This window comes from Peromyscus eremicus, chromosome 2 (assembly GCF_949786415.1).
Source record: "Peromyscus eremicus chromosome 2, PerEre_H2_v1, whole genome shotgun sequence".
In the NCBI taxonomy this organism is placed as follows: Eukaryota; Metazoa; Chordata; class Mammalia; order Rodentia; family Cricetidae; genus Peromyscus; species Peromyscus eremicus.
The window spans coordinates 47,891,565-48,035,743 of NC_081417.1; positions in this window are offsets into that span (position 1 = coordinate 47,891,565).

Here is a 144,179-nt window from a genome sequence, read left to right on the forward strand (position 1 = left end):
CCTGAAAGAAAGACCGATTCTGGAAAAACAGGTAAAATAAGGTGCCTTTCCTGTACCCAGCCAACAAGCCCGCAGACAAGAAGGAATCTAAACAAGGTAAATAAATAGTTATGCACTTTGAAACAGTGACAAAAGTTTAGTCCGACAAGGTTTGCTGGTTTTGTCCTTCCCTTTTCATGCTTGATCATCCCCTGAACAGTCCAGGTGCAGAGACACAAACACACAGAAGGGAGGATCACCCCGTGTCAGTGTCAGTCTTGAGGTGAGTGTCAGAAAAGCTGGGAGGCAGCATCATATGGAGAGAATGAGGTCAGAATTCACTAAGACTACCCACTCTGAGAAGGAACGGGATGGCAGGACCGGTAGCTCTGTGGTCAGGCTTTGAGGGGAGGCGGGTCAGGGGAGGACTTCTTGGAGAAAGCTGGGTCCGCGCGACAGCGCGCGGCAGAAGAGGGAATTCAGAAAGACATGGGGACGATGAGGGCAGCAAGGACCTTGTTTGAAGTGAGGCCAGGCAGGGGCTGTCTGCAGCGAGAGTGAGGGTAGCAGACAATCAGCTATCTCTGGAAGAGAAAGGGTTCAGGTTCCCGGCTGATGGAGTTGAAACCAAACGTCCCCGGAGACCTGCTGGAGATCCTGTGCCAAGAGGACTCCCAGCAGGTGGTTGGGGTGCCTCTCGAGTCTAAGGATGTTCTGTGGGAGCTCAGCCCTGTGCCTGACACCCTGGACTCGCTGGTACTCACCAGTTCCATCCCAACGAGGGAAAGCGCCATCCAGGGCGCGTGAGGGTAGCGCAGCGCCGGCGGGACGAGGGCTTGCGGCGGCGGTGGCGGCGCTGTCCTAGAAGCAGAGCTGGAGTCGGGGGACAGCCAGGCGGTGAGAGCGGCAGCAGGGGCACAGGGCACCGGAGGCGGGGAGAGCTGCTGCTCCCGAGCTGCAGCGCCCCGCGTGCTCTCTGCCCATCTCCGGGGCTGCTGAGGCTGCTGCTGCCCAGAGCAGCCAGGCGAGGGGGAGGGGAGCAGGCACGAGGCGAGGAGGGAGAGCAAAGAAAGCCAGGAGCGGGGGAAGGGATGCGCGAGGGGAGATGGAGATGATCACTGAGAGTTGGGAAGAGAAGGGAGGAGCACAGATGCCGAGCACAGGTTCTCACCAGAGGAGCTCCGAGAGGAGGCTGTGGGTCTTGCCCCAAACCCCTGCCACGCCATGCTTCCCCCTTCGCGCCCTTTCCGTTGGCTCTTCCTCGGGTGGAGGTGGCTGGGAATACCCACGCTCTGCCGCCGCTGCAGTTTCAGCAAGCTGCCGCTTGTGCTGAGCTGGGAGGCTGCAAAGACAGAGCTCCGGGCGCCAGGCCTGTGGCACCTGTGCGTGCACACATAGCCTCTGGTTCCACTGCTGAGGCTCCCAGATGCCCACTCTCAGCCTGTCACCTTCCTCCACTCTCCTTTTCGGTCAAACTGTGGTTCTGTACGTGCATCAACCGCATCTATCGAGTTCTCTATTGCTGTTTGTTTCCCTGGGCGCTATTTGGCACCGATTGTCCAGCCAGAAGGCAACAACAGGGAGCTCAGGACCGGCAACCTTCTCCTGTCCCTTGAATCTGCTGCCTGGATTGAGGTGTTTGTTCTCCCCTGGGGTTGACCAGCTAAAGAAGGATGATAAAAACAACAATATTTGTACCAGATTATCTTAGTGATTTGAGAAGGTTGTAAATGTGAAGGGCAGGGCTGCAGTTAGTACAGGTTTTCCTCTTTAGCCAATATTAAAAAATGAATAGGTAGGTAAGTGGGTAGGTAGACAAATGATAGATAGATAGATAGATAGATAGATGGATGGATAGATAGATGGATAAATATATAGATAGCAAAAAAGGGCTCAGCCTTCATTACCCCTTCTCCCATTTTACTAGGATATTTTTGTTTACTGTATCAGGCTGGAAATCAATCCTGGCTATTTATTCTTAAACTGCAATGATTCAAATACATATAGAAACTATCTTTAGTGCCTCCTCCTACACTCCAAGAACTAGGAAATGAAGTCACACATGTAGTAAATACAAAGAGAACCAGAGTATTATTGACTGATTCCTGTGAACCTTGATTTTCATAATCTTCACTAAATGGGGATAGGCAGCAGGCAGGGAGCAAGTGGATGATGTGTGTAAAGATACAGGTGGAAAGAGGAGTCTAGTAAAGCTCTCCTCAAATAATAGAGGAAGTGCCTCTGTACCCCTTGACAGAGAAGTGGAAGGAAGGAGGTTATGGTATGTGTGTGCTCCTGTGTGTGTGTGTGTGTGTGTGTGTGTGTGTGTGTGTATACCCACTCATGTGCATACATGCTGCTTTTTTAAATGTAGTAATCTTTCATCTGCTAAAGGAATTTAGTCTCTAGAATAATTTAGACATTTTAATTTACATAATTATGTCTTATATAACAAATGTACTCATATTAAAATAAATGCGCTCTCAGATGTAAATGCAGTGTGAAAACATTTTTAATACAACAAGCCAGGCCTAAATATTAATGAAAACCTTCTATCTCTTCCTGTATCTTTTTACATGAACAAAAGTAAAAGTAAAATTTTAGTGAAAATTAATATTTGATAGTGTCCCTGACGTGTTAGACTCTTTCCTGTCGAGCATGCATGCTAATGAAAATATTTGATTTCACATCTACCTAATGATAAGAGTAAGAGAAGGACCTGTTCAATAAGGGCCAAGAGACCATACACCCTGGCTCCAAAAGGCATATGCAGCAGTGCACCAGACGAATCTGCCTACTGTTAATCGCTTAAAGAACATGGAAAGAAAAAGACGCATGAAGACTAATACCCCACTCAGCACTCTTGTCTTTATTACAAGTAAATGGTAAAAGTTTGCAAATGGTTATTGAGAATTAGTTAAGATACAGATTCCCTCATATATGGTTAGGATACACCCCATGTTTTCATATTTAATATTTTTTGTTTGTTTTTCGAGACAGAGTTTCTCTGTGTAGCTTCGCACCTTTCCTGGATCTTGCTCTGTAGCCCAGGCTGGCCTCAAACTCAGAGATCCACCTGCCTCTGCCTCCCGAGTGCTGGGATTAATATAATGTTTTTATGTAACATTTTTATTATAACTGAGGATTTCACACACACACACACACACACACACACACACACACACACACACACTCATTGTATTTTGATATTAACCACTGCCCATACCCTTCTCTCCTTTTGTGATCCATCCCTACCCCCACCTCAATTTCATATGCTCTGACTTTGTTTTTCATAGCTGTAGTAGTTTGAACAATTGTGGCCTCTATAGGCTGATACATTTGAATAATTGGTTCACAGTTCTTAGAACTGCTAAGACAAGATTAGGGATAGTTAAGGATTAACACACCTTGTGAGATGAGGCATGCCACTGGGGGTAAGCTTGAGGTTTCAAAAACCTCCTGTCATCCCTAGGGTGCTCTCTGCTTCTTGCTTGTAGTTTGAGATGTGAGTTCTCAGATGTTCCTACCATCAAGATTCGGCTTCACCATCACGGACTTTTATCCTCTGGAGCCACTATCCCAATTAAATACTTCCTTTATAAGTTGCCTGGGTTGTGGTGTTTTATCACAGCAATAGAAAAGTAACTAATATAATAACCCACCAAGACAGATTTGGCACTCGTGGGTTTGAGGCCATTCACTAGAGTACAGTTGACCTCCAAGGGAACACCCCACTAAAGGAAACAGACTGTCTCGCCCTCAGCAGCCACTAACTGTCAGCTGCTCAGTAGGTGGTATTGGAAGCTCCTGCCTGGCTTTACTGGGAACTCTACAGTACTAAGAGGTCTTCTGTAAGCAGCCTCAGCTACTATGAAGTCCTGAGTGTAGTAATCCTGTCATGTCCTAAAGCTGTTGTTTCTCCCAGGTCTTTTCAAACCCTAGATCAGTCATAATGGGACATCTTTATCACACCTCAATTTGCCTTTGAGAAGTCTTAGTGTCATCTCCTCATATTTGGTTCATCACTTGGCAGTAACAATACTTCTGTAGGCTGATTTTACAGTTGTGAAATGGAAAAGAATAAAAGCTAAATTTCCTTAAATCCAAGCAAAGAGAATACAGCAAAACACATTTACAATTTCACCTCAGCTTTCTTCCATAGCCATGTGACCCACTAGAGACAAGAAGAAGAGAAAGATTAAAAAAATATGAAAGGGCATTCTGATTTTCCTGCCTGTGGACTTTGATTTTGATTTCAATTTTGGATGAGTGAAAACATTCAGCTCTACCAGAGCATTCTCTCTTTCTCCTTTCTCCTTTGCATCTCCATTACTGTATAACTATTGTTGGGGTCCACAGAAGTTTTCTAGTGAGATTTGAGCTTGCCTTAGACAGCAGGGCTGCATAAGGGGATGGGTTGTTCATGTGCATGGTTACCAGATGTTTGGAAAGGGATGCAGTTGGCTGTGCAGCGGGGAGGTTTTTTATTCCAACCCTTGGCATTTCTACAAATAGCCCTTTGGAAGAGACAGAAGGGGATGATTGGGGCCCTCCTGAGGCTATCCTATGTTTCTATCTGTCTTTCTCCTCTATATTTCTATCTAAATATTTCTCACTTCTCCCTGCTCAAGAGTACTCTGGGGGGAAAAGTGGGAGTAGGTCTCCCACAGATGGCTCCAGAAACAGGGACCCAGGGACTTGACAAAATCTTGGGGAGTTGATCCTGTGAGAAGCAGTTGGACATGTCCAGTTTTGTAGTGAAAAATAAGGCAGGGGTTTTTATTCTCAGGAGTGAAGGTTAGGCAGCAAAGTGCCAAAATTGGAACATGAGGCTGCAGTATAGATATATGTCCCTATCAAGGAGTCTTTTTTATTTTATCTATAAAAATTAAGGACAAAATGTAAGATAGGGTAGGAATATTCTGTAAAGAAAACAGGATAAAAAGAAAAAAATATAAAGTAAAATGCAGGAACGTAGCATAAGAAAAAAAAAGTAGGATAAGATAAGCAACAAAACAGAGGGACTATGTCCTTGACTTCCAACTACGGGATTGTGAGCACAAAATCCTGGGGAAAAACCAGAGGGAAAAAAATCTATCAAAGAGGAGAAAAAAATGGGAGAAAAAGATTCCTATGTAAGCTTTTGGCCTGTGAACAGTCCCAAGCCACAGAGGAAAGAATTTTCCCTGAGGTGGACATGGGAGAGGCAACACCCTCTACTCTGCCAGCAGTGCCTGAGAAAACTTGTACAACACCATTCCAACAGGGTCTGTTACCTTTTGACTGTGAAGTTAGAAGTTTAGAGAAGGGAAGTCTTGGGGGAAACTTGGTAGTCTCTCTCAAAACCTGAAAGCTTTCTTGGAAAACCTTAGCAATTTCTCTCTCTAAAAAACTAAAAAGCTTTTCAGGTCTTTGCTTCTCAGATTTTTTATAAGAGCAAAATTTATTTCACTTGGAAATAACATCTATGGGAAAATCACCTGTGGTTCGCTCTAAGAAAAAACAAACCCACACCTCTTGGAACAGGGCAAAACCTCTCTCCTAGTCTTTCCTTCAAGCCAGTAAAAATAGCAGTCAGAAACTCCTCTGCAGCTAGAACCTAGCCATTGACGCTGAGGCAAGTAAGTGTAGGTGGAGAGCTGCAGAGAGCTTTGCTGTCTGGCTAGGCAGATTTGTCCCTGACATGGAGGAGCTGCTGGTGTGGAGGAAGCAATAAAACTGAGCCTTGGCTGTGGCTGCTGCTACCGCTGCGCTGCGTCAGGGGCTGTGTCTGAGGGAGGAGATAAGCCATGGCAAAACTAAGAACTATCTGGGAGAAAATATCTCTGAAAAACCTCTAGTTTCATTTTCCTTCACTGAGTGGATAAGGTGGAGGAGCAAGCAAGCCCTGAAGGGTTTTTGCATCTGGTCCTAAAGCACCAGTCTGAGTGCACACAGACAGGATTGACTCGCTATGGGGACAATATCAGGAAAAAAAAGAAAGAAACAAAAAACAAAACAAAACAAAACAAACAAACAAACAAAACCCTATCAATGCCAGCTCAGGGAGAACAGAAATCTCCCGATGTCCCATGGTAAAAGAGCAAAAGCTTGACTCAGAAACCCCTTGAGCTTAAAGCAGAAACTTGACTATAGCAGTGCTAAGGGTAACAGAAGTGGTGTACTCAAAAGGCAGCATGGGAAACATAGTCCGTAAGGTCATTCATAACAGAGACAAGATAGAGAAAGGCACTACGAGAAACATAGTTTTTCAGATCAAAATGGCAGTACTGCCCGACAAAACTGCTTTTTAAGCTCAAAGTGAAGTTTCTTTTCTAAGCAGTGCTAGAAAGCTTATCTTCACTTCCCAAAGACAAAGAACAGACAAACAGCTTGCCTCTCAGGAGATAGTTAAAACACTAATACTGTTTATCAACAAATTACTCTAAAAACCTTTAGAAAACAAGGGAAAATGGACCTTATACTGGGAGATGGCTTCAGGTGTGAAAAAAAGCTTGTAAGATTGAGTTGGGCTTAAGATTCAAGAGAGAAACATTGATGTCATTAAAAATGCTCATGGTAAACTTTAAAAAAGCAGCTTTAAAAACCTAAGAAGGGGGAAAATTGTGTGAGAGTTTGGTGATGAGTGTAAAACAGAGGAATATCAGCTGCAATGAAAAGCTGAAAACAAATGGAGCTCAGGCCACACCGCTTTTGACTCCTGGCAAGTCAATGCAGACTCCTTTGAGACAGTGCCTAATAGCTGCACAAGGAGTTTTTTCTAAGAGCTTTATGGCAGCTCCATATGGTAATTTTGCCCTCATTCTGAAGCGAGGCTTTTTGGTAGCGCAAACCAAAAGTTCTGCTGTAACAGAAACGTTTGTCTGAATTGTTGCACTCAGGAGAGGTGCAATGAGTTTGGTGAAGGACAGCTGCCTACTGGCAACCATTCATGCTGTGCACACTTCTGCTGGAAGGGCCAACAGAAAAGGGTACTTCGGGAGAGCGGCATTGTTCTGAGTGTTACAACCCCCTATGTGGCAAGTGTTACAACTCCATGGCAATAGGACTCACTAAATTCCAGAGTTGAGAGAACCATTGCCAAATTAGACTCTTGTCTCAAACTCTCAAGAACTTTAAGAATGATATCAAAGCTGACTGTAAACTCTGAACTTTAGAAATAATTTGCATACTTCCTGTCTTGTTAATAGTTTAGTTAAGAAATCTCTTCTAAATGTTAGTTAAGAAATCTTTTCTAGATGTAAGCTAAGTGATCTCCTCTAAGTATTAAGAAATCTCTTCTAGATATTTGCTAAGTTATCCTAAGAGATTTTTTTCCTAGTGTAAGTTAGTTCTGTTAAGAGAGTTTCCTTATGAATATAAGTTTATAAAATAGTTATATAGTTTGCTTTTCAATATAAGTTTGTAAGAAGTATGAATAAGTATATGTTTTATGTGAGTTTGTGAAAACTGTAAATGTTGAATGTAAGTCTAAATGTTTAATGTAAACTTGAAAAAAGTGTAAATATGATAATAGTTCAGTTAAAAGCATTGTAAATATGTATAGTAATGTTTATACTAGAATTATATTGACGTTAATGAACCAGGGAGTCTTTAAGTTTGATGTAGTTTTTTGATACAGTTTGCATCAAGAGTTTATTGAGTTAAAAAAGGATTTGGCACAGCTAAGGCTGTTACAGACATCTTAAGACCCATTCCAAAAATGATTCCATCTTTATCATCCTCTGCTCCTGTACTGGGAGGTGTGACAGCTATGAAGATCAGTAGGAACCTGGGCCAAAGCTAAGCTCAGTACCTCCTCCTGCCAGAGGCTGATTGTCAAAGATAGGCAACTTTCTTCTTCATAGCTTCCAACCTAAGACTGAGTATGCTTGATCAAAAGCATATCTCCATGATGGGTAATGGAATAAATAATCAGGGAGAATGACTTAAGACAGACCTCATACTATCTGAGGGCCCTGAGGAGCTCTTTAAAAAAAATTAAGATTATTGGGGTCCACAGGAGTTTCCTAGTGAGATCTGAGCTTGCCTTATGCAGCAGGATTGCATATGGGGATGGATTGACCACATACATGATTACCAGGTGTTTGGAAAGGGCTGCACTTGGTTGTGCAAGAGGGAAGTCTTTTGTTCTACCCCTTGGCATTTCTATAAATAGCCATTTAGAAGAGATAGAAGGGGATGGTGGGTTTTAACCCAGGCCCTCCCGAGGCTATCCCATGTTTCTATCTGTCTCTCTCCTCTGTATTTCTATCTAAATATTTCTTACTTCTCCCTGCTCAAGAGTACTCTGGGGGATAAAGTTGGGGTAGGTCTTGCACAAACTATATCATGAATTACAATAACAAAAACAAAAACAAATTGATTAATAAAGTAAAAACCCCTATGAATAGCTTACTACTTTGAATTTATTTAGTTGAAAACAAACACATTTGAATATTTTTGAAACTGGAGATCTCAAGGGCCTGATCTATGAACTATTAATGTACATGTGGTAGGAAATATTTAGTGCAGTTAAATCAATGCTGTATTAATAGAACAGATACTGGATGGACACTCCTTGGACAAGTACTAGGTTAAAGGGTACTACAATGAAGGAAAGTGCTAACTTTGCCCTTATAAAGGTTGTTGTTCAATGATTCAATAAAATAATTTATCAGTAAAAAATATATGATAATGGCAATAATGATATGTTTTACACCTAAAGAATAGATACTTAATAATTTTATTTTTTCTTTAATTTTATTTTTTTATTAAAAACATTTCTATTCATTTATATACCAACCACAAATTCCTCTATCCTCTCTCCTCATAACCCCCAGCCTTACCCCCTAACCTACCCCCATTCCCACCTCCTCAAAGGCAAGGTCTCACCTGGGGAGTCAGCAGAGCCTGGTACATTCATTTGAAGCCCCTCCCCCCTGCACCAAGGCTATACCAAGTGTCTCACCATAGGCACTAGGCTCCAAAATGTTGGTTCATGCACTAGGGACAAGTCCCAATCTGACTTCCTGGGGACCCCTAAACAGTTCAAGCTAAGCAACTGTCTTGATTATCCAGAGGGCCTAGACCATGGGGGCTCCGTAGCTATTGGTCCACAGTTCATGTGTTTCCACTAGTTTGGCTAGTTGTCTCTGTACTTTTTCCAATCATGGACTCATTATCTCTTGCTCATAGAATCCCTCCTCTCACTGATTGAACTCCTGGAGCTCTGCCTGGGGCCCAGCTGTGGATCTCTGTATCTGCTTCCATCAGTCACTGGATAAGGGTTCTATGATAATAGTTAAGGTATTTAGCCATCTGATCACCAGAGTAGGTCAGCTCAGGCACCCTCTTGAGTATTGCCAGTAGTCTAGGGTAGAATATAATTTTATTATAGTCATTAAGATGCATAGGAGGTAAATGAAGAAAGATTATGAGGCTCTGCTACAGTGAATTTAGATATGAGATGTAGATCAGTTTTTGTTTGGGCTGCCAGCTCACAAATAACAACATGGAGATTTATTACTAATTATAAAAGATGGGCTGATAGCTTAGGCTTGTTTCTAACTAGCTCTTATAACTTAAATGAACCTATTTCTATCAATTTACTTTTGTCTTCTGGATGTATTATCTTTATTCTGTACTTCCCATGCTGCTTCCTCTGAGTCCTGGTGTCTCCTAGAAACTCCTCTCTTCTTCTCAGCAGTCTTGTAGATTAATTTCTAAACAGTCTTATTAAATAAGAAACACAGAGCCAAATACAGAGATAATAGCCAAAGAGATAAGAGAAATAGCGAATAGTCACTGACTAACCTTAGCTTACTACCTCTCTGTAGCTTCCCCAGAGAGAGCTTCTTCCTGTCTAACCTGTGCTTTTATTGCCTTTCTGTTCTGCCTTCTCATTGGCTCTAAGCCCAGCCACATCACTTCCTCATTACTGCCTGTCTATACAGACCTCCAGGTCTCTATGGTTGGTACTGGGATTAAAGGTGTGTGTCATCATGCCTGGCTGTGTCCTTGACCACACAGAGACTCTGCCTGCCATGTGATTGGATTAAGGGCATGTGCTACCACCACCTGACTTCTGTTTATGGCTCGCTATAACTTCTGATCTCCAGGCAAACTTTATTTATTAACATACAAATAAAATGTCACATTTCAGCACAAATAAAATATTACCACACATTCTATCTGCCCTGAAAATCCTGCGTAGCTATTGGCTATCTAGCTTTTTATTAAACCATTCACAGTGAAATATCTTTAAACACTGTAAAGAAATATTCTACAATGAGCTATGAAGAGAAAAGAGGAAAGAGGGCTTACAAACAAAGAAAAAATCAAATTCATACAGTATGAGAAAATCATAGTTTGTAGGGTAAGTGAAAATTTTGTCAGCTTTAGCTTTTTAAAATGGGTATCTGTTCTCACTTGTGGTAATTAATAGAATAGTGTCTCTAAGCTTATAGAGCATTCTAAAAACTACAAATGAATTACACTGTACATTTGGTACCATTGGCTACATGAACTAAAGCTGATGTGAAGAGAAGATGATGCTGAAAGCTTCATCTTTCCCTCTGTCCCACTGAAGAATATTCCAAAGCCACAGTGAGAAGGCAAAAGAAAAAGCTCTGCCATTTCTATTGTCAACAAATCAGAAGACAGACAGCTTGCCATTTCCAAAATGCATAGATGAGTTGTCAAAACTGCCAAGATTTTTTTTTTTTTTTTTTTTTTTTGGTTTTTCAAGACAGGGTTTCTCTGTGTAGCTTTGCGCCTTTCCTGGAACTCACTTGGTAGCCCAGGCTGGCCTCGAACTCACAGAGATCTGCCTGGCTCTGCCTCCCGAGTGCTGGGATTAAAGGCGTGCGCCACCACCCGCCCGGCTTAAAACTGCCAAGATTTAATGTAGATGTTATTAGAGAGTGAAAAAAAGAAAGAGCTGGGAGTGGTCCCGATGACACCTTCTGTAAGAATGAACCGACAAATCTGTGCTTCCGAAAAGTGGAAACTTCATTTGGAAATGGGAAATTTATTTTCCTTGGCACAATGCATTCAGGAACAAGAACTGACCTATGGATACAAAAGACACAGGAACGGAAAAAACATAGGCCTCCCAGGAGTCAACTAAGACTAGCCATTGACACTGGCTTGAGAAGCCGGCATTCCTTCCTCCCCAGGATCTCTGAGGGATGCAACACCTCTTGTAAATCCCTGGAGGAGGTCAGGATATGGAATGATCAGACAGGAGCACTGAGGGCAATTAGCTGTTCGTTTTTTTTTAGTAGCAACAAAGAAAAGCCATTGGAAATCCTGGGATACTCGTTCTGTCTCTCACTTTTATGAAAAATATGTTGACTTCATTCATTCTGAGTAGCTAAAAATGGACACGGAATCCATATAAAAACAAGAAAATCCCTGAGAGGAGATGAAATGAGCCAGTGGTTGAAAATTTTAAGCCATAAAAAATGTTGCTATGGAGAAGTTGAAAAATTGTTTTAATATTCTGACATGAATTTCTATAAAGACACAGCAAAGTAATTGCCTCTAAAAGTGAAAACCACAGGCATAAATGCAAGATTTTTGAGAGAGAAGATGAGAAAATAGTGAATAGTGACACATGGCTGGCAGAGATCAGAAGACAAGTGAGAAAAGGAGCAGTTACAAATTAGGACAGAAAAATGGAAGAAGTACAACATAAAGTAGACATTGAGGCAAAGAGTAAATGTGAGGACAGAAATGTAAATCAGGAAAAGGATGAGATGACATTATCAAGCCAATAGACATAACAAGTCCCTGAAAATAAAAGTCACATTAAGTCCCTGAAGAATAAGAACTGGTAATGAAAAGAAGAAATATTTTAAAATATATTCAGAATACTTTCTGTAAATTGAAAGATTTCAATTTTCATTGGACAGAAACAATGATTGCCAGAGAAATTTCTCTAGAAAGATAAACTCCAACTTCTAAGAAAAACTGTTTTTTTTTATGAATTTCATTGTCTATTTTGTTTGTGTTTTTTTTTAATCCATCCCAACCACAGTTCCTATCTCCACTCCTCCCAGTCCCCATTCCCCTCACCTCTGCTCTCTCCCAGATCCACTCCTCCTCCTTTTACCTTCAGAAAAGGGCAGGCCTTTCAGAGATAACAACTGCATAACAAGATACAATAAAACTAGGCACACATCCTTATATCAAGACTGGCAAGGCAACCCAGTAGGCGGGAAAGGGTCCCAAGAGTAGGCGAAAGAGTCAGAGACACTCCCACTCCTACTGTTGAGAGTCCCACAAAAACACCAAGGTGCATAACCACAACATATATGCAGAGGAGCCAATACAGGCCCATGCAGCTCTGTGTTTGCCACTTCAGTCTCTGTGAAACCCTATGAGCCCTGCTTAGTTGATGTCTGCGAGCCTTATTCTCTTTGCTTCCTCAACCCCTCTGTCAATTCTTCCTCCCCTGTTTCTGCGGGGTGTTCCTTGAGCTCCAAGGGAGGAGAAAATGAGATCTCCAAACTGGGCTTCTTTCTGCCTAACGTTTGGCTGTGGGTCTCTGCATCTGTTCGTTTCAGCGGCCAGCACACACCTCTCTGATGACAACTGGGCTAGATCATGTTTATCTTTCTGGGTCTGGGTTACTTCACTCAGGATGATTTTTTTTCTAGTTTCATCCATTTGCTTGTAAATTTCATCATGTCATTTTTTTTTCTAACAGCTAAGTAAGTTGTGTAAATATACCACATTTTCTGTATCTATTCCTTGCTTGAGGGACATCTAGATTGTTTCCAGTTTCTGACTATTACGAGTAAATCCACAATGAACATAGTTGAGCAAGTGTCCTTGTGGTAAGATGGAACATCCTTGGTGTATATGCCCAATAGTGGGATAGCAGCTGTGTCCTGAGGTAGATAAATTCCTAGGTTTTTGAGGAATCAAATTAGTTTCCATAGTGGTTGTGCATGTTCGCATTCCCACCAGCAATATAGGAGTGTTCCTTTTGCTCCACTTCCTAGCCAGTCACTGAGCTGTCACTTGTGTTATTGATTTTAGCCATTATGACAGGTGTAAGACAGAATCTAAAAATAGTTTTGATTTGCATTAAGGAGAATTATTGATATTCTTCTTAAAATTCTGTTAATTCCAGTAGTGAAGTGTAGTCATTTTTTTTTATTTGTTTAATTCTGGTTGGCTAATGCCCTTCTAATATAATGACTACAAACTAGTTTGAATTTGTGAGAATTCCAGAAATACTATTTTCAGGAACACATCTTCAGAAAAATCACTAAACTAGAAAACAAAGTGCAGCTTTCTAAGACAAATGAAAGAAATATGCTGGACCAGAAACTGATTGTTCAAGTTAATAAATTGGAAGCATTTATCTATTGATCTAACTTTGTAAAAATATGAGAAATAAAGCAATAGGCTAGAATGTAAGCTTCATTGATCCACAGATTATAAAGTGATACTTCTGAGCAAACTTTGAAGAAAAAGATGAAAGAAGATAGGCTATAAAGGCGATGATCATTTGATGGTTAGAAATCAAAGAAGATCACTTAAAGCAACAAAAAAGCAATCAAAATAAATAGCTGGTTCATATTAAAGGAGGAAGACAGGGAAGAGTAGAAAAATTCATACATATATATGTTCCTTGTTATTAGTGTGTGTGTGTATGTGTGTGTGCATTTGTACATACAAGTATGTATGTGTGTGTGTGCATGCACACATGCAGGCGTGTGTGTGTGTGTGTGTGTGTGTGTGTGTGTGTGTATGTGTGTGTGAATGCATGTGTAGGCCATAGGTCAGTGTCAGATTCTTCCTCAATCTCTTTCCACCTTATTTTTAGAGACAGGGTCACATGCTCAGCTAGAATGGCTATCCATCATGTCCCTGGGATCCTCAGAGCTCTTCCTGAGGGTGCTGCAATCACAAGTATGTGCTGCACAGGTATTTTATGTGGATGCTTTGGATCTGACCTGTGGTTCTCACACTGGTGGCAAGTCGTTTAGTGACCTAGCTATCTCCCCAGGTCAAAACACGTTAACTTTATCATTGATATTTCAGTAAACTAAGCTATGGAGTCTGTAAAAATAGAGAATTTTTATTCTCAATTTTCTCAGTGTATATTTAATCTATACATTTTAAAGTCACAAAATACAAATAAAAACTTTCACAAATATAAAAATATGTATGTAAAGAAATAATAATATAAAATAAACTATACTGTAAGGAAAATTCATAGCTGTAAGGAATAAAAGCAGCATAAAAGAATATAACATAATCAGGACTGATTATATCATAATATATGATATATGCAATAGGAAAAATTATTGCATAATTATATGCAATAGGAAAAATATATTTCTATATTTGACTACAAAAGGAGGTCTGTTTATTTTTCCAGGAAGTGAGTTCAAAGAGATTGATAAAGAGAAGAATGGGCGTGCACACAAGAGGTGAGCAAGAATTGCAAACAACCAGGGAAACAGCTTTACCAAGACCAAACTATGCTCAGCAAGAAGAAAGAGGTTTCAAGATAATAAAACAGGCTCTTTTCTATTATAGACAAAACTAATAAATTATGAACTTTTATGTATGTCCCAGATAATAATAACATTACTACATGAGAAATTATAGCATTCAGAGCTACAATGAAGCTATTATTAATAGGAATTTTAAAGCTTCAATCTGTGTCTATATTAACAGAAAATTAGAATGTATATATAAAATATTATATATATATTTTTAAGGCCAATATTGAAATCATCAGTACAAAAATTCTAGATAAAACATAATAGGTAAATCACAGCAGTATTTGAATATGTCATTATTATATATCTGCTATATTATCAAGAATGTAAGAATGTGTATATAGAAAATATATATTAACATGCTTCATCATTTATCTAATCTATAAAACAGAAATAAAATATCTGTGCTCAACTTACATGATTTTTAAAGTACTGTTGGTGTAGCCATCACATGCCAAATCTTTAGCAAGAAGGCTGGCATGGAGTAAGTCTCTGCTAGATGTCACTTGTATTTATTAGCATTCATATGATATTAAGCAGTTGTGCTATGATAGCAGAATCAATCTTTTCTTCTTTTTCTTGAATAATGAACTCTTTGTGATGCTTTATTAATGTGCTGTCCTCATGTTTTGTCCTGTCTTGGGTTTTCATTACTGAGATTTCAGTTCTAGTCTTTCTGTATTATTATCAATGTCCTGCTAAGAATAAAAACAAATTTGAACATCCAGACTTCTTAAGACTACTTATCTTAAAATGATTTTAAGCCATAATAGTAATACATGAGTGTATTAAGCATTCTCTTTTTCTGGTGAGACTTTCTTTTTTAGAGTGGCTATTGGATTGTAGCAAAACTGACGTAGAGTTCACTCACTACCTGCTCAATCTTCTTCATGTGTTCTCAACATCTTCCATATTTGTTGTCTACAGTGACCCTACAATGACACATATTGTCACTTCGCACAGTCGGCTTTAGGATTGACTGTTGAAATCATACATTCTATGCATTTTGCAATTTTATAACAATATGTGTCCATAACTGTAGTATCATGTGGAATGGCTTCACTGCTCTAAAATATCTGGTCATCACCCTTCCTTCCCAAATCTCAACAGCCTACTATATATTTACTGATTTTTCCAAGATGCCTTGCTTTCTTCAAGCTGCTTTATATTTGAAATTGCACAGTATGTGGCTGTTTCAGACTGGCTTCTTTCTTTACTCACACAGATTCAATTTTTTCCATGTCTTTTAGTGGCTTGAATCTCATCTACCTTCCATTTTATTTTCTGTATACACCACAGTTTGTTTAAACTATTAATAGAAATTATGATTACTTTCAAATTTTAGATCTATGAACATGAACAATCATATATAATTGCTGTATGGGCATTGTTCACACATGCCCCCGCCCTTTGTTACTATTGACTGTGATCGGTGATCATATGTTAAGAATATGTTTAGTGTTATAAGAAACTAAAATGTTTTCTGAAACTGCTGGGCCATGGTAGCAGAAGGAGAATTGTTGAACTGAGATCAGGCCAAGACAGTGCACTTGCCAGACGTTCCTTGAAAACAAGAGGATGTTTGCAGAGTTTTGGCGGAATATTGTCTTCACATTCCAACAAGTATTTCCTTGGCCAGATGTCATGCTCTTCTCATTTATCTTCTGGGGAAAGGTTCAATTAGTAACATATAAAAGGCTACTCTTTGTCCAGTAAGAAAAAAGGGAAACATTAGTAGATTACTCTCTTATACACCACGATATTTTATAATCAGAGCTTCAATCATATCATAGGGCTAAGAATAAAGACTCTGCACTCTGCTACCCAAATAAGCCATGTCCTTTGCTGTTCTTCCTCTCAGTGTCCATGGTTGCATCTACCCTGAGCTTTCTCAGACAGCAGTGAATGAAACTTCCACATCCAGTCTTGTTCTATGTCCATTCTAACATTTACTGTTGCCACTATTGAATTTGAGGATTAACAACAATCAGGTAGCATCATCCCTGCTTTAATTTTTACTTCCTGATGATTTACAATATTTTGGATCTTTTCATATGCTTACATTTTGTTTGTATATCTTCTTTGTTGAACTGTTTGTTTTTGTCTTTTATCCCATTTTTGAACATCAGATTATTCATTTTTATTCTGCACTTTGATTTCTCATTGTATATCTTAGAAAACAGTCCTTATCATTCAATATTTTTAAAATATTTTCTCCCAATCTGTGGTTTAGCCAGCCATTGTCTCAACATTGTCTTTAACAGAATAGAAGTTTTAAATTTTGACTAAACAAGTTTTATCAATTATTTCTTTCAAGGATCATATCATTGTTGTGATACAAATTATGATAGTCAATGTCATCTATACTATTTCCTTATGTTCTCTTCTAGAAAAATTAGACTACCCATTTAACATTTATGTTCATGATTCATTTTGAATTGCTTTTGGTAAGATTTTCACCTAATCTCTGTTATGATTTTACAGCCTATGTCTAGATTCATTTTTCCTCACACATGAATGTGAAGGTCCAGCAATGTCTATTGAAAAGCTCTGAACTCCTGTGTTCTGTAGCTGAAGTTTTCTCAGATCCTGCCCAGCTCCACAGACCCTGCAGCAGCTGCTTATAAAATAATCACTCAGAAACTTTTATTAATTAAAACTGTTTGGCCATCAGCTCAGGTCTACCACTGACTAGCTGTTTTATTAAACTCAGCCCATTTCTGTTAATCTATACGTTGCCACATGTTCTGTGGCTTTATCTGTGTGCCATTATATGCTGTTCTCTGGATGGCCAGATGGCTTCTACTGACTCAGCCTTCCTCTTCCCAGAATTCTTCTTGTCTGTTTATCCCTCCTATACTTCCTACCTGACTACTGGCCAATCAGCATTTTATTTATCAGCCAATCAGAGCAATACATTCACAACATGTAGTACGACATTCCCATCAGTGTTCCATTTCACTAGCTGTTCCCCTGGTCAAAGGTCAATTTATTAGGTGGTTATATTTCTACATTATTTGTTGTGTTTTTTACTATGTAAATTGACCTGTCTGCTCTCCAACCTAAATGATATTATCTTGATTATTATAGCTTCATAAATGTTGGGTAGTGTTTATCTTCTAATTTTGTTATTGTTAAATTATATGAATTTTATAATTTGTATCATTTGCTAAATGCACATTCATCTCCTCATGTTTTCTGTTAATTATGTTCAAATTCTCAGCATCAACAGCATAAAGAAGGGTTAAATGGTATTGAGGATGGGAGTGCAGGGTAAAGGAAGGAATACAGGGAGAGATGACTAACTCTAAAGACCTTTGAAATAGCTACTGGGAAAAAGCTACAACCATCACTGTACATGTTTCCAAAATTTATACATATACATCTATAAACAGAGTTGCAATGGAATTGCCCTATAATTTGGGTAACAGTGCCTGTACCAGACACTATAGTCTATCAAATCAAAGCCTAAAGACAGTAATTGGTTACCTCTTTTGGCAATGTGGACCAATGGGTTCCATAGATCTCCCTGGACCTTACCAGCTACAGTTGTGGCTTTTGGTTAACTTGAGGTAAGATCTGATTGTTGACAATGATAGATACTTGAGTCATAAAATATATTAAAATCACAAAGCTGAGAGAAGAGATTCAACTTGGCAAAATGTAAAATGCTACAAAATTCAGTCTTCTTATCAGGTTCTTCTGTTTCTTAGGCTGGCCTTGAACTTTCTGTGTGGAGAGACTTGATTTTCTGATATTTTTCTCTCTAGACAGCAAGTGCTGAGATTACAGGTATGATCCACATGCCCAGCTATTCAATTACTCTACCAACTGAGCTAAATTCCTGACCTCCCAAATTAGTTCCTTGAATAAATGATCTTTGGGTTGATAAAGCATTTGGTTTATTTATAAGGCTATAAAAAGTTATTTTTTTCTAATTTTGTTCTCCTTTTGCTTTTAAAAATTACATTTTATTTTAAATTATATATATATATATATATATATATATATATATATATATATATATATATATATGGGATTTGGGGCATGTGAATACAGAGGGCAGGAAAATGTGTCAGATTCCTTAGATCTGAACTTACAAACAGTTTGTAAGGTGTTCAATGTGTGTTCTGAGAACAAAACTTGGATCTTCTGAATGAGCAGTGCATGCTCCTAAATGGTGAACAATCTCTCCCAGCCTGCTTTTGATTTTTTGAGATGTTTCCACTGATTTTTACTCTGTCATGTCTTAAGACTTCTTCCTTTTTCCTCTCCACCTAAAGTGCTTCCTTACATTGCAAAGCTCAAGGATATATCTGATGCGAAGGATACAAAAAGTTCTGTCCTAAAATTCTCTAAAATTATACAAAAATTTAGCTACTGACTGGCTTTAATAAACATCACCTACTAAATAATACTAAGTATCAGACATTAATTAAATTAAAGGATAATAGTATTCTGCAAGGTGCTCTACAATGCTTTAGTTATCTCTTGACATAAAATTTGTTTCAAATTGTTCCTAATCAAAAAAAAAAATTCCTAGTTAGTAACAAAAAGTCAAACAGAGAGACAAATAGATCTCATTACAAAAGGAAAACAGAATGAATAGCTATAGATGGAATGGAGGGACTGGAACATGAGGATCAAGTGGCAGGGAAAGAAGGGTATGAGGGAGGAAATAAGAGAAGAAAAAGCTAAAATTAAGGGACATTTGAGGAATAATACAGAAATTTAACATAGTAGAATCTTCCTAAAATATATACATATATGAAAAATGAAATTGCCAAATAATGGAAGAGACAGAATCTCAAATGGCCAGCTCTTGTCCCTAAATGAAACTTCTAATACTGGGATTGGGTTATGCATAATTGAGTTGTTGACCAAAGAGGTGCTCTAAGAATCCTGAAACAACCCATGCTGTTGCCAAGACTATAGACTTTTCTCTACAAACAGACAGCAAGGCTCCATTGTTGAAGACAACACCTATACAACTCATTTAACATGAAGAACCTGAGCTGGTGGCTACATAGAGCATTCAACTCTTACATTCTAGTGTCTTCAGTATGGGAGATAACTCTGTACACTACCAAAAGACAAATGTAAACACCAAGCCATCCACAAAGCTTTTTGATCTATAATGGTGTCCTACCTGGAAGATATGCTAGGGCAATGGTGGCACAAAGCTTGTGGGAGTAACTAATCAATATCTGATTTGACTTAAGGCCCACTCCATGAGATGTAGCCTATACTTGTCACTGTTTGGGTGACAAAGAATAGCCCAGGGACCTAGGCTAAAACCAAGTAATACTGTTCTAAAACAGAACAACAAGCAAACATTACCCGCCCCCCCTCTGCTGTGGGATGTTCTGTATGGCAAATGTGTTGCTGATTGGTCAATAAATAAAACACTGCATATTGGCCATTGGCTAGGCAGGAAGTGTAGGCAGAACAATGAGGAGAATAAAGCTGGGAAGTGGAAGGCTGAGTCAGAGAGACACTGCCAGCCGCCATGATGAGAAACAGCATGTGAAGATGCCGGTAAGCCATGAGCCAAGTGGCAAGGTATAGATTTATAGAAATGGATTAATTTAAGCTGTAAGAACAGTTAGCAAGAAGCCTGGTACGGCCATACAGTTTGTAAGCAATGTAAGTCTCTGTGTTTACTTGGTCAGGTCTGAGTGGCTGTGGGACTGGCGGGTGACAGAGATTTGCCCTGACCATGGGCCAGGAAGGAAATCTTTAGCTACACCCCTCCCACCCCAAACCAACAAAACAATAAAATGACTTCCCATGACATTCTCTTATAATCATAGAGCAGTACCTTGGTCAACCATCATCACAGAAGCTTCCTTCTACAGCAGATGGTAACAAATACAGATACCCATCACAAGACAGTATGTAGAGGGTGAGAGACTTTGTAACATTCAGTCATAAATGGGATGTCTTCAACAAATCCCTCCCCTCAGGGCAAAGGGAACCCTGTAGAAAAGTTGCAGAAAGAATATAAAAGTGAGAGAGAATGATGAATGAAGGAAGAAAACAAGGCTCTCTAGATCAACGCGAGCAAAGCTCAAATGAACTCAAAGAGATGGAGGCAAGTGTGTATAGATCCTTCATGAATCTGCACCAAGTCTGCTATGCATATATTATAGCTTCCACTTTAGCATTTTTATGGATGTATGCACAAGTGGGTATCGGATTCTTGTACTTCTCTTGGGCTCTTATCCTTCTGTTTGTTTGTTTTATCCAATTCCAATGTGTTAGCTTTTGTTTTGTCTTGTTATATTTTATCATTAAAAATAATAGAAATTGCTTATAATCAGAAAAATAATTTCTAGTTTTTAATTAGAAGTAATGTATATTTATATAAAAATTTTAAAATCAGACCATAAAAATTATAATAATGTTATACCATATTTTTAGAATTTGACTTATTTGCTCTTTTTTTATTAATCAAATTCATTCATTTAGTTTAGATCCTGACCACAGATTGCCCTCTCTCCTTCCCTCCCATTCCACTCCCCCTGTCCCCCCAATCAACTTCTCCTCTGTTTCTGTTCAGGAAGGGGCAGGCCTCCCATGAATTTGTACTATTTAAAGTTCATTTTAAACTAATATCATCATCTAAACATGTTCAAATTTACTCTCACAGACAAAGTGAAGCCATAGCAATTGAGATGCCCAAGCAAAAGGCTATCTGTAAATCTTGGCTTCTGAAGAGCTTTGCTCACTGCTCCCCATTTCTGCCAATCAGTACCTGTCTTGTACTATAAATAAACAACTTCTCTTCCTAGATTGGACAAACTCCATGAGAAACAGCAATTGTCTGGCATATTTTAATGTCTTCATCACCAATATCAGCAGAAAAAATATTCTTGAAATACTTCTAGAATAAAACAGTGAATGGATGTGTCCTTGATAAAGTTAACCCAATGATTCTTTCCAAACTCTGTAACCATGTATAAGCTAAAGGTTAAAGTGTTCAAAGTGGTGTCTGAATTCTTTTTCTCATCATCAATATATGTGTTTTTGTAAATCAATAAAAGTATTGGCTGCAAAAATAAGTTTTCCTTTGAATGATGGTTCTTGTGGATGTGCAGACTAAGGACTAATATGGTTGAAGATAATGATGACACTCTAACAATGATTTCTCTCATAACCAACAGCTGTCTGTGTTTCTAACAAGGTAAGTTACAAATTCCCAATCAATGAAGTTTCAGTAAATATTTTTTCCTCTCTAAATCAAGGAAATACTATCGACACCAGATGAATGCCTGTAAAATTTGTTGTATGTAAGAGAATTAAAATAAATGTCCCCCAATGGCCCTTTCCAATTATAAATTCTGTTTTGGTTCCTATTTTAAGTGATTAAATTTAAATCATTATTGCACATGGAATTTTTGAGAAGGTAAAAGTCATAGAATATAGTGAATCAGGACACAGGAAGAATACATTTTGTTGCTCTCCAGAAGACCAGAAACAAGAATTTCACAATGATCTTGCTTTTGGGAAGGGGGGTAGTTTAAAAAGATGGACTGTAGTCCTTCCCAAATGTGGCTTGAAGTTCTGGGCAGGTCCTTGTCTCATTCCATGGGAATCACCTGTATGTTTCCCTGCTGAGTAGACCCCAGAAGCAGAACAGGAGACATCTTAGCAAAGTTCAAGCTGCCAGACTTCAGCCAGTTGTTTGAAAAAACAAACAAACAAACAAACAAAAAACAAAAAACACTGGGCCTCTGCCACCCCTGAGGAGGGATAAGAGCTGGTCAGACTTGAGTTAGGGAACAGACACCTTGAAGGATCAGGACAAAGTTGATAGTGGAGTCAGAAAACAGTATTGAAATAAAAGAAGAGGGTGCATGCCAAAACGTCACTTGCTAGTAGATAAAAGTAGCTCGTACTTACAAGCCTAATAATGGTTGTTCTCTCTATCAATAATATTTCTTTTACTTTCTGCCCTTCCACTTAATCAGAATCAATCAAGTTCTTTAACCCAGGTAGCAGAGGACATGACTCAGAGTGGCAGTTTCTTGTCCTGTGTTTCAGAAGCACATTGAATATAAAATTAAAAAGAAAATAATAATTTATGAAATGCTTACACCCTGTAGATTGTTAGTAAGATATTAAACAGTTTATTCTATTTGACATGATCTTCATAAAGAGATAAGTTGTTTTATAATGTCCACATAATTAATGCCAAAATTAAGGCAAAGAAAATTAAACTTACTTGGTTAAGATCACGTAACAAGTAACTTGTACCTTCTCAAGATTCAAACTCTGGAATGATGGTTTCTAAACTCTATACTCTTAACCATTTGTACTGTTTCTCAATAAAAAAATAAATTATTGGGAGAAAACATGGTTTGTTTTTTATTTAAATTGTTGATCACATATTTCAATTTTGTGAAGAAATTTCTGAAGTGGAATTCCACAAATTCTTTCAAAGACTGAATTGAATGAATCTTTCTTACCACCAAAAATTGAGAGCAATTTTTTTTTCACTTTTTCAATGATCTTCCTTGCCTGAAATAAATCTCAAGAGGTTGAGGAATAAAGTGAACTCTGAACTATTACTGATATGGAATTTTAAAAGTAAATCTCCGAGTGTGTAACACAGAATGGATTCTTTTAAGTCAAAAATAATTAAGCAATATGAAATACATGCAGTACCAATTATGATGGAACAATTCATGTGTTATGTCATTAGTAAAAAGATTGATAGAATGGAATGGCCTCTACTTTTGTCCAAGTAGTTTACTGTGCTCCTTGACACAAGATAAAGAGTCCATTATAAGCCAGGGTGCCATTTTCTATTCTTACCTTCTTTACCACACTTGTATATGAATTTGACTCCTTCCTATAAAAATTTAAAAGAAGATATATGGGTTTGTGAAAATACGGTCACCACAATTTCTGGATAAGAGCCCATGATCTCAGTTACATGTTCAATCTAACAAGCAGATCCCATGGAAAAAGAGAAAAAGAACATTCACCTTATCAATTTTATTCTCATTTTAGTAACTTATAAAAATTATCTGAGATACTCAGCACTTTTATACAGGTTTGTTTTAGATGATTTTGCCCAAGTGTATGTGATCAGAGCTTACTTAGTGGTATTAAATGTGTTTGTGAAGTTTGGAAGTTATTTACACTGAATCCATTTGTATGTATCATTAATAAATATTTCAAATGAAAAGTAAACCTCATCATCTGTTATTGTTAATCATTTGCATTGGCTTAACAGGGCAACAGGGTATCCAGACATTCACCTAAACATTATTTTGAACGTGTCTTTGAGGAGCCCTAGGTGAGACTCCTATTTGCTCGTTAGGTACCAAGTGCTAACCAATTACACCACTGGAGCTCTGAGATTCCAATCTGAACTGGGGGATGGTAGAAAACAGCTCTTAGTGCAAATAGGTCTCATTTAATCAACTGAAGGCCTTTCTGAGAAGAAGGAAGGACTTTTCATCTGGCTGATTGACCAAGGCTGAACTGCTTAAATATTTTCCCCTCATGACTCATTTTCACTCAAGAAATTTTTACAAAACACCACACACACACACACACACACACACACACGCCACATCTATCTATCTATCTATCTATCTATCTATCTATCTATCTATCTATCTGATATATATATATATATATATATATATATATATATATATGATTATCAAGCATTTACTGACAATAAATCATAAGTTTATATTAAAACAGTCTATTGAAAAACTTATGTATTTATCATTTAATAAAAAAGGAATACAAAATTGTATATTAATTACATGAGTGTACTAACTTATTTTTGTAGAATAATTAAATCTTAGTTGAATGTTTGCTATTACAGGACAGTCCATTTTCAATGCTTTGCAGGGTTAATATTTTTATTTTATTTTATCATGTCAATGCTGAGAGTGCCACTTTGCATAAGTACAGTATAAAATAACAAAAATATGATTAGAAATATTTTAGTGATTGTTGATAACTTTCACTTAATTCCAAGTCAAGTTCATTTTAATGATTTATTTAAGAAACCTAGGTAACCAACTCAAACAGTAATTCTAAATCCAATCATTTTAACAGTACAATCTAAAGGTATTCTAGTTTGATACGTACTGTGAAGTACATAAGAATATATTGTCTTCATTTTCCATGATTAAATCCTTATATTTCAATGAAACAGGAAACTCTGAATACGTAGTAAAACATGACAGTTCTTATCACATAATCATCCTGAATGTGAGCAAGTGTATCTCAGGCAGTGTTCATCGATAATACATTGTGGGATGCAATGCACAGGGCAGAGTACACATGTGGTGTATTCAGAATCAAGGCTCAAGTGAAGTCACATGATTCTAGAAACTCCATTGACTCATTAAACATTTGATTTTGAATTAATCTTGAGTGATTGCATGTTCAAAAACCTGTACTATTGAAAAAATTCTGAGACCATCACATTCAGTTGTATTATACTATTTTGGGTCACATCCCACAGTTTAAAAAGCTTGGCTCCAACACATCAATTTTATTTCTCCAGAGAAATCAAGACTTACTATGAATATGACATTTAGATGATACAGGTATCCAAACTTAGAGGAGCAACTATGGACCTGGGGAATAGTAGAGGTTAATAGATGATGAAGTTCATGCTAGAAATGTGGACCTTAATGATTATCCTGGTCACAACACAGATAGAAATAAAGGATAACACATTGGGAACTGAAGTGAAGAGTGTCATAAAATGATAAAGAACATGACTGAGCTGTGTTCTAGTGGTTTGTAGAAAATATAACTAGTCAGCTTTGAAAATAAATGTGTAGCTGAGCAGATATTTAGAAAAAAAACTGTTGGCAGCATGGTTTGATTTCATTGACTTCTTATAGTAAATTTTAAGAGTAGAGATAAAGGAAGACTTATGGAGTTAAAAGAAACTACAACATAAATACTTGAAAAATTCTCAATTATTTTATATTGCAAAAAATTAGGCAATCTGTTCATCACATCAAACATGTGGCTGGACAACAGATTAATAAAGAACACATGGAACATATGTTCAGAAAGCTGTGGTAGCCCACAAAGATTCCAACTTGTGGTTTGACTCAAGGTCAGAGAGTCAGAGTTTATGTTGCTCTCCAAGGCTGCATAATAGGGTGCAAAGGTATTGTCACCAGGAGTCTCATACTTCAAGGTTTAATCACATGATGCTTTCCTGGGGAGTATGGTTACCAGGTGATTTGAAGGGTCTATACTTGGTTGTTTGTACAATGTGCTTTGATCTTGAAGGGGGGGTCTTTTGCCTTGCTAGTATATAAAAAGCTCATTAGAAATAAACTCAAGGCTGCTGGGTATTGACCCAGTGCCCTCCTGAAGCTATCCTATGTCTCTATCTTTCTCTCTGTCTACTTCTATATTTCCTATCTAGAATTTCTCAATTCCTCACTCCTGCCTTCAAGGTACCCCTTTATAGATCAGGGCTGAACTCCAACATTGGGCCCAAACAGGAAGCTTACCAGTGTCATTTAATGGGGTAGATAGGTCTAAAATGATTGGAAGAATAGGAAACATTAAAGAACCTAAAAATGGGATCATGACAATTAAGCTTTGAAACCTGCCCATCCTTCAAGATAAAGAAGGACCCCAAGACAATTGTAATCATCACTACATTGTCAATAGATCAAAGTTCTCTTGTGTGTTAAGACTAGATTTCTCTGTAAAATAATTGGGACTGTCCTTTGGAGTATTGTCTAGGTTTCCCAGAATCTTGAGGATCTTGAGTACACCAAGAAGAACTATGGAGACAAAACAACAGTCTCTGGGCTCCAAGGAAAGACTATGGAGATGAGTCTAGAAGGCAGAAGAGGAAACCAGAGAGGCTTACTCTCAAAGCTTAAGACCTCCTGGTATTTTCAGTGCTAGGTTTTGAATTTAAGACTCCCTGACTTTATCCTTTGTGCTACTTCTCCAGTTTCTAATATGAATGTCTGTTCTATATTTTCCTATCATTCTATCTGAGAATCACATAGCTCATCTCAGTCACAGGTAAAGGAGAATTTTGTCTTGTTTTTAATCATACCTTGAATCTCACACACATTTCATTTAGATTTTGGGCCTTAGAACTTGAAGATGAGTTAAGACTAGAGACTAAAGGACAAACAAGGAATGCAAATTTAAACTACTTTGAAGTTCTATCTTACTTTAGTCAAAATGGCCATCATCAAGAGATAAAATGGCAGCAAACGCTGATGTAGACATAAGAAAGAGGAGCCCTTATTCACTGTGGGTAGGAGCACAAACTTGTGTGCACAGTATCTAAATCAGTGTAGAGATTCTTCAAAATGTCATAAATAGTACGATTCTGATAGCAGTTCAAGCATATAGAGCTCTTTTAGAGGACTGGAGTTCAATTATATGCACATACATCAAATGGCTCACAGTTACCTCCACCTCCATCTCAGGATATCCAATACTGTCTTCTGGTCTTCAAGCACACTGTACACACACACACACACACACACACACACACACACACACACTCCTCTGCAAATAATTAAAATAGTAATAATAATAACACTTATTTAAAAGCTAAAAAAAAGAAAACTTCCATAACTAAGCTATTTCCATTTTGACCATTACTGATCATATGCCCTGCAAAACTATATTCTAATACAGAGATACTTGATCATCCATGTTCATCACAGCTATATTCCCAATAGCTAGGAAATGGAATCAATCCAATAATCATACAGATAGTCCAGAATAAACTAAGTGCGACCCATAAAACACCCCCAAAGCAATAATTTTATAAAAGGAAGAGTAGGAATACAGGATTGATAAGATGGGAGAAAGAAAGACTAATAAGTATACATTGTATACATGGATAAAATTGCCAAACTATAACATTAATCAATGAAAATATAAAAATTAAAGAAACTAAATCATATCCTGACCCAACCTCTGGCAGAAGCCTCTTACTGTACCAAAGGTCAGGCCAGCATCCTGAACCCCAGAGACTAAGGTAGCTTCCTGACACCAGGCAGAAGCCTCCTACTCCACCTACTCAACCAGAAGCCACATCCACCTTCATACATTGATAGTGGAAGACGTCAAAATCCCACTCTCAACAACAGACAGATCATCTAGACAAAAACTAATCATAGAAATACGGGAGCTAACAGACATTATGAACCAAATAGATCTAACACATATCTATAGAACATTTCATCCCAACACAAAAGAATATATGTTTTTCTCAGCACCTCACTAAATGTTTGCCAAAATTGACCACATATTCAGTCTCAACAGATACAAGAAAATTGAAATAACTGCCTTCATCCTATCAGACCATCATGGACTAAAGCTGGATTTCAACAACAGAAACAACAGAAAGCCTACAAACTCATGGAAACTGAATAACTCTCCATGGAATGACTACTGGGTTGAGAAAGACAAAAAAGAAATGAAAAACTTGCTAGAATTCAATGAAAATGAATACACAACATACCCAAACTTTTGGGACACAATGAAAGCAGTGGTAAGAAGAAAGTTCATAGGACTACGGGTCTTCATAAAGAAATTGGAGAGATCTCATACTAACAATTTAACAGCAGCATATTTGAAAGCAAATATACCCAAAAAGAGTGGCTAACAAGAAATAAATACACTGAGGGCTGAAATCAACAAAATAGAAACAAAGAAAATAATACAAAGAATCAATGAAATAAAGAGTTGGTTCTTTGAGAAAACTAACAAGGTAGACAAACCATTATCCAAACTAACTAGAAGGCAGAGAGAGAATATTCAAATTAACAAAATCAGAAATCAAAAGGTGTACATAAAAACAGAATCACTAGGTCATATTTAAAAAACTTGTTCTCCACAAAATTGGAAAACATAAAATAAGTGGACAAATTTATTGAGAGAAACCACTTACCAAAGTTGAATCAAGATCAGATAAATGAATTCAATAGATCTATAATTCCTAAGGAAATAGAAGCAGTAATTAAAAGTCTCCCAACCCAAAAAGGGGGGTTAGAGTGGAATGGTTTTGTTGCAGAATTCTACAAGAGTTTCAAAGAAGATCTAATACAAATACCTCTCAAATTTTTCACAAAAATAGAAATACATGGGACATTGCCAAATTCATTTTATGAGGTCACAGTCACCTTGATACCCAAACCACACTCAACAAAGAAAGAGAATTACAGACTAATGTCCCTCATGAACACTGATGCAAAAACACTCAATAAAATGTTTGCAAAGCAAATCAAAGAACATCCAAGAACACATCAAAGAGATCATCCGTCATAGTTAAGTAGGACTCATTCCAGAGATGCAGGGATGTTTCAATGTATGAAAATCTGTCAATGTAATAAACTCCATAAAGAAATTGAAAGAAAAAATACATGATCATCACATTAGGTGCTGAAGAGGGCTTTTACAAAATTCAATACTCCTTCAGGATAAGTCTTAGAGAGATTAGGAATACAATTGGTATACCTAAGCATAATAAAGGCAATTTACAAAAGTCTATAGCCAACTTCAAATTAAATGAAGAAAAAGTCAAAGCAATTCTACTAAAATCAGTAACAAGATAAGGCTGCCCATTCTCTCCAAATCTATTCAATATAGTACTTGAAGTTCTAGCTAAAGCAATAAGACATCTAAAGGAGATCAAGGGTATACACATTGAAAAGGATGATGTCAAAGTATTGCTATTTGCAAGTGATATTATAGTATACAGAAGACACCTGAAAAATTCTACCATGGAACTCTTACAGCTGATAAATACATTCAGCAAAGTTTCTGGATTCAAGATTAATGAAAAAAAATTACTAGCCTTTCTATATACAAACAATAAATGGACTGATAAAAAAGGCAAGGAAACAACAGTTGTGTTTTAAAAATGGTGGGTAGGAGTCACACCATACAACAGGGCACATGTAGGAGGTTTATTGAGGGGAAGGGGAGAGAGAAGGGGCAGAGAAGGAGGCAGTGACCAGTCCCTGGGGATAAGGGTGGGAAAGAGAAAGGAGACAGGAGGTGGGCAAAGCCTGTCTTTTTTTTTTTTTTTTTTTGTTCATTGTCAGTTTTTTTTTTAATTTTATAATTAATTTAACTGTACATATCAGCCACGGATTCCCCTGTCCTCCCTCCTCCCGTCCCAACCCCCTATCCTCCCTCCAATCCACCCCCCATTCCCATCTCCTCCAGGACAAGGACTCCCCTGGGGATTCAGCTCAGCCTGGTAGATTCAGTCCAGGCAGGTCCAATTCCCTCCTCCCTTCACCCAGGCTGAGAAAAGTGTCCCAGCATAGGCCCCAGGCTCCAAAAAGTTAGCTCATGCACTAAGGACAGGTCCTGGAGGCCTCCCAAACAGTTCACGCTAATCGACTGTCTCACTTATCCAGAGGGCCTGATCCAGTTCCATGAGGGCTCCTCAGCTATTGGTTCATAGTTCATGTGTTTCCATTAGTTTGACTATTTGTCCCTGTGCTTTTTCCAATTATGGTCTCAACATCTCTCGCTAAACAATGACATCATGAAGTTTGCAGGCAAATGGATGGATCTAGAAAAAAATCATCCTGAGTGAGGTAACCCAGACTCAGACAAACATGGTATGTACTCACTCATAGGTGGATACTAGATGTAAAACAAAGGATGACTAGACTGCTACTCACAACTCCGGGGAGGCTACCTAGTAAAGAGGACCCTAAGAAAGACACAGGGATCACCCAACTACAGAAAAATGGATGACATCTACATGAGCAAACTGGACATGGGGGGGTAATGAAGGGCAAGCGTCGGGGGAAAGAGAGCTTAGGGGAGTGGGAGATCCCAGATGGATCCAGAACAGAGAAGGAGAACAAGGAAAGAGAGACCATGATAAATGAAGACCCTATGGGAATAGGAAGAAGGAAAGTGTTAGAGAGGTCCCAAGATATCCACAAAGATACCTCCACAATAGTCTACTGGCAATGGTCGAGAGACAGCCTGAACTGACCTACTCTGGTGATCGGATTGCTGAACACCCTAACTGTCATGATAGAACTCTCATCCAATGACTGATGGAAGCAGATGCAGAGATCCATGGCCAGGCCCCAGTTGGAGCTCTGGGAGTCCAGTTGGAGAAAGGCTTGCCTTTTATAAGGAAACAGTGAATGTGCACAGGAGCTGCTCTTAGTGGCTGCAGCTGAGGTATATCCTGTCAGGATTCTAAGGTCAAGCCAGTACAGAGGCCTAAACACTAACAACAACACCATCACAATAGCCATAAATGATATAAAATATTCATTGTAACTCTAACCAAGCAAGTGAAATACTTGTATGACAAGAAATTCAATTCTTTGAAAAAAGAAATTGGAGAAGAGATCAGAAAATGAAATGATCCCCCATGCTCTTAAATTGGTAGGACTAGCATAGTAAAATTAGCATTCTTATCAAAAGCAATCTATAGATTTAATGCAATTCCCATTAAAATCCCAACACAAATCTTTACAGACCTTGAAAGAACAGTCTTTTTTAATAAAAGAACTCCAGGAGGTACTAGCCCTTCTGATTTCAAGGTCTACTACAGAGAACTAATATTAATAAAACTGCATGGTATTGGCATAAAAAAAGACAAGTAGACCAATGGAATCAAATTGAAGACCCAGATGTAAATCTGCACACCTATAGACAACTGATTTTTGACAAAAAATCCAAACTTACCTAATGGGGAAAAAAAAGCATCTTCAACAAATAGTGCTGATCTAACTAGATCTAGGCTTATCGATGAATACAAACAGATCCATATCTATCACCCTGCACAATACTCAAGTCCAAGTGGATCAAAGACCTTAACATAAAGCCAGTTATACTGAACCTTATAGAAAAGAAAGTGGGAAATAATATTGAATGCCTTGACACCGGAGACAACTTCCTGAACAATAGTACAGACACTAAGACTGACAATTAATAAATAGGACTTCATGAAACTGAAAATGTTCTGTAAGGCAAAGAACACAATCAACAGGACAAAGCTGCAGCCTACATAATGGGAAAAGATCTTTGCCAACCCCACATCTAACAAAGGACTAATTTCCAAAATATATTAAGAAATCAAGAAACTAGAAATAAAAAACCAAAATAATCCAATTAAAAAATGGGGCACAGACTAAACAGAGATTCTAAATATAAGAAACTCAAATGGCTGAGAAACAGTTAACTAAATGTTCAACATCTTTAGTCATCAAAGAAATGCAAATTGAAACTAATCTGAGATTTCATCTTACACCTGTCAGAATGGCTAAGATCAAAAATACAAGTGATAGCGCATGCTGGAGAGGATGTGGAGAAAGGGTAACATTTCTCCATTGGTGGTGGAAGTGAAAACTAGAACAGCCAGTTTGGAAATCAGTATGGCAGTTTCTCAGAAAACTGGGAATTGATCTACCTCAATTCCAAGATATATCATTCATGAGCTTATACCTAAGAAATGCTTAATTATACCACAAGAACACTTGTTCATCTATGTTCATAGCAGCTTTATTCATAATATCCAGAACCTAGAAACACCTAGATGTCCTTCAACAGAAGAACGGATAAAGAAAATGTGGTAATTTACACAATGGAGTATTACTCACCTGTTAAAAACAGTGACATAATGAAACTTGCAGGCAATTGGATGGAACAAGAAATTGGATGGTCTGGGTGAGGTAAGCCAGACCCAAAAAGACAAGCATGGTATGTACTCACTTATTAGTGGAAATTAGCTATAAAGTGAAGGGTAACTATGCTATGATCCACAGATCCAGAGAGCCTAAGTAACAAGGAGGGTTCAAGTAGGGAAGCATGGGTCTTCCTGGGAAGGGGAAATGAAATAGATTTTGTGAGTTGACAGTGTTTGGGTACTGATGGGAACATGAGGGATCATGTGGTGACGGGGTATGGAGGGAGGGAGTATTGTAAAGACAACTGGAAAAGGGGTCCAAACTGACCAGTTTGGCTACCATCCAGGCCCATATCTGGGCCTTGGGCTGACCCACCCTAGCATCTACCCTACCTAGGACCTGTAGGAGTTAGTGAAGGAGCTGGTCCTTTGGAATGATATCCACAAGATCTCCAAGACTCTTGGCAGTCACAGGAAATCCCAGAGGAGTTCTGGTGAGGATCTAGTGATAATGGTGTGCCAAAAAACCAGAGGCCTTGAACCAGAACAGTGACTCACTGCAATAAACATTTGAAAGTAAAACTGATGGGACAAAGATGTATACTGTATGGCACACTGAAGTCTCCATTGGTACCAGGATGTGAGGTGTCAGAAAAGCAGGAAAGAAAGAGAAGAAAAGAGAATTTTCTGTTGTGATATTTGTTTTGTCCTGCTTTGTTTTTGTTTTTGTTTTGTTTTGCTTTGCTTTTGCTTTTGTTTGCTTGCTTGCTTACTTTGTTTTGTTTCCTTATGTGGGGGGGCATGGCAGGGATGAGGGGAGGATATGGGGGGACCACAAGGTAAACAGAATTGGAAACTGAAACTTGAAAAGAGTCAATAAAGAAGTTTCTTTTTTTTTTTTTTTTTTTTTTTTTTTAGAATAAGGCCATTGCTGATATGAAAGTTTCAAGTTCTACAGCATTTTACATTTAAAAAATTCATTTTTTGCTGTGGGATAATGTTTTTGTGTAGATGTAACCAACTGTCTTATTAAATAAGAAACATAGAACCAATGCAAAGAAGAAAGCCAAGAGGTCAGAGCTAAGAGCTAAAACCTTACCCTTCCTCCTGTGGTGGTTCCACCTCTCTGAAAGAGAGCTACTTCCTGTGTTAAAGTCTTTATATAGACTTTTTGTTCTGCCTTCTCATTGGTTGTAAACCCAACCACATGAGCACCTCGTCACTGCCTGTCTGTATAGACCTCCAGGTCTTCTATGGTTGGTATTGAGATTAAAGGCATGTGTATCCAATACTGGCTGTATGGCTGAACACACAGAGACTTACCTAGCTCTGCCTACCAAGTGCTGGGATTACAAGCATACGCCACCACCGCACGGCTTTCCTATGGCTTGCTAATAGCTCTCTGACCCCCAGGCCACTTTATTTATTAACATACAAATAACATTTTAGTACAAAATAAAATATCACCATACTTTTGTATACTGGTTTAATAAAACACTGATTGGCCAGTAGCCAGGCAGGATAAGCAGACAAGGAGAATTCTGGGAAGAGGAAGGCTGAGTCAGGAGATGTCAGCCTGTCATCCAGGGAGCAGCAAGTAATGGCACACAGGTAAAGCCATGGAAAATGTGGTGACATATAGATTAACAGAAATAGTCTGAGTTTAATTGTAAGAGCTAGTCAGTAGTAAGCCTGAGCTAATGGCCAAGCAGTTTTAATTAATATTAGCCTGTGTGTGTTTATTTGGGTCTGAGCGGCTGCAGGACTGATGGGTGAGAGAGATTTGTCCTGATTGCGAGCCAAGCAGGACCAAGAAAACTTTCAGCTACATTTTTTTTTTTAGTATTTTATTGTTTTATGTGCATGAAAGTTTTGCCTACATGTATGGTCTATTTGCCAGTTACATACAGCACCATGGAAAACAGGATTGGATGACAAATAATAGAGAACTGAAATTACAGATGGTTATGAGACATCATGTAGATGCTGGGAATTGAAACTGTCCTCTGTAAGAACAGCCAGTGTTTTTAAACTCTAATCAGTCTTTCCAGCCCCCACATGTTCTACATATGGATTAAATTATTATAGAAATTCAATTGCAATTTCTGACATCTGCTTTGGGATGTCTTTCTGTACGCTGTGAATATGTGTTGCTCTGATTGGTTGATAAATAAAGCTGCATTGGCCTATGGCAGTGCAGGATAAGGTTAAGTAGTACATTCAAACAAAAGATGAGAAGAAGGGTGGACTCCAGGAGACACCAACACACTACTGAAGGAGCAACAAGATGCCAGCAGACCTGTAATGCCACGGCTACATGGAAACCTATAGATTAATAGAAATGGGTTGAGTTAAGTTATAAGAGCTAGCTAGCAAGATGCCTGACCCATAGACCATATAATTTGTAATTAACATTAAGCCTCTGAATGATTATTTTATAAGTGGCTGTGAGATTGCAGGGCTGGGTAGGACTGGAGAAACTTATGGTTACATTTTAGTGCCTAATGTGGGGCAAGAATTTCCACCCAAAACCTGAAAATGCTTTAAAAATGGTTTCTAATATGGAGATAAGAGCAGCTTCCTAGTTCATGTTGCTTATGGCAGGCTGCGATGCAGAGATGCTAGCCCTGGCTAGAGCAAGCTTCATCAGCAACATGGTGTACTCCTGTGGTCTCTGACAAGCTGGGCCACAATACAAAGAGCCTCCTCACAGCCGCTTCCTGAGGGCATGGGAACACAGCCACGGGCTTAAAAACACAGGCATACTACTTAATACTGCTTCACAGAATTGGAGAGGTAAGCAAGACTCATTGGTACATGCACCAAATGGGGTGGGGCCAGCAGCCAGGGCTGCTGCTGCTTCAGTCCTAGCCACACTGTAATTGAATGCAATGATCAAAAAAGGATTACAAGCACATAATAAGACAGATTTAGTTGGAATAAACCTCTAAATGGTTTACAATGTATATAAAAACATACATAGGTTTGGAAGAGAGAGGAAAAGAAATATAGACAATTATATAAAGAAATGGATAGTTTAAAAAAATAAAGTCTTTAAAGAGACAATGAAAAAAATATAAAAATTAAGTAACATAAAGATAAGAAAACACACAAAGAATCTACATACTGCATATTATTATATTGTCTTTGGGATTTTTAACTACAGAGAGACATTTGATTATAAAGGCTGCTGAGTTAAACCAATATGTATATAAATTTTCAAGATAGCTTGACTTCAAAATTTATGTCTAAGGATACATTGCTTTGGAAAAGAGGTTCTGCTTTTGTTTCCATAGAAGATGACAACTTGTAGATTGCTTCTAGGCTAATATGGTTTGATCAACCAAGACCCCCTGAAAGGTGGATACAGCCTCACAGACTACTACAGCCAAGATTTAACTATAATTCTTAATTTTCTCAGGACCCACATAAGATTGCCAGTGCCCCCAATCAGCAATAGGTAATATGAGAATCTATGCCCAAATTCCCAAAATATTATTTATAAATGTTTATTTTTATTTGAAAGTGGTTGATTATAAATTCAATCTCTTCCTAAAGAAAGAAAGGATATTAGAGATATTATAGAATAAAAGGATAGATTATTGAAACTACATTAAAGAGCAATAACTTGTTTAAAATGTTTTACATTGATGTGGATTTTGGTTTATTGATACAAATTTAAAGTTAATTTTATTATACTATATGCATAAATATATTTCTATTCTTGTTTAAGATATTGTGTTTATACAATTTATTTAAAAGTATAATATATAATTAAAAATACAAAATAATTATTCCTTTATGATAATTGAACTTATAATTGCTATAGATTTTGTTTTTTTGATACAAATTTAAAGTTAGTTTTGTTACACTATATAAATATTTCTATTTTTCTTTAAGATATGTCTATGCAGCTAATTTAAAATTGTAATATATAATTATAAAATGCAAAATAGTTATTTATGATAATGAAACTTTTAGTCATATTAATTAAGTTTTCTAGATAAACATAAACATATTTCAATTAGATATATAATCTTCAAACACTTCAAAGACCTACAAAATATGGCATTTAAAATGTTTTAAAAACTTAGACTTTTATGGACAATTAGACATACCTGCTCCTGGCAGCACCAATTATTTCAAAGAGGATGATGGGTATTGAAGAAACTCCATACGGAGTTTGCTTTCTTTATGGCAAAATTAGCCATTTGGGCAAGTAACTGCTCTTGCCTGGACTGCTTGATAATATATTGTATAAACTGGCCATTCAGAACACATAGGAAAATGACCACTAAATTTTGCCCAAACAAGGCAAAACAGTCCTTCAGGTTCATGCTGGCAGAGGAGACTGCCAAACATTCTGCAGGACACAGGGAAAAGCAACTGAGAGACTCTAGACCTATAGGCTGAAGATGGATGCCCCAACATTACAGAGGAACTTTGGGTGACTGTCCAGGCAGCCAGATGTCTCTGTCATTTCTAGAATTATGGAAGTTGCTTGCAATGCACTTCTTGTTTACTCAGGTAATATTACATCCTTCTGGGGTCTTTGATGTAATTGAAGACTAGATAGTTATAATTTCCATTAGTTATGATAAAAGATAAATTAGATATAAAACTTTAGAGTCACAAATATAGGATAGATGATAGAATATTTTCTTTAAATTTGCCAAATACAAATAGACTAGATATTGTAACTGTAATTCGTGCAACAAGGAGCAACAAGATGCCAGCAGACTGGCAATGCCATGGCCATGTGGCAACCTATAGATTAATAAGAATGGGTTAAGTTAAGTTATAAGAGCAAGCTATCAAGAAGCCTGAGGCATAGGTTATATAATTTGCAATTAATATTAAGCTTCTTAATGATTATTTTATAAGCAGCTGTGGGACTGCAGGGCTGGGCGGAACCAAAGAAACATGGGACCATGTGGGACCAGAGAAACTTACAGCTACAGATACCAGAATGTGCAGTTAGACATTGCACTTCAAGATAAAGAAATTACAAAAATATAATTTTAATAGAAACATGTTTTCTTCCAATATTCTGTTTCTTTTTTTCTTAAGAAACTTTTTCATTCATTTTATACACCAATCAAAGATCCCCCTCTTCCCTCTTCCCGCCCCCCAGCCTCCCCTTCCCAACCCACCGTCCCACAAGAAGGTAAGGCCTCCCATGGAGAGTCACATCCAGTAGAAGCTCTTCCCCCTTCCTCAAGGCTGCATGAGGTATCCCATCATAGGTAGTGGACTCCAAAAAGCCCACTCATGCTCCAAGGATGGATTCTGATCCTACTGTCAGGGGCCTACCAAGGCAAATCAAGCTACACAACTATCTCACCATGCAGAGGCCTAGTCCAGTCCCATGCAGGCTCCACAGCCATTAATCCAACTTTCGTAAGTTTCTACTAGTTTGGTTTGGGCATCTCTGCAGGTTTCCCCATCATGATCTTGATGCCTTTGCTCATAGAATCCCTCTTCTCTCTGACTGGACTCCAGGAGCTCTGCCTGGTATCTGGCTGTGGATCTCTGCATCTGCTTCCATCAGTCACTGGAGCAGACCTCTGTGATGACAGTTAGGATATTCACTGACCTGATCACTGGGGTAAGTCCGTTAAGTTCAGGCACCCTCTCCACTATTTCTAGCAATCCAAGCTGGGGATTTCTGGTAGTCCAATCCTTGGGGATTTCTGGCAACTTCCCTAGCACCGGGCTTCTCTCTATCCCCATGATCTCTTCCTCTATCATGGTATCTCTTTCATTGCTTTCCCATTTCATCCCTGTTCCAGCTCAACCATTCCATTCCCTTTTGTTGTTATTCCCTATCCCCTACCCTCCATTGCCCACCCCTCATCCTCAGTTTACTCATGGAGATCTCATGTACTTCCCCTTCCCAGGGCAATCCATGTGTCCCTCTTTGGGTCTTGTCTGGTTATTCTTTGCTTTAAATCTGTTTCTTAATATCTCAAATTATTCCCCTTTAATAATTACTGTGAAATAGAGCAAAATATATCAGAATGAAAGAAAGGATTACACTCTGTTACAAAAAGTAGGGAAAATAAACAATTGTAGTATAAAATAAAACACTTAGAAGGTAAAGAGATATCTAGTGTTTCTGACTGTTATAGCTAAGGATACTGTTGGTTTTGTCCACTAATCTTACCTCAGCTTGAATACAAGCACAGAAACTGCTCTGATGTCTCCACAGATCCTGTGTCCCTATAAACTCCTGCAATTATTTTTAATTCTGTGTTTTGGGTATAGAACAAACAAGTGGAATTTAGGCATCACAGTCTTTTACAATTTGGAAAGCATAGTGCTTATTTTATCCATGCATCGATTCTGGTTCCATGCAGATTAATGAATACACATCCAAATTATTCATTAAATGGACGTGCAAATTGAATTTTCAAATATCATCAAACTTATTCATCAAATCTAAATGGGCATTTAGATTAAATCTTTTGTTCAAAAAATTACTATCTTTGCTACTGGTGTTATATTTAGGAAGTGATCTCCTATGCCAATGCGTTCAAGACTACTTCCTACTTTCTCTTCTAGTAGGTTCAGAGTAGCTGGATTTATGTTGCGGTCCTTGATCCACTTGGACTTAAGTTTTGTGCACGGTGATAGATATGGATCTATTTGCAGCCTTCTACATGTTGATATCCAGTTATGCCAGCACCATTTGTTGAAGATGCTTTCTTTTTTTCATTGTGCACTTTTGGCTTCTTTGTCAAAAATTATATGTTCATAGGTGTGCAGATTAATGTCAGGGTCTTCAATTCAATTCCATTGGTCCACACGTCGGTTTTTATGCCAGTACTATCCATGGCTAGGCCCCGGGTGGAGCTCTGGGAGTCCAATTAGTGAGAAAGAGGAGGGTTTATAGGAGTGAAAACTGTTGAGACCAAGGTTGGATAAAGCACAGGGACAAATAGCCAAACGAATGGAAACACATGAACTATGAACCAATGGCTGAGGGGTCCCCAACTGGATTAGGCCCTCTGAATGGGTGAGACAGTTGATTGGCTTGATCTGTTTGGGAGGCATCCAGGCGGTGGGAACGGGCCCTGTGCTCATTGCATGAGTTGGCTGTTTGAAACCTGGGGCCTATGCAGGGTTGCTTGACTCGGCCTGGGAGGAGGGGACTGGACCTGCCTGGACTGAGTCTACCAGGTTGATCTCAGTCCTCAGGGAAGGATTTACACTAGAGGAGGTGGGAAGGAGGGGTGGGTTGGGGGGAAGGTGAGGGGGGCGGGAGGGGGGAGAACAAGGGAATCCGTGGCTGATATGTAGAACTGAATTGTATTGCAAAATTATATATACATATATATATATTTAAAATTACTATCACTGGAATTGCTATTAAATGCATGGAATTACAAACTCTTCTTTTTTTCTGAGAATATTTACAGCATACATTTTAAAGCAATGATTTTATTTGTTCTTTGAGAATTTTATACAATGCATTTTATCATATTCATTCCACTTTCCCTACTCCTCCAAAGTGCTCCCACACTTCTCAACTCACCCACTCAACTTCATACTCTCTTTTTAAAAAAATAAACAAGCAAAACAAAAAACAACAACAAATAAAACATGTAATATTATTTGTTGTTGGTGGTGTTCTATTACTAGATTTGGGCCCTGCCAAGGAGTGTTACTCATATTCCACAAGCCACCTCATGGAAGGAAACTTGCTGTGGGATGTTCTGTATGGCAAATGTGTTGCTGATTAGTCAATAAATAAAATACTGATTGGCCATTGGCTAGGCAGGAAGTATAGGCGGGACAAGGAGGAGAATAAAGCTGGGAAGTAGAAGGCTGAGTCAGAGAGACACTGCCAGCCGCCATGATGACAAACAGCATGTGAAGATGCCAGTAAGCCACGAGCCACGTGGCAAGGTATAGATTAATGGAAATGGATTAATTTAAGCTGTAAGAACAGTTAGCAAGAAGCCTGCCATGACCATATAGTTTGTAACCAATATAAGTCTCTGTGTTTACTTGGTTGGGTCTGAGCGGCTGTGGGACTGGCAGGTGATAGAGATTTGTCCTGACTGTGGGCCAGGCAGGAAAACTCAAGCTACAGAAACTGACTTCTCCTCACCTATCAGCAATCAACTGCCAAGAGTTCCTTGGATAGAAGTGAGACTGTGCACACCTGGGATTTTGTCTGACTTGTGATTCTGCAGGTTGTGTGCTTGCTGTCACAATCACTGTGAGTTCATATGTGCATCTGCCCTTTTATGTCTGTGAAACAACATTTACAATAATTCATTCACCACCTTTAGCCCTTATAGTCATTTCACCCTCTTGTACACACCTGAGTGTTGAGGAAAAGGGCATGATACACGCATCTCATAAGTCTAAGCAATTCAAAGTCTCTTATCCTCTGAATGCTGATCAATTATGGATTTCTGTGTTGTCATCTATTGCAAGAAAAAGCTTCCTTAATGAGGACTGAGTGAGGCAAAGATCTACCAGTACTGTGCCACCAGGAGTCATTTTACTACTTTATTCTCTTAGTGAAATAATTCTAAGTTTTACCTCAGGGTGGCCCACATCATATTCAGCTTCAGGTAGTTGACTTTATTGACATTATCAGGTGTGCATTCTGTCTCGTAGAATGGGCCTTAAATTCTATAAAAAAGTCATTGGTTGCTCCCATAACATTTGTGCCACCATTGCATCAGTGGGCATATCTTGCCAGGCAGTTAATTATTGAAGCTCTCAGCAATAATAAATGAATGGTTTTCATTATTATTTTTCTCTTTCAGTAGCTAGACAGTTGGTTTGTAGCTTTTAGTTGTATACCAATTGTGTGCCAGATAGATGTCTCCATGTTCTATAACATAAGTATTTCATGTTTTTAGTAATTGAGTTTTGCTGTCTAGTTAGAGGAAGAGGATAATCTACAGCATTAGAGAGTAACCAATAGCATTAACAATAGACTCTCATATTTGGGTAGTCTATAGGACTCCACTGAACAATAAAAGACAGAACCCATTTCTACTATGGGGTATTTATTTGTTGCCATGTAATGTCCAGTTGGGGTATTGCTCTTCCCCATTATAGGGTAGCTCTATTTAAACTCCTTTAAATATATATATATATATATATATATATATATATATATATATATATTAGAAATATTCTGTAGTAGTAAGTTTCCATATTGCTTTTTCAAAAAGACTTTTAGTGTTAGTTATCTCTATCTATATTTCTTCATCTAACTAGCCCTCCTATTATCCACCAAATTTATTCTTTACTGTTTCAATTTCCTCTTTATATCTATAAAAAATTGTTGTAATTTCCCCTCCTTCAAAGATCCCCTTCCTCCCAAATGGCCCTTTACTAGCTATCTATGTGTTCTAGTAACCTCTGTTGAAATTCTAAACAAACACCTGAATGCAAATTACAAAAGCTAAGAGCCACATATGAGAGAAAATGAAGTGTTTGTCTATCTGGGTCTAGGTAACCTCATTCAAGATGATTGTTTTCAATACTTTCCATTTACCTGAAAATTTCATAATTTTATGAACAAATGAATAATATCCACTCTGTAACTATGAAAAATTTATTTTTCATTCATCAGTTGGTTATCTAGGGTGTTCCTATTTCTTAGGTATTGTGAATAGAGCAGCAATGGCTATGAATGAGCAAATATTTCCTTAGTATGATATAGAGTCCTTTGGGTACATACCCAAGAATTTTGTGGCCTGATCTTGTGGTAAATCTATTTTCAGCTTTTTGAGGAATCTTCATGTAGCACGAATCTTAAAGGGTCATATTAATAAAAACAAACCTGGAGCCAGGTATTGGGGTGAACGCTGGAAGATCAGAGAAGCAGAACAAGCCACAGCTTCCTCTAGTCGCCAGTTCCAGCGCTGATCCTGCTTCCTTGGACTGGAAGCCTCTGAGTTCTCATCCAAATGGATCTCAGCTGAACTGCTGCTAAAAGCTTAAAAGCTTAACCAGCGCTAGTTCCTGGTTTTCACACCATATGTACCTTCCTGCTTTCTGCCATCACTTCCTGGGATTAAAGACTCTTGTTACCAGGCCTAGCTGTTTCCGGTGTGGCTTTGAACTCACAGAGATCCACGTGGATCTCTTTCTCTGGAATGCTAGGATTAAAGGCATGTGCTACCACTGCCTAACCTCTATGTTTAATATTATGGCTGTTCTGTTCTCTGACCCCAGATAAGTTTATTAGGGTGCACAATATTTTGGGGAACACAGCATCACCACATCTTCACACTGATTTTTTATTGGCTGTATTGATATAGACTCCCACCAGCACTGAATGAGTATTTTCCTTTCCCCATATCCTCACCAGTATCTGTTGTCATTTGATCATTAATCTTGTCCTTTCTGACTGGGGTAAGCTGAAATCTCAATGTAGTTTTAACTAGAAATTTCCTGATGGCTAGATTTTAGGTTTTTTTCCTCAGACATTTATGTTTCCTTTTTTTTTTTTTTTGAGAATTCTGTTTAGTTTCATGCCCCATTTTTAACTGAATGATTTGTTTCTTGGTGTTCTTTAAAAATTTTTTTCAAAAGTTTTTTTTTTATTTTCTAAATACTAATTTTCTATCAGATGTATAATTAGCAATATCTTTTCCATTTACATAGGCTAACTCTTCACTGGAATGATGATGTGTTTTCTGTAGTTTATTAATTTCACTAGGTCCCACTTATTAATTCTTAATTTTGATGCCTGCATTATTATTCAGAAAGTGTGTGTGTGTGTGTGTGTGTGTGTGTGTGCGCGTGTGTGTGTTTATGAATTTAAGTATATTCTTTACTTTATTTTCTAGCAGATTCAGGGAATCTGTCTTGTTTTGAAGTCTGTTATTGATTTGAAGTTGAATTTTGTGCAGAATTAAAGCTAAAGAGCTAGTGTCACTGTTCCAAACACTGCTATGCTATTTTGTCCCCTGCCATTTGTTGCCAATGTTCTCTTTCCCCCAGTGGATATTGTTGATTTCATTGCCAAAACCTGGTGATAGCCTAAAAGGTTTTTTTTTTTTTTAATATTCAGGATCGTTTTAGACATTCTAGATTTTTTTAATATTTCCATATGAAGTTTAAGGTTGTTTTTTTTTTCTTTTCAATTTATGTAAAGAATCGTTTTGAATTTTGATGGGCACTACCTTGAATCTGTAGATCGTGTTGGTAGAATGACTGTTTTCCCAAATTAATCCCATTGATCCATGAGCATGATTGTATTTGCATCTTCAGACATCTTCGAATTCTTTCTTTGGTACCTCAAAGTATTTATTATACAACTCTTTTATTTCTACAGAGTTATTCTAGGAGGTTTCTTGGCCTTTGAAGATGGCATTGTTTCCTTGATTTCTTTCTGACTGTTTATTATTAGTATGTATGTAGGGTACAGGTTTGTGGTACTTATTTTGTATCTTGCCACTTTAATGGACTTATTTCTCAGCTTTAGAAATTTCATGGTGGAGTCTTTAAAATCTTCTATGTGCAAAACCATATCATCTGCAAATAAAATACTTTGAATTCTTTATTTCTTATTTGTGTGCCCTTGATCTTCTGCATGTGTGATGCTCCTCTAGCTGAGACTTTGCACTGTATTGAGCAAGTGTGGAGACACTGAATGTTCTTGTCTTGTTCCTCTGGACATGCTTTGAGTTTCTATTCATATTGTACATGGTCTTATTACAAATTGCCTTTATTATGTTGTGATATGCCCTCCCTTCTCTAGTCTCGAGTGCTTGTAACATGAAAAAATGTTGAATTTTGTCAAGATCTTTTATTTGTCTAATGATATTATGGTGAAATTTTTGTCCATTACTTTATTTGTATGGCTGATTATGTTTATTGATTTATGTATTTTGAAGTTTTCCTTCATCTATAGGATAAAGCCTATTTGATCTTTGTGGATAACCTTTGTGATTTTTTTAACTTCATTTCCAGCATCTTTTTGGAAGTTTTTGGATTTATGTTAATAAATGTTATTAGTGTATACATTTCTTGTGAAGTCTTTGCTATGTTTTCATATCAGGATAATACTGGCTTCACAAAAATAATTTTAAAATTATCCTTAAGAATCTACTTTCTGGATATTTTCAAGGATGATTGGTATTCATTCCTCTGGAAGATTTGTTAGGTTTATGTGCTATACTCATTTGGCACTGGACTTTCTTTTATGATAGGTTGTTTGTTGTTATTGGTTGAGGATTTTTGTTTCTTTGTTTTTTGTTTGTTTGTTTGGTTGGTTGGTTTTTTGAAACAGGGTCTCATTCTATGGCTCTGGCTGTCCTGAAACTGATTTTGTAGACCAGGCTTGCCCTCAACACACAGAGATTAGCTTGCCTCTGCCTCTTTAATCTGGCTGAGATTAAAGGCTTGTGCTACCACTCCTTATTAAGGTGACAGATTTTTCATCTGGTTATATCTCACTAGATGTTATTCTTCTGTTTGAATTATTTAATTCATATCAGTTTAATGTTGGTAGAATATGTGTACAAAGAAATTTACCTATTTTTTTCAGGTGTTCTAATTTGGCGAAATTCAGATTTTTAAAGTATATCCTGTGATTTTCTGAATTTTGTCAATATGACATAATTTGTCACTTCTCATCTCTAATTTTATTAATTTGGGTTTTCTCTTTCTTTTATCTAATTTGGTTAAAGTTTTATCAACCTTGTTAATGTTTTCAAATAACTAACTCTTTGTTTCATTGATTCTTTGCATTTATTTTCATTTTATCTTATTAATTTTAGTACCGAATTATTTTTATTTCCTTCCTATATGCTCTTTTTAGGTATGATTGTTTGTTTTTCTAAAGCTTTCATGTACATCATTAAGTTATTAACATGAGATAGCTCTAGTTTTTTTCTTTATGTTAGTGTTTAATGATCTGAACTTTCAGTGTATCCCATAAATTCTCTTATGTTGTGTTGTCATTTTCACTCAATCCTATAAAATACTTAGTTTCTTCATGATTTTTCTCTTGACCAAATTTTTATTCAGGGGTTTCAGGAGTGTGTTGTTTAGGTTCTATATATTTGTTTACTTTTTACCCTCTTATTGTTACTGGCATTCACTTTCTTTCTTTGTGATAAAGTAGGATACAGTATTCTTTATCAGTTTTTCTATATTTGTTGAGACATGCTTTGTATCCTTATTTATTGTCAATTTTGGAGAAAGTTTTCTGAGTTGCTGAGAACAAAGTGTATTCTTTAGTCTTTGGATGGAATGTTCTATAGATGTCCATTAAATTTATTTTATTATTTAACCATAAATGCTTAAATTTGAAATACCCTCTTGCTAAAAATTCCTTTTAATGAGTATGTGATATCATTGTCTATTGCTTCTGACTAGTTCTCATTTAAAGTCTTTTTTGTCAAACATTATAATAGCTAGGCAGGCTGAGCATGCTGGGCCATTCCTCTAATCCCAGCACTCAGGAGGCAAAAACAGACAGATCTCTGTGAGTTCCACTTTAGCCTGGTCTACATAGTTAGTTGCAGGACAGCCAGAACCACATAGAGAGGTCCTGTCTTAAAAAATGAGGGAATCAAAATATAATAGCTAGCAGACTAATTTTTAAGATCCATCTACTTGAAAAACCCTTTTTCATCCCATTATCCTAAAATGCTATCTATCTTTGATGGTGAGGTATGTGATGTTTCTTAGAGGCAGCAAAAAGTTGAACGAATGAATTCTGTTTTCTAATCCAGTCTGTTCATCTGAGATTGTTATTAGGGTAAATTGAGACCATTGAGTTATTATTAAACATTGGTTATTAATTCCTATTATTTTGTTGTGATGTTGCTGTTTTCTTAGATGTGTTTTGGTTGTTTGGGAATTGTTTATTCCACCTGACCTCTTGGGTATAATTAACTTACTCTTTAGACTGAAATTTTCCTTTTATTGTCATTTGTAGAGCTGTCCTGGTGAATATAAATTTTTTTTATCTGTTTTATCATGAAATATTTTTCCTTTCTCTTTTTATTATGACATACTATTGCAGTATTTAGAAGTCTGGGATGCCTGTGGTATTTCAGAGCTTCTAGAACAACAGCCCAGGCCTGTCTGGATTTCAAAGACTCCATTGAAAAGACAGGTGTTAATCTAATGGGCCTTCATTTATATGTGATTTTTTTTTGCAGTTTTAAAATTTTTTTTTCAGTACATTTCATGATTTGATTATTATGTGTCTCAGGAAGTCTCTTTGGTGGTCTTGTTTTTTTGGTGTTCTGGATGCCTCATGCACCTTGATAGGCATCTCTTAATGTAGATTTGGGAAAATCTGTGATTTTTTAAAAATAAATTCTCTTCCTCTTGTATACTTGATATTTGTAAATTTGGCCTTTACAAATTGTTCCAGGAGGTTTCCTGGATATTTTCAGCTTCACCTTCCTGCCAGCTAGCTCTTTCATCTTAAATCAACCCATTCCTATTAATCTATATGTTGCCATGTAGCCATGGCATTACTGGGCTGTTGGCATCTTGTTCCTCCTTCTGCAGCGGACTGGACTCTCTCAACTCTGCCCTTCTTCTCTCTGTGTCTCTGCTTGGATTTTCCCACCTAGCTGTAAACTTTCTTGCCTTAGGCCAAAACAGCTTTATTTATTATACAATGGGAGTCACACATATTCACAGTATACAGAAAGACATCTCACAGCACTCCCCAGGCATATAAATTTGACTAAGGTAGAATCTATTGAATATAATTTCTGAAATTTACTTACAGTAGAACATATACATATGTACCTTTTAATGTCTGCACACCTGATGTCAGAATTTTATCAGTTTTGATCTTTATTTCTTCATATTTATTAATACATTTCTTTTAGAACTACTATAAAGTTAATTCTGCATTCCAAATTCTTTATTTAGATTAATTAATTTAGACTTAGTTTTGGCTTAACTTTCAATGTAAAACATCTTTGTTTATCCAATGAGTTCTCATCAATGCAACAATTGAGACCTAACTTTCTAAAAATGTATTTTTTGTTATACAAATTGAATCACTACTTTTGTTGTAGGTGAATTTATTAGTTTCTTCGCATTTAGTTGCCAACATTTGATTTCAGCAATTTCGCCTTGACTGATTGCTTTGTGACTTTTGTATACTTCATTTACCTCTTTAAAGAATTTTTCTGCTACATTTACTCTATTTTCTTCTCTGCTACTTGAGATCTGCTTTTACATTTTTCCTTCCTGTCATTGTCTGTCTCCTTGTCTTAACATCTTTGCTTCTTTCCAGACATATTCATTTAAATATATTTTTCTCTGTAAAGTTTGAATGACACACTAATGCATTTCTATTGCTGGCTGTACTTTCTCTTGCTATTCTTCTCTCTTCCAAAGAAGAATCTTTATTTGTGAATCTTAGTTCTCTGGCATTTGAATTGAAGAAAATCTGTAATTATCAATAGGCTAGAGGTGTATATTTTGTCTCTTGCTATATTTTATTAATTTGATCTATATTTTAGTGTAATTGGCAAATAATTTTCATAGGATTGTTTGTTAAATATTTTGAATAAAACTTAGTACTCTTCTACTGAGTTATACCCTCTGCCTCAAAGTTTCATTTCTAAATGTATCAATTCCATACATGTTTCTCTACATGCACTTTGTGTTCAAAGTTTCTTTGATGGAAAAGATTCAATCAGTATCAGCAATTTTCCCCAAGCTATTGATCTGCAATAAGAGTTATTGTTAAAATTCCTTAATTTTGAACCGAGTAACAAATCTAATGAAGCTCTAATTCCCATTAAGGAGAATTTATCTAATATAGATGTTCACAATGTCCTATTTGTTTACTAAGGAAAAAGAATTTTTTTCTTGTTTTATTTAAAATAGATTCTTTTCATACAATTTATCCTATTTATTGTTTCTCTTTCTCTTCTCAGGTCCTTCTTACCTCCCCACTCATCCAAATCCATACGCATTCTCTCTCTGATTAGAAACCAAACAGACATCTAAACGTAATAATAAAATAAAATATGACAAAACAAAAGCAAACAAACCAGAATAAGAGAAAACAAACAAATGTAAGGGAAAAAAAGCCAAAGAAAAGGCACAAGAAACACACATAAAGGCAAAAATAAAAAGGGAAGAATAGTATATAGTCCAGAAATTATGTTCTTCATTATTCACTCAATTTGTTTAGCGGTAGCACACACCTTTAATCCCAGCACTCAGAAGGCAAAGCCAGGTGGATCTCTGTGAGTTCGAGGCCAGCCTGGTCTACAGAGCAAGATCCAGGACAGGCACCAAAACTACACAGAGAAACCCTGTTTCAAAAAACAAAAACAAACAAAGTTTCCATATACATAAAACCTCATTTATATTATAAATATTTATAGAAACTTTATTTATAAATTCTAAATACTAGAGGCTATCAAGATATCACCTAATTAACAAAAACTGGTATACACTATTGTCCTCATAGGAAAATTATCATTCAATGACATGCCAATGCAGATAATCAAGTTATCAAAACACTTAGAGCAACTAGCATATTTTTAATGTTAAAAAGGATAGTTTTGGGGTGTAATTCTAATTATATAATAAGCTTCAAAAGAAAAAAGTTTGAAGAGTGAAAAGATGCATGGTTGCTTTTGGTTTGGTGCTGAATAATTCAAGCATGGATTTTTTTTAAGGATATGAAATTATGCTGTTTGATATTGCATGCATTGTATATTTGGAAGAACATGCAGAATTTTATTGCAAAAGTAGAAACTTTGATATACGAAAACTAAAAGATCTTTGGGAGCAGACATCATGGCTTAGCTGATAATCAAAATGATGGTCTGAATAGAACCCACATGGTGGGAGGAGAGAACCGGCCTCCCCAAGTGTCTCTCTGTGTCTTTCTCTATCTCTCTGTCTTTCTACCTCAAATAAACACGGGTAAAACCAAAGTGCAGAGATTGAGATGAATCACTGCTGACCTTTATAACTATGGAAGTGAGAGGAGTCTGAGTTTAGGAAAAGGTAATGTATGTGACCACTGGACTCAACTTGTCAAGGGTTTTCAATATGAAAGGACATTGTCTTTCATACATTGTTTTTCATGAATTTGATCCCTCCTGATGGACAGAGGTTCCATATTTAATCTTCTAAAACTATTTTTCAACAACTTTTGTGCTGTTTTGCCCTCAACCCTCCTTTATCTGAACTGTTCAAAGGAATTCTTGTGGCTCAGGTGTAAGGAATTCTCACACAGATGAAGAACATATAAACGAAGAAATGAAGGACTAAAGGGTATGTAAGTGAGCCGGATCAAGTTGTTTCTGCTCAAAAGATGTGGACAAAGGTAATTTTCCTATGAAAAAGTCATACTAAGCACTTGTTTAGTTATATCACTTTCTATTTGAAATCAACAGATTGTACAACAAAAGTAAAAATTTTATTCCATTTATTAATCAATGGCCTAATGGGGTGAATATTTGAAATAAAATAGTCTTTCTTTCCTGCCTAACTGCAGAACTGTTCAAAGAAATTTGAAGATTTCTTCTGAAAAAAAAAATGAAACGTTGGTGCAGTGAGAAGAGTAAAGTGGAAGAAGGAAGGAGGAAGAAGGTTTGGGAAGGAGAGAGAAGGAAAAGGAAGGAAGAGGAGATAGGTGGATTCAGTGGCATCTAACCTAACGGCATTGCAGTTTTATTGTTAGAACCAATTGCAAAAACAAATTGAAAATGTGACTTTATTAAGTGATAAGAAGGGAATCTGTATTTTATTTAAAAAAATCACAAAAATGATACAGGCACGGAGGTACATGCCTTTAGTCCCAGCAAGTGGGAGGTAGAGGTAGAAAGACCATTGTAAGTTCAAGCCTACTTTGGTCTAGGTAACTAGTTCCAAGCCATGCAGGGATATATAGTGAGGCTCTGTCTCAAAAAAAAAATCACAAAAATGAATCACATGATGGTTTAAACCCTTCTAAAAGGTAATGCGATTAAAAAAAATGACCTATAGATGATACTTGAAAGATTTTTCTTCTAACTCATTGGAGATATATATAGCCAATCTCCAAAATTCCTGCAAAAGCCTGAAATTTTGATCTTTCTCTAAATGTATGATAATTTCTTGAAAAATGTGTTTTAAAAAAAGTATCAGAGCTGGAAAGACCCTTTAGAAATTGCTGGCACTAAAGTTGCAGAAGAATATGAATTGAGATCTAAGACCAGGAGAAAAACAAAATGAAAAAACTAATTGATATGTGTGGAACACAATTGTGTTGATAGGTTTTCAAAAGTTAAAGGATAAAAAGTAGCCCGTGAAAGATGTTGGTATGTTTTGCAGAATGTTTTGAATATAAGAGGAACAACTGACTTTTTATAGTTGCAGAAAATACACAGATTTTTTCATGTAAATTTATGAGTTGTATATATAAACACTGATTCTGTTGCTTTGAAAAAAGTCATGTTTTCACTATATATCCTGTAGTCTAGTTTTATTCTCCACCCACTTTACTAATTTAAACTAAGTTTGTATTTAACTTCAACAAGAAAAAATCTTTAACATCAATCATTTTGCTGTGAATTTTCTCCAATTTATATGTTTTAAAATCTTATTATATCTATTAAAGGATCTTAGTCTTAGTAAATAATCAAGTTTATTGATTAATTCAACTTCATTACACAAGAATAAGAATGCAAGTCCAATGAGTTACTAGCATAATAAACTTTTCTGCCAAGTTTTGTCATAAAATTAAATAATTTTTAAAAATAAATGTAATAGCTCATAAAATTTATTTTTTCCTTTTCTTATCTATGCTATTACATTCTTTTTAAGTTTGTTTTTACATCCTGATCACAGTTTTCCCTTCCTTCTGCATTCCCACCCCCTCCCCACTACCTCCTGTCTGCACCTCCCTATCTACTCCTCCTCTGTTTCTATTCAAAAAAGGGAAGGCCTCCCATGGATATCAACAAAACATGACATATCAGTTGTAGTAAGACTAAGCACCTCGCTTTGTATTAATCTGGGCAAGGCAGCACAGTATGAGGAGTAGGGAAAGAGCCAAGTTTGATTTCAAGTACCTAGACAGTAGCTTACAACTATCTGTATCTCTAGTTCTGGGGGATTCAGTTCCTTCTTCCACCTTCCACAAGCACCAGACATGCATGTAGACATACATCTAGATAAAACTCATACTCATAAAACATAAAAATTAAAAATAAAATGAAGAAGACCTCAGTTTATACTGCATTAAAAATATTGCTTGACCTAAGGCTATAGACCTACTGAAGCCTCAGACAGACAAAGGAACAATTAAACTCTCATTCTATTTTAGCAGCTTTTGCTATTCTAGAAGATGAGGTACCAGAGAATGACATTTGATCCACTCTCTTTTCTTCTTTGCTAACTGGCTTTAATAATTTTTTGAATTGAAAAATATATCACATTATTTAAATAATTCTCTTTGGGTCAAATATAAACACACAGTTATTGAACATTGATTATTAAAATAAATTTAAGAAAAATTATTAGTTTTTTCTTAATTATATCTATTATTATCAGAAATTATGACATGACATCACTCCTTGGCTGGGCAGTGGTGGCACATACCTTTAATCCCAGCACTCAGAAGGCAGAGCCAAGTGGATCTCTGTGAGTTTGAGGCCAGCTTGGTCTACAGAGCAAGATCCAGGACAGGTACCAAAACTATACAGAGAAACTCTGTCTAGAAAAACAAACAAACAAACAAAACCATTCCTCCATTCTCTTTTCTACCTCCAAATCTTCCTTGCTCTATTTCAAATTAATGGCCTCTTTTTTCATTAATTGTTGTTAGATACATTTATATGTTTATACTTATATATCCATTTAATTTTAGAAAATACAATATTTTTAATTGAAAATTTCAAACATGCATAGAATGTATTTTGATCATATTCAGCCTCTTCCCCTCCTAACTCTTACCAGTCTCCCTACCTCCCACCAAATCTTATCCCACACCCCCTTTTTATAAATAACTCACTACATATGATTTTTTTGCTAATGTGCTCAAGAGTATGGGGTCATTCACCAGACCATAGTTGATCTACCAGAGCCCACACCCTTCAGGGAAATAAATTTTCTCTCCCCCAGAAGTAATCCACTATCATAGCTACTTAGCTGGCTATGCTGACTCAGGAGTCTCATCTCTTCATGCTGGAATGTTGACTGGCTTGATCTTGTGCAAGTCTTGGGTAGGTAACAGTAGCTACTCTGAGTTCATGAGTGTAGAAGTCCAGTTATGACAAAAAGACATTTTCAATCTTGTCCCTCCTAATATCTGAGCCTTAGCCATCTTTCAGTCTACTCTTCTATAATAGTTCCTGAAACTTGGGAAAGAATTTTGATATAGATGTTCCATTTGTAACTTAGCATTCCACAGTTACTCTCTGTGCATTTACTAGTTGTGATTTTCTGTGTTAATTGCTGCTCCTTAAACAAAAAAATAATCTTAATAAAACCTGAGATCTGTACTAGTCTGTAGGTATAAAGATATGAAATTATAGGGCAATTTGATCTATATGATACTCACCTGTAAACTCTGTGAGATACAATAATGATCAGCACAGAAAAATATGTTCACAGATGCAATAGGGGAACAAATGTTATAGAGGTAAACTGTCTTAGTCATTATTTCATTGCTATGAAGAGACACCATGCCTGAGGCAGCTTTTATAAAAGAAAGTATTTAATTGGGGGTTTGATTACAGTTACAGAGGTTTAGACCATTATCATCAAGGTGAGAAGCATGGTGTTGTACAGGTAGGTACTGCAACTGTGCCTGAGAACAATATTGTGGTCAGTGGAAGGCAGAGAAAGAAAGAAAGGAGAGAGAGATTTGTAAACTTCCTGTGGGCAGCATTTCACAGAACTCATTTTTCATCTAAATCACAGGTAGGTTATTGCTTATCAAAATGAGTAAAATAATTTCTATCAGGTAATAGAAAACTTAAAACCTTGCAATTGTATGGTAAACTAGTCTTATTGAAATAAAAACTGAATGAGCTTATTTAAAATATTTTCTTATAATGTTGGCTTGATCATGTCTTTTTTAGTAGTTACACAAAATGCTACTGTTATTGTAATGTAATCTAGTCCTATACTAAAAAAATCTATATGGTTTCAATAATTTTTCAATTCATTTCATATGCTTTCAAATATACGATTTTATTTCTTTCTTTCTATTATTTATAATTTTTATATTTTTGTGTTTATGTCAGTGACTATATTAAAATAACATTAAATAATATATGCTTTCTTCAGTGCATCTCTAAATAAAGCATAACTATGCCATACCCTTGCAAGCATAAAGCTGATTTTGAGCAGTTATCTGATGATAGAGAAGTATTGTTGGTTCTTAACACTCAGATGACATTGTGGCTTAAGCAGTTATCTTCACAGTGCACACAATCAGTGACCAGAACTCAGTATCCCATAGAAACTGTCATATGATGAAATCAACTCATGACAAACCTGCTATCATAATAGAATTAATTCAAAAGTAAATTAACGAAAAGACAAAACAAAACATCACTCTGGATAAACTGGCAACTGTGTATCTTTGTTCTTTCCCCACATGCATATTTTAAAATTAAAAATACATCAAAGATATATTCTTGTGTAAGTAATTGTCATTTTTGTTATGAAATGATGCACTTATTTACTGAAGAAATCTGTAGCTCCAAACATGATTACATGGGAATATTCAAGTTCCCCACTTTTTTGGCTGTGTTCCCACTCGGTATTTTAAGAAAGTTAATTGAGATTTTAAAATTTAATATCTTTCTGACTTGATGCTTATCAGAATGCTGAAGTTCTGTTTTATTTGGAAAAGTACCCACCACAAATATATAATACCTTAAATCAGCACATACCTATGTTTTGTCATAAAAAGTATGTAGCATGTAAATACAATATCTATTTTAAAAATTATGTTCATGAATACAATTTCTTATTTATAATTCCATTGACTTATATTGAAGGTGGGTAGACTAATTAATAGATTAATTATGTAGAAATTCACGAAGGTTCTAAGAAAGATTAATCAGAGTAAGTACAAATGACCAAATTGGTGTGTTTGACTTTCATAGCATGTAATTTTAAAACCTTGTGAAAATTTTCCACTATTACATTCAGTTTTGTCATATAACACCAATTAAATTTCATTAGAAATGATAAACTAATAATACAGGGCTTCATTTGTTTTAAATGTTTTCAGTAATGTTTAAGCAATTCTAGTTGTAACAGCTACAGATTAACCTGAGTGATATGTGGCAGGTACATATGACTGATCAACAGAATGCTCTAGAAAACTTCTGTGGGTGTGCATGTGCGTGTCTATATCAGTTACTGTGGTTTAGTTTCAACCAAAGTTTCAACTGTCTTTCTTCAAGGCTAAAATAGTTCCTAACTGCATTGTTTGTACTGAACAGAGTAAACCAAATGAAACATAGTTTAAAAACCTTAGTCCAATGTAGAGTTTGGAACGATGTAATGTTCTTAAAAGCTAAAACTATAGCAGTAAGTGAAACAAGTCAGGTAAATATTTTATGTTCTCTCAATTGAATGTAAAAGTCAATGTGAACATACACTTCTTATTACTGGTTGTTCATGGTGTAGACAAGTAGTGTCAGAGAAAAGATGAATAACAAGGACTAAGGAAAATAAAATAAGTTATAACGTTCTATAGCATAGTGGAATAACTGTACTTCACTATTTCTTATTCTACATTTTAGGGCAAAACAACCAGGGAGGCACTAGAAGGCTTAGAGCCAAAATTATGATAGGTGAGGGGAACATTGATTACTCTGACTTGTCCAGTGCACAATATGTGCATGCATAAATATTACACCCTACCTTATAGCTTACAGGCAAATATTGCGTGCAACATTTGCAGAGACAGGACTAGTTTGATTTGATAATTTCATACTTTACATATACATCAGATTATCACACTTTATCCAAAAACATGTAAAGTAAGTTGAGCTACATAAAATTTTGTAGACAGAGGTTAGACACTTTAGAAATGTAAACAGTAAAACATAAAAACCTTCTTTCTTAACACGTTAAAATGTCAGTATTGCTTGAGTTTTCAGTACAAATTCAGAGACACAATCAGAACACGCCTGTCATGGTAAGTTTCAGTTGTCACCTTGTTTTGGTCCAGGGACATCTCTGACATCATTGAGATACGTCTTTGGACATATTTGTAATGGCTTGTTCAGAAAGAATTAACTGAAAGAGTAAGAGACACCTTGAATGTGTGATGCCTGAGCTAGGCCCTGAGGGTGAATGGAGAGTGAACAGCTGGAAACTATACCAAATGCCAGTGTACATCTCGTTCTGTTTCTCAACTACTGACCAGAAATAACCAGTCACTTGATCATCATGCTGCTGCTAGGATGGAGTGTATTTCCTTAAATCTTGAATCAAAATAAAACTCTCCTTCCTTAAATTTCTGGTCATAACAATGAGAAAAGTGACCAGTACATCTTTATGTACTGTAGATGTAATTCTGAATGGTTTTATTAAATAAGAAACAAACCTGGAGCCAGGTATTGGGGTCAACACTGGAAGATGAGAGAAGCAGAACAAGCCAAAGCTTCCTCACCTCACCAATTCCTCAACTGATTCTGTTTCCTCAGACTTGAAGCTTCTGAATCCTCATCCAAATGAATCTCAGTTGAACTGCTGATAAAAACCTAAAAGCTTAACCAGACTCTAGTTCCTGGTTTTCATGCCTTATATACCTTTCTGCTTTCTGCCATCACTTCCTGGGATTAAAGGCATGAGTCACTATGCCTGGCTGTTTTCAGTGTGGCTTTGAACTCACAGAGATCCAGATGGATCTCTGCCTCTGGAATGCTAGGATTAAAGGTGTGTGCTACCACTGCCTAACCTCTATGTTTAATATTGTGGCTGTTCTGTTCTCTGACCCCCAGATAAGTTTATTAGGGTGCACAATATTTTGGGGAATGCAATATCACCACAATGTACCTTCTGTTTCATTCCCTTTATGTATGTCATTTAACTTTAAAATATATTTACATTTCATTAAAATTCCTTGAATGATGATTTGTCACAATTATAGTGGTGTGATATACTTTGTGTTTTTATGTACATAACAATTTTTCTCAAAATTTATTGTGTAATTAAAAAACAATTTGCAATAAATCCATGTACCCAAATATTTATATTTGTGTTCTGCCGATGTATTCTTAAATTTTATTTATATAAGAAATTACTTAATTCAGTTTATTTTAGCATTTTATTTAAAGGCAGCTGACTGGGACCATTCTTTGCTATATGACTCGGTAGATTTGCAAGGTCGATTTTAACTCTGTTTTCTTAGTTGAAGTAAATATATTTCTCTGAGTGTTGACATTGAAATGCTGAAATATTTTCAGTAACACATTTTTTTTTTTTTGCACAGTGGGTAGATCTTATAATCTTGGAAAAAATGCTCAGACAATTAGGACTGAAGTGACCCATTTAAAAGAGATATTGTTCAAAAATGACACAAACTCTAATGCTGTGGCTTCTAGGATTTAAAAAAAACTCTACAAAATAAAAGCTAACAATTTTTGATGTCTAAATTTAATTTAATTTTAATTGGCAAATAGTAATTGTATAATTGCACTTCTGAATGTGTGTCCAAAGAAAATGAAATGTTTGTTTAAAGTGATCTGCCCTCTTATATTCATTACATGATTTTTCATACCTCTAAGCTAATGTAGGTGTGGCAGTGAGGTTTGATCTTTTATTTTCTCTGAGTTTGCAACAAAACCATGAAAGAATATTATGTGTTCCTAAATGAATAAATGTGAATTCTGTAACTGAGTAAAGGTAATTGATGGAGAACTAGGTATGAGTTTTATTATTTACCCATCTTGAATGGCTATTCTTGGTTGTCAACTACATCTGGAATTAACTAAAACCCAGAAATGGAGGGCATACCTGTTGCACAAATCCTAATTTGTTTTACAATAAAAACCCAGAGCCAGATAGTGGGGTAAATGCTGAAAGATCAGAGGAAACAAGCCACAACCATTTCTCACCTTGCCAACTCCAGCTGAAAGGGGAAGATCCTGTCTCCACGAATCCTCAGTCTGAATGCCCCTGAGTCCTCAGACAAAAGGACTGATTTTCTGTCTACTTTGGCTTATATGCCTTTCTCTGCCCAGACATATCCTGTCTCAACCTTCCTAATGCTGAGATTAATGGTGTGTGTATGCTTCTCAAATACTGATAGCAAAGGCATGAGATCCCAAGTGCTGAGATTAAAGATGTGTGCCACCATTGCCTGGCTTCTATGTTTAATCTAGTGGCTGGCTCTGTCCTTTGACATTCAGGCAAATTTTATTTGTTAAAATACAAATAAATTATCACCACACACACCTGTGAGGGACTTTTGCTTAATTTGAAGTAGGAAGATCCATTTCTTTTTGTTTGTTTGTCTTTGTTTTTGTTTTTTGAGACAGGGTTTCTCTGTGTAGCTTTGGAGCCTGTCCTGGAACTCACTCTGCGGCCCAGGCTGGCTTCAAACTCACAGAAATCTGCCTGGCTCTGCTTCCCGAGTGTTGGGATTAAAGGCACCCGGTGGAAGATCCATTTCTAATCTGGATCGTTGACATAGGAAAATCCTTTAATCCAGATCATTTGAGCTAGGGAAATCCACCTCTAATTTGGGGCACATCTTCTATTGAAAGCCTATATAATTGTGGTTCTCAACCTGTGGGTTGACATTCCTAGGGTAGGGTCAAATGAAGACCATCTGGACTATAAGATATAATGATTCATAACAGTAGCAAACTTACAGTTATGAAGTAGCAATGGAAATAATTTTATGGCTGGAATAACCATGACATAAGAACTATATTAAAGGGTTGCAGCATTGGAAGGTTGAGAATCAATGTTATATAGGGACATGGAAGAAGGAAGCTTTTGCTCTTACCTTCCTGCTTTCACCTTGCTAGCAAGTCTATTCCTTCACTGGCATTAGGGATTCCAGCAATCCCAGCAGATACCAATAACCAGCTGAGACATCCAGCCTTACGGACTGAGCAACTACTGTGTTCTTAGACTTTCCATTCATAGCCAGTCATTGTTGGGTTAACTGGACCAAAGATTGCAAGCCATTCTAATAAATCCCCCTTTCTATATACATATGGAGAGATTCATTCTGTAAGTTCTGTTACTCTAGAGAACCATGACTGATACAGATTTTCATGCCAGAAGTGGCTCTACAGAAACAGTATTAAGGTGAACTTTTAATTACCTGGAATAGGCTTTCCAATTTGTCAACACCTACAGTTACTGAAACCTCTCCCATTACTGAAGTCTCACATGGGACCTCAGAGAATATTGAAAGCCCATCATGTGAACTATTACCTCCTTAACAAACTTAAGAAGACAAATGCATTTGATTGTCATAACTCACCAACTGTGAGAGGCAATGGATTTGTTGATTCTGTGTATGAAACTTTTGACAATTTTGAGGAAAATGATGATTCTGGTCCATTGCTCTTAGCATTTCTGGATAAACTGACAAAGGTTAGTGATGAGCTCTGTAACAAAATTTACCAATGTCCAGCATCTCAGAATATGAAGAAAAACAATGAACTCGGTGATAAAATTAACTGTCTCTAGATGTCCATAAACAGTCTAAAGGATTCAAAGCATGTTCTGGAAGAGAATCTTCTCTTTAGTAGCCACAGAGCTCTAGATGCAGAAAATAAAGCCAAAGCTGTATAAGTTTGACTGAGTTACAGCAAAAGTTCAAGTACCAGCCTCTGAGGGTGTTGATGGTTAATGTAAGGGTATTAATTGGTGAAGAAGAGGATCCTGTAACTTGTGATGGAGTTGTGTGGGAGGATCCTATTGAAGCTGAGAACTTTGAACTCTCAGATTCTCAAGGGTTTATCTCACCTGAGAAAGTAATCTTGAAGTATTACCTTTCCCCACTTTGACTAAAGAAATTAATACTTCATTGTCTGCTAAACTAGCAGTAACTTTCTCTGAAGAAAATGTCAGCCAAGACAATACTGATATCCATCAGGACCTACCAATAGTTGCCTCTAGACCTATAACCAGACCTAAGGCAAAGCAGGCCCCAGAAGGGGAGAGAGAAAGTGTAGCCCATTAGGAGGTGCATTACATTACTAGTTAGCTTAATGAGCTTGCTAATTCATTCAAGCAGAAGTCTGGAAAATATGTGTGGGATGGATATTAAGAGTGTGGGATAATTTTGGAAGTAACATAAATGGGATCAGGCTGAATTTATTGATATGGACCCTCTGAGTGGATATTCTAGGTTTAATTTGGAAGCTAACACAATTAAAAATGTGTTAAAAGTTTATTTGAAAGGTTGATTGAAGTTTTTGTCAAAAGATGTCCTAGTGAAAAGGAGTTGGAGATGCCTAATATTCCTTGACTTAATGTTGATGAAGGGGTCTTAAGGATCAGGGGAAAATGGAATGCTGGAGTGGGTATGCTGTGTAAAATCTAATCATCCACAATGGGAAAGCTCAGAAGACATGCTCTTCACTAATCTTATAAGATGCAAAATGGTGAGATAGGCACCAGCACATTTGAAAAGTTGTATTGTTGCCCCTTTTCTTTTACCAGACCTAAAGATTGGAGACACTGCTGCTTAATTGGATGAATTAAATGCAATGGGGTTAATTACAACCCAAGGTGTCCGGGGCCAGGGGGAAAAACTGAATCACCAATAGTAAGATGATCACAGTTAACCTAGTGGGCAACACAGAAAAAATCATGTCCATAATGGCCTGACCCATAATGGGCAACACAGGCAAAGTGATGTTATGGCGGCATGACTTGTATGGACCTTTGGTGCTTGCTAATCCATCATGGTGTTTCAAGGCATAAAAAAGATTCAAAGCCTAGTGACTTTTTGTTTGGTCTGTATAAGTGAAAAAAAATCTCAAACAAGTGAGAGAATGGTTACATTGGATCTTGTCAAAAGAGAATCTTGGCTCATGAATCAATTTCCAGACTTGAGCCAGTATTCAGACCCAGAACCCACTGAATGAAGAAATGGCAAGGTTTCCCTGTGGAAGGCCCTTGATAAAATACCTAAATGTTTTACTGTTATCCTTTCTCCAGTCCTTCCTCAGCAGGAAGATTATGTGTATCCAATGCATGCATTCACACACATATATTACCATCAAGCAAAGGATTAATAACCCCATCAAAAATTATGCTGTCTTTGCATGAAATGACTTATTGATAATGTTTGTTCCCAGTGATTAGCAATTTTATTAATTTTAAATAAATATGTAAAATGATGAACTTTGTTTTATTACTTTACAAATAGAGATGCTTAAAAAAGATCTATTTTTATTTCTTGTGTTTTGCTTGCATGAATTTGTTAAGGAGTATTAAGTTTATCTCACTGACTACTATTTCATATGGTCCATACTCATTCATGTAAACAAAAAACGATAAACCAATTTCCCTATTGAACACAGATTTAGAAATTTTCTTTACATTCTTTGCAAGCCAAATTTAGCAATATATATAAAGGATTATGTCTCTATGGCTGAGCTGACTTCATTCCAATCAACATATGGAAAACAATAACATATGTAAAACTTGGCTCATAAATACTTCCAGAGGTATAAATAAGATGATCATCTCACTAGATGCATAGAACAGCTCATGATAAAAGCGTAACATCCCTTCATGATAAAATCCCTGAAGAACCAAGGAATTGGAGGAACATATGTAAGCACCATCACAAGTTTATATGACTATCCAATGGATAATGCTAAATGAAGCAATACTGAAAGAATTTAATTTTAAACTAGAAATTAGACATGTATGCTCATTTCTTTTCAATATAGTGCTTGGAGTCTTAATGAGAGTGGTAAGACAAGAGAAAGAAACAAGGTGTTCACTTTGGGAAATCAAATTATTTCTACTCACAGATGCTAAGGTCATATATTTAAGAGATCCTAAAGACTCCACTAGAAAAATTTTAAAATGGATTAACCCTTTTTAGCAAAGTAATAACAGACAAAACTGAACACACGAAAATCAAACCTTTCCATATAATAATAGTAAAGCTGCAAGAAAGAAATTAGAAAAAATACTCACACAATAGTCCCCCCAAATACATAAACAAGGAAAGCAATCTCTAAGATTTTTTTTAACAGAAGAAATTAAAGACAGTACCTATGAAAAGATCTCCCAGGCTCTGGATTGTTCAAATAAAAACTGCCAAAATCGCAATAATATTGACAGGTTTTTTTTTTTAGATTTGGTTTAATCTCCATTAAAATTCCAATGAATTTTTTACATGAAATAAAAAAAAGCATGTCTAAAATTTATATGGAAATATAAAGGGCCAAAATAGACAAAGCAATCTTGAGTTCAGAAAGATCAGTGCTGGGGGATGCTCCATCTAAGATATCAAAGGCCCTGCAGAGCCACAGCATCACAAATAACATGACATTGGCACAGGGTACTGAAACAGTGACAGAGGTTGGAACACCCAGGGATAAAGTCACACTGCTATAACCACCTGATTTTTGACAAAGACCTGAAAAGCAAGCTCTTAAAAAGCTGCTTCTGGAAGACTATATAGTCCCATAAAAGAATGAAAGTGGATCCCTATTTTTCAACCTGAACAAGCATATTAACTGGATCAAAGACTCAAATGCAGGACTTGAAACATGCGAAGTGTTAGAGGAAAACTTAAGGCAATGCTTCAAGAAGTAGGCATAGATGAGTGTTTTCTGAAGAGGACTCTTAGAGCCTAAGAAGTAAAGCACAAACATATAAAGAGAATCAAATTGAGTTAAAATGCTTCTCTACAGCAAAAGAACCAAATATTTAAATTCAGTAAGAGCTTACAAAATGGAATAGAAAGTATTTGCCAGATATTCATTTGACAAGAGAATCTGTAGGCAACTTTAAAAAAAATGCAGAACTACAGCGAAAAAATTAAAAAAAAGTGAATATAGTTCTCAAAAGATGAAGTGCAAATAGCCAGTAAGTATATAAAAAGTGTTCAACATATTTAGTCACCTCTGGAATTCAAATCAAAACTAGATTCAAATGCTATCATACCTCTGTCATTTTGGCTGTCATTAAGAGTGAAAAATATAGCTACTCTTAAGGGTAGATGGAGAAAAGAAGTTTCCTATACTGCTGGTCGGTAGACCAGTTAGTCCAGTCAGGACAGAATCCAGCGTGGAAGAGTTTCCTTAGAAAACTAAAAATGAACTACCATTTGAACTAGTGAATTGTATTAAAAGGCTGCAATATTAGAAAGGTTGAGAACCACTGTCCTAAGACCTTTCTCTAGGTCAGTATTTCCTACTATTGTCAAGAACACATTTAGGAATACCAAAGGTTCCTTTGGATCCTGTCTTAATTTTCTGTCCCTTTCTGGTCAACCATTCCCAACAAGCTTTACTTATCTTCATCCTCTCTTGTAGTTTCCCAGGAGTATAGTGACAATGAGTCATTTAAACAACAATTTACTCCCTTGCAATTCAAACTGCTTCTTGGTCTTCTGGTAGGTGGTTGGCCACGCTTTGTTTCTTGACATGAAGATGCATAATTAATAACTATCTTCCAAAGTCATATGTTTCTGTGTCTCTGTTTTTATATTGCAATCTTTTAATAAGGACATTAATAGTGTTAGATTATAAACCCATCTTATTTTAACACATGTTTTCTTACACGGGAGAGTATAGTGTAATTTAAATTATAACACCACTGCAATAAAAATCAAACACCGACACTCACCGTAACCTCTCAATTTAGCTACGATTTTCATCTTTACATTATTTTCTACTCAGAGCTTTAAAGAGTTTGCCAAATATTCATATACTCAAAAATAAATTTGGCTTGCTGTGTATTTGTCTGGAATGTATTTAATTTGCCCCAAGTATGCCAAATTTAGTACTCTTTCAATTTTATAATTCTATTTTAGTAACAAATGAATAAGTTAATACTTTGATTTTATACATGAGATGACTTTCTACTTTCTCAGATATGCTCATAAACATGAAATCTAGTTTTATTTTCATTATACAAAACACAAAGCACATAAATTTTCTAAGTTTTTGGCTCTGTTCCAATGAGGCTCTCCTCTGGGATGTGTTTCCCTTAGTTTCCTGATAAAAATTTTATTGCCTGTTCTTGAGACTCTTTTTCTCCTGTTGGGTCACTGTGTCCAACTTCGACATGACACTTTTTGCTTCATCTTAATGTATGTTATTTTCTCATGTTTGGTTGTTAACCTTTTAGAAGCCTGTTCTTTTCTAGTGAGAGACAGAAGGGCGTGGATCCAGAGGTGAGCTGAGGAGGGGAGGAGTTGGGAGGAGTAGAGGGAGAGGAAATTATAATCAGGATATTTGTACAAGAGAACTATCTATTTTCAATAAAAAAATCCAATAACTAGGGCTGGTGATAGAGCTTTGTAGTAGAGCACTTGCTTACCATGTTCAAAGCACAAGGTGTGATTCTCAGTACTAGAAACAAAACAACGACCACCACAATAAACAGTTTAAGATCCAGGTTGAAAAATGTGGTAATTTCACCAAAATGCCACCTCACAGATGTAGCATGAATCTTAAATGTTCTTATTAATAAAATCAAACCCGAGGCCAGTTATTGGGGTCAATGCTGGTAGATCAGAGAGACAGAACAAGCCACAGCTATCTCACCTCGCCGGATCCTCAGCTGGTCTCTTCTCCTCAGACTGGAGGCCTCTGTGTCCTCATCCCAATGGCTCTCAGCTGAACTGCTGCTAGAAGCCTGAATGCTTAACCAGCCAAATGCTTAACTAGGGAAATGCTTCTAGTTTCTGGTCCTCACGCCTTATAAACCTTTCTGCTTTCTACCACCACTCCCTGGGATTAAAGGCTGCTTTCTGGGATTAAAGGAGTGAGTCACCATGCCTGGCTGTTTCCAATGCGGCCTTGAACTCACAGAGATCCAGAGGGATTTCTGTCTCTGGAATGCTAGGATTAAAAGTGTGAGTGCCACCATTTTCTAGCCTCTGTATTTAGTGGCTATCTGTTCTCTGACCCCAGATAAGTTTATTAAGGTACACAATATTTTGGGGAACACAATACCACCACACACAAATATTCATGGAAGATGCCCAACTGACCTTTCCTTAGACTCAGTATTCATTATATTGAATATAATACAGCATCCACATATGCACCCTCTCAAATGTTTAATCTATTGAGGTCATTATATTTATTTTTACTGCAGCAAATTTCTACATCCTTTGTTTTTAGATTCAAAGTGTTCTAATCTGTATAACACAATAGCCATGCTAATTCTGCTTAATTGTAAGATAAAGAATAAAAAAAAGTTTATAAAAAGAAATCACATATTAAATTGGCACAAAAAGCACTGATAACATTTGGACTTGGGAGATTGTCTATCCTGATATTTTACTTTTGATAACTTGGAGGATAATGTAACAAATTACAAAACCAGAGTTGCTGATTTTCTCTTTGGGGATACATATTGTCTCATAAGGCTGTCAATGAATGCTTTCTGGTCTGTGACTTTCCTAGTTTCTTATCATTGATGAAAGTCTCATATTAATCCTTTCTCAGTTCTCAGGAAACCATCTGTGAGTCCAGGAGGCAAGCAAATAGTGAGCTCTTGTATCCTCCCCTGAAGACCTTACTTCCGACACTATCACCTACAGCTTTGCCTCCTTTCCTCTGGCGGTGAAAATTCAGCAACAAGAGATCAGTTTTTAGGTCTACTAAAAAGAAAACCTTGGGCTTTTTTTTAATTTTTTATCTTTTGAGACAGGTCTTCTCTGTGTAGTTTTGATGCCTGTCCTGGATCTCGCTCTGTAGACCAGGCTGGCCTGGAACTCTGCCTGGCTCTGCCCCTGCTGCTGGGATTGAAGGCGTGCACCACCACCTCCCAGCGAAAACCTTGCTTGTATTCTCTGACTTCATTCCTTTCAGCTTGATAGCTTCTTTGGCAAATTCTGCTCATTTCCCTAAATCTTCATGTCCCTCCCTAGAAGACTTTTCTCACAGGTCCATGATGACCTGTCTGTCTCTTCTAATTTTTTTTCTGACATTTTGAGGTATATTAGACAATTTAAAATAGTGCATATTTACGTTTTGTAATATTATTTTGCTATATTTATGCATTGTGTGATTACTTCGATCAAACTTACTAACTCATCTATTACATAGGATGTGTGTGTGTGTGTGTGTGTGTGTGTGTGTGTGTGTGTGCATGATAAGGACACTGGTGATTTACTCTCTCAGCAAATTCTGTGTTTGGTTAACTATAGTCACTGGATAAAACATTAGCTCTTCACAATATTAACACCATATAAATAAAAGTTTGTATCATTTAATCAACATCCATATCCATTCCTTCTGTCCTCCAGCTCTTGTTAAGCCTCATTTCCAATCTTTATTTCAATTACAGAATATTTTTCATGTGTAAATGAGCTCATTCAATATTTGGCTTTCTACACGATTTATTTCATTCAGTGTGTTACTCTTTCAGGCTCATCCATGTTACACAAACCTCTCTTTTTTTTGAAAGAATGAATAATATTCCACATTCCGCATGTGATGGAGATCATCTTTCTAGTTTGCTTTGAGTGTTTGAAAACTATTTTATTATAGATGATAGGTGAAAGATAGATGACAGTTATATAGATGATAGATTGATAGATAGATAGATAGATAGATAGATAGATAGATAGATAGATAGACAGATGTTAAGGATGATAGATGCTAGGAAACATTTTATCCATTCATCTTTCATGAATAGTGAGGTCAGTTCTACACCTTAGGTATTCAGGGTAGTGTAGCAATGAATGTAGACATACAGGTATCTTATGCCAGGCTTTGTTGACCATGGGAGGCCTTACCCTCTCTGAGGAGTGGATGAGGGGTGGGGGAACTGGCAGGAGGGGAGGAAGGTTGGTATTTAAAAATGAAAAACATTTAAAATAAAAAAGAAATACAGGTGCCTCATTTAGTGACTGTTTTTCTTAGATGTGTAGACAGCTGTGAGATTGCTAGATAATATATAGTTGTTCCTTTAATATCAGAGGAATTTCCATGTTGTTTCCCAGAATGGATGCACTAACTTACAGTCTGATCAACATTCTAGAATGACGACCTTCTCAACTTAAAACATACCACCCACCCACCCACCCACCCACACACACACACACACACACACGCGCGCACACACACACACACACACACACACACACACACACACACGCACACACACAAACACACAATATTTGTTTGTTTGTTTTAACCAAGTCTTATCTTTTATCTTTGTGTGAAAAGTAATTCTAACAGGTATGACTGGATATCCCACGGTGATTTTGAATTGAATTTCTGTAATAAGTAGGGGTATTCATCATTTTTTCAATTCTTGTTTGTCATCTGATTATCTTCTTTGGAAACTATCTACTCATGGCTATTTATCATATGTAATGAGCATTCAGTTTCTGTGTTCTACTTAGGTTCTATTCTATCCTTCTCTCATGAATTTTTCTCTTGGGAATCTACTTTTTGTGTTTAGACAGTTTTATGCAAAACCATCAATTTAAACAAGTATTTAACACGACAGCAAGAAAATGGAAACAAGCTAGATGCCTATAAACAGACGAATGGATAATAAAAATGGGGCACAGATATTAAGTAGAGTATTATTTATTTGAAAATAAAAATTAAAACATGAAATTTTCATGGAAATGAATGGATTTGAAAAGTATAATATTTAGCCATGTATCCCCCACTGAGAAAGAAAAAATGTTCTCCCTCATATGTATATTCTAGTCTGTACTGTACACATACACATAGGTAAACAGGTGAGTACAACACAGCTTCAGAAAGAAAGCCAGAAGAGGGTAGTATTAGAGGAAAGGAGGGAAAAATGAAGGCAAAATGACACCTGGGTCATGGAAGAGGCTATAAAACTATGTCTTGTTTCAAGTTTCAACTCAGTCATCCCCCCACACCTTTTTGTGACTGATAAGTTTATAACAATGCAACCGATATTGAAAGTGTAAAATCTGAAGTGTTATTAGAATGTTCATTCTAACTGTATAGAGTTTACTGAAAAGTATAGAGTTTGAGATTGGGAAGTATCTGAGTGGCTTTCTTACACAGACTGTGTAATGTTTTTACTAGCAAGTTAGTCAGAATAAAGTGACTTCATAAAAATAAAAGTAAAGAGATACATTCTTTAGTTATATAGGTTGATGAATAACTCAGTTCTAATATCTATGAATCATCACCCCCATTTATAATAGAACATTTTAAGTTTAGGAGTCCATGAAAATTTTATGAACATGTTTCAGAAACACTTAATAAACTATTTTATTGTTCAATTTATTTGTTATTCAGGAAGACACTTAATTTTTTTTTAAATTTTAGATTTAGATTAAATTCGTTGTAGCTCCTTATATTTTCCTTACATATTTTAAGGCTATGATACTTGGCAAACACCCATTTTAAAACATTTTATGAATTTAGCTAGCTTTCCATAATACAGAATTTATTTTTTATACCTAAAATTTATTTCCATACTTGAAAACAGAGTTCCTAATTGAAGAGATATAAATCTTTGTACATTTTACCTCATCACATTGAGGATATGCTGCATCAAACAATTGATGGCAGGTGCCCAAACTGTAGCACAGTTTCTGAACTAAAGCTCAAGGAACATCATGGAAAGTGGGGTGGTAGGGTAGGGTAGGGGAGTCGAAAGATTTGAAGAGCCAGAGGACCAGGAAATGACCTGGAAGCATCACAAATGAAACCTGAATAGTATGACTACCTAATTAAGACCTGAACAATAATAATACTAATAGTCATGTTAACACTGAAGAGGTGACATCTCATATGTCTGGTCCCTAAACAAAGAGCTAGAGTGAACTAATAATTAAGAGAGGGAGAATTTGTCTTCCCTAGGCATGAGACCTTTAATTGGTTACCCAATACAAAATGATCAGCCCTGAAATTATATACACACAAGCAACACTAACCAAACTCAACAAATTGTATTTATATATTTATGTTTATATATTTAAAATAAGTAATTTTTAAAAGGCCATGAATTTTTGGATTTGGGAGAGTAGAAACATGAGAGGTTGGAGAGAGTAGAAGGTTAAATGATGTAATTATATTTTTGTTGAAATAAAAAAAATTAAATAAAGAATTGCCAAACATGAAGTTTAAAGTGAATAAATAAACTGTGGTGGTGGTGGCCCGTGCCTTTAATCCCAGAACTTGAGAGGCAGAGGCAGATGGATCTCTAAGTTTGAGGCCAGCCTGGTTTACAGAAGAGTTCTGGGACAGTCAAGAATACACAGAGATGCCCTGTTTCAAAAAAAAAAATCAATAAACAAAGAAACAAATAAAATCAGGCAATTTAATCAATGTCAATTTGTTTTTGTTTTCTGACTTCACAGATTTGAACACTTATTCTTGAATTAAAAAGCCTTTTATTATGGCACAATTTTTACTCTTTCAATACTTAGCTTACCACAATTGGAGTCTAAGGGTTTCTCATGCCAGTAGGCTTTTGTGTTTATATATATTTATATTTATTTTTATTTAATTGGAGAATAGTTACATCCTTCTCTGCTTCTTGTCCTTCCTAGAGCCCCTCCCACACTCTATTCTCTTTCAAATTCATAGCTTTTTAATCTTTAGTTATTATTGTTAAATACGTATGGAAATACACATATCAATGAAGCCTACTGAGTATACACACACACACACACACACACAAATTAGGGCTGCCTGGTTGCGACTGGATAACCATTTAGGGAAAATTCACCTCTTCCCTACAATTCTCCCTCTTTAAGCAGTTGTGAATTGTCTGTAGCTCTTCATCTAGGTGTGGGGATACTTGCAATATTTCCCATCCATTTTATCATGTCAACTGTTGGTATTATTCTTCACATCTTCTTTAATCAGCTGTATTGTTTTGAGATTTCATGCTTATAGCTTCCATGCCATATTTAGAAGGCACAATCTTGCTGCATCATACTTTGTGATTCTATGGTTGTTACAATCTTTCTGGCCCCTCTTCCCAGATGCTCTTGGAGACTTAGATGTAGGGATTATACTGTAAATGTATTAATTGGAGCTGGGAATTACATGTTTAGTTAATCTCTGCATTTTGACCAGTGTGGCCTTTTGTTATTTTCCCCATCAATTTGAAAAAGAGGTTCTTGGATGAGGGCCGAGAGCTACACTTACCTTGGGCCTAAGGATAAGCATTCAGAGCATTGTTAACAATCATACTAGAGGAGGAAAGTGACAGTAGTAGGTCTTCCTTTACGATCTATGACGTTGCTAGCTCTAGAAGTCTGTGTAGGTTTACAGTACCAGGCAGTTTTCCTCCTGTTGAGTAGGCCTTTAGTCCAATTAGACATCTGACCGTTATTGCTAAGATATAAGCTCTGTGGTTGCACTTTTAGGACTATCTTGCCATGCTGTGTTTCATAGGCATCATAGCTGGGTAGGATTATTAAATACTTTTTTAATTGGCAGCTTGCAAGCACCTTCCAGTACTATGAAAGCTAGTACGCAGGGAGGGAGGAGGCCTTGGGAACTCCAGCTTGAGTTGTCCAAGTTCTGTCCAAAATTTTCAGTGTATTCAACAGTAGGGGTTTATCTTCGGTTTTGGGGAGACAACCAAGGACAATAGTATAACCTAAATTATTTTGGGATTCTCTTGGACTCCCCAGACCAAAAACTAGAAAGGATACCTTTCATGCCTGGTACTGGGATATTTGTTAGTCTATTGATCTTGGGGGAAGTGTTGTTACTATAAGTGTCATAAGTTCATTTAAAACAAATATATGTATACACATACATTTATATGCATTATATGTAATTTTAGGTAAATATAAAGCAATATGATTGCTTATGGCTTTTTCAAATATCCTTAGTGTTAGTATCCCACCATGTTCCTTCTTCTGATAGCTGACCTCTCTGCCACCTCCCCAATAAAGCCCCTTCCCCTCATGTAGTCTCTGGTTCATGGTCATTCAAACAGTGTTGTGTATGGGTTCCTTCTCATGGAGTGAATCTTAGTTCAAATCAGACATTAGTTGGTTACTCCCACAAGATCTACACCACCATTGCTCTCCTGTGTTTTGCAGGCAGGATATATTGTAGGTCAAAGGTTTTGTGTCTGAGTTGGAGTCTAAGTTCCTCCTTTGGTAGCCTCCAGTATAACTTCCTACACCAGTAGCCTAGAATGTAGGGTTAAGTGGTCCAGGTAGGCATCAGCTTGACTTCTCCATGTTCAAAGACTGGGTTCTCCTGAACAATGAGATCTTGCTGTCACATTGCAATCTTTTGTCTTAGTAACAGACTGGGTTGTTTGTGGGTTTTCATGGAATCCTTTTGGCCAAAATTTCAGCTGATTGCAACATAGTCTGGCCACTAAAAGCCTCTCCTGGATATAAGAGATTTGTAGCCCATTTATTATTGGGTTGATTGATTTCTTTATTTTTGAGTTATTTATATATACTGGATATTATTCTTTTGTCAGACGTTTAGCTGGAAAAGATTCTATCCCACTTTGTGGGTTTCCTCTTGTTTCTTTTGCTGTACAGAAGCTTTCTGGTTTAATGAGGTCTTACTTGCCAGTTTTTGGCCTCAATTCCTGGGGAAATTCAGAAAGTTCTTTCCAAACCTGTGTCTTGTAGGGTACTGTATATGTTTTCTTCTAGCAGTTTCAACACTTCAGGTTTTACATTGAGATAGTCTAGGAATTGTGGGGGGTGAAGGTAGGTATACTCACCAGGAAATGGCAGAGTACAGGATGCATGAAACTAGCTGTTCCTGGAGGATAAATTTGACACCAAGAGTAAGGAGTGTCTTTATAAAGCTTAGAAGGGCTGTGCTATCCAATGCAGGTGGAGTTCCTGTGTCTGCTCCAGGCTGGCTCAAAGGCTCCTAGGAGTCCTGCAGTCTTGTTTCGGTGTCATTTTATTAATTTATTTCTAGTAGAATATGTTCTATCACTGACCATTTTCCTGCCCTTTGGTCTAGACCTGGACTATCAATTGCTTTAGTACAGTCTTGTAACTTTCATTATTTAAAAAAAAATCTGCACGTTTAATTATCATGTGTTGTCATAGTATTTATTTGCAAGATACATATTAGTTTTAAGTATAACTAGATTATTTACAAATAGATTTGGATAGAGAATACTGGTATCCTTGACAATATGAAACAATCATAAGTGAAAGAATTTAACTGAAGTTTTAATTCTTGAAATGGTGTCTACCCCTTAACTAAAATGTAATTTTTATGTTAATGAATTTACAGAAACTAAAGATGATAAGTCAAAGACTAGACAGTGAATGGATCTGGTGATGTTTTGAATAGTTAGGCACCATGGCAGGAAAAGGATCATTTGAATAGGTTGATTTCTAGCTGCATGTTTTTGTCTGACTGCCCATCTTATAGATCATGTTATGTATTTTAAAACTGAAAAGAACAAAAACTTGTTTAAAATTTCATAGCCTCTACTTTTATAATATAGTAACAAAGCTATTCAAACTTTAACCAGAATACCATTGTTTTCAGTTAACAGTTAGCTTCAAATTTTAAAATTGTTCATAATTTTTAAGTTAAGGAAAATAATATTCATCTGATTTGCATTGTTGGTTTAAAGTTTTTGAAACAGAATATGTTTAAGGACCATATTTAAATTATGTGTGAATTTAAGAAATGACTCCGTTTGAAAATATGAAAACTCTTCCACAGTCTTATTCTATGATATAGAAGTAAACTTAAATCAAATAATTTAAAACATTTTGGTGCTACCTACATTGTCTCTTAGGCATCTGATAATGAACTTGGGTTTTGAACTTGAGTAAGATTAAATATAAAAATTTTTGGTATTTGGTTTTTCGTAAAGGTAATGCATGTGTTAGTCATTTTGGATTCAACTAATGTGAAATAATTGGATTATTATGAGTCATTATTATTTTTGGCAATAACAAAGAGGTGTTATTTTAAAAAAATACTTATTTAGTGAAGAGGAGTCTTTCTTTTCTGGTCCTATCTGTTTTGTAATCTTCTATCTTTATAGGCATGTCATTCTTTAGGTTAGGAAAGTTTTCTTCTATGATTTTGCTAAAAATATTTTCTGGGTCTTTGAGCTGGGATTCTTCTTCTTCTTCTATTCCTATTATTCTTAGGTTTGGTCTTCTCATAGTGTTTCTCTCTTCCATTTCTTGTATTCTATTGGTGATGCTTGCATCTGTAGTTCTTGTTTGCTTATCTAGGTTTTCCATTTCTAGAATTTTCTCAGTTTGTGTTTTCTTTATTGCTTCTATTTCCATTTTTAGGTCTTGAACAGTTTTATTTGATTGCTTCAACTGTTTTTTGTTTCTTGGTTTTCTTGACATTTTAAAAGAGATTTACTGATTTCCTCCATTTTTTTATTGTCTTCTCCTCGACTTCATTAAGGGATTTATTTATTTATTTTCTCTTTAAGGACCTCTTTCATCATCATAAAGTTGGTTTTAAGGTCATTTTCTTGTGCTTCAGCTGTGTTGGAATATTCAGAGGTTGTTACAGTGGAATGGCTGGGCTATGGTGGTGACATATTACCCTGGCTGCTGTGGTTTGTGTTCTTATACTTATGTTTAGGTACGAATTTGGACTGATTATAGGTCTAGGAGATAATTTCTGGAGTTCTCCTTGTTGGATGGGTGTTTTCTTCCTTAGTTTCTGTTTTCTATCTGGTTTTATGGCTGCCATGGTCTGAGGTTGAGTACAGGAATCTGAGATGACCAAGATGACCTCAGCTAAGACTCCTAGTAATAGGGGATACATAGTCTGAACTGGCCATCTCCTGTGACCAAGGAAGACTTCCAGTGGAAAGACTGGGGAATTAACCCAGCCCACAGTAACTAACTGCTACCTACAGTCTGTTCTGCATAGGGAATATGCTGGGCTATGGATGGTGCAGAGATTGTGAGAGTGGCCAACCAATGACTAGTCCAGCCAGAAACCCATGCCAGAGAGTAAGACTACCCTGACACTGCCTAGAACACCAGGACCCACAGGTTGGATGGCCCAGAGACCTAGGATAGAACCCAACGTGACTAGAGGAAAAAAATTCAATTTAATGATGCCTAATGATACTCTGCTATACACATAGATTGGTGTCTAGCCAAATTGTCATCAGAAAGTCTTCATCCAGCAACTGAAGGAAACTGATGCACAGACCAACAACCAAACAAACATTAGGCTGAGCTTGAGGAATCCTGCTGAAGAGAGGGGAGAAGAATTGTAGGAGCCAGCAACGTCAAGTATGTCACAAGAAACCCACAGAATCAATTAACCTAACCTCATGGGAGCTCATGAAGCCTGAACCAACAACCATGGAGTCTACATGGGACTGATCTAGGCCCTCTACATATATGGGACAATTATGTAGCTTAGCCTACTTGTAGAACTTTTAAAAGTAGGAGAAGGAACTATCTCTGATTCCTGTGCTGCCTTTGGGACCCTGTTCTTCATACTAGGTTGCCTTGCCCAACCTTAATATAAGGGGAGGGGTTTAATTTTACTGTATCTTGATATTCCATGGTTTGTTGGAAGATATGCCCTTTACTGAATTGAAATGGAGGAGGAGTGGATTGGGAGGAGGCACAGAGGGACTAGGAGGAGAGGAAGGAGGAGAAACTGCAGTTGGGATGCAAAACACAAAAGGCAAAGTATTTATTTAAATGATATTCCTTGTATCCACAGTTAGTAAACTCATATTTAAACAAAAGAGTTATAATTAACATAGCCTTAAGCCCAAGTTATTGTCTTCTTAAAGAAATCTATTTTAGTCTCTATTTGACAATAGGCATTGGAAATTTCCAACAGAAATCATAAAGAGAAGTATGCATCTGCCAAACACTTCAAAGATGTCACCTAACCCACATAGGTAATACAGAGGATCCCATAGACACATTGTCTTACTTATTTATTTATTTTTTTTGAAGCACAACAGAACTAAAGGCTTCTTAAATTAAAATCCATCTTGTTTACTTTTGTCTGTTTTATGTTTCTAAAATAAAAAATGTAGGTTGGGGATGTAAGTCAATGGTACAATGTTTTCTTAGCATGTGTGAGGCCCTGGGTTTGACCTCAAGCACCGTGACAAACAGTGACCAAATAAGTAACAGAATGGAAAAAACAAATTCTGGTATTTTCCTTGCTTAATATATGACAAAGGAGTTTTACATCGTGTAACAAAATCTTAATTCATGATTTTCTCTAGGATTTCTCTCAATTGTGACTCTCTCAAGCTTCTTAATCCTTATTAACAAATTCTTCACTCCAGCTATATCAATAAATTTGTGATTTCTCACATACCACTCTGCTTTTCAGATATGGCTTCTTTTAAGTCCCCCAAAACACTGAATCACTTTTCAAAACTCAGCTCATTGTATTAAGAAATTTGAACAAGTAAACTTGTTAATGTTGTCAGTGTGTTACATATCAAAACCCATGTTATTTATTGTAGATAAAGAAAAGAAACAAAATGATTATTTTAACTTTATTTTAAACCACAAGGTAGGGTGATAGACAAGTAAACTAAAATAAAATAATCATACATTTTAGTTAATATGTTAAACTATTAATAGTTGCATGTTAAAAATAATGATATTTATATAAGGAGTTTTGCATTTTTTGAGATTATGATATAATGGCATCATTTCTCTCTTCCCTTTCCTTCCTTCAAACTCTTCCATATCCTTCTCCTTGCTCTTGTGTTCAACTTCATGGCTTCTTTTTTCATTAATTGTTATTATATACATATATGTATATATCCCTGAATTCAGCCTGTTCAGTGTATATAATGTTACTTTTATATATGTTTTCAGAGTTGATCATTTTGTATGGGAAACGTAATTTGCTCTTCCTTTCAGAAGAGCATCTCTCCTGCTCTGGATTTTCCTTGTTTGCCTGCAGTTCTTTGTGTAAGGTTGGGATCTCGTGGGATTCTCTTTGCCCACTTTAGCTGTCTTTTGTTGCTCTCTCTGTTCAACTCATATTTAGGCAGTCTTTTTTTTTTTCGAGACTTATTGGTGAGATTTTTTGGGTGTACCTTCTGCTATCCCTAGGAGATACATCCTCACAGCAAAATCCCTGATCACTGGGCTCATATAATTGTCTCACGCCCTCTCTTTTGTATTGTTTTTTGAGCCTTTGCTATGGGAGGGTTTTGTAGAAGTGTCCTTTGCCACTGGGATCCACAACTCTGCATTTTGATTATTTATAGTTTTCTGTAGTGATCTGCTACTCTTTCAAAGAAGTGTCCTTGATGAGGGGAGAGGGCTACACTCTTATGTGGTATAAGGACAAATATTGAGAATATAGCTAGAGACTATGCTGGTTTCATAAAGTGGTGATATAAGGTTCTCTGCAGTTGGAAAGTTTTCCTGTGTCCTGCCTGGTCCTGCAGCCACTCAGACCCAAGTAAACACACAGAGGCTTATATTATTTACAAACTGTATGGTCTATGACAGGCCTCTTACTAGCTAGCTCTTAAATATTAAATTAACCCGTAACTATTAATCTATGTATCACCACATGTTCCATGGCTTTACCTGTGTGCCATTACATGCTGCTCTCTGGACAGCAGGATGGTGTCTCTCTCCCAACCCCACCTTTCTCTTTCCTGCCTCTCCTTTCCTACCTGCCTCTAAGCTGCCTTGGCATAGGCCAAAGCAGTTTATTTATTAACCAATGGGAACAATATATATTCACAGCACATAGAAAGACATCACCCAGCAGTTCACCAACATCTGTGGATTCACTGGACCTGCATAATTGGTTACAAATACCAGACATATTTTCATTCTTATTGCATGGTATTTAGTCCAATTAGCTAGTTTTAGGTTACTGCCAGGGTAAGGGTGCCACTACTGCACCCTTAGTGCTATGCTGTCATGCTGCTCACTGCTGTTGTGGTTCACAGGTATCATAAATGGGTAGGACTGTTGGTTGTTTTCCTCCTTTGAAAGCTTTTATGCAGCTTTGTTGTATCATGGTTGGCAATCCCTAGGAAGGATAATTCAGGTCAATTTTAGCTCAGTGTCTTCTAGGCCCTGTGTCTGAAGCACATAGTATCTCTAGTAATAAGCATTTCCCTTCCTTCTTTAGCTTGCAACCAAAGGTAATATTAATAGCCTGTGTGTTTTAGGAATCTCCTGGGCAATAGTGACCCATAAAGGGCTTATAATATCTGGTATTATAAGCTTAGTTAGGTGGGTTTTGGCTCTTGGAGGAAGCATTGTCAGCACAAAGGAGAAATTTTCATTTAAATTATATATGTATAGTTATACACAGACTTACATGTATTATACTGTTTTTAGGTAAAGAGTTAATAGTGATACTCTTTATGATTTGGGGGACAAGTTTGTTGTTATTTTCCCTCCTTATCCTTTATTTTGTATTTGTTTTCCATGTGTGTTTTCTAAATTTACTTTCACGAATTTTTTTAAACCAATTAAGCAAGGAAGAAACTTTGGATTGTAGAGAAAAACTTATACTTAACAATGATATGTAGAGTTCTTAGTTTGGCTACACTATTTAAAATTAGCCTAAATGATTTTGAATCTGATTCAAAATTAAAAAGCTTGCTTGTAATATTAGACAGCTTTCTTCACTTCTACAGTTATACTGAAAGTGATGTTACATAAAGACAGAAGCAAGCTGTAGTTATTAATTTTAGGTTAGAGTAGATTGACTGAATATTTTGGGAAATTATAAGGACTCTTCATGTCAAGTTTTATTATTATTTACTAAACTAAGGAGTACTGAATATAATCTCTACATAATAAAAGAGGTGTTGTGCCAGTCACAGACGGAATGATCAGTCTAGTAATGACAATATATATTGGAGACTAACAATAATGAACAATGCAGATTCATTATTTTCTTTTCAAATGTCTTGAAGTACTTCAACACAATAGCTTTTTATTGAAAGCCAACATTTTTTTTTTTCTTGTAACACTGGCCTCTTTAAGACATGATGCATTAAAATAACCACCATTGGTATTCTTTCTAAAAAAGCAGTTCCTTCTGTTGTGTTTCATTATCATATAGTGCAGAACACAAAGCCAATATTGTGAAAACACACTTCCCAACGCCTCAGTCTCTGAAATGTGTTCATTCATAATAACTAAAAGCCACACATGGATGGAAACATTGCCATTATAACACTGGGGTGTAGTGGGTAGCCATTCCAGCTTTGATCTGGAAGTTTCAAACCCCATTGAGACTTGGGCAACTGTCACGCATACAAGGCGGGGCCAAGGGAGGTGCCTGAGGACCCGAGATCTGGATCAGCGGACACACTCTCGGTTCTGGGACGTTGGACGGTGAAGGTGGGCCAAGCAGAGCTTCAGAGAACACCGCTGGACTGCGATAGACCTTCCCCAGACCCCGCGACCTACCTATCCCTTAACTTGTAAGTTACGCCATTAAATAAATCTCCTTTTAACTACATGGAGTGGCCTTAATAATTTCACCAATATCTGGCGCCCAATGTGGGGCGCCATTTGTAGCTTAAGTTTTCCTGCCTGGCCCACAGTCAGGACAAATCTCTCTCACCTGCCAGTCCCACAGCTGTTTAGACCCGACCAAGTAAACACAGAGACTTATATTGGTTACAAACTGTATGGCCATGGCAGGCTTCTTGCTAACTGTTCTTACAGCTTAAATTAATCCATTTCCATTAATCTATACCTTGCCACATTGTAGCTAGAGTTTTCCTGCCTGGCCCACGGTCAGGGCAAATCTCTCTCACCCGCCAGTCCCACAGCCACTCAGACCCGATCAAGTAAACACAGAGACTTATATTAGTTACAAACTGTATGGCCGTGGCAGGCTTCTTGCTAACTGTTCTTATATCTTAAATTATTCCATTTCCATTAATCTATACCTTGCCACATGGCTCGTGGCTTACCGGGATCTTCCCATGTGGCTTGTCATGGTGGCGGCTGGCAGTGTCTCTCCCTCAGCCTTCCACTTCCCAGAATTCTTTTCCTTGTCCCGCCTATACTTCCTGCTTAGCCAATGGCCAATCCGTGATTTATTTACTGACCAATCAGCAACACATTTGACATACAGACCATCCCACAGCACTTCCCCTTTTCTTTTCTTAAAAAGGAAGGTTTTAACCTTTACATATCTCCAAAGTCAGTTTGGTATATTTGGGAATTTGGGCGTAGTTTCTCTTACTACTTCCTGCTGGAGGGGGGTGCTGTATCTTATGGGGATACAAAGAAAATTTTAGAATTATGGAATAGTCCATGAGGATATGTCATCTGAGCCAGTTGCCTTGAAACCATTCTGGATGTTGGATCATCAGGGCCATGGTGTCATCGGAGACCTTTCAGGGGGTCTTGGCTGGTCAAACCTGATGTATCTTAATCTTGAACAAATCTATAGCCTCTGGCTTTCTGTGGAAACAAAATCAGAGGCTCCTTTCCAAAGCAACATATCCTTACATCCAAATTTTGAAGTCAAGGTACCTTTAAAATATACATTTTGGCATAACTCAACAGCTTTTGTAATCAAATGTTTTTCTTCAGTTACGAATATCAAAGAGAACATAATCCAGATTCTCTGTGTGGTAGCCATCTTTACGTGGCTTATTTTTTTATATTACCTTGAGCCTATTGTTTTAAACTGCAGCTTTTTAAGCCTGAAATGGCTCTGGCGCTATGGCTGCTGGCTCCGCCCACTTCAGCTTCCCAACATGGCGGCGGTAGTTTTCCGCCAGTTCTGGGAGCCATCAACTCTCAGAAATAATGGGTCTATGCTTCTATCAAAGTAGCGTGTAGCCCAGAAACCTCTTTTTTTTTTTTTTTTTTTGTACTAGCAAAGGCTAAATCCACCACATAGTTTAATGTGCCACTTGCAGAGGCCTCATTCCCGCCATACTGCAGGTCGAGCATGCACGCCAGGAACCCGCCATAGTAGCTCAAACATGCAGGCTGCCGCTAGCTTGAAAGAGACAACTAGGAGCTGTTTTTAGCTCCGTTTTAGAATCTTTTTACTCAGGTTTTAGGTGGAAACTCTTGCCAACATGTTGGACGCCATTTGTAGCTAGAGTTTTCCTGCCTGGCCCACGGTCAGGGCAAATCTCTCTCACCCGCCAGTCCCACAGCCACTCAGACCCGATCAAGTAAACACAGAGACTTATATTAGTTACAAACTGTATGGCTGTGGCAGGCTTCTTGCTAACTGTTCTTATATCTTAAATTAATCCATTTCCATTAATCTATACCTTGCCACGTGGCTCATGGCTTACCGGGATCTTCCCATGCGGCTTGTCATGGTGGCAGCTGGCAGTGTCTCTCCCTCAGCCTTCCACTTCCCAGAATTCTTTTCCTTGTCCTGCCTATACTTCCTGCCTAGCCAATGGCCAATCAGTGATTTATTTACTGACCAATCAGCAACACATTTGACATACAGACCATCCCACAGCACCACATGGCTCGTGGCTTACCGGTATCTTCCCATGCTGTTTGTCATCGTGGCGGCTGGCAGTGTCTCTCTGACTCAGCCTTCCACTTCCCAGCTTTATTCTCCTCCTTGTCCCGCCTACACTTCCTGCCTAGCCAATGGCCAATCAGTGTTTTATTTATTGACTAATTAGCAACACATTTGCCATACAGAACATTCCACAGCACTGGGGTCTGCTTCTGTAGATATCCTAGAGAACAGCGACTCTTGTTGGAATACAGAGCGCCATTCAGTAGTATGCTTTGTCTGCACCCATTGTTTGAAACCCAAAACCAGCCTGTGTTTTGGTCTGCAGTGTACATTAACTTACATTTTAGATGTAAGTTCATGTTGTCATTAGTTGAGTAAAGTGTAACAATAGAACAAACTTAGCCTATTACTTTATTGCAGTGTACTTGGCTAATTGTGTTTATGATAGTAACTAGTGAACTGTGTATTTAGCTAATGAAAAATGATGACAAATGTAAAAGTATAAAAGGATGACTGAATTACTTATACTTTTCAGAGCTGTTTGCATTAAATCAAGAAGACAAACAATAATAGAATTACTGGACCATGAAAGACAGTAGTCTATTTTTTATAAACAGATGAAATGGCTACTACTTCCACAATTGTGATGTGGATAAGACTATGATAGTATGACATCCTATTATATGTTACAATATGTATTATCATGTGTTACAATCTGTATTTATATGAATAGACTTTGTTGAATTTTGAAACATAACAAAAACGTAAACAAAACATCTTTCATAAGGTATGCGTTAATTGGTCATGCCTCTTTAGCAAAATGAAGCTAGGAACAGATGGAAACAGTGGTCATTATTGCACAATTTCACAAAATTACAAATTCTAAAATATTTTTAGTGATAATTTTTTATAATGTTTACCAAGTGACAATTTGTTCTCAGAAAGTAACATCCACTCACTCAGTGATTGCTCATTTAATCAAACATACATATAATGAGAAGGATGTAACAGATTAAAACAGATTTTCTAGCAGTTCTCAAAGAACTGGGAGCTATTTTTGTTGGTTAAGATAAATGGCTTTGATCATGGTCGATTCATCTTGGAATAACTGATATATTGAGATGAGTGTAGTGGTTCATGCTACAACATACCCTACTAGAAATGATTAAGCAGAAAGCAGGAGAATCATAAAGACCAGTTAAAGTTATATATGCATATTGTGTTCCAGGTAGTCTTGACTAGACTATAAGATTCTGTTTCAACAAAAAGTGGATGGAAAGCAATGGGAGAGAAAAGTATGCATTAAAATTTACTTTAACTTTCATGAAAAGATTGGGTTCTAAGTAGGTCAGTGGCAGAGAAAATATATAAATGGTCTTATCCAATAGTGGACCCTGAATACTAAAACAATTACCTAACTGGGTTTGAGGCCCACTCCACAGGGTGTGATTCATTCCTGATGTTATAAGTGTTTGGGATCTCGGCCAGGTATTTCCAGGTTCTTGGCCTTGTATTTAAGAATGAAATGAAAGCCCAAAAGTGCAAAGTAGCAAGGAAAGTATATTTAAAACAAGGATATAGAACAGTTTAGAATACACTGAAAAGGGGCAGTGAGCTGCATACATGAAGATACTCAAGGGCCTGATTAGAGTTTAAGGTCTCTTTTTATGAAGGTTATGAAGAAAAGTAATTTGATTACTGAGGCATAGTTTGGGTAGTTCTCTATTTTGATTGATAGGCTTAGATCTTGTAGATTTTTGCTTATGTCCCTCCTCAAATGCATCTGCTTTTGATAATATGCATTTCCTATCCTCTTCTGATCTCCATGGACATCAGGCACACAAGTAGTTGATAGGTATACGTATTGGCAAACACCCATACACAGAATATGATAAATAAATAAATAAATAAATAAATAAATAAATAAATAAATAAACAAACAAATAATTAAATAAAATGGTTACAGAAATCTTAGGCCTTGAGGAGGAACATATTACAGTTGTTTTGCTAAACATGGACTTATCAAACTGCCTTCTAATTATTTATGTTTATATCCACGGATTAGTCTTGCTCTCAGTTTTGGTCAGAGAAGCTCATTTTTACAGTGTACATCAGTTAAGAGACACATAATTGGTCAAATTGCTGAGAATAAGTTATTGTTAACTGCACAGTTATAAATAGACCATTTGTATCATCAACTCAGGGACTATTAGCAAAGAGGGAGTAGAAAACTATAGGATCCAGAGCATGGGAGGAGTAGTGTAGATGCTTCATTATGGACATTATGTGAACGTTATATTCATGAAATAACAGCAGATGTGGATGTTTGCACAAAATGAAGCCCACTTATATTTCAGCATGAATAGTAGAGGGGCATGTCTAAGCTAATGTGATATTGGGAGCTAATTGCGATCTAATCTCAAAACTTTTAAACAAACCGAGAAATTTTTTTTCATTTTCTTTCTTTTTTTTACATTAATTTTTTTGAGAATTTCATATATGAATACTATACTTACATTATTTCCATTCTGCCATTTCCCTCTTCAAGTCCCATGTCCTTACAACTTCCTTTCAAATTCATGATCTATTCATCAATTACTATTGTTGTTTGTCCACATGTACACAGCCTTCTGAGTCTATTTAATGTTGCCCCTATATAAATGTGTTTAAGGTTGGCTACTTGGTGCTTAGGCCTTGAGAGGACTCATTCTCCCTCTCTTAGCAACAATTTATTGCATATAGCTCTTTATCTCAGAATGGGGACTCATAAGAATATTCTCAATCTGGTTTTGCGTGTCAACTGGTGTTCTCATTATATAGATCTTGTTAATGTAGCCATATTTAAAATTTAATGGACACAGCTCTCTCTCTCTCTCTCTCTCTCTCTCTCTCTCTCTCTCTCTCTCACTCATATATAGAAGACATGATCTTGTAGAAGATATTCTGGTCCTCTGGCAGTGAAAATTGTTCAAACCCTTTTCCTTGATGCTTTCTTGGATGTAGAGGTTGTATAGTATATGGAGCAACTGTAAATGAATGTCCTATAGTCAGTTGATATCTGAACTTTAACCAGTTGTGGATTCCTGTGATGTTCTCCATTTTCTACTAACAGAAGTTTCTTGATGAGGGTTAAGAGCTACACATATTTGTGGCTATAGAAATGAAGTTGAGAATTAAACTGCTTTGGGAAAATGGCAGTAATGGGTGTTCCTCTCAGTTCTGTGGCCTCACCAGCCATAGGCAATTGGGTAGGATCATAGTACCAGGGAGAAGTTTCCTCTTAATGAGTGGGCCATAAGTCTAATTGCATGCCTGCTGGTTAGTCCAAGGATATAAGTGCCATTATTCTATCCTTGGGTATATTTTGTGCTGTTCATCATTGTGGTTTATAAGCTTACAGGTGAGTGAGACAATTAATTACTTTTCTCTCTTGGAAACTTGTACATCACAACCAAACTCTATGAAGACCTTAAATCTCTAAAGATATTGATGAAGACACTAGAAGATGGAAAAACCATCCATGATGATAGATTGATAAAATTAATACTGCGAAAATGATTACCCTACCAAAATCAATTTTCATATTCACTATAATCAAAATCAAAATCCTCATGACACCCTTTATATGAATAAAGAAGTCACAAAATGCATAAATGCATAAGGAATCACAAAAAATCCTAGATAGCCAAAGTAATCCTGAGCAAAAATAACAATATAGGAGGGATTACTGCACCAGATTTTAGGCTTTGTTACAGAGCCATAGTAATAAAACTATCATGGTTCCAGCACAAAATCAGATACGTATAACAGTTCAACAAAATAGAAAACCAAAACATGACTACATATAATTGGAGCCATTTCATATTTTCCAAAGATGTCAAAAATATCCATAAGACTAGAGAAAAGATAGCATCTTCAATAAATGATTATGTGAAAACTGGATGTCCACATGTAGAAGAATGGAATTAGGCTCAGATATATCACCCTGCCCAAAATTCAACTATAAATGGATCAAAAACCTGAACGTGAATTCTCAAATATTAAAACTGCTAGAACAAACAAAGGCAGTAGCCTACAAACTACAGGTGCAGGAAAGGGCTTTCTGAATAGGACTCCATTTACTCAGGAATTAAGGCCAACAATTAATAAATGGTACCTCTTAAAATTGAAAGCCTCTGAACAGCAAAAGCAACAACCAATCAAATGAAGATGAACCACATAGAGTGGGAGAAAGTCTTTGTCAGCCTCACATCCTGTGGTAGTTTGAATAGGTATGGCCTCCATAGACTCATGTGTTTGAATATTTGGTCCATAGGGACTGGCACTATTAGGAGATGTGGTCTTTTTGGGGTAGGTGTGGCCTTTATGGAGAAAGTGTGTCACTGTGCGGGTATGCTTTGAAATCTCATATATGCACAAGCCATGCCTAGTGTGACAGTCTTCACTTCTGCTGCCTGTGGATCAAGATGTAGGACTCTCAGATCCTCCAGCACCATATCTGTCTGCATGTTGCCATGTCCCTCCATGATGACAATGGACTAAACCTCTGAAACTATAAGCCAGCCCCAGTTAAATGTCTTCCATTATGAGTTGCCATGATCATGGTGTCCTTTCACAGCAATTGAAACACTAACTAAAACACATCCAATTGAGACTTACTCATAATTCACAAAGAATTCAAAATACAAAGACACAAAAACAAAACAACAATAACAAAAACACCTGGTTTTGATTATCTTTAGGTCTGTAGCCACTGGTAATTTGCTCTTGACGCAGAACATAACCCCACTCCCATTCTTATGTAAGTAACTTTAATTCAATTAAGTGCATATATATATATATACACATATATAATATAAGTGTATATATAATATAATTATATATATAATATATATAATATATAATATATATTATATATATATGATTGGGTTCCATTATTCTATTGCTAAATATTATTCATACACACAAAATCAAATGGACACAATTAACTTAGTATCAGTGTTCAAACTGAGATTAAAGACTATATACAAAAACTGGCAAATAATAATAAATATTTAGATGTAGTAAATACTGAAAAATGTCATTAAATAAAAGAACAGGAATAATGAATCCCACCATTCAATGGCAGAGCCATGGACTTGCCTGGTCCTTAGCCAGGGTAGGGCACAGAGCACTAAGAAGTCCCACTACATTGGAAGCGAAATGGGATGCGTCCAGCCATGAACCTATGGAATATCCCAAGCTGGGAAGATAAAAGTACAAACCAAAGGCAGTTTATGTAAAAAGGGGAAGAGCACAGATCCACGGAACTCAATGTTCTGTCCAGAGACAAAGAGTATACAGGTTTAATGTGATAGAACCACTTACCAAGCTGCCATTTTTCTCCCCTGTTTGAACAAACTGCCGTGGAGGACATTCCTGGGAACAAAAAGAGTCACAGAACCATACTGAGGAAAATTTTACACCACTTTCTTCTGTCCCATGTTACTGATTGTGTGCGTGTGCATATGTGTGGGGGGTAGTATAAATTTGAGTGTGGTTGTCTGCATTTTATGTTTGTATGTACAATTAGGTTACAAGGGGAATTTTTCTTCATTTCTTTGATGTGTTTTCTTCTCCAATGTTTTAGTGTATTAGTTTTTATTAATTCAAATTTTTCCACACGAATACTTGGAATTTTATATATTCATTTTTGAGTCACTGTGTTTTACATTCTACATCACTAACATAGATCTTCCTGGCTGTTCATTGCTGTTTCACACCTACAAATCTCTTTCTTTCTTCACTATCCCTATTAATTGAATATTAAGCACTGGTTCCACTGCATCTTTTTTTCTCTTGTTTTGGCTTCTTTTCGTTCCCTTCATACTCAAACTACCAATATATTAGTACATAAAGTATTGTCAATACCCCTGAACTCCCCCAAACAGTTAGTAATGAAGGAATAATTATTGTGGAGACAACTGTTACTCTATCTCCACAGTAGGCTTTCCCATGGATAGTGACTGTCTTGGAGGCTGTAGCTAACTCTTGGAGAACTGGTGACACACTGGAACACTGAACACTAGGCCAACAAAAGAAAATGACATTTCAACCGTATTGCCATTTTGTCCACTTGAATTCCATACTGAAAGAAGAAATGTGGCTTGAATAAATGAATAAATAAATAAATATGAACCAACTAACTCCAGATGTAGAAGTCCCAGAGCAGAAAAAAAATTACCACATATAAAAATGACAAGTTTCCTCCCCAGATTATCAGCCCTATAGTAGTTGGCCTCAGGGAGAGGATCTACCTGAAATTCCAGATAAATACCTCAAAAGAACAATTATAAATATGTTTAAAGAACTCAAAGAGAAAATTCATATGTCACAAGAGAGTAGGAATAGTCAGATGAGTGAAGTAGGAAGACTTTTAAGTATTTGCAAATAGAACTCAATAAAGAGAAATACTGAAAGAAATACTTAAATGAAGACATAAGTGAGTATTTCAGTGTGTCATATAGAGAGGTAATTTGAAAGCCTCACAAATAGAATGGGTTATGTGGACGACAGAATATCAGGTCTAGAAAAAAAGAGAAAGGAACTCAGGATCATTCAATCAAGATCAACAGAAATTTAAAAACAAATTAGGAGAACCTGGGAGAGCTTTGGGACAGCATGGAAAATCATACTTATAAATTATGGTCATGAAAAGAAAAATAAGAATTTCACGCTAAAATCATAAGAAATATTTTTATAAGATTGTAGGAAAAAACCTACATGAGAGATGCCTATCCAGGTAAAAGCATTCTATAGAACACCAAGTAAACAGGATCCGCAAAGAAACTCCTCATGTCGTATTATAGCGAAGAGCGAAAGTACAAATAAAAGAAAGAGTGTAGAAAGCCTCAAATGAGAAAAATCAAATCTTATATAATGGCCGTCAATCAAAATAACAACTGAAAAGATATATTTCAAGACCTGGGAGGCCAGAACTGCCAACTTAGAGTATTGTGCTCAGTCATGCTATCTGCCATAAATGAAGGAGAAACAAAACTTTCTTCCATTAAATAAGGCTAAAAGAATTGCTCACTTCCCATACAGCTCTACAGTGGACACTGGAGAGAATATTTGTTAATGAAAAGAAGTATATCCAAGAAGCCTTGGAGAGAATCCATAACAATAGTCAATAACAATACTTTGGGCAGTTAAGCAAACTAAGGACTAAGAAAGCACAAAAAATCAATAAAATGACAGTAATAAATAAATACCTTTCAATAATAACTGAGAACATCAATGATCTCACCCCCTTCCCACAAAAAGCACAGAACAGCAAGTTGGATTAGAAGACAGCACCTGTAGTTCTGCTATTCCAAGACATATATTTGATCATCAAAACCAGACATCACCTTAAGGTAAAGGGATGGAAAAGGGTATTCCAAGCAAATAGAACCAGGATACAAGTAGGTATTGCTGTCCTAGTATTTTAAAGCAAAATTAATCAGAAGAGATAGAGAAATCCACTCTGTACTGTTTGAGGGAACAAGCCCATCAAAATGACATTACCATTCTAAACATACCAAGCATAGGTAAACTGAATTTTGTAAAACAAACACTAATAGATATAAATTCACAGATTACCTCCAACACAATAATAGTTGGATGACTTCAGTACTTTACTTTCACTCATAGACATGTCACCTGAATGAAAAAGTAAAAAGAGAAACTTTGGAGTTAAATGCCATCGTCGATGAAATGGACCTAATAGACATCGAAGAAAACATTCTATCCAACACTACTGAGTACACATTCTTCTCAAAATCCCATGGAACTTTCTCTAAAATACCACATATTAGAATACAAAACATATTTTATCATATATAGAAAAACTGAAGTAACTTCCTGCATTCTATTTTGCCACAGTAGAATGAAGCTAAAAATGATAATGTAAAAAAAATGTTAAAATTGTGGAGAAGATTAATAGTATATTTAAGATGAGGTGACTATGAAAGAATTTTACATGTGCTAATCATTTACTGTAATATATAGAATACCTTTATATTTCATATAAATGTTATCAACATCAGGATTCTTTTTTCTCAGGATCCTCACCAGCACATTTTGTATTTGCTATATGATAATAGCCATTCTTAACAAGGTGAGGTGACGTTTTACTGTGGATTTCCTTGTACCTTCTGATCATTGATGACATTAATCAGAGTTCTTACATATGTTGTCCATTTATCTTATTTAAAGCAATATCTATTTTCTGTTTGTCCATTTGTAAATAAGTTTTATTTTTGTTGTTAAATGTTTGGAGCAATATCTTGTGGATATAAACTTCTCAGATATATAATTCATAAATATTTCTCCTTTTCTGTAGGCTGTCTTTTGACCATGCAAACTGTTTCCATTACTATGTAAAATTTAATTTGATTTAATTCCATTTACCTCTTTTTGTTATCAGGGTTTTGAGTTCTTTAACAGGGATAGAAAAGAAACCTTGGTTATTTCAATATGGGTATATTCAAAAGTGTCTTCTAGAACTTTTAGAGTTTCTAAGACTTTAGCCCCTTTTAACAATTTCTATAACTGGTAATAAATAAGCATTTCGTTTCTATTTCTCCATAAGTATATCCAATTCTGCCAGTAACTTTATAATGGAGTCTATCTTTTCTTATTTTTTATTCTTCTTTTTATTTTTTAATTAATCAATTTTTTTTCATATATTACATCTTGACCACAGTTTCCCCTCCCTCCTCTCCTCCTAGTCCTTCTTCCCACCTCCCCTCTGCCCCAGATCTACTCATCTTCCATTTCCTTTCAGAAAAGAGCAGGCCTCCCAGGGATATCAACCAAACATGGCATAGCAAGTAATAAGACTAGGCAAATATTCTTATATCAAGGCTGGATAAGGCAACTCAGTAGGAGGAAAAGAGTCCCAAAGGCAGCAAAAGTGTCAGGGGCAACTCTTGCTCCCACTGGTAGGAGTTCCACAAGAACACCAAGCTACAGAACCATAACATATATGTAGTGGACCTAGATCAGACCCATACAGGCTCCCTCCCACTGGTAGGAGTTCCACAAGAACACCAAGCTACAGAACCATAACATATATGTAGTGGACCTAGATCAGACCCATACAGGCTCCCTGATTGTCAGCTAAGTCTCCATGAGTCCCTATGAACTCTGGCTACTTGATTCTGTGGGCCATTTTCTTGGGGTCCTTGAGCCCTCCACTTCCTACACTCCTTTCTTCCCCCCTTTTGAAGGACTCCATGAGCTACACCTAATGTTTGACTGGGGGGTCTCTGTATTCGTTCTTATCATTTGATGGACAAAGCCTCTGATGATGACTATGCTAGACTCCACTCTACCAGTGTACTAGAGTGTCATTAGGTATCATTCCACTAACTGTTTTTTTTTTTCTCTCTCTCTCTTTTTCAGTTGTGTTTGGTTCTATCCTAGATCTCTGGGCTATCAAGCCACTGGTTTTTGTCTCTCTAGGCAGTTTCAGGCATGAGTTCTCTCAAGTGGTGTAAGTCTCAAGTTGGACCAATCATTGGTTGGCCACTCTCACAAATTCTGCACCACCTTTACCCCCAACACATCCTGCAGGTAGCATAAACTATAGGTTGACGGTTTTGTGACTGGTTTGATGTTCCAGTACCTCCACTGGAGGACTCACCTGGTTACCAAAGACGACCAGTTCAGGCTCTGTATTCCCTATTACTAGGAATCTTCCCTAGGGTCACCCTCTTGGATTCTAGGAAATTTCCATCTACCTCACCCTCCAAATGCCCCCCATTTCCATTCATCTCTCCCCAGTACTCTCTCCCTCCATCCATGCCCCACAACCTGATCCTTTCTGTTCCCATGCCCAACCACTTCTACTCCATCTGAGAAATCTATTCTCATTCCCATTCTCAGGGAAATCCATTCATCCTCAATTGACCATTAACCTGTCTGAGTCTGTGGATTGTAACGTGATTATCCTTTACAACTAATATCCACTCATAAGTGAGTACATACCATGTTTGTCTGGGTCTTGGTTACCCCACTAAAGATTTTTTTTTCTGGTTCTAACCATTTGCCTGCAAATTTCATGATGTTATTGTTTTTAATAGCTGAGTAATACTACATTGTGTAAATGTACCACATTTTCTTTTTTTTTAATTGCTAAACTTTTTATTCCCCAAAAGAAGCAGTTCTTTTCAGAATTAGTGCTAATCCTTTTTAAAAAAAATTTATAATTAATTTAATTTTACATATCAGCCACGGATTCCCCTGCCCTAACTCCTCCTGTGCCCTCCCCTCCCCCCAATCCACCACTCATTCCCATCTCCTCCAGGGCAAGAACTCCCCTGGGGATTCAGCTCAGCCTGGATGATTCAGTGGAGGCAGGTCCAGTTCCTTCCTCCCTTCACCCAAGCTGAGCAAAGTGTCCCAGCATAGGCGCCAGGCTCCAAAAAGCCAGCTCATGCACTAAGGACAGATCCTGGTCCCACTGCCTGGGAACCTCCCAAACAGTTCAAGCTAATCGACTGTCTCACTTATCCAGAGTTTGGTTGCGGGATATCTTGGCTGTTTCCAGTTTCTGGATGTTATGAATAAAGCTGCTATGTGGAGCAAGTGTCCTTGTGGTAGGATAGAGCACCCTTTGGGTATATGCCCAGGATTGTTATAGCTGAGCATTAATAAGGTAGATCAATTATCAATTTTTGGAGAAATTATCACATTGATTTCCAAAGTGGCTATACAAGTTGAACTCCTATAAGCAATGGAGGAGTGTTTTCATTGCTTCACATCTTCTCCAGCATGAGCTGTCATTTGAAATTTTGATTTTAGCCATTCTAACATGTATAAGATGCAATCCACAGTGGTTTTGATTTGTATTTCCCTGATAGCTAAGGATGTTGAACATTTCTTTAAGTGTTTCCTGGCCATTTGAAATTCTTCTGTTGAAAATTCTGTTTAGATCTGTATCCCATTTTTTTTTACTTAAAATTTTTAAAATTTATTTTACATACCAACTGCATATTCCCCTCTCATTCCTCTTCCTACTCCCCCCACCTCTCCCTCCCAATCCACCCCTATCCCCTCCTCCAAAAGTGTAAGGCCTCCCATAGGGAGTCAGTAAAGCCTGGAACATTCAGTTGAGGCAGGATCAAGCCCCTCTGCCCCAGCATCAAGGGTGAACAAGGCAATCACAGGGATTGGGCTCCAGAAAGCCAGTTCATTCACCAAGGATAGATCCTGATCCAACTCACAGACTTCGTACCCCATTTTTTAACTTGGATTATTTGGGTTTTCGATGTCTAGTTTCTTGAGTTCTTTATATATTTTGGATGTTAGCCTTTTGTCAGATGTAGTTGGAACAGGCTGCCTTTTTGTCCTATTGATCATGTCCTTTGCCTTACGGAAGCTTTTCAGTTTCACGAGGTCTCATTTTTTAATTATGTCTTAGTGCCTGTGCTATTGGCATTCTGTTCATTATCTCCCGTGCCAATGTTTTTAAGGCTAATCTTTATTTTCTATCAGGTTCACTGTATTTGATTTTATGTTGAGGTCTTTGATCTACTTGGACTTTAATTTTGTGCTGAGTGATAAATACATATCTATTTGCATTCTTCTACATGCAGACATCCAGTTAGACCAGCAACATTTTTTGAAGATATTTTCTTTTGTCTATTGTATATTTCTGTCTTCTTAATAAAAAATCAAGTGTCTATAGGTGTGTGAATTTACTTCTGGGTCTTTGATTCGATTCCAAGGATCAACATGATATTTTTTTATGCCAATACCATGCAGGTTTTTTTTTTTAATTTTTTTAACTATAGTACAACTTGAAATCAGTGGGGTAGATACTTCCTGGAGTTCTTTCATTGTACAGGATTGTTTTAGATATCTTTTTGTTGTTGTTTTTCCATATGAAGATGAGTATTGTTCTTTCAAGATCTGTAAGATTTGTGTTGGGATTTTAATAGGGATTGTGTTGAATCTGAAGATTGTTTTTGGTAAGATGGACATTTGTACTACGTTAATTCTACCAATCCATGAATATGGATCTTTCCCTTTTCTGATATATTCTTCAATTTCTTTCTTCAAAGACTTGAAGTTATTGTCATGCAAGTCTTTCACTTGCTTGATTAGAGTTTCCTCAAGATACTTTATATTATCTGTAACTGTGTGGAAGATGTTCTTTCCTTGATTTCTTTCTCAGCACATTTGCCATTTGTATATTGGAGGGCTACTGATTTTTTTTTTTTTTTGCATTTAACTTGTATCCAGCTACTTTTATGAAAGTGTGTATCAGCTGTAGGAGTTCTGCTTTAGAACTTTTGGGATCACTTAGGTATACTAGCATGCCACCTCCAAATCATAATACTTTGACTTCTTCCTTTCCAATTTCTATCCTCTTGATCTCCTTTAGTTGTCTTATTGCTCTAACTAAAACTTTAAGTACTCTATTAAGTAGATATGGAGAGAGTGGACAACTTTGTCTTGTTCCTGATTTTAATGGAATTGCTTTGAGTTTCTATCCATTTAATTTGATGTTCACTATAGGCTTGCTGTAATTGGTTTTATTGTGTTTAGGTATATTGCTTGTATTCCTAATCTCTCCTGAACTTTCGTAATGATGGGATATTGGATTTTGTCAAAGGCTTTTTCAGCCTCTCAATAAGATGATCATGTGTTTTTTTTTTTTTTTTCAGTTTCTTTCTCTGGTGGGTTACATTGACAGATTTTTTTTGTATATTGAACCATCCCTGCATCTCTGGGAAGAAGCTTACTTAGTCATGGCACTTGATCTCTTTGATGTGTTCTTGGATTCAGTTTGTGAGTTTTTCATTGAGTATTTTTGCACCAATGTTCATGAGAGAAATTGGTCTGTAATTCTCTTTCTTTGTTGAATCTTTGTGTGGTTTGAGTATCAGGGTGACTATGGCCTCATAAAATAAGTTTGTCAACGTGCTTTCTGATTATATTATGTGAAATAATTTGAGAAGTATTGGTGTTAGGCCTTCTTTGAAAGTCTTGTAGGATTCTGATTTAAAAACATCTGACCCTTAACTTATGGTTGGGAGATTTTATTGACTGCTTCTATTTCCTGAGGGACAATAGGTCTGTTTTAAATTCTTTATCTGATCTCAATTTAACTTGGGAAAATGGCATCTATCTTTTAGATTTTCCAATTTTGTGGAGTATGGTTTTTTTTTTTTTTTTTTAAGTATGACCTAATGATTCCTTGGATTTTCTCAGTGTCTGTTGTTATGATTCCCTTTTTGCTTCTAATTTTGTTAATTTTGGTATTCTCTCTGCCTTTTAGCTTTAGGATAATCTATCTTTATCTATCTTGTTGATTTTCTCAAAGAACCAACTATTTTATTGATTTTTTTTGTATTGATCTTTTTGTTCCTATTTTATTGATTTTTGCCCTGAGTTTGATTACTCCCTGCCATCTACTCCTCTTGTGTTAGCGTTCCTCTTTTTGTTCTAGAGCTTTCAGGTGTGCTGTTGAATTGCTAGTGTGATGTCTCTGCAATTTCTTTATATAGGAACTTAATTTTCCCCTTAGCATAGCTTTAATTGTGTACCATAAGTTTGGGTATACTGTGCATTCATTTTCATTGAATTTTAGAAAGTCTTTTAATTTTTTATTTCTTGTTTGACACAGAAGTCATTCAGTAAAGAGTTGCTCAACTTCCATGAGTTTGTAGGCTTTCTGTTATTGTTGATATCCAGCTTTAATCTGTGGTTGTCTGATAGGATGCAGAGTTCATTTAACTTTCCTTGTATCTATTGAGTCTTGATTTATGTCCAGGTATGTGGTCAATTTCAGAAACTCTTCCATGAGGTACTAAGGAGAAGATGAATATTTTTGTGTTTGGGTGAAATATTCTGTGAATGTTTGCTAGCACTATTTGGTTCATAAAGACTGTTAGCTGCAGTATTTCTCTGTTTATTTTTTTATATGAATGACCTGTTTATTGGTGAGAGTAGGATACTGAAATCTCCCACTATCAATGTATGAGGGTTGATGTGTTATTTAAGTTTTTAGTTATGTTTTTTTGTTATTGTTGTTGTTTTTAACAAATATGGGTACCCTTGCATTTGGGGCACAGATGTTAAGAATTAAGGTATTATATTGTTTGATCTTTCCTTTGATGAGTACTGAGTATGAAGTGTCCTTCCCTGTTCTTTCATCTAATTTTGGTTTGCAGCTTATTTCAGTAGCTACACCAGCTCATTTCTAAGGTTCATTTATTTGAAACATCTTTTTTCCAAGTTTTATTTTGAGGTAATGTCTTTCTTTGATGTTGAGGTATGTTTCTTGTATATAGCAGAAGGATGGATCCTTATTTCCAATAATTTCTGTTAGTTGTATCTGTTTATAGGAGAATTGAGTCCATTATCTTGAGAGATCTCAATGACTAATGATTGTTAATTACTGTTATTTTGTTTTGGGTGGTGGTGGTAATGTTTTTGTGTGCAGGTACCTCTGTGTGTGTGTGTGTGTGTGTGTGTGTGTGTGTGTGTGTGTGTGTGTGCATGGGTGATCTTTTGGTTTTGTTGGAGTGATATTATTTATTTCCTTGATTTCATGGGTGTAGTTAACCTCCTTGAGTTGAAAATTTCCTCCTAGTATTTTCTGCAGGACTGGATTTGTGGATAGATACTATTTAAATTTGACTTTGTCATGGAATATCTTGTTTTCTCCATCTATAGTGTTTGAAAGTTTTGCTGAGCTAGTCTGGGCTAGCATCTGTTATCTCTTAAAGTCTGCAGCACATCTATCCAGGCCCTTCTGGCTTTCGAGTCTCCATTGAGAAGTGGAGTTTAATCCTAATAGGTCTGCCTTTAATATTGCTAGGCATTTTTTCCTTGCAGATTTTGATAGTTTTTATTTGTTCTGTATATTTTTATGACTATGTGGGGAGGAGACGTTCTTTTTTGCTCCAATCTATTTGGTGTTCTAAAGGTTCATGTACCTTCATAGCCATGTCCTTCTTCAGGCTAGGAAAAATTTTTCTATGATTTTGTTAAAAATATTTTCTGTGCCTTGAAGTGAGATTCTTCCCCTTTTTTTATTCCTATTATTCTTAGGTTTGGTCTCTTTAGTGTCCCAGATTTCCTGGATGTTTTGTGTCAGGAGTTTTTTAGATTTACTATTTTCTTTGACTGATGAATGTGTTTCTTCTATTGTATCTTCAATGTTCAAGATTCTCCCTTCCATCATCTCTTATATTTGGTTGTTGGAGCTTGCATCTGTAGTTCCTGTTTATTTACCTAGATTTTCAATTTCCAGAATTTCCTTAGTTTGTGTTTTCTTTATTGCTTCTATTTCCATTTTCAGGTCTTGAATAATTTTATTTGTTTCCTTCAACTTTTTCTTGCTTTTCTTTTTCTTTCTTAGCTTTCTTAAGGAAATTATTCACTGCATTTGCTTGTGTTTTCTTTGCTTACTTTGGGGGATATATTAATTTTTTCCTATTATTTTCTGTGTTTTCCTGGATTTAGTTAGGAGATTTATTCATTTGGGGATGTTGTGGGGGAGGGGGCTCTGAGAGAGTGGAGGAGGTCACTTGTGGACTGCCTATTTGGAGTTGTGCTGGCTGGCATAGCTTCAGGTCTAGCAGTGAGTCTCTGCCTGAGTTCACCTCTGTGTCTTTCTGCTTGGTGTGGTCTGTTTCTTCTGGCTGCTGTGGCCTCCACCTGTCCTTCAGACTGGTGTGGACTGCACTTACTCTTCTGTTTGGCATGGCCTGCTCCTGAGCAGGGTATGCCAGAGATGGTCTCAAGGGCACAGCAGGGGAGGCAGGAAGGGATGGATGGTGGTGAGTTGAGTCTTTGGGATCTGAACCCAAGGCAGGGGAGATTTCCTAGGATAGGTGAGCCTCTTACCTGTTCTCATGGGCACAGCCTCAAGTCTGACCTTTCTTTAAGGCATATTCTCAGCACTTTTCTCAGAATCCAGTAAGACCTCTTCCATTAATCAAAATCCTGGAACTGTTTAATTTTAGAGCTGGACCAAAATAAACACTTACAGAAACACTAAGACTGGCTTATTCTTAAATTTTTCCCAAAAATAGTAGAGGAAGGAATTTTTCCGGGCACATTTTCTGAGTTTCACTTTACCATGATACCACAACCAGATAAAGACATCACAAAATGTAATATTACCCATGAATCTTTTCTCAGATTATATATCCTGATTAGTTTCCCCTCCCTTTCCCACCTAATACCTCTTTGTCTTCTCTCCCATTTGGATCCATTTCCTTTCTGTCTAACATTAAAAAAACAGACTTCAACAGGATAATAAAATATTTTAAAATGAAATATAATGAAATAAGAGTACAACTATCAAATTGGAGTTGAACAAGGCAAACAAACGGAAGGAAAAGAGCACAAGAGATGGCATAAGAATGAGAGTCACCAGTCCACACACTCAGGAATCCCATAAAAATAAACACTGGGGCCGTAATATAGATGCAGAGAACCTGATGCAGACCCCTGCAGGCCTTGTGCATGTTGCCTCAATCTTGGTGAGTTCGTTAGAGCTTTGATTGTGTTGGTTTAGAGGGCTTTGTTTTCTCAGTGCTCTGTCTTCTCTAGCTCTTAGACTATTTCTGCCTCTTCTTCCACTGAGCTCTCTGGAACCGAAGGGAGGTATTTTTCGGAGATATCTTCAATGGCTTTTTATCATGAAGATGTGTTGGATTTTGTGAAAGTTCTTTCCTCAATCTACTGAGATATTTTGTGATTTTTTTCTTTTAATGTGTTTATATAGTAGATTATATTAACAGATTTTCCATATGTTAAACTACCCCTGCATGTGTGCAGTGGACTCTACCTGATTATGGAATACTATCTTGTGTGTCCTCGGATTTGGTTTGCAAATATTTTATTAAGAAGTTTTACATATATGTTCATAAGGAAAATTGGTGTGTAATTTCATTTCTTTGTTGGGTCTTTGTGTCTTTTTGGGTATCATGGTAGCTACTCACAATGATTAATCATTGTGATTAAATGTAATATGACTATGGAATGGAACTGGGATTTACTATGAGCAAATCAATAAGCTACCGCATCAACAGAATGAGTAAAATCCTCATGATGATTTCAATACATGCAGAAAAACAAAAAGGCACTTGATGAAATCCAAAATATCTTTGTGAAAACATTGTTGACTAATGTAATTATGATGGAATGTAAGAATAGATCTCAATAAAATAAAGATCATTTTCAGTAAGGTAATATCTAAAATCATATTGAACAGAATAAAAATAGAACGACTACTTTTCTTAGATATAGAAAATAACAAGGGCATTGATTTTCAAACTTTTCTTCAACATAGCAGTGCAAATCTTAGTTTTAGCCACCAGGCAAGACATAAATGAAAAGAATCAGAGTTGGAATACTGGAAGTCAAATCATCACTGCAGACTACATGATGGTGTACAACATCATTCACAAATATAGCAGAAAATTATCACAAGCAGTTAGCAAATTCAGCAGAAGTGTGTGATATAAAAATAAGACTTGAAAGTGAATTTTAAGAAAAAGATAAAGCAACAAAGTAATACTTCTCATTTAGTAGTTCTTTTACACACTCATCTGATTAACTAAACTAAAAAAGAAATAAAGAAAGGGAAGAAAGTTTTTTAAGAAAGGGTTTACTAAACAAAATCAGTGTATTTTACTATTTTATATATTTTTTCAACAAGTACCTTCATCATTGTTAACAATGTCAAATATAAATAGTTATGAATTCATTTTATGTGTAACAATGATTGGATAAATTTAATTTGTACTTATGTTTTATAAATAGAATTCACATTGTTCTATTATTAAGGCTTCAACAGAGTAGAAATATAGAATTTTTTGATCAAAATAAACTTTGCATTAAATATTTAAGCAGCTTCATTGTAAAACATCTTTTTATGCACAAAATTAAATAAAATTATATGCAACAAAATTACAATGTAGCCTGTTCTCCCTGTCAAATGAATACTTAGAGTCAATAGAAATTCAACAATGCATGGAGGGATAGCTCAGCCGTTAAAGGCTAGGCTCACAACCAAAAATATAAGAAATTCAACAATGCTTTAGAAACTCCAAATCCATGGTTGGCACTGCAAGTCATTTTGATTAAAATTTTTCTATCTTTATAGCAATCTCTAAAGTTACATATTTTAGTTCCATTTTACAGACAAGAAGGTTAAAACTTAGAGCAATCATCTACTCCATGTTTAATAAATAATAAGCTAATATTGTAATTATTGCTGTCCTCATGCAAGTCCTCTTCTGATTGTACCATATCATTAAGATTCTAGATGGTGACAGTTTCTTGGTCAATGAACTAGATGTAATACAAAAATAATCTACAGACTTAGACCCCAAAGAAAACACAACCATACATAGTACAAAAGCACTGATTTTATTTCTTTTGCCTAAGTCAATACAACATCCTACTTCGTAATAAATTTGTCTTTATATCATGCCTTTTTGGTCTATCACAGCTGCATACTTTAGAAAATATCCTGAATATCTTCAAAGGAATGCAACTACTCAGAAACTAAAAATATAGCCACTAGGTAAGCTTGTGAAGATTGAATAAGGTTCTTGGTAACTGTAGTTGATCATATAGCTATACAAATCAAACTTTAGTTTTATATGTCTAGCAAACCATAGTTAAATATATAGTGTTTAGGAAGAAGAAATGAATTATAGTTTGAGACCTTGTTTCTTATACTATACTATCATATGGATTTAATTAGATTTAACTGTCATTACAAATTCAACTGTCTACTATACTTCATTTTTTTTCTTATTTTGGTTTTTTGAGACAGGGTTTGTCTGAGTAACAGCTCTAGCAATCCTCCAACTCACTTTGTGGACCAGGCTGGCCTTGAACTCACAGAGATCCACCTGCCTCTGTTTCTGGAGTACTGGGATTAAAGGCGTGCGCCACCACACCTGGCTTTTATTTAATTTTTAAAATTTATTCTTCTCTTTTACATTGTATCCTAAGCGTAGTTTCTCCTCCCTTCACTCCTGCCTGCTCCCTCCTTACCTTAACTCTCCCCCAAATCTGATGCTCCTCAATTTTCAGTCATAGAACAACAGCACTCCCAGGGATGTCAACCAAATATGGCATAATAAGTTACAATAAGATTAGGCATAAACATTCATGTCAAGGCTGAACAAGGCAATCAGTAGGAGATAGAGGGTCCCCAAAATAGGCAAAAGAGTCAGAAACACTCTCCATTCCCACTGTTAAGAGACCCACAAGAACAAGAAACTACACAACCATAACACATACACAGAGGACCTAGCACAGACCCATGTAGGCTCTGTGGTTGTCACTTCAGTTTCTGTGAGCATCTATAATCCCTGCTTAGTTTATTTTGTCAGCCATGTTCTCCTCATGCCCTTGACCCCTCTAGCTCTTACAATTCTTCCTTCCACTCCTCTTCAAGGTTCATGGAGTTCTGCCTAAAGTTGTCTGATCCCATCAGTTGCTGGATGAAGCCTCTCTGATGACAATTGCACTAGGCACCAATCTGTGAGTCATTATACTTCATTTTGTTCCTACATAAAATTCCAAGGAGTAGATTCCTCTACTGACCATTTACTTTTTAATTTTCTCATAATGAACTGTACAAGTTTGGTGTTGTAGTAGAATACAAGAAGAGTAGTATTATGTATTTTACTAGTAGCCTTAACATTTTTCAACTATTAGTACTCATGGATGTCAGCCATGAGGTACTTTCATAACACATCAGAAACTATTGGTGCTTCCCCACATTCCTATGAACAAAACCAAAAATTTTGCTTGATGCTATTACATATAATTAATTGTTGTGGAATTTTAGCATAAGAATAAATGCTTTTCTAAAATTTAGGAGCTCCTTTACAACAGAATAAGAAACTATGTAAACTGCCAAAGGAGGCAAACAATTAACAGCCTTGCTTAGCTGCAAAACCTATAAATCATAATAATCACATGTGTTCATAATGGTGCAGTAAGTGACACTCATGTGTTGGTGGTAACAAAAGCTGTTGAATTGAAGTGAAGGCCCACTCAACAAGAAAGAAACCATGCCTGCTGTTAGAAACTTGTCAAACTTCCCTAGGCTAGTGATGCAGTGGATCTTAGAAGAGAACTTTGTACTGCCTTTTTGCTAGACCAGCATAATTCTTAACCACATTCTAAATCTTATCCTTAAACTCACAGGTAAGTGTAACTAACATCCCTCAACAAAGAAGTTTCCATATATAGCAAATGGAGACCATCACAGAGAACCTCAACTGCTCAAAATGCAGTGATTAAGAGATCATGAGGAGACCAGACCCAATGGGTCATCCATGTCACAGCTCCGGAATCTATAACTCAGAGAACATCACAAAAGAAATAGCATAAGGATTGTAAAAGCCAGAATACTAGAAATTCATATGTGAAGCAGTCTCTCATAGAAATGGCTTCATAAATGAGACCTGAATGATGGCAACATCAGAAGTAGAAGGGGGTGAGTGGAAAGAGGGAATTCTCCCGGGGACTGTCACTCTCTAGAATTCTAGAATCTGAAGGATGGTAAAATTAATAAAATCTGCTTGGATGCAGACAGCTGCAGTTACAGTAAAGGGCTTATTGATTAGTGGACATGATCACATTCCTGAACAAGGAGCTACAAGCAAACCTGACTGCTGAGAGGGGGAAAGTTAGTCTCTCCTAAAGGGAAGCCTCTAAATTGATTGTACAATATGAAATGGTTATCCTTGCATCATATACTCACAAATAACAAATAGACTCAGCAGGATCCCAGGATCCACTTATGTATTTTCAAACACACACACACACACACACACACACACACACACACACACACACACACACACACACACACAGAGTGTGTATGTGACATTGATAATCAGGGAAGCTGTCAACCTGCAAGTGAGGGCGGCCATGGAAGGAGTTGGGAGAAGAAAACTTGGGAAGGCTGGAGGGAGGTAAGGGAAGGGGAAAGTGATGTAATTATAAGGATCTTCAAGTGGGATAAACAGTCTTCCGGGAAAAGCCCACCAAATGGTCAGCCCTATAACATATACACAGGTAACATTATATGGACTGATCAGGTTGTACTTAGGACTATGTATGTACGTACATACGCAATGTGTGTAACAATGAAAGAGGTCATGGATTTGAAAGAGTGCAAGGAGGGCTATATGGGAGAGTCAACGTGGAGGAAAGGGAAGGAGAATAGATGTAATTACATTATAATCCGAAAAATAAAAGGAAAATGCATAAAAATCTTAAAATATTTAAAGAAAGAAACTATGTATGTGTTTCTTGTACCTTTTCTTTGTCTCTTTTTCTCCTTGTAGTTTTGTGCTTTGTTCTACTCTGGTTTGTTTGCTTTAATTTAACTTATTTTATTTTATATTATTTTTCAGATGCATAATTGTATTCTAACGAGGAAGAGAAAATGATGAGGTGTGGATTTGGGTGGGGGGTGGATTTGGGTGGGGGGTGGATTTGGGGAGGATCTGAGAGGAGTTGGAGGAGGGGAAACTAATCAAATATATTGTATGAAAAAAGTCTATTTTCCATAATAAACAAACAAACAAACAAACAAATAAATAAATAAAATGCACTCAAGATAAAAAAACAACAGAAAAAAAAGTCTACAGAGCATGCATAAACACATCAGAGCATAAACACATGTTCATATATTACAATGTTCTATGTACTTGTGGGAACTAAGGTCATGGGAATAGTACTAAATATTGTATATCATATACAATTTACCTTTTTCGATAAGATTTACTTGCTTATCTTGCTTTTTTGAGACAGGCTTCATGGCAACCCTGCCTCAGCCTCCCAAGTGTTGGTGTTTCAAATATAAGATTCTCTTTTCAATTTGTGTTAGTTTCTATTTCTGATGAAAAATTGAATTTCAATTTTATTATTTTTTGTGGGTTCTGCTCAGATAACTGAGTCTGGAATAATTCTTTTTCTCCTGGGTGCAAGATTTGATTAACTGTATGCCTAAAAATGGACTAAGGTCTGGCTTTCTATAGTTTGAGATATATTAAAATAAAGATAAGTTTGTCTGCACACAAAGTTCTGGGCATTTACTTTGTTCAGTTTATTAAGTAACCAAATTGTGTCATTATGTGCTTAGGCATAAGTACTGATAATTATTTCATATTATTTTCTCCACATCACAAATCTCCTCCATAAAATTTCTTACTTATTGTAACCCTGTGACTGATTACATCTCAGAATACTGAAAACAGCAAGATTATTTGTCAATGGGACACAGTTGACAACTTCTAGTTTGTCTTCCTGTCTTAATACTGCCTTCCTGCAGCCTGAAATCTGCAAAGTGGCCTTTAATATTTCCTGGCATAAATTGTCATGTCTCTCCTTTGCCTAGGAGACCTCAGTAGAGGGTACGCATGTCCTAGTTTTCCTGGGAGAGTTCTTGTTCCTTGCTATTGTTCTGGAAAAACTATTATTAGAACCTCTTTCTCTTTCAAAAGTGTCCTGGTTTGGATGACTGTTTGATAGTTATTCTACTTTGGTGGCTTCTCTGCAATTCACACCAAATAAAGCCCACCCTTATCCTCTTTGTCCGAAAGGAACTAGGCAAACTCTGCCTGCTTTAGGACTTCAATATAACTTCTCTTTTGAAAAATTCAAGAACATTGATTTCTGTGTATTTCAAATAAGGTCAAACTGTTTCTCATTTAGTCCTTCGCACTTGATTTTTCCTCTACTGAGGACGCTGTTCTGTCAGATTGGTGGCCCCCTTCTTAGAGAAGTTACCCTCTTTTAATCATTGTCTTTCTAAATTTCCCATCAGGAGTTTCCCCACAGCTTTGGCCTATTTGTTTTTCTGTTTGTTGAATATATGTTATTTCTTTTTTTTTTTTTTACAAAGTTTCTATTTTTAACTGAATTTACTGATTTATTTTTTTTCTACTCAATATTTTACTATTAGAGTCTACATTCTACTTCATTACCATGCACACTTTAGCTGTCAAAGGGTAATTTTTGTCCAAAGCTTAATCTTAAATGCTCAGCATACATTAACTTCCTCATAAATATTTGAAGATTACATGAATTAGATGTAGCAATCTGAAAACATCAGTATGATCTCCTTTGTACTGAAAGTGGGTGTAGAGGAAAATTAGTACCATGACTGAAGCAACCATTTCATGAATGAGTCTACACTTTTAGATGATTAAGAGACTACATTTGGAATTGAAAAAGAAAACATGATTAAAATTTTACAAATAGATCTATTTTTATGGTTTTCAAAATTTGATCTGAAGGCCTGCTTTGAGTTTCTTTTCTAATTTTTCTTTGTTTTTTTTTTCTTTTCATTTGTTCTTCTGTCATACAATACATCCTGATTACGTCCTCCTCTTCTTCGACTCCTCCAGGTTTCCACCCACCTCCCCTCCCCCAATCCACTGCTCCTCCTAATTCTTTTTCATACAATATATTTTGATCATGTTATTTCCCCTTCCCCAACTCCTCTCAGATCCTCATCTCCCTACTCATCCAACTTCACATTCTGTCTCTAATTTCAAAAAAAGATAGGAATATAGAACAGAAAAAAAAAACAAAAATGAAAATCAAAATCAAAATCAATTTAAAAATTCAGTAAGATCAAAAAAAATCAAATGAAACAAAACAAAAAGCTCACATAAAATAATAAAGTTTGTTTTGAATTGGCCAACTGCACCTGGGCATGGGGCTTGCCCTGGGGTGTTGTTGATTCACCCAGTGACTCTCCATTGATAAAATGATTTCCCGATCCCTGCAGGTATAAAATGCAAAACGCTTCTTGGTTAAGGCTAGTTTCTGTTCTTCTACTGTGTAAGTGTGATGAAACTAGATGACTGCTACTAATTCTTTACTGCCTAGTCTTTGGTTATATTATTTCTTTTAACTTTCTGTTTGTTTATTCTTTGTGTCTTTCACATCATGCAGTTCGATCCCATTTGTTTCCCTGTCCCTTTGTATCTGCTCTCTGCCTTTACAATCTCCTTCCCCGAAAATAAAATAAAACACAATGTAAGAGAAAACAAAGAAAAGAAAAAAAAAAAAAACTATCTCGTCATAGAAGCAGTGGTGTGACATGGTTAGTCACACAGTAAACTCTTTTATCCACGTATCTTTAGTTGCAAATATTCATTGCTAAGAGTCATTGATTGGTCTGGTTCGAGGCATCTGGTTTCTGCTACATTTATCAACGCTGGGCCCTCACTGGAACTCCTTTTTGATATCCTATTGTTGCCCTTTGTCATGGAGATCCGGGAGCTTTGAGTCTGCAGGACCGGCCCCTTCATGTGCTCCAGAACATCACAGATTGGGTGGATGTTGTGGTGGGCCAACTCATAACCCTTGATTCTGGACCTGGGTAGTGGCAGGGTTAGTCAGCCCTTCAGCTCTCCCCTGTCCTTATCACTAGAGCGAGCTCTGCAGCATTGCCCAGGCTAGTTCACCTCTTGCAGGGATGAGCAAGGGACAGGGCCAGCTCTCCTGCTTCAGGTGCTCAGGATCAGCTCTCCCACACCTACACCACCAGCTCTACTGTGCCACCCAGGCAAAGTTCAGGGCCCACTTTCCCAAGTGCTGCAGCTGGTAAGGGGGAGGGTCAGCTCTCTCACCCACCACAGGTGGTAGAGGCAAGGGGGGAGGGCTTTGGTGATATTATAATTACTGTTAGTTGACAGTACTAAGAAAAGATCAAGTTAAATCATAATCATATATATATATATGTGATATTAATATATATTAATTCTTTTTTCTCAAATTTTATTTTTCTCCTATTGTATGAAATCAAAGTACTGTGAAAGAATGAGGTAGAGTGAACATGAGACCAAAATGCTGAATTTTAGAAGAGATTGGTTTTTAGAGGGAGAATTATCTAATTTCTCTTTAATGGCTTAATGAAATCTGAGACAGTGATTCTGTCTGCCTTGTCAGATAGAGGTAGTATCTATGTAAGTCCACTTGTGAGATAACTTCTATAAGAAAATATAAAATATCTGTTCCAATAAATTTGAAGTTGCCTATCTCTTTTACATGTTATCTTCTGTTAAACTTCATTCACCACACATTTATAGAATTTTCATGTTTTTCACCTGGTGTTAGAAACTCAAAATGAAGAGAACTTCATTCCAGTCCTGAGGAATACCCATATTTAGAAAACTTAACAAAACCCAATGAATTACAATTTCATTGAAGAAATTCTTTAACTCAATGAATTTTGCTTCTCATTTCCATTAAATCATCTATCTATCATCTATCTATCTATCTATCTACCTATTTACCTATAAAATAGGTATAAATAGGTAGATAGATAGATATAGATATCTACCTATATAGATAGATAGATAGATATAGAAAGATAGATAGATAGATAGATAGATATAGATATAGATATCTACCTATATAGATAGATAGAAAGATGGATAGATAGATAGATAGATAGATAGATAGATAGATAGATAGATAGATAGATAGATAGAGATAGGTAGATAGATAGATGAACATAGATATAAACATATACTAAAAACTGAAAGTTTCCTTTCTGTAATTTCTTTAAGCTATGAATCTTAGATGGGCTTAATGTTGATGTTTTGATCAATCATTTTTGTTAACTAAAACATAATAACCTGGAGGAATAGCTAAAACAATGGGTCATTGCCCTTAACAGCCTGACCAATCTCACTTGCTCAGCCCAGCTCATGGTTTTAGAGTTTAAATAAGAATGCAAACTGGAGCTAACAGCTATATCCAGAGGTTTTTCAGGAGCTGTTCTGGCTCCATCTATCAGAGCCGCCTCCTCTTCCAGGCTCACTGGCATCAGCATGCTTATTCCCATAGATAGTGACTAACATAGAGACCCCACACTGGTAAACATGCAGAAAAAAATAACTGCAGAGTGCTTGGTCCCAAATGGACATCTATATCATGCACCCCCTTCCTGTGCTCAGAGGTTGTTGTAGAAGACAGGGAAAGAGAGATTGTAAGATGCAGAGGCAGTGATGACTAGGAGACCATGAACATTTTAATTTAAATATTTGATTTGGTGAATGATAACCTGTAGCAAAAGACTTAGAAATTCAAGACAGGGAGAAATCTCACAAAGAACAAACTAACAGATAGATAGTTACTCTGTGTATCAAAGACTGAATTCAAATGGAAGGGCTGAAAAGTCAAGATAATCTCCTTGAGGCACAAAATATCTATTTGTTTTCTCAATCACATGTGATTGTAAGGCTGACCCCAATAACATGAACTCAGACTTTCCAGCTTGTTCTTATTAGGTGGACAAAGCTGAAGGTTTAAGTGGAAAGTTACATAATCTCATGGTAGGATGTACTCACTCTCTATACACTTGAAACCTGAATCCCAAAGTGATCTACTGTCATAGGTTAATCTTCAAACCATTCAAGCCCACTTTGACCCAACAATAAATTCAAGTTAATTTAATTATTTGTATTTTAAAGTAATGTCCATTCACACTTTCAACGAATTTATATTAGGAGAATTAGTTGAAAACTAAAATAAAATCACTATATTTGCTAATGAGATATCTTGAGATAGTCCAAGTAAGTGGATTCTGTTGGCAATTTGGTCTAACTACTTGGCTCAGTAAAATATCATCAATGAACTCACATTAGGTCTTTTGTGACTAGATAAATGTTACTCCCTGCTGTGGGATGGCCTGTATGCTGTGAATGTGTGTTGCTCTGATTGGTTGATAAATAAAATGCTGACTGGTCAGTTTTCAGGCAGGAAGTATAGGCAGGATAAACATTCAAGGAGAATTCTGGGAAGAGGAAGACTGAGTCAGGAGATGCCAGCCTGCTGTCCAGGAAGCAGCATGTAATGGCACACAGTTAAAGCCACGAACATGGGGCAACATACATATTAACAGAAATGAGCTGAGTTTAAGTGTAAGAGCTAGTCAGTAGGAAGCCTAAGCTAATGGCCAAGTAGTTTTAATTAATATAAGCCTCTATGTGTTTACTTGGGTCTGAGTGACTGTAGACCAGGCAAGACACAGGAAAACTTCAACTACAAATAGTGCCCAACATTGGGCTCAAACCCACAACCCTGAGTTTAAGAGTCTCATGCTCTACCAACTGATCCAACATCCAAAAACAGCTTCAAGGCAAGTGGCTCAGAGAATACAACATCATAGACTATTCCAGTCAGAACTTGAGCATAATTCTTAATTTTCTCAGGATCCTCATAAGATTACCAGTGGCCTCTATCAGCAGGAAGTAGCCTAGAAAACTTTGCCCACATTTCCAAAAAAAATGGATTATGGATGTTTGTCTTTGTTTAGGTTGTTGGTTACAAATTGTTATTGGTCATAGTCAATCTTTTTCTAGAAGAAGAAAGGAGGATAGAGAAATATGGGGTATAGATATGATAGGATGAAACAGTAGATCATTGAACCTACTTTTAAAGAACAACAACTTGTTTGAAATGTTTTACATTGCTATGGATTTTAGTTTATTGATAAAAATTTAGAGTTAATTTTATCCTTTATATATATTTCTACTCTCATTTAAAGTGTTATATTTATGTAACTCATTTAAATTGTAATGGATAATTAAGAAATACAGATTAATAGTTAATCATCTATGATAATCAAACTTGTAGTCATGTTAGTTAAGTTTTCTAGATATATATAGACATATTTCAATTAGGTAGGTAATCTTCAAACACTTCAAAGACCTACAGAATATGGCATTTAAAATGTTTTAAGAACTTTTGACTTCTGGACGTTGAGCTATGTCTGCTCCTGAAAGCATCAATCTACTTCAGAGAAGATAATGGGCATCGAAAAAACTCAATATGGAGTTTGCTTTCTTTGTGGCAAACGTTAGCCACTGGGCAAAAAAGTGCCCTTGCATCAACTGCTTGATAAAATGTTATATAAACTGGACATCCAGGACCCATAGGAAGATGACCACTGAACTTTGCAAGGCTAGATGGTTCTTCAGGTTCTTGCTTTGCAATGGAACTGCCAGACATTCTACAGGACACAGGAAGAAGTGACAGAGAGACTCTAGGCCTGTGGGTTGAATGAAGATGGATGCCCCAATGTTGCAGAGGAACTTTGGACGACTGACCATGCAGACAGCTGTCTCTATCATTCTAGATTTCTGAAAGTTGCTTACAATTCTCTTCCTGTTTACTTAGTTAATATTGTATCCTTCTGAGGTCTTTGATATAGTTGAAGACTTGATAGTTATAATTATGGTTTTCCTTGTTTTTGATAGGAGATAAAGTAGATATAAAACCTTGGACTCACAAATATAGGATAGATAGAATATTTTCTTTAATTTTGCCAAATACAAATAGACTAGATATTATAACTATAATTCTTGCATGATAACTATTTTGTTATATGTAATTTTACTATGTTAAAGTTAAAACCTTCCTTTTTTTTTTTTTTTTTTGGTTTTTTGAGGCAGGGTTTCTCTATGTAGCTTTGCACCTTTCCTGGAACTCACTTGGTAGCTGAGGCTGGCCTCGAACTCACAGAGATCCACCTGCCTCTGCCTCCTGAGTGCTGGGATTAAAGTTGTGCACCACCACTGTCCAGCTAAAACCTTCCTTTTTATTAGACATAAAAGGGGACGTGCTGTGGGATGGATGCTGTGAATGCGTGTTGCACTGATTGGTTGATAAATAAAATGCTGATTGGGCAGTAGTCAGGCAGGAAGTATAGGTGGGATAAGCAGTCAATGAGAATTCTGGGAAGAGGAAGACTAAGTCAAGAGATGCCAGACTGCTTTCCAGGGAGCAGCATGTAATGGCACACAGGTAAAGCCACAGAACATGTGGCAACATATAGATTAACAGAAATAGGCTGAGTTTAAGTGTAAGAGCTAGTCAGTAGGAAGCCTGAGCTAATGGCCAAACAGTTTTAATTAATATAAGCCTCTGTGTGTTTACTTGAGTCTGAGCAACTGCAGACCGGGCAGGACACAGGAAAACTTCAACTACAACTCCCTTTTAGATATGTACAGTGTTTTCCTTACCCATTCATTTGTTGAGGAATATCTAGGCTGGCTCAATTTCTTAGTCATTATGAATAATACAGCATTAAATATGAGCAAGTATCTCTGTGATAGGACGTAGAGTTCTTGAACACATAACCAGGAGAAGAAGATCTGGGTTACTTGGAAGATCTATTTTACTTTTCTGAAAAACCTTCACAGTGATTTCAGTATTGACTACCTAAGTCTGCATTCCATCAACAGTGAAAACAGGTTCCTCTTTCCCTTTACCCTTGCCAACATTTGTTGTCATTTGTTTTAACTGATTAGATGAAATACGTTAGTTATAATTTACATTTCCCTGATGAGTAAGGATAATAAATACATGTTCAAATATTTATTGGTCAATTGTGTTTCTTCTTTGGCAAAGTGCCAATTAATTCATAGGCCCATTCATTAGTTGGCTAGAAATGTTTTTGTGTGTGCTTCATTTCTTATGTTCTTTAGAGAGTCTGAATATTAACACTCTCTCGTGTATAGTTGTGGTACTTTCATTTTTAAAGTGAGTGTAAAGATACAGTGTGAGTCATTTAAAATTATGAATAGCTATCTCCTAACTATCAAGTTCATTTCTTTAAGGCTGATTATGATTGTTTGATTGTTAACACAATTTCATCTATTTTTTTAATTTTATGTCTTGCTTTCTTTGTGTTTTATAATGTATTCTAATAACAAAGTATGGCTCCCACCCTGTTCCTATTGTATAATTAGGGAGTTTATATACATTATATAGACTGAGTGTGAAAAGATACAATGGATTTCTTATCACACTCTTACTTATTGTTTGCCTTAGAATGGTTTTGTTCTAATCATGTTTTTCCTGAATTACCTTGTTTAAAATCAGGAAATCTAGTTAAAATAAGGAAATTATCATCACTAGTATTTTTAAGGATATTTATATACTTGAATGATGTTTATATCATACGTTTGATTACCTCATCCATTTTATTAAGTTAATTTTCTAGTTTCCTAAATGGCAATGTTTTTATTTTCTACAATTCAAAAGTCTTGACAATAAACACTCTCAATATTTTTTCATGTAAAATTTACTCATTTTTCCATGATTGAGTGCAAGCTATACTAAATATACAATTTTATTTGGGCAACTGTTTTCTCACAGTAGTAAGATAATTTTATATATTTCAATTTTACTCCAATATAGTTTCATAGAAACCTCTTAAAATATTCTTTCCAGGTATTCAACAATGAAAACTTACTAAATGTTTCTCCATGTCTTGAATCTATCAAGACTTTAACAATTTGTTATCTTTTGTATTTTGACACTTTTTTAATGTGTACTTTATCTGATAAATTTTTACTCATATTTTAAAACTGCTTCAAAGTTGACTTTCTAATTATATCTTTGGACACTTCAAAAGAGTCTTTTCTGGGTCAGTGGTTAATAAGATTTATCATGTAGTGTGTAACATATTTTTACTATTGTATACTTACATTCCCATTTCTCTCAAAATATTAAAGATTCTTTGAAGAATATACTTTAAGAATATACTATTCATTTTGCATACTTCATATATAGTAGCTTTTGAATAAAATAAACATTGCAGACAGATCTGAGAATTACTGTAATGCTCTTGCCAGATAGAAGTCCTGAGTTTTCTATGTTTCATGGTGACTGTTAGGATAATTCTTCATCCTTCATGAAGGCTATGGAGATCTGCTGTCTTCTGAGTTCTGTAATGCTTCATTCCACAATGACTTGAGCTTCTTTTTATGATAACTCACTATCAAATTTACTATTTTAAAAAAATTCTAAGATAGTACTTGCTTTCTTTCTAAACTTTCTGAGAACAGATGTTGTCTATGTGGCTTATCAGCCTCTATCTAGAGCATTGCCTCATACCTGGCAAGTGATACCACTTAATTGATTTATTAATCACATAACAAGTAGAGACATACTAAAGACCTGACTTTGACTCTATTTCCCATTCAATTATCTCTCACTTCTTGTATTAGACACTTTCAGATTTTTCAATATTATATTATTTCATGTAAAATGAAGCAAAAAAAGTACATTTTACAGAGTAGGAAATGGTTAAGGAATAAAATGTTTATGAAACTAAAACTAACTGGAAAGGAAAGACAAATATTTATTATTTTTACAAGGAATAATATTACAACATATGTAAATACAAAGCAGGTTGAACTGGTATTTCTGTGAAATTGTACCTTTCTGTGTCTATCTTTCTTTTTCTTTAAAAGTCATTTAAGATATGTTTTCTCCATGTTGCCTTGGCTGTCCTAGAACTAGCACTGTACATCAGCCTAGCCTCAAACTCATGAACTCACAGAGATCCACCTGCCTCTGTCTCCCAAGTGCTGGGATTAAAGGCCACGAACACCCAGCTTGAAATTGTATCTCTCTTTGTAACACAGCCTCTTGGTCCACAATTTTTAGCTTCTGAGATTAGGAATGAAAAATTATCATTATCTTCTCCCAAAAATTAGTTCTTGATATTGTGTGAAAACTTCAGAGGACATTGAATAAATTAAGATACCAAACATCAATTTTATTATTAATACATCTGAGTTTGAAAATTATGTTTGATCATAGACAAAGTTAGGTTTCTTTAAGTTTTAAATCACTGGCTGAATTCTGAGATTATTTTAATATAAGATACAAAGGCGAAGAAATCAAGGTCCCCGCAAATGAACTGTTTTCACACATGCAAAGCTAATGATAAGGAATCAGCTTTTCTCCCAATTATTTTTATAGTCTCTTTCAAAAGTAGATTTAAGTTTTAAAAAGCTAAAAAAATAATGAAATTCTCTGTGCTTTTCTGTTTGAAAAATGAGAGCTTTCATACATTTATAAAACAGTTCTCATAGAGTGTTGCTAAGCTCATTTTCTTTCAGTTGTTTCCACTTTCAGTACAGTCGGTATCAGAGAGCAGCGCTGATCCTTATGTGTTTTCTGAGACCAATTTTTGAATAACTTAGGTTTTTATCACAAATGAATCTAATATAATTTTGGAAAATATATTAATCAAAATAAATGCAAATTCCTACTTTACCTCAATTTGAAAATCAACTCACATTCTCATTTCCAATGCCAGTCATACCCAGCCATGTGATCAAGTAATTCTCTAGACTCCGCATAAAGCTCTCCTGAGCAAAGTAAATCACTTGACTTAAAATAGTGCCTGAAATAATGTCCTATCAAAAAACAAAAACAAAAAACCAACAACAATGTTTCCCTCATGATTAAATAGGTGGCAAATAAAATTTAAAAATATGATATGTTTACTCTTGCTATCATCCAAATCATCAAAATCTAATACTAAACTAAAACAGAACTTTAGGCCAACTTGTTCCTAATAGATTTTTCTTCCTTGATCTTGGGTGCTGCATTCAGAATGCTTTGTAGAACCAAGAACCACACTGCCACAGTGGCTGCAGATTACAGACACAGTGGAGTTCCTGACATGTTCAAATGTATCAGGTGATGCAAGGAAAGTTATGTGTGGCATGACATAACACATGTGACACTCTTCCTTAGCTGATCTTGCAAGTGGTAAAATTAGAAAACAAAGTTAAACTTGGTGCTTAGTGAAGTTGCAACAGGACAGATTATGCTCCCAGACGGAAGTTGAGACAAATGTAGGATGACCTGGAGAGAATATGGGGAGAGAAAACTGTTCTGGCCACATTGCTTTGTTTTTCAAAGGGTCCTAAGTTTGTACAGTGTCTAGTCTGTAAGAAAGTATTAAATGTTTTCATTACTTTTTAATTGTTTCTGTAAAAATTGTAAGAACTTCATAGCTTAAGGTAACACACTATACATGTGAAATGACACACTGAACCCCATTAGCATATTGTGTATTCATGTCTTTTGTGAATTTCTTGCTTAGCGCAGGATACATGTAATAGAAATCTACAATAGATATACTTGAACTTAAACTTACATGCTTCTAGTGAGAACCAAGACCCTACCCATATATTCCTTACTAGATTTTTTAAAAAATTCACTCACTATCTTTAGTAATTTCATATATTGAGTCATCTGCATTATTTCAAATTTAGAGAAATATGGCTGCTTATCTCTATTGTACTCTTCCTTGTCAACTAAATCATGACTGATTCATTTCTGAGTTTGTTTTTAACTTGTTTCAAGATGATTCAAGTAAAATTAAAGGAAACTGTTGATTTTTCTACAGGGCCAGGCATATGTAATGGGTTTAATTTTTCTGTCTTAGCTTTATCTTTTTCCTTGATTTAGAGTTTTTCCCTCAAAAATATATCACTACAAAATGTATAGAAAAAATTAGATATGAACATAATGAATTATGATTACTCTTTAAATGTTAAAAGCTTTAAAATAAGTTGTGCTCACTAAATAATGCCACATGGAAGGTACATTTTATGATATTAGGATTTCAAGCAATTGATAACTATTAAGCAGGTTACAATGAAATGATATTTACATAGCAAATGAAAACTGTTATGCTCTCTGAATTTTCATGTTTGTTTACATGGTTACTGCATCATTTTATAATTTATCAGGTTAAATTATTTACTGCTACAGGTTAATCATATTTCTCTATGTCAATGTGATTAATGCATAAATCTTTCATCAAAATCATTGTTTTAGCCCCATAAATTTTAATAATGTGGATAATGTGAAAATAGTAATTATAAGATATGAGGGCTCTTTAAAAATGCAACACCTATGCAATTACATCATTATAATAATAAAACTACAACTGAAATTTTATTTTATTTTTCTTTCATTCTGGTTTTTCAATATTAAGTTTGAAATGCAAATAAAATGTACATTTAATTAATCAGTGTTACTCAGTTATGATTCTATATAAAAAATGCAAAATTTTGAAGTAATAAATACAAGAACGTAAATCTCAATGAGAAATATTTAATCAATTATACACTACTTTAAGTATATTTGATATCATCATTAATGTAAGTTATGTTACTCTGGGGGCTGGAGATATGTTTCCGTGGTGACAGTTACTTGCTGTTCTTGTCAGGATGCAGGTCCAATAGTCTGCCTCACATGATGACTCAAAAATGTTTGTAATTCCAGTTTCAGGGGATCCAGTCTCATCTTACCTCTGTGGAAAACTGGCACACTGGTAGGGCACATACATGTTGGCAAAAACTCATAGTCATAAAAGAAAATAAATAAATCTAAAAATTTAAAATAAATTATGTTAATTTTAATAAAGTTGAAAATATTTAAAGATAGCCTAGTCTATGAGATCTTAAATTTCTAATATTAATCAACATCTGAAAATAGAAATAGATAATAATAATTGTATCCACAATGCAATAATTGGAAATTATAAAATATTTTAGGCAGAGGGACTCCAAGAAAAGTAAAAGTATAAAAGAACAAGTTATAATTTTTGCAATTAAAAAATAGAACAGCTTAATCTTTTTAAGAACATGAAATAATGCTGAAGCTATGAATACTAGATCACACTATTTGTGTGATTGTTAGACAAAACTAAAACATAGTGGCAAAAATACCATAATTGCAGATTTTTGCATTGGCTGACATATAATAACACTATATTACAATATTCTATAATAACACTAGGCTATTTATGGTTAGTATGGCTTAACCAATGAAGTAAAGTAAATACTAACCATGGGAAAAGACATGGAAAATTGTATGAAAAATAATTGAGATTTCTGTACACAGAGAATGAAATTGACCAACATTTGAAGACACAGCATAAAACATTTTCAGATTTGAAGAAAACGAAGAGTTTCTATGGTGATATTTTATTTGTACTGAAATGTGATTTTATTTGTATGTTAATAAATAAAGTTGCCTGGAGTGTTGCTTGTTCTGATTCTCTGATCTTCCAGAGTTCACCCCAATAACTGGCTTCAGGTTTGATTTAATTAATAAGACCTTTTAAGATTCATGCTACAAGTTTCTATATAGAAAGTAAACCAGAAAGCCAAGGATGGTAGTTTATACTTGTCACAGTTATCAGTATCCATGTGGCCATGACAAGAAGACTAGTTTGGGGGTCACTGACTGAAGCAACCTGGCAAATTCTAAGACAGTCTATATGTAGTGAACCATTATTCTTTAAAATGTATAAAGTATATCATGAGGCCAAATGGAGCAAACAAAAAGTTCACAGATGGAAAAACAATATTATCATATGAGAAACTATTGAAAAGAAATATTCCAGAAGGAAGATTGTAACTATAGCTTTTTCAACAGCTCAAATACAGTATTAGAGTAATGTTTCCTGAGCAATAATAGATAAGAAAAAAATTGAATCAGTATCACAAAGCTGTCAATCACAAATTCATTGCTCTTTTATTTTTATCATTCCATAGTGAAGATAAACCAAAAGAATTTTCAAACATTCAAAGGCTAGCAATTTACCTTCAATGGGTCTTTTATTGTTTAGAGGGAGTAAATAGGAACCTGATAAAGTTGTCTTACCATCATCCCCATTGAAGTTACCTAGATATATTTTCAAATGATTATTTCACATTAATTGTCCATCAATAATATAATCAATCATTATGTATTTATACAACAGAATACTGTATGACAATGAAATCCATCACTTTAAGTAATAAATCTCAATGAATTTCAAAAATACAGTAATGACAGAAAGGGCATGAATTTAAAAGAGTGCAAAGAGTGGTATGTGGTAGGTACTGGAAGGAAGGAAGAGAGGGGAAAATAATTTAAAATATATTAATACCCCCTAAAAAATAAATTCAAGAAAAAGACAGTTGAAGAACAAATATACTAAAATAAAATTAAACACTGCAGTAAAGCTTTTGAAATAATGTTATGTATTGTTTAAGGATATATACATATGTAAGGAACATGTGGATGAAATCACTTCTTCCAAGGGCATATATTGTGCCAGATAAAATCCTAAGGACTTGAGGGGACAAGTTCTTTTGGGGAACACCAAAATTGGAACAACATTTCAGACTGTGTGAACTTTAGATGTGAATCAAAAGAGTTTTAGAAAAGGGATTCAATTCCATTGTTAACATTTCATTGCTTAAACTGAGAAGCAGGCTCACAAACATTCATTTGAAATGTTTTATAGTAATTTTTAAATAAAATAAATTCATACAAAACTTTGAAGTATAATTTTAAATAATATAAAATAATTACATTCTTTTTTTGTTTTCTGTAAGGAAGATAAATGCATAAATAAATTTCATACATTTTTATACAGTCTATTTTGATCACATCCATCCTCCTTCCAAACTCTTCATGGTTTCTACCTCCTCTTTTTTCCAATATCATGTTCTCATTTTTTTTTATTTTTTGGTTGTTGTTGATAATCTTCTACATCCAGTCAGAGCTAACCATATGCCATGGGTGTGGAGCCATCCACTCAGAGTCTAGGCAATGTACCAACAGCCTACTACCATTAGTTCCACTGCCAATGGTGAGACTTCAGGGGCCATACTTCCAGGAATGCTGAAATTTCCAATGACTTGATCTTGTGCAGAATATGTACCTTTCTCATTTAGAATCAAATATATCAAATAAATCATTCAACAAACATAGCTAAACAATACTATGAGCAATTTGCCTCTTGCTTGCAATGTTAAATTTTGTACTATTTTGATATACATAAACTTCAAAAATACCTGAAATACTGTGGAAACTTTTAGTTTACAAATGAAAAATGAAATATAATAGAGAAAGCACAAAATGGGAAAACTAAGAAATTTTAAGATTTAATTCAAAAGACCTTATTAGATAGATTATAATAATAAGAAAGAACACATATTATTATTTTTTTGGTCTGAATTTTTTATTGAATTTTTTTATTTTATAATTTAAGTTAATTTTACATATCAGCCACGGATTCCCATGTCCTCCTTTCTCCCGCCCCCCCCTTTCCCCAGCCCTCCCCCCAATCCCATCTCCTCCAGGACAAGGACTCCCCTGGGGATTCAGCTCTATCATAGTTCTAATTCCTACTAGTTTCTAATTCCTTCTCTCAACTTCTAATTCTCTCTAAAAATCTTTCTGTCTCCACATAATTACATTCCTCTTACAGCTGCATTCTTGCTCACATTTTTTACACAGTTACTGCTCTGTCTCTCATCTATCCAGATGTCTCTATACACAGCTCTTTCCAAACACATACAGACACTCTGCTCAGTTCTTTTCACAGCAGCTCTACACAGCTCTCCCTATCGCCCCTTCACAGGCAAACTCTGGACAAATACGAGTTACATTTTCGGGGTCACAAAGCATTTCTTGAATAAACAATCAGAGACAGAGCCATGTCTCAATATTATCAGCCTGACTTGGGTACAACAGACACTTGGGAATTCATACTTGAGCAAATCATCTCCAGGGAAATTTAGTCTATTTTTGAATTTATTCTAAGGTCTTAGATAAATGTGTAAAAGGTTGTCTTTGTAGCTGAGAACTTTCCCATATCAGTCTGAGTTAATGATTAAAAAACAGAGCCTATCGAACTGTTTGGGAAGCACCCAGGCAGGGAGCTTGGGATCCATCCCTGGCGCATTGACAGGCTTTTGAGAATCTGGTGCTTGTAGTGTGGCACCTTGCACAGGCTTGGTACAGTGGGAAGGGGCTTGGATCTGCCTAGGCTCAGTGTGCCGGGCTCTGCTGACTCCCCATGGGAGACCTTGATTTTGGGGACGTGGAGATGTAGGGTGGCTTAGGAGCGAGGGCTGGGAGATAGGAGGAGGGAGGAGGTGGGATCTGTGGGTGGTATGTAGAGTGAGTAGAAAATTTCTTAATAAAGAAAAATGGAAAAAAAAAACCAGAGCCTAAATGTCTTACAGTCTTTGTGGAACAATAGATCGAGTTATGAAGCATACTCTAGTATATTAATATATGTTAAAATTTTACAGCTTAATGAGAAGTCATCTTCCTGACTATCCACAGATATATGTGTCCATAAGACTGAGATATAATCATGAGATTACACATACATATCACATGAGATTACCCATTACACTGCAGGTACTGGGGAGACACCACAGCTGTGTTTGCACATGTGAAACTACAGACAGGAGCGACAGTTTCCAGAGTCGGTGATCCCATAAACCTTGCTTGAACAAGGCTCTCCTCCATCAGATAGTTATTTATCTGGTGGGTTAACATTTCAGTTATCAATTGCTATCTGCTGGATTGGCGTCACAGCCTGGCAAAGCTCGTGACAGTTTTCTGTGAGAACAAAAGCATAACCTCTTTCCCAAAACAACACACCTTTTGACTTCTATTATGAAGTCAAAACACTTTGAAAAATATATAGGTTGGCTTACTCCAGCAGTCTCCAGACCACAGGAATCAGTCTAGAGAAAACAACACTCATATTCCCAAGAGATGGGCTGGTGGTTTCTGGTCGTTTGATGGGTTATAGATGTTTGCCATTATTTTGGGGGATGGTTACAAGTTGTTATTGATCATGGTCAGGTAAAAAGCTAAACAAAGGAGTGAGATTCTGCCAGAGACCACCTCTGGTTGAGGGCAGGGTCTGAAGATTGGTGAATGCAAGAGTGGTGACAGAGAAATCTGACATGGGACACTTCTTAGTTTCATTTTAAGAGAGATGGACAGAAAGGAAGCACATCTCAGTATGGCTTTTTCTACTCTGGCAACCTGTATCTCTCACAGGCTTCATGTATACACAAAATCATTTCTTCACAGACTTAAATCACTGCATTTTCTAAAGTCTTTCATAATTACAAAGACATATTGAAGTAAAAGAAACAAAATGAGCAAACAGAAAGTTTCATAAGAAATAAATTTCTAATATCAATTCTTTTAACTCAATATCCTTTTCCTTAACATTGGTGTCATAAAGCTTTGCGGTTACAGAAAAGCTAGACAGGATGTCTCTATTTAAGTTTGGCTCAGTTAATAGATCAGAAGTTATTTACTACTACCTGTTATTCTATTAGTCTACTATAAGGAATATTTGATCTTTCTACAAAAATATAATTCCTTGGTCCCTTGTTTAAATTCTTTCTTTTCTTTCTGAGATAATACCACCACCATTTCCCTTGACTTCTGAAATACCATGTTCAGCTCTTTATTCTATCTACAATCAGATAAGTCTCTTATCCTGATCAGATAAGTCTGCTCAGTAAGTCAGGCAGTTCACTGAGCCAGAATGTTTCTCTTTGTGTCTCTGTCATAAATTTTGGTTTCAATGTAGTCTCTATCTTTATTACAATCCTACAACGAGTAAAACAACATCAAGAGTCCTAAAACTGTTTACTTTGCCTTCAGGAAGGTACCAAGGCTTATCATTAATTTTTAATAAAAAATCTTTTCCTTGTCCAAACTAGTTCCTTGTTTCTGGACAAAATATGGAAACCCAATGATTCAGTTATGATGTATCAGCTTCTAAAATTTCAATAAGATTTTCTTCTTAAATGATTTGTTCCAGATCCTATGATTCATACTTATTAATTCCACCTAAGTAATAAGTTCCATAGAAGACTCAATTTCTCGCATAGCTAATTCTCCCATGGGAATCACCATAAGTTCTATTCTTAACATTAGCTTTCGTAAGAATTGTTATATTGTCCCAGTCCCAGCCTTTGGTGGGGGGTCTTTAATAGCAATGAAATCAAACATTAAACATGTTAAAGACATAGGCAAGAGTTATGCAGAAATTCCACCAAGGGCAATGAAGGGTCAGTCCAAGTCATCCAAACACTGTGATCTTTGTCAAGTAGCCTCTCCAAGACACTTGAAATCACCATCTCCCCATTTTCTTCTAAGTTGTGAAGCATGGAATTCAACTGTCAAGGCCCACAAACTTTTGGTTAGTTATCTGATGATAACTGGGAATGAGAAAAGAAAAAGTAAAATTATAAAAGTGTTGATGTCCAAGTTAATAAAAAAGAACCATGAATTGGTAAGTCCTGCATAGGAGCGTATTGCCAGCAAGATAGAATCAATGATCTCCACAGAGGAGGAAGCAACAGGAGTCTGAGCTATGTCAGAGATTCTGTGGTGAAGAGAGGCCATATCCATGGACAAAGCAGAATTATTCCAAACACCTTGTAAATGTGCTTGAACTTGACCCCAATTATGTTCTGTATCATTATATGGAAGAAAGGTCACACAAATGCATTTAAAAGTAGAATGACATTGCATACCAAGTCTAATCTTAATATTGTTTAACTGACTTCCTATAAAGAGAACAGCTTCCTCTAAAGTGTTAATACAATCCTGAAGGCCCTTATCAATTTGTTCTAGTAGCATAAGCACCACAGAAATATTTTTGGAAAGTTGATCAACATGACTGGCAGTATGAACATGCTGAATCAAAGCATCTGTAGACATTGTAAAACTCGCTAAAATACCTATTAAAGCTGTAATCCCTAAGATTAGGGCAGTGACAAAATGCTTAGGTTCCTAAGAGAGCAGAGGAAATCTGATCTAAGACTTGTAGTCCAGGATCATTATATCAAGGAATAGAAATATATTAACAGGCTGAAGGACATATGGTGGCTGCTTAATTAAAACATAAACATCATGAGAAGAAACAGTAATGCAATTAGAAATTATACAACCAAAACAAGAAAGTCTAAAGAAACCATGTGGGTTATGAAAAGTAGAAAGCGAACCTTGAGGTCCTTGATGAAGGATGGTAAAGGGAGCTACAACACAAGGATGGATAGATTTAGTAGTAAATCCAGATCTGTACCAAGAGTGATACAACGAAACTTTATGACTAGCAGCAAAAAGGTGAAATAAATCCTTTTGTAAAGGACATTTACAGAGAGAGGTGAAAACAAAAATCAGTGTAGGCCAACCAGGGGTATACCAAGCATCTGAAGTTTGAGAGAATAAGGATAGTCATGAGGAAATTTTAATTTGTTGGGTTCAAAATACATCTTAGCTAGGATCACTAACTGGCCAATCAGTAATAGTAAAGGAAACATTAAATAGATGATAATGTACAGAGTTACTAGCAAAACCACAAGAAAATCATTTAGGAAATTTTCTCTAGAGGAAATATGTGTCCATGCATTGTCCAGTGAGGAAAGATTAGGACAAGCAGGGTACCAAAAAAGCAATGGCAATGAAGTAGTCTCATATTTATTGTCCGGAAGGGCAAGGAACATAATTTTTAGAACCTGAAGATTTCTATAATGTATATGTTTGTTTTCAGAAGTAATAGATAGTGCACCAGAAGAATCAGCAACCTAAGTCTTTTGGGCAAGTATAAAACCATCAGTAACTGAGGAATCAGAATCAGTGTAAAGACAAATAGGCAATGAATTAGAAACACCTTCATATGTAATATTGTCACGTTCCTGAAAGAGCAGAGTTGTTACTCTCTCCTTCCATAAACTCCAGAGCATTAGTTGTAACCTCAACAGGAGCAAAGTCCCAAGCTGTAAGACGAAAAAATAGGAGGATCGGGTGAATAAGTCCAATAGACCGATGCATCACAGCCAGGAAGAGAGAGTATCAGTACCTTGATTGTAATTTGAGATACCATTGTAGGAAGCATGTTTTTTCATGTGCACTGCAGTACCAGGAGTTTCAAGCAAACTTTCCACATGATTGCTGAACGACCTTAGCTGTCTCCAAGTTGGTACTGGCTGCTGACAAGTGACCCTAGAAGCACAGGGTGCTTGAGCCAGGGTGGGAATGCAGACGATGTTTCTTGAGAGCCAGAACTTCAACCTAAAACTAATCCCACTTGACAATGGAGTAGAGGTTCATAAATTTCTACAGGAAGAGTTACATTAGGAGTATCAGGAGTTAATATGACTGAGGTGGTGGAACTGAGGTCCAGTCCTGTACCCTCTGGAGTTACCTGGAGTACCTGATGGATGTCCCACTGGGGCAAGAAGGGATTGATCATTGTTGCTCCCATTGTTTGAGGAGCCTGAGCCTGGCCCCTCTGGAAGTTTCCCAAGGGGAAAATAGGAGGCTGTATTAAATTGTTTCCCTGTTGTCATAGGGCCCCGAGGTGGCACGTGGGGGGGAGGGGGGAGGGGACAGGGAGGATCCCATTTTTATGAAATCTAGATCTACAATCTTTCTGCCAATGAAATTCCTTCTGGCACCTAGGACAGAGAGAAGCTGCATGGTTTACAATTCTCCCAGGCCTTGTGTTAACAAGGAAAGACCAAACAGGTTCTCCTTGATTTTTATTAGGACATTGTTGGCTTATATGTCATTTCTGGCCACAGGAAAAACAAGCTCTCCCATTCCCTGGTCGGGAAGTGGGGCCACCTCTGAAGAATTGAGTAGTTGTTTTTCCTTGGAGGGCAGCAGCAATACCTATGCCCTGAGTGAAAGAGGGGGTGAAATAAGTACAAGCTTCTAGATAATCTGAAATACTTTCTAGTCTTCTAATATGTGCTAACAATGTCTTACAGGCATTATTGGCATTCTTGTAGGCCAGTTGCTAAATAAATATTTCTGCACCCTGTTCTTGAGGTATGATTTTAGTCACAGCATCAGTGACCTGGTAAATAAATGATTCATAAGGTTCATTCCCTTTTTGTTTTCTATTAACTACCCCCTGGGAAGAAATATCTGAAGCAGGCAACTTTATCCAAGCAGCAATAACCAAAACAGAAATTAGAAGCAAAACCTTTTTAGTTATCTTTAGTTGCCAGATTCCAGCTCCAGATGAGGGCAGGGTTTGAGGATGGATGGATGGATGCAAGAATGGCAATGGAGAAATCAGACATGGAACACTTCTGAGTTTTGTTTTAGGAGAGATGGACAGAGAGGAAGCACATCTCAGTATAGCTCGTCCTACTCTGACAACCTGTATCTCTCACAGGCTTTATTTATTCACAAAATCACTTCCTCACAGACTTGAATCATTCCATTTTCTCAAGTCTTCCGTAATTATATGAGCATACCAAAGTAAAAGAAATAAAACAATCAAACAGCAAATTTCATAAGAAATAAAATCTAGCATTATGATAAAATCAATTCTTTTAACTCAATATCCTTTTCCTTAACCTTGGTGTCATAAAGCCTGCAGTTACAGAAAAACTAGACAGGATGTCTCTATTTAAGTTTGGCTAAGTTAATAGATCAGAAGTTATTTACTATTACTTGTTATTCTATTAATCTACTATAAGGAATATTTGATCTTTCTACAGAAATCTAATTCCCTGGTCCCTTGTTTAAATTCTTTCTTTTCTTTCTGACACAAGACCACCATCATTTCCCTTGACTTCTGAAATACCATGTTCAGCTCTCTGTTATTTCTACAATCAGAGAAGTCATGATCTGACAAGTCAACTCAGGGAGCCAGGCATTCATCCAAGCCAGAATGTTTCTCTTTGTGTCCCTGTCATAAACTGTTGATTCAATGTCATCTCTATCTTTATTACAATCCTGCAAAGAGTAAACCAACATCAAGAGTCCTAAGAATGTTTACTTTACCTTCAGGATAGTACCAAGGCTTGTCATGAATTTTACAATAAAAAATCTTTTCTTTGTCCAAACTAGTTCCGTGTTTCTGGACGAGGGATGAAAACCTAATGATTCAATCATAACTTATCAGCTTTTAAAATTTCTCTATATTTTTCTCCTTAAATGATTTGTTTCAGATCCTGTGTCTCCTGCTTATTAATACCACTTCAGTAGAAGACTCAATTTCTTGCATAGCTAATTCTCCCAAGGGAATCACCATAAGTTTTATTCTTAACATCAGCTTTCATAAGAATTGTTATATTGTCCCAGTCCCAGCCTTTGGTCAGGGGCCCTTAACAGCAACGAATTCAAACATTAAACATGTCAAAGACATAGGTAACAGTTGTGCAGCAAATTTCACCAAGGGCAATGAAGGGTCAGTTCAAGTCATTTTACCATTGTGATCTTCATCAAGTAGCAGCTCCAAGACACTTGGCATTGCCAAAATTCAAGTATCTCTTTCTGAAGGAAAAAGGGGAGCTATAGTATAGAAATTTTATTTAGACAAAAAGGGGGAAGTATTGTATGATATTTTGATCTCATTCTGACAACAAATTTTGCTTTGAATCAGAAGGTAGAGCTAGCTACAAGCTGACCAAAATTGACCATAGAGGTTTTGGCGGACTGATGACAGATAGAGAGACAGAAGGTAGTAGGCCAGGGCTTAGAGAAGGTCTCAGCCCTTTTGGATGGAGGAATGACAGAGGTAGGAGGTCACTGGTCGCTTCTCCACTATTTCTCTGATCATTCAGGTTCTTACCTCAATATCCAACTCCCGACTCTCAGGTTTTTATTCATAAAGAATAATTAGATAAATGCATTAAGTCATAGACTCTGTGTGATACAGGACCAACATGACAGGCAAGATGTGAACACTGGTTCAATAGCAGCATGTCGGGGTGAAGTACCAGCCCTCAGCCCCTACCCAAGGTCTTCCGAGAAATGCTTCCCAGGAGCAAAGGAAAAATTAAAGATTTCTATAATAACTTCACACACATGGGCCAATGCTCTTCATTCTGCATGCTCTTTATTGTTGTGTTCTTTGTTTTTTCCATATTTATTCTTCTCTCCTTCTTTATTCTATATCTTTATTCTACTACATCTCTATTCTACTAATCATTACAAATTCTCAAGCATATATCTATCTATCTATCTATCAACATCTCTCTCTCTCTCTCTCTCTCTCTCTCTCTCTCTATATATATATATATATATATATATATATATATATATATATATACCTCCATTCATTAGCAACTTGTTAGTAAAAATTACAAGCAAACTCTCTCAGGGACAAGTAGTCTAATAAGTGTCACACTTGGGAAAGACTTCGTCAGATTAGCTGGTGCCTGACCATACCTGCAGTTTGTAAAAGTACTGGCTCATCTCTTAAGGGGATAGCTACAAGAATAATAGGGAAGAAACTAAAGCAATAAGAGATTTAGGAGAAGGCAAAGAATACGTGTACTATTTTATGTGATTAACAATATCTGGACATCGTTACTCATTTAACAGCCCTTTTACTGTTAAACATCTTAATCTCAGGACCTAAACATCATCTATTGCATTAAAAACTGGCAGAGAAGTATATGCAAAGGGTTAATTGTTTTTTTTAATCAGAGTGGGGAGCTGCAGGTGGAGGAAGCTTAGGGCAGCACAGGTGCTATTGATCTCTTGAAGGACTAAGATATACCGAGGCCAGACACCTGCACTATCACTTCTTGTTCACTATAATTCTTCTGAAGAGTTTTGATCCAACAAGGCCAGGCATCTGCAATTCTTCTCTGGGAAAGTTCCACAAAGACACTTTGTCTGGTCAAGTTTGCCTTGTCAGTGGCAAAGGATGGAGAACAAGACCTCTAAGTGTCTACAGTCCACATGGAATAAACCTTGTCCATATGGAATTTTAGTATGTTGCTATTCATCAAAATTGTGCAGTTAAATAAGAAATCATTTTCTTGACCATCTACAATTATGTGTGACTATAAGACTGAGATATAATCATGAGATTACATGTACACATTACACGGACATGCACGGTAAATGGGGAGATACCATAGCTATTCTTAAGTAAGGAATGCAGTTCTTAGGGAAGAAATGAAGTGGCACTTGAAAGAAACACAGACAAGGAGAAACTGGCCATTTATAGTCAATAACCTCATGGGCTTCCCATCAAAGAGTCATTCATTTAGTGGGTTGACATATGAACACCAGTTATAACCTGCTGTATGCTCTCACAGCCCTCGCCAGTGTCATAATAATTTGCGCTTTAATTAATTGCTTTGTGATTGGGGTTCAGGGTTGTTCCACAGGAGAAAAATCATAACTGATATGGAAGACTAGGGTAAAAACCTGGAAATGATATCCCTTAGTGTGGAGCCCACTCTTAGTGGTCTGTTTCAGGGATGTGATGTGCCTATAAAAGAGCATACTGAACATCTATGCTAACATACATAGATTATTGTTGCTATTGTCCTTCCCTGTGATAGGAAACTTTCTTTTTGGGATGGGCAGTGGCTATTGCAGAGATTTATAACTAGTCAATCTACCAATAATAAAATGAGTGTTGCTGAGGCACTGTGGCCCAATGCTCAGTCATAGATGGAAGAATATAATCAGACATCTATTTGCTCCGAGGATCAACACACGTAACCAAAGAGGGAAAAAATAAAGACACTCCCTGTTGTAGAGGAGAAGGAAACTCATCTAATTCACAAAACATAACACTGAGATGGAACTTGAGAAGGTGAGGACACTCATGAAACTTGGGAGAATCAGAAGATGATGTAAGCAGTGTATAACTGCTAGGTGAAGGAGATTCTTAGTGGAACTGCCTGCATGTTGTTCAGGGATGAAGTTTTTGCGAGTTATCTTCAATCAACATGTGAGCTTTTTGGTACTACAACTGCCTGATGGTCACCCATGTTTTTGAAAGTAAACCTGCATCCATGCTCCTATATGGATCTCCATTAACCTCATCAATTTACCATGCTAGGTTTGGTTGAGATGGTTCTTTTGGTCTGCCCTTGGTTCTCTATCAGAGTAAATAGGTATTTGTTTATCTTGCCTTCCCAGACACAGGCAAGCAGCAAGCATGACTTCACTTTCAAATCACAATGTTAATCATTAACATTTGAAGACGCTTTCATAGCCTCTCCTTCTAATCTCCCATCAGTAGTCACTTTTTTGTTTTTGTTTTGAGATGGGGCTTACACTATTACCCAAGGACATCTCTAATTTGTGGGCTCCAGTAAGCTTCCCAATCAGCCTCTTGAGAGCTCTGCCCACAGACATTCACTATCACACCAACTCATATTTTAAAGATGTGCTTAGTTATTCAGTACTTATTGGTTGACTAACACATAGTTTGTCTCCTTACATTTATTACATTTATTGTATTTCATATATGCTGGGAAATAAATCTACTAAGCAATCATATTATAACTGATTCAACTCAATCCTCCCCTCCCCAATTACCTACCACAGAGTTGTTAAGTTTCTATGTTTAAAACATATTATAACCCCAGATTCAGTATACTATCTTGACTCAGACATGTTCTTGACTGATAATACACTGTTTTCTAATTCTTAAAATACATTTTTACATGGAAGCTACAGTGTATGTATAGGGATTAGAGGACAATGTGTGGGAATCAGGAAATCAGGTCTTTCCTACCTTGTCTGTTCTGAGTATTGAATTCATGCCATTAGGCATAGCAGTAAGCACCTACTGAGCCATGGCAGCAGTCTTGTGTGTTACTCTTTTAATTATGCTTTTGGTTGGCTGCCTGTGGTCTCCTGTCTAGTAATACAAAATTTACACATATTGTTTCCTTTCCTTCTCACATATACTCACTCTATGGTTCCATGTCATAGAAAAAACATCTTAAAAGAACTCAGTATATATACAATGTTTACTCTCAAAACGATGTTTCTTGTAGCTTTAAAATTTAGAATGTAATTATAATTAAAATCATTTCCCTGTCTTGGGTTTTGCCTCAGCTGGCATCCTAAATAGTGAGTGAGTTCTCTTGTTGATACTTAGACAAATGCTAACATGGCTTCAGGGGAAAATGTCTTTGTTTCCCGTTAAATTTTATTCATTATCTTCAGAGCCCATTTTATTTCACCATTGACTGATCATTGAAGTAAAACAAAACAAAACAAAAACCCAGAAGCCACTAGTGCAGTGGGACCTAAATGTTTTCAAGTCCATCCACAAGGAGGAAGGGCTCCAGAGGAAGCCCAGCTTCTGAAGCAGCTGTGGTGGAGCATCTGGGCTTCGGATGACCACCTTGGGAGACTCACACCAAAGAGTGCAGCAGCAGCAGCAGCAAGTGCAGTGAGCCGCGGACACCTCCATCTGTTTCTCCCACTGCAATGTGCTTACCAGGGCTGCAGCTTGAGACATCTGGCAGTTTGTCTGATACTCGATTAATCTTTTGGATGAGAAAAGGCAAGGGAGACAGTAGGAAATTGGTATCCTAGCAGCAGCTGGGGTATGTTTGTGAAGAAACTGCTGTGTGTTCAGTCTTCCGATCAGGTCTGGCTGGTTGAAGAACAAGAACTTGGAGTGCAATGCTTGCCGATGAGTGGAGATAAAACTTCTATGGCACGAAAACGGGCTCGGAGGCTTCTGCCACTTTTGTTGTTATTTTTGTAATTCTTCCATTAGCTTTTAAGTAAAAATATACTGTTTTTTTAAAGAAACTATCAAAATTGTTCAAGGAGATTAGTTTCTATATAGTTTCAGTGAAGTAAACAACTTAATTACAAGTTACATCAAATGTTCCTGACAATATGAGGAGCTGAGATGGATCAGAGGATAAAAGTCCTTGCCACTAAATAGTGCAAACCTTACAACCTGAGTTCCTGCCTGTTACCTGTGTAAGGCAGAGGGAGAGAACCAGTCCACAAAGTTCCCTTCTGACTTCTACTCATGTGCTGTGGCATGTATATATGTGCCCCTCTATCACATGGTAATAATAATAATAATAATAATAATAATAAACTTTACAAAACAATAAAGCTGACAATTGTCAAAATACATAGGACTACTATTGTGAAGTTTACACAGTGTTGAAACTGGAATTTTTTTTCTTTTTTTTGAGACTTAATTTTTTTCTTCTTTAAATGTATTCTGATTACAGTTTCCCTTCCTCCACTCCTCTCAGTTGATGCCCACATCACACCTCCCTCCGTTTGCATCCACTCCCTTTCTATCTCTCATAAGAAAAGAACAGGCTTCTAAGAGATAACAACATACCATAACCAAATAAAATATTAAAAATAATAAAACAAAAACCATCACATCAAAGTTAGATAATACAAACCAACACCAGGAAAAGAGACCAAGCAAAGGTAAAGAAACAAAGACCCACTCATTTACACACTCAGGATTCCCTTAAAAATCTTAAACTGGAAGTTATAATATATACATAGAAGACCTGGAATAGACCTGTGTTGGCCCTGTGCATGCTGCTTCAGTCTCTGTGAGTTCGTATGAGATTTGCTCAATTGATTTAGAGGGTCTTGTTCTCTTGGTGTCCTCCATCTGACGCCGACATTCTGAACACCTCCTCTTCCAAAGGGTTCCCTGCGCTTTGAGAGGAGAGATTTGGTGGAGACATCCCATTTAGAGGTGAGTGTTCAAAGGTCTTCCACTCTCTATATAATGTCTGGCTGTGGCTCTCTGTATTTTTCTCATCTGGTGCAAGAGGAAGCCTCTGTGATGATGGCTGAATAAGGCACTGATCTATGAATACAGCAAGGTATTATTTGGAGTTATTTTTTGTTACTCTCTTTTTTTTTTAGATCAGCATTTGATTTTACCCACTATCTCCAGCCTGTCTTTTCTCTGGTTTTAGTTACCCAAGCAATGTTAGGTATGGGTTCCGTCCCATAGAGTGACCCTGAAGTCAAATCAGACATTGGTTGGCTACTCCCACAAGCTTTGTGCCACCATTTTCCTAGCTTATTTTGCAGCCAAAACAGGTTGTACATCAAAGGTTTTGTGGCTAGGTAGGTGTTTGTTTCTCTTTTGGTATCCTGCAGTGTAAATTCCTGTACCAAAGATGCTAGAATATAGGGGGTGAATGTTCTCTGTAGGCACCAACTTGATGTCTCCATGTTCAATGAGTTGTGTGGGTGTTATCTTCAGGAATGTGGTCTTGCTGTCAGTTTGTGGAGAGCAACATCTTATCTTGGCAATAGTCTGGATTGTTTGTGGATTTTCATGGGACCCCTTTTACAGGCAAACAACTCAATTGGATGTAAGCCAGTCCTGGCACTAGAAGCTTCATTTAGTGACAAGAGATGGCTAGTTGAGACTCCATCTCCCTCATTATTTGGAGACTTCCTTAGGATTGCCTTCATATATTTTCTACTGCACTAAGTTTCAATACCACCTCTCAAATACCCCTCAATCCCAGCTGATTCTGAGAAAATTCCCTCCCTCTACCCCATCTACTCTCCTGCTCTCCACCTGATCCTCCCATTCATACCCACCCATAAAATCTATTCTATTTCCACCTCTCAGGGAGACCCATTTGTCCCCCTAGTACCTCTATAACTAATTTCTCTGGGTCTATGGATTGTAAGTTGGTTATAATTTACTTAATGGCTAAAATTCACATATAAATGAATGGAAACCACGTTTATTTTTCCAGTTCTGGATTGCCTCACTCAGAATGATTTTTTTTTCCTAGTTTTATCCATTTGTCTGCAAGTTTCATGATGTCATTTTTTAAACAGCTTCATATTACTCAATGTGTAAATGTACCACATTTTCTTTATTCATTCTTCTTTTGAGGGACATCTAGGTTGTTTCCAATTCCTGGCTATTATAAATAGAACATATTTGAACATGGTTGAGAGCAAGTAAACTGAATTTCATTCACTAGTTGTTGAGTGCAGTCTGAGAGTCTGAGTTTCCTTGTGTGTCTTTTAGGTCTCTTTCTCCTGTTTAATTCACATTGGAGTTGCATGGTATCTTAAGTAGGGTTTTTATTACTGCAAAGAAACACCATGAGCAAGGCAACTCTGATAAGGAAAACATTTAATTGGGGTGGCTCTCTTATAGTTCAGAGGTTAAGTCCATTATCATCATGGTGGGGAGCATGGAGGCATGCAGGCAGACATGGTGCTAGAGCTGAGAGTCCTACATCTTACAGGCAATAGGAAGTCAACTGACTGTCACACTGAAGAAAGCTTGAGCAAAAGAGACCTCAAAGTCCATCCTTCCAGTGACACACTTCCTCCAGCAAGGCCTCACCTCCTAATAGTGCCACTACCTTTGGGGGCCATTTTCTTTCAAACCACCACCACACATAGTTGTTTTGGAATATTACTTTTACTGGGTAAAGATGTGTTGCATCTGTTTATGCTATGGAATATTACTTTAACTGGATAAAGGTATGTTACATTTGTTTTGCTGCATTTGTTTAATTATGTAAAAGTGTGTTAGAGAGAATAATTAGAAGGAGAAGTCTAGACTTGAGAGAGAAGAAAAAGAGAACAAGGGAGAAAGAGAGGGAAATGCCTGGGGTGAGAAGCCAGGCAGCCAGACATGAGAATCAGTGAAAGTAAGACATACGGAAGGAAAGAAAGATTAAAAAGTCCTGAGGCAAAACACAGATGAAGAGAAACAGGTTAAGTTATAAGAGATAGCAAGAAATGAGCCTAAGCTAAGACTGAGCATTCATAACTAATAATAAGTCTCCATTTCATCATTTAGAAGCTAGTTGGTGGCCCCCCAAAAAAAAGCCTTTTATACATAGAAATACAAAAACAAACTCATTTTACTGAGGAAATTGACCATATCTTGTAGTTGAAGTTTTCCTGTGTCCCACCTGGTCCACAGCCACTCAGACCCAAATAAACATTTAGAGGCTTATATTAATTAAAACTGCTCGGCCATTAGCTCAGGCTTATTATTCATTAGCTTTTACATTTAAACTCAGCCAATTTTTGTTAATTTATATGTCACCCCCTGTTTTTTGGCTTTACCTGTGTGTCATTACATGCTGTTCCCTGGGTGGCGGGCTGATGTCTCCTGACTCAGCCTTCCTCTTCCCAGAATTCTCCTTGTCTGCTTATCCCACCTATACTTCCTGACTGGCCACTGGCCAATCAGCGTTTCATTAAACCAGTATACAAAAGCATTATCCCACAGCAATATCTGTTTTTATATCAGAATACTGACAGAAAACAAGCTATGGAGGGTCAGGACTCAGAAATATTCTGTAGCATACACACATACACATAATAAAGCAGAGATCTCACTTGCTCATCCAACAGCAGAGTGGAAGTTACTGAAGCATTTTAAGGCAAAACATGGAAACATATTTAAGTAAACTATCTTGTTATTTCTGGACAATGTTTGAGGACAGAAAATTGGCATATATATTATCCTTATATTTTTGTTTTCATCATTGCCACAACTTTTTTTTAGTATAGCTTATTTTTAGTCATAGCTTATTTATTAACCATAACGTTAATTCTTTTCATGTTAGTTCACTTTTTAATGTTTTCTGTTTATAACAAATGTTTTGTTATTCATACATGATCTTGAATAGTATAATCACATATGACAAGCATTCTCTCACTATCTTGGATTTAAAGAATTTGTGGCCAACAGTAGATTGTCTCTAAACAAGTTCATAGGAAAAGTAACTGTTGTATCAAACTCATCACCCAAATTACTCTCAGGTTCACTATTTTACCAGCTGGGCATTGTAGTCAACTACTCAGAACATATAAAACATTTAACACGGCTGAGTCAACTTAAGACATCTGTTCACAGTCTTTTACTAATCTTGTTGCTCCTTTCTGTAGCCCTCTGGTCTGGGGCTGTGTTCTTTGCCTACACGGCCCTGCAACCACCTTTTGTTTCCTTCCAATACCTACACATTTAAAATTATTGAAGAGAATGATGTCCAGAATCTGAAGAAGATGAACAAGAATGCTCTACTCTGTCTATCAGAAAAGGGCCTTGTACTGGGGACATGTTAAAATTCCAAATTTAAATTTTGAAAGAGTTAATGGCTAATTTGCAATCATTTCTGTCTATTTGGTTTTCATCTAACATGAACTAAAACTAGACACAATTCAAAAAATACATGAGATAGAACTCCATGAGAAATATTCTCTTAATGGGAACCACAAAATAACACTATTAAAAATAACACTATTAACAACACTATCTAAAAAGACTGGGAGAAATGGCCTGACTTCTTTCAATTTTTTTTTTTTTGCTCCAGCTCCTTAAAGCTTGTACATAAGGCTAGGGTTGTAGGATAGCAGTGGCACTATGGTCAATGGTCAGCAGTTGCCAGGTAGGACCTACAGCTATAAGAGTGGGGAAATCCCTCCAAATGAGGAAAGCTTGGGTCTCGAAAGCATGAAGCAAAACCCATTTGCTTTTCCTTTTCCTGTTCTCTCTCTATCAGGTCCTGAATGAAAACACATCTTCAGGAAGTGCCTTGAAGATTTAAGAACTGTCTAGAGGAAATGACAGCATCACACAGGAAATGAAAAGGAATTGAGGGAAATAGGTAGAAATCCCATGAATTGTAACTGAATTCCTTGGCTCACCTCTAAAGTTCACATACAGGGACCACACTGTAAACATTGTAACAGCACTATGGGGTCTGCCCTACAAGAATCCATCTCAAGCTGTCTTCTGACTACAACAAATGTAAAGCCCAATTTTCAGCATTATGGTTGCTTCAATATTTAAGTTAAAATTGGAGTAAGGAACCATAAAAGCCCCTTGAAACATAGGTACTAACCTTAACTAGTTCAGATGACTTATTAAAAAAATAAAAATCATATTCTCTGAATAGACCCATGTCTGTAATATAATATTTTAAAAATCAATCTGAAATTGCAAAGCATACAAAGAAACATGAGAATTCCAATTACAAAGGAAATACCATCATTTGATGTCATAGACAACCCAGACCCATAGCACTCACCAAGCTGAGTCAACCCAAGAATGATCAGAAACAAGTGGTGCTGGGATTTTAGTTCTTGGGGTGGTCTCTGGGTGAAAGAAAAATCATTTGATGTAGTTTTATAAAATAATTTTTCTTTCCTATTAGGCTCTGTAAAAAGGTGGTAGTTTCACACATGATATTCTTCCGTACTTGTCAAGCCATATTTCATCCCACTACAGGGGCCAGAGTGATATACGTGTGTCTTTACTAGAATAAAAGTCACCTTGTCCTGCAGAGAGTTGCTACTATAAGAAAACCATTCTCCACTAAAATGAGTCCTTCTTGAGACACGATCATTTTGCTTCAGAACTTAGTAATTTCCCCTTAATATTAATTTAATGGTATAGGAATATGACTCCAAATGAAATAATAAAAAAGCTGAGAAACAAATTACTAGAGAAATGATTTATTTGCAATGAACCAAATGAAAATGTGTTTATCTGACTAAAAATGAGTGTGAGATATGGCAGTTTGTAATCAAAGTTATTTCATTTTATAAAATTATATACATATATATATGTGTGTGTGTGTGAGAGAGAGAGAGAGAGAGACAGAGAGAGACAGAGAGAGACAGAGAGAGAGAGAGAATACTGATTAGACAACCTAATTTTATCCATCAAAACCATTCTTGTATCTTCCTTGAAGTCATCAAATCTGACTAAAGTCATAAAATAGTATGCAGTCACTCAAAAAAGGTGCTAACACTGGGAGTCGATGGCTGTGCTTTTGCCTGCCCAGCACTCACCACCAGTCTTTTTTGCTACAAGGATCCTAATTTTGTTTTATGAAAAATCCTTTCCTCTTTTCCTCCAAGTTGGCCAGGTGTTAATGATTCTGTTCCTCTTTAGACTTGGGAAGTGGCCCACTAAATCACAGTCTCACCTGCCCCCAATTACAAGGCTTATTTATTTATTTGTTTATTGGTATTTCACCCAGGAAGAGAATATTTGAGCAGATGGGCCCTCGGAACTATAGAAATTGCATCCCGCTGTCACAGTGGACAGACAACAGGCAGGACACTGCAGTAGCTTGTGTGCACTGGATCAGCAGAGTGGAGGCTGACTCACAACAGCAAAGGAAAACTATGCTTACAAAGAATGATGATACCAATCTCCCACAATGCTGTAAGACTGTCCCCCAGTCCAGTTGTGCCTGGTGTTTAACCTTCTGTCTTATTTTCTCTTACAAATCTGACCTAGGTATGTTAATTGCTTCTCTGGGAGGTTGAACCATTTAGAGATGGAGAGTTTGCAAACAGGTGTTCCTTTAATAGCTGTACCTCATTAAACCCATTAAGAATACAATACAAAAAGCTAGAAGTGGTGGTGCACCCTCTAATCCCAATGTTGGGAAGGCAGAAACATATAGATTCCTTGAGACTCACTGGTCAGCTACTCTAGCCTAGTTGGCAAGTTCTTGGCTGGAAAGAGACTTTATCACTAAAACAAACAGAACAAAACAAAGAAAAAAAAATCCCGGAAAGGGTAGAGACATCTGAGGAATGAAACACAAGGTTGTCCTCCAGTCTCCACATGACTGTGTGCACAAGGGCATGCATACCTGATATATGCATACCTGCACATGCATGTATGAATGAACACACATGCAAGAATATGTTACAGACATGTTATAGTTCTTCTTAATATTTCACGCAGTCTAAGTTACAGCTTTCCAACCATGTCCTCTACTGGTACTCTAGTACATGAATAGAAATGAGAGGTAGGTATATTCAACAAATGTATTTTAAAATCTTCGTTTATAAATTTATCAGAAAAAATGATCTATATTTTAGTTACTTATTTTATTTAAAAAAAAACTACTACTTTAAGACTGCAGATTTTCTTCTTCTAAATTTTTTATTTTGGAAAATAAGTCAGACATACTAAAAGCTTGGAGACATCACCTGTGCTACCATATCTGACTATTCCAACACTAAGATTTGCTTCAAAATTGCTTCCTTTCTCAAAAAAAAATTCATGTTTTTAGCTGAGCAATATGAAATACTTGGCAATCATTTTTTAACTTGTCCAGGAAATATCTTCAGGAATATCTTGTGAGTAACACTTTCCTAAGTAATTACTAAATTAAGGACTAGGAGATTTAGCAGTACCTTAAAACTATCATATACTGTATGTATTCAAACTTCTATAATATCTTTTTAGAAACCATTTTTCTTTATTAAGAAATTTTTTATCCATTTTACATACCAACCACACATTCCCCCCTCTTCCCTCCTCCTGCTCCCCCACAGCATTCTCCCCACAACCCATCTCCCATGCCCTCTTCGAAAAAGATAAGGTCTTCCATGAGGAGTCAGCAAAGTCTGGTATATTCAGCTGAGGCAGGTCCAAGCCCCTCCCATCTGCATGAAGGCTATGCAAAGTGTCCCACCATAGCTAATGGGCTCCAAAAGACCAGCTCATGCACCAGGGATAGATTCTGATTCCACCTGCAGGGGCCCCTCAAACAGACCAAGCTACAGAACTGTCTCACTTATGAAGAGGGCCTAGTCCAGTCCCATGGAGACTCCACAGTTGTTGGTCTAAAGTTCATGAGTCCCTACTGGCTTGGTTCAGTTGTCTTAGAAACCTTTTTATGGTACACCCTAAGATATAACTGTGCTTTGCAAATTGTACTTGGTTATGTCATTGGTTTCCTTGAAGACTGACCTGTCTCTGTTTTTTCATGATAAAGAATTATTGGCTGGATCTAAAACATTGGAGTTGATCCCATTCTTAGTTTTATTGTTGTTTGTATCCAGATAAGTCAATTTAGGTTACTAATTTTATCAATAACATTACATAGCTATTACTGTGCATTTTTTTTATTTTTTCACATAAGCTTTTTACACCTGACCCTAGAATCACTAATGATTCTGAGTTCAGCTGTGAAACCTTTTAATTGTAAAGAAATATAGTTCCCCAGAGGCAATTAATCAGTCTTTCCTTGTGGTGCTGTTAAACCTTAAAGAAGAAAAACCACTCTGCTTCCCTACAATCTTCCGCACACTGTTTTCAAAATCTACTGTTAATGCCTTTTTAATTTAATTGTTGCCGGTGGAAGGTAGAAAACTTCATATTTCTGTTCTACCATTCCTTCTACATCTATTAGCTGTTATTCAACTCTGTAGAGGAACTTATATACATCTCTGCATTTACTCCCACTTCTTCACAAACATCTGCATCATTAACCATTTTCATTCTTTGATTTATCATGTATATATTATATATAATATATGCATACTTAATAAGAAATCACTTATTCACATTTACAAACATAAAGACTTCTCCAGACTCAAAGGTTTTACACACATAAATGTTGGGGCCCATTAAGGTTTCCTAGTGGCTTTAACCAGCAGGTTTGCATAAAGAGGATGATTGGACCATGGACCTGAGTAGCAGGCGTCTGAGAGGGTCTGCACTTGGCTGTGCTGGGGGAAGGTCTTTTGCTCCACCCCTTGGCATTCCTTTAAAAACTCTTTGGCAGACACAGTCAGAGTCCTATAGATTAACATCCAGCCCTCCTGAGGCTATCCTGTATTTTCTGTCTGTCTCTCCTCTTCACTTCTATGTATTATTTCCTGCTGGTCCTACTAAAGAAAACTCAGGGGAAATGTGGGGTGGGATGCACACACACACACACACACACACACACACACACACACACACTATATATATATATATATATATATATATATATATATATATATATATATGTTTGTTGGAATTTTTATGTTGTATTTTGAGTAAAGGTTTTGTACTTACTGAATGCTGGACTGGGAAGTGCAATCCACTCACTCCAACTCCTGATAGTTGGGATTGTATGCATGGACCACCACATAACAGCTGAGCCATTGTGATGACTGATCTTGGTTGTCAACCTGACTACATTAGGAATTAACTAAAACATAGGCAGCTGGGCATATCTGTGACAGATTTTTCTTGTTTGGTTATTTGAGGTAAGAAACCCACCATAAATCTGGATCATTAAAGTTAGAAGATCCACCCTCACTCTGGACCACACCTTCAGGTTGTAGCCAGTGTATAAGGGGGACATGGAAGAAGAAAGCCAAGGCTTTTATGTCTGACTGTTCTCATTCTCACTGGTGAGTTCATCTATCCAGAGCCATTTCTTCACTGGTATTAGAACATATTTCTTCAGGATTCCAACTTGAGCTGAAATTTGTCAACATTGTGTAACTTCGCAGGAACTACAGCACCAGGTTGGAACTTCTGAGACATCCAGTCTCAAGAACCCAACAATTACAGGATAATTTGTCTTTCTGTCAGGAGATAACCATTGCTGGACTACACAGTCAACAGTCTGTAGGTCTGTCCAACAAATTTCTTACTAATGTGTATATACATATATGTTCATTCTTTCAATTCTGTTCTTAGATAACCTAGGCTAATACAGCTCCTTCCTTATTAGTTTAATAATGTCATTGGAATAAATTTGTAATTAATTATCATTTTATCATAGATTTGCATGGTGCTCCACATAGCCTCTGCAGGCTTATAAAAACTGTAATTTCTTCTATGGAAAGTTATTTATCCATTCCCAAATTTCTCCAGTTCGTTATTTCAAATGTTTTTGTTTAGTGTCATGGGTTGGTAGGCTATAAGCAGGGTTAAATCTTAGATGTGGGATTTCTGGATCAGAGCATATATGTGATTGTGTTTTATCATATAATGTCTACCAAAATTTTGAGTATCTCATTTCTCAAACTCAGTACACTAGGTTTTGTATTCAGAGATTTGATTTCCTGAAAACAGAATAGATTAAAAGTGCTATATTATGTCGTTTAATTTGATTTTATATTATGAATTAATTTGAGTATTTGTTGTAGTAACATTTTTTTCTAATGTAAAATGCTCATATTTTGGCTCAATTTTTTTCTTTTGGTCGTTATTCTATGCTATTTTCCCTTTGGTTTCAAGGACTCTCAATTAAAGAAATGTGAATCGTTTTCTGTTATGTAAGTTGAAAATATTTTTTGTCTAACTTCCTTTCACTTGCTTGACTGTAGTTTAATTTTTATTTTTAGTGGAATGACTTTTTCATATGAATTCTCCTCTAACTCTTCAGCTTCATGAGTTATCTACCTTTCTGTCCTTTGTTGTTTTTAAGCTGTTGACTATGTTTCTCTGCCTGTATACTCTTAGAAGTGTGTTTTTCCATTGGAGCAAGATCAACCCACCCAGGGCTACATAGCGTTGAAGAAAACCAAGTCTCCTCTCTCAGCAGCTGTCAATTGTCAATTGCTTCTAGGTCGGACTTTATGCCCACTTAGCTACTTCCTAAATTAGGGATTTGGCTTGAACTTGCTCAGGTCTTGTGTGCTCTGTTTCAACTATGAGTTTATATGAATAACTGCTCAGCTGTGTCCTGAAAACCCTCTTTTCTCGTAGTCACTCACCATCTCTAACTCTGAGAAAATTTATCCCCTCTCCTCTGCAATTAGTGGTTTGTGTGTGTGTGTGTGTGTGTGTGTGTGTGTGTGTGTGTGTGTGTGTGTGTGATATAGAAGTCCTGTTTATGACTGAGTATTCCACAATCTTATTCTCTGTATTTGGGCCAGCTGAGGTTCTCGATTTCAATCACAATCTACCGCAAAAAGAAGCTTCTCTGATGAGGACTAAGAGATGTCCCATCTATGTATAACAATAAATCATCACAAGTTTGATGAATATCATTTCCATTTGACAGAGGAAAGTGGTAAATCCTCCCATAATGTCTATGACATGTCTATCTACAGGTTCTTTGCCCTGATATACATAAAAGATTTGGGCTTCAAGCTGTGAAGCAGTTATTAAATTTAACCAGAAAATCCCTCCCCGACCCATGACATTAACACAACTGTCTTACCAATGGATGTGCCTCCTTGCCAGACAGGTGATAGTTTTAACTTACAGAATTTATAGCTGGGTAAGATTGATATCTTTCTCACCTTCCAGCTCCGTGAAGATAGACAATAGAGATGAAGCTTCCAGATCAGTACCAGACCATTTTTTCCATGTTTTATGACTCATGTGTGTGGTGTCTTCAGCCATAGGAGAGTAATTAAATCACCATTGGCAAACATCTGTGATGTTTGGGGGTCTATAGGACTTCACTGTCAAACAACTACAAAAGAGGCAACCAATCCTGGCATGGTGCTTGGTATTTTTTGGCTTGTGGTGTCAAGTAGGGGCATTGATAGATGTTTTCATTATATAACTGGTGATTTTTGTCATAATTAGAAATATCCACACACACACATAAATTAAAGAAAATTGAATGCGTTCTCATTTAGACTACTGAGCCAGTCACGTGTTTTCAGCCCTGCATTGTTAGAAACAAATTGTCTTTTTCTCAAATGGCTATCCAGAACTTGTAAACTAAGTTTTAAAAATATCAGGTTTCCCCACTTGCCGAATGATATCTCACACAAGATACACCCAATTTTTCTTTGCACTATCTTTTCTAAAGTCTGTAGTGTTTGTGGTTTACTGATACATTCACCTAGATGTAACATGCTATTCTGATTACAAGGAATTGAAAATATACTTTCTTTTTATAAAAACTTAATTATTAGTTTCATTTAAGTTCACAGCAAAATCTAACATAAAGGGCAGAGATTTCCACTTCCTTTCTCCACAGGTCTCTACCCTGATCTTTCTGTTATTAGCATCCCCATCTGAATTGTCCATTTGTTACAAATTATGAACCTGCATTGAGGCATCATCATCATTCAGACTCCATGCTACACATTAGAATACACGCTTGGTTTTGTGCATTCTATGTGCTTGCAAAAAATCATTATATATTTCTCATTATGAAGTCAAAGTATTTCATTCCTTAAACAAAAATGCTGTACCACTGTCTCTAACCTTTGGTGAATACTGGTCATTTTATTGTCGTCGTGGTGATGCTCTTCTCAGGATGTCATGGACTTAGCCTCAGACAGGCTGTATTCTGTTGTATTTGGCTTCTTTAACTAACTGGTGTGCAGTCAAGCTTTCTCTATGTGTTTCATGGTGTTATAACACATTTCAAAACACAGAATAAGATCTCATTATCTGATTGTCCCAAATACTATCCATTCATTTTCCAAAGTACATCTTTACTGATTCTAAGTCTTGATGATTACAGCTTTTTCCTTTTTTTTCTCTCTTTTTTAAATGTTTTTGGTTTTCAAGACAGGGTTTCTCTGTGTAGTTTTGGTGCCTTTCGTGGATCTCGCTCAGTAGACCAAGCTGGCCTTGAACGCACAGAGAGCCACCTGGCTCTGCCTCCCAAGTGCTGGGATTAAAGGTGTGCACCACCACCACCTGGCAATTTCTTTATATCTGAAACACAGTGCTGCCTGTTTTACCTTGTGACTTAATGTCTGTTTATATATTATTTTATTGTATGATTTTTACATAAAATTTAGTATTAACATTTTCAGCACAGTTGACATTTTTGTTAGGATCACATTAAATTTCCATATGTCTTGGATACAATTAGAATCTTTATGTTGAGATTGTATTCATAAATAAGGTATAACTTTCTATTGCTCAAGTATGTTATGATTTTTAAGGTGACTTAGGGTCTTCTTGCAGGTTTGACTATTTGTTTATAATGAGTCCATTCATAAATCCTCTTATTTTTCTTGATTAACATATGGATTCTTCAAACAAATATATTTTTGCTGATTATTCAAGAAAATATTATTGATTTTTATATCTTAATTCAGTAGTTTACTATTTATATTTTTGCAGCATAATCTCTATATTATACCCTGTATTTAAGAATTTTTTGTTGTTGTTGTTGTTTTTGAGACAGGGTTTCTCTGTGTAGCTTTGCGCCTTTCCTGGAACTCACTTTGTAGACCAGGTTGGCCTTGAACTCACAGAGATCCGCCTGCCTCTGCCTCCTGAGTGCTGGTCAATTTTGCTATAAATTTTAATCTTTTTTCTCAAACAGGAATATGTTTTTCCCAGTACTTCTTTATGGTGTCTATCTTATGTAAATCACCAAATTTAAGTTCTCATTACTGCATTTATTAACTGCATAATAAGAAAAATATATTTCCTCTTAATAATGTACATAGTAATAAAACAGCTCAGAATTCATACATAATCATTTTAGAAAACATTAAGTAAAATATATTCATAAATTTTAAAAAAGTTCTATTTATTTATTTATTTATTTTGTTTTAAAAGGTTTTGTTTTTCATTTACATACCAAACACAGTTCCTCCTCCCTCCACTCCTCTGGATCAATCCTCGCTTTCCCCCTACCCTGTCTCCCATTCACAACTCAGAGAGGGTAATTTTTCCCACACAGAGTCAACAAAGTCTGGCATATCAAGTTGAGGCAGGATCAAGTCCCTGCCCCCTGTATCGAGACTGAGCAAGGTATCCCTCCATAGGGAATTAGCTCCAAAAAGCCAGTTCAGGCACAGGGATAAATCCTGGTCCTACTGCTAGTGGTCCCACAAACTGCCCAAGCCACACAACTGTCGCCCACATTCAGAGGGCCTAGTTTGGTCCCCTGCAGTAGGTGAGCTCCAACTAGCTCAGGTCAGCTGTCTCTGTGGGTTTCCTCATTATGATCTTGACCCCTTTGCTCATATAATCCTGCCTCCCTCTCTTCAACTGGACGCTGGGAGCTCCACCAAGTGGTTAGCTGTGGATCTCTGCATCTGCTTCCATCAGTTACTAGATGAAGGTTCTATCATGACAGTTAGGGTAGTCACCAATTTGATTACTGGGAAAGGCCAATTCCGTCACCCTCTCCATGACTGCTTGGAGTATTAGCTGGGGTCATCCTTCTGAAGTCCTGGGAGTATCCCTAGCACCAGGTTTCTCTCTAACCCCATAATGGTTCCCTTTATCAAGATATTTCTTTCCTTGCTCTCCCTCTCTGTCCTTCCCCCAACTTCACCATCCTGTTCCCTCAGGTTCTCTTCCTATTATTCCTTACCTCCTCACCCACCCCATGTTCCTAATTTACTCAGGAGATCTTATCTATTTCCTGTTCCCTGGGGCATCTGTGCATGTCTCTCTAAGGGTTCTCCTTGTTACTTACCTAGCTTCTCTGGGGTTGTGGATTATAGCCTGGTTATCCTTTGCTTTATGTCTAATATAAACTTATGAGTGAGTACATACCATGCTTGTCTTTTTGTGTCTGGATTGCCTTACTCAGAATGTTTTTTTTTCTAGTTCTATCCATTTGCCTGCAAATTTCATGATGTCATTTTTTTTTTTTTTTTTTTTTTTTTTTTTTTTTTTTTTTTTTTTTTTTGGTTTTTGAGACAGGGTTTCTCTGTGTAGCTTTGCGCCTTTCCTGGAACTCACTTGGTAGCCCAGGCTGGCCTCGAACTCACAGAGATCCACCTGGTTCTGCCTCCTGAGTGCTGAGATTAAAGGTGTGCACCACCACCGCCCGGCGATGTCATTGTTTTTTATACGAGTAATTAGATTGTTAGATGAGTAATACTCCATTGTGTAAATGTACCACATTTTCTTTATCCATTCTTTGGTTAAGAGGCATCTAGGTTGTTTCCAAGTTCTGACTATTGCAAATAATGCTATGAACATAGTTGAGCAAATGTCCTTGTGGTATGAATGTGCATCCTTTGGGTATATGCCCAAGTGTGGTATTGCTGGATTATGAGGTAGATTGATTCCTAACTTTCTGAGAAACCACCATACTGATTTTGAGAGTGGCTGTACAAGTTTTCATTCCCACTGGCAATGGAAGAATGTACCCCTTACTCCACATTCTCTCCAACACAGGCTGTCATCACTGTTTTTGATCTTAGCCATTCTCACAGGTAGAGGAGGGCATCTCAGAGTTGTTTTTATTTGCATATCCCTGATGATTAAGGATGTTGAGCAATATTTTAAGTGTCTTTCAGTCATTTGAGATTCTTCCATTGACAATTCTCTGTTTAGCTCCATAACTCATTTTTAATTGGATATTTTGATGTCTAGTTTCTTGAGTTCTTTATATATTTTGGAAATCAGCCCTCTGTCAGATGTGGGGTTGGTGAAGATCTTTTCCCATTATGTAGGCTGTTGTTTTGTCTTATTTAATGTGTTCTTTGCCTTACAGAAGCTTCTCAGTTTCAGGAGGTCCCATTTATTAATTGTTGCTCTTAGTGTCTGTGCTACTGGTGTTATATTTAGGAAGTTGTCTTCTGTGCCAATGGATTTAAGGATAATTTCCACTTTCTCTTCCTTCAGGTTTAGTGTAACTGAATTTATGTTGAGGTCTTTGATCCACTTGGACTTGAGTTTTGTTCATGGCAATAGATATGGATCTATTTGCAATCTTCTGCATGTTGACATCCAGTTATACCAGCACCATTTGTTGAAGACGCTTTCTTTTTTCCATTGTATACTTTTGGCTTCTTTGTCAAAATCAAGTGTTCAAAGGTGTGTGTATTAATGTCAGGGTCTTCAGTTTGATTCCATTGATCCATGTGTGTGCTTTTACGTCAGTATCAAGCTGTTTTTTAATACTTTAGCTCTATAGTATAACTTGAAGTCAAAGATGGTGATTCCTCCCAAGGTTCATTTATTGTACAGGATTGTTTTGTCTATCCTGGGTTTTTTGTTTTTTCATATGAAGTTCAGTATTGTTCTTTCAAGATCTGTGAAGAATTGCATTGGGATTTTATCAGGATTACATTAAATCTGTAGATTGCTTTTGGTAAGTTTGAATGTTCCACTTAAATGCAATGCATTTCTGATGAAATATCAGTCCTCCCCCTGAATTCCTACTAAGATAGACTGTGTTGATTCAGGGAAGAAGTAGGTGGAAATCTTGTTTGTGTGCTGCTAGCAAGATATTTTGTTGATTATTTATCTGACCTCCAGACCCACAACAAGCCTTAGAAAATGAGATTGTTTTGGAAGTATTAATTTGTTATGTAATTTGTACTGAACCGACATATTACATGCCCCATTAGCTGGGATAAGCTTTGAAATTCACTGTTTGGAACTTTTCA